Source organism: Sardina pilchardus, chromosome 22 (assembly GCF_963854185.1).
Source record: "Sardina pilchardus chromosome 22, fSarPil1.1, whole genome shotgun sequence".
NCBI classification, from domain to species: Eukaryota; Metazoa; Chordata; class Actinopteri; order Clupeiformes; family Clupeidae; genus Sardina; species Sardina pilchardus.
This window is the reverse complement of record NC_085015.1, coordinates 4,848,488-4,985,987: the sequence shown is the minus strand read 5'-3', so window position 1 is coordinate 4,985,987 and position 137,500 is coordinate 4,848,488. Positions and strand designations below refer to the sequence as shown.

Genomic DNA, 137,500 nt, shown 5'->3' with positions numbered 1-137,500 from the left:
CTATTTTATGAAATAAGGTGTTTTTATGTGATGGTTGACTAAATGGTTGTTAATCAATGTCTCAAGCCATAATTGGTGTCAGGATATTTCTCATCCTGTCCAACAGGTGGTGCTATGTGCTTTGTTTAGTAGGTTACTGCTGGTAAATGTCATTTTTGCAGTGTGATGGAATGTCATTTTTTTTCGTTCGTTTGTCGTTTTCCCTACTTTTTTTCTTTTTCTATTTTGGTTTTTAAAACAGAAAAAAACATGCCACATTTTCCAGTAAACATTCATGGTACCCTGTATGGTACAAGCACTGCATGACTGAAAAAGACAGGCTACATAACGCTCTCTTTAGCCCAACGGGGATTTTTATAAAGGACATAATCGTAAATAATGCGTAAATAATCATGCATCCATAGAAATGTCAAGAATATGGTCTCATCTTTATATTTCGGGTGCTCTGACATGAGTGTCTGCAGATTTTGCACGGACCACAACCTTTTGCAGAGTGGACCTGTTTCTGGCACATACGGTGTTTAGAAATCGAAATCCGTACAGTAAAACAGGTACAGTACGTTATGTATTTGTTGGTCATATAACAATACATAAGTACATAGGTGATTCTCATGAAGCTGTAGTGAACATGTACCTATTTTCCAAAAGTTATATTTTATTAACAGTAACTCTGAGAGCGTTTTCATGCACTTTAGTATCCCGGTTATGATCGGGGTTTTGAAGTATCCCGGTTTTGTATTTGCACATGTAAACATCATACCCCGATTTTGGAACCCCAGATAAGCCCTTATCCCGGTAACGAGTGTCCCGGTTATGCTAGGTGGTGTACTCCCAGAGAAACCGGGATACTGTTCCATGTATACACCTTATGCCGGATTCTCAGGCAAAACACGTCTTACATTAGTAACCGGGATACGGAGTGTTAATAGAACTTTATTGTTGGTAACCGGAATACTGTTATTTGTCATGTAAACAGGGATATTAATAACCGGGTATCTCTGTGTTCATGTAAACACCATATCCTAGATATGATCAAATCGGGATAAGCCTCATAACCGGGATACTAAAGTGCATGTAAGATGTGTCTCTGAGATGTTCTACACAGACAAAGAACATTAAAGGGCCAGATGTTTTTTAGTATATATTTATTGCTGGTCACAAGAATTTAATCGTGCACTGTTGCACTGTTGGACTTATTTGCACTGCCAACTTGACACACACCTCATACTGGATCACAGTACCAATCGTCCGTACATTCATGCACATCTTTATCTATAGTATTTTACTGCTCCTTTAGTCATGTTGACTTGTTGATTTGCTTTGTATTTTCCTGTTTACATTGTAATGTATGTTGTGTGTGGTGTCTTAAGCTGCTGGGACCCCCTTGGAGATCAATAAAGTATCTATCTATCTATCTATCTATCTACTCGCTCGAATTGATAATAAGCTCATTTTCATTCATTGTTGATATGGAGGCTCAGGCAGCTCCGGGACCTGATGAACATGCCGCTCAAAAGCACAAACAAGTTGCAGCCATGAGGACAGGGAAAGTGGAGGTAGCCAAGAGAAGTGATTGGTATAAAATGAAAGTTGGTGATATCTGGGTCACACAAAGCTACAACAACACATTCATTATGTTCTCTTAATGACCGACAGTGTAGTTTAGGCCAGTGGCTCCCAACGTGGGGTCCGGGGACCCCAATAGGGGCCACCAGAGACTGCAGGGGGTCCGCACAGCACAGTGTTGCCTGGCCTGAGGTTGTCAGTGTTGCCTGGGCTGAGCCACACACTTTAACAGTCGCTCATTCAAGATAAGTTTGAATATTTTTGCATAGACATATCCATCTCAACAATAACCTCTGTCCAACTACTCCCAGGGGCAAACTGCCTCCTCAAACTCCTTGTAGCGAGAACTAAAAAAGCTGTTTTTCATGTTCAAAAAATGGATCAAAAAAATTGCCTAGGTAAGAAAAAAGTGTAGCATGTTGTCAGCCTCATGCCTTTTACAAAACACTACACAATTAAAAAAAACTTCCAGGAGGGGGGTTTGGCAGTTGGGATTGCACAGACACCCCAGTCAAGGCCAAGCTGCCGGAGTCTGGCATGTCTGTAGGTGGTATTCGATTGGTGGTATTTGAGAGTGAGCATCATTGATTTCTGAATTCTGATTGGCTACTGGCATGTCTAGGACTGGTTGCAAGAACATATGTGTCATTGATTTCAGAATTCTGATTGGCCGCTGGCATGCCTGTAGGTGATATAGGACTGGTTGCAAGAACGTATGTGTCATCCATTTCAGAATTCTGATTGGCTGCTGGCATGTCTGTGGGCTGCATCGGATTGGATACAACAGAGTAGATGAAACTGATCTCCTCAGGTTCAGTGTTATTGGCTGACTGGGAAGAAGCAGGTTGCTGTTCTGGGCTTGGATTGGCTGTGGTGTACATACTGATGACAAGTGCACTGTCTTGGTGATTCCTCTGATTGCTTGGAGCTGGATGAGATTGGAGAATATCTGCATTGCTGTCTGTGTCTTGTATCTCTGCATAGATGCCATTGATCTGGGTAGAAAGAGACCAGATATGGCTATTGTGGAGTGAAAATAGTCAAAAAGGACACACACACACACACACACACACACACACACACACACACACTCACTCACTCACTCACTCACTCACTCACTCACTCACTCACTCTTAGGTGCACACACACACACACACACACACACACACACACACACACACACACACACACACACACACACACTCACTCACTCACTCACTCACTCACTCACTCACTCACTCTTAGGTGCACACACACACACACACACACACACACACAGAGAGAGAGAGAGAGACAAACTGATACTATAGCTAGCAGGATGCTCCATACCTCTTCCGTATTTCTTGGGTTCATTTGTGATGTTTGAGGCACTGAGAATGAAAAAAAGAATATTTCATGTGGAAGTCCCAGACACAATGAAGATGTAAATAAATACAAAATTAGTGTCCTGAAGGCGACTTTAGAAGTCCATTTAAGTGTGTGTGTGTGTGTGTGTGTGTGTGTGTGTGTGTGTGTGTGTGTGTGTGTGTGTGTGTGTGTGTGTGTGTGTGTGTGTGCATGCGTGCGCTAAATAGTACTTGATTTTCTGACTTTGCTAATTATCACTGTTGTGTAGACTATGGTATACTACAAGACATTGTGAAGATATATGGTGTGTGTATACTGTACTTTCTCTCTTCTTGTTCCTGGCCCTCATCAGTATGGTGGTCAACACAAGTAGCAACACAAGGCCGCCCACAACAGCAGTCGTTAGTCCTCCATAGAGAGGCATATTCTTGCCTGTAAGGGAATTTAGATTACAGACTGTCACAGTTTCATTTTACATTTATTTAAAGTGACTTACGTCAATTACACAGTTAGGAACAAAATTATTCATACCTTTGGCATTGAAATAATGTTGATTTTCTCATGACCAATATGATTGGAGACTGTAGCTTATTAGCAGTAATCTGGGTTTTGAGGCATAAACAATTCTTTGTCATCGCTCTGGTCTTGTGCTCACGTTTTTATGGATTGAGGTCCTGACTCTGACTTTGTCTGGATTGTGTTATGGATTGAATTCTCGACACTTTTATAACAAGTGGTATATCCAGGTTTGTCATAACAATGGAAACAATCATCTATTCTGTAGAAATAGCTGTGCTTAACTCCGGGTAAAAGATAGGGTTTTGAGTGCGTAAACAAGGAAACAACGTATAAAATAAAAAACTACTTCTGTGCAAACAGAACCAGCCTTTTGTAGCTAATTTAGCTAATTTATACCATATCTTGAGAAAAACATGCCATGAGGATGCAAAACATTTTTGAAAATGGAATGAAAAAATATTGTTTTCAAAACCTTTTGTTCTTGTGTGGACGGAGCCTTGGACTTGCAAACATCCAAAACATACAAACTTCTGAGCAGATGCTGAAGTGCATCCCGACATGGGGGCAGGTCTCGCAGTTCATTTTTAACTGTGTGCTTGAACAGCTGGAATTTGAGCCCATCTAAATATATATAGTCTTTATTGTCCTATAAAGGATATTCGTCTTCACACGTCAATATATTCCATAAAAAAGACACTCTATACTCTATCTATACTTGCAGTCACACAGTCCAGCCTTGTTGTACCAGCTCATTACCCAGCGCTCAAGAACATCCATGCTTTTCTGACCAGTCTCGGTACTAGGGCAGAAACTTGGTCCTCTCAATACAGCAGTGAGCTCTGTGAACTTAGTGTACTTCATCCTGGCTTTGAATTGAGCATTGAGAGGCCAAAGAAGACGCTCATGCAATCACAGCCACCTAAAGAATGGAACACCAAGCTTCTCGTGCGCTTTGGTGTCACAACATACAGACAGGAACTCCGTAATGAACCCTAGTATGATAACAAATACATCGGAGTTGACTGTTGTAACCTCAAGCATCTCTACATGGTCATAACTTTGGCGAAAATGTTGAGATCCCACTTTATGACCGTATAGAGATACTTGCCAACCACATTGTTTGCCATGTGATGGACATGCCAAAGGAGGGGATCAAGTCAGTTACGATTTCGACATTACCCCTTCGCATGGCTTCTCATACCACTGCTATGCAGATGACACACAGCTCTATCTGTCCTTTCCACCTAATGACACTTTGGTCTCGACACGGATCTCGGATTGCCTCTCAGACATATCTACATGGATGAAGGCACACCACCTCCAGCTAAACCTCTCAAAAACTGAACTGCTGGTCCTCCCAGCTAAACCTACCATACATCGTGACATAAACATCAAAATTGACCAGGACTGCAAGAAATGTAGGAGTCGTTCTCGACAACCAACTAACCTTCTCCAATCCACAGCTTCTCCGGGCACTGTACAACATACGGAAAATCAGGACTTACAGTACTTGAATCAAGAAGCTACCCAACTCCTGTTAAAGGCAGAAGTCATCTCACAACTTAACTACTGCAATGCCCTCCTGACAGGTCTCCCAGCCTGCACAGTGAAACCTCTTCACACTGCTCACATCGGTCAAAAGATATTGGAAAATCATCTATGCATTTGGGTATACTGTCCTGTGCTATAGCTAATCAGGGAAATTATAATACAGATTTTCTCCTTAGTTGGGACAGGAGGAGAACTGTTGCCATATGACACATGCCATGTTCGCTGTGTGTATTAAACTTAGGCTGTTATTGTGCGCGGAGGTTATTGAAATACACTGCTCACAGTTTATAGGCCGGAAAAGGCAAAGTCTTTATTAGTACATTAGCATTTGTGTTATTCATTAAGCGCAACACATGAATCACGAGATCACCGCTAACAAGAACCTTTGGCTGAAGTTGTTTATGTGTACTCTAAAAGGGGCTATTTGGCTCATGAACAGAGTTCATTGTGGACACCAGCTGCCACTTACTTGTACTGCAGACCATCTTACAACTGTATACATTTCTGTCTGCTTGATAGTGCTAAAAGCAACTTAACAGGAGCGAATAGAAGTTGGAGCTAAACGTATCATTTATATTGGATTCATACACATATGAAGCTTATGTCCAGACAGACCCACAATGCCCACCCCCAATATTCCATATCCCAACTTTCCCACTACTAAAACATAATTTAACTGTCTGCTCTAAATAAGTGAAGTCATAACAGAACCATTTGAAGGACAATATTTTTAGTCTTTTGTATTTTTGTCATGCAACGTGTTGTGTAAAAAAAAATTGGGATTCTCTCAAAATGTTTTCCCACTATCACATGGCGGACTGTCTTGCATCAGCGACCACGTGTCCCGCATCTCAGCTGGGTTCATCTGGTGCACCAGCATGATTTCGCGATAAACACAGGGGCGCTTCAGGTCATTGCTGATGCCGAATGTCAGAAAACCTCTGTGGTGCGTAAGCTCCACACCCATTTGCTCCAAACACAAGCCCAGAAATACGTCATCGAGTGGGAACAGCTTCACCTTCTGGGCCGCCACATTCAGTCCCAACACAGTCTGCCGCGACATCAGATATCCACCTCCACTTGGAAAGGGTGGATAGAGCTTCCCCTCTGGGTATATCTCGACAGGGACAAAATACTTTGAGTTTCTGTCTCGTAAAGGCAGCTCGGGGTTGTGGATGTATCCAGCAAACAGGTGATTCTCAGGCTTGTGGGCTGTCAGGAAATCAACCAGATTCTCTGTGTTCACAAACACGTCGTCATCACCCTTGAAGGCAAACTGTGCACTGCTGCACTTACGCGAGAACCAGCTGAGGAATCCCACCTCCTTCCGAGGCAGATTGAAGAAGACGTCAGCAAAGTCCCACTGCAAGATGTCCCCATAGCAACGGCTTTCCCACTGCAGCTGTTGCTGGAGGTCGTGACCCTGCACCTGGTCATGGGAGCGGCCCATGAGGAAGACCAGCTTAACTCTTTGACCTTTGATTCTACCAGCGTGACCCCAGGTGTCCCGCAATGCAGCGCGGCGGTCTACATTAACAGCTGTGGACTTCACGACCAACAACAGAAAGAGATCATCCTCGCAAGGTGAAGGGGTCAGCAGGATTGGGAACGCTCGGCAATGCCTGTAGCGTAAGAAATCCTGGTATGACTGGGGCAGGTGTGATGGGATGACCTCTGTGCTGTCACTGGCAGAGCATGTCAAGTTCTGTTGGACAGCGCCCTCTAATGGAGAGGCAGTGCCACAATCAGACATGTTGGACAAAAAGGGGCGAGTATGTATCTGGTGGAGAGGGGACAACTTAGGGGACAATTTGGAGTCCAGTGAGACGTTCAGGTGGTGGTACATCTTGAACATCACACAGCAGAGGATGAAGGCCACAGCACTGACCAGACTAAACCAGTATTTCCGAACTCTTGTCGTCATCATCTTCATGCTGAGGGGCAAAGCAGATGGGGAAGCAAGTCAAATGAGGGGCTATGACAACAAAACATCAGTGTTTACTCATTATTTACATGTATTATGACCACTTGCTGTAGTAGTGCGTTCACTTCAGCGAGACGAATGAAATAGGCTACAGATGGTACGGGTTGAGAATGCTCCTTTCTTTGCCGCACATTGGGAATCCCGAAGGCTCGGGACTTTGTAATTAAAACTGCAAGCGCAGGGGGGCAACATAGACCGCCCTAATAACATCAATGGAGAGGGAGAGAAATGCTTATTAGGCCTACCTTCTTTCAATGAAACAGCAGTATCTGCTCAACTTATCACGGATATGCTTCATAGGTTAAGTCACAAAAACGAACGCAATGTTTAGGACAATTATCTTAACGGGGATGCCTTTGCTAGCCAAAAAGTAGGCTAGTTATTTTGTACATTTCCATTAAGTCAACTTTCTAAAGCATGCAGTTTAAGAAGGCTTGTGCGTGTTACATCTACATAAAAAAGGTATCCGCCGTTCATTCCGACATACCAGCACTCCGACATTGACGTCCAATTGTCGTAGTGGAGGCATGTCTCCTTATGGGAAAAAGTCCCACCACTCCGACATTTTTTTTTTTCATGTTCGCAGTGGCGGTATTTAACTTTTTTTTCAAACAACGTGCCATTCCGACATGAGGTAATTAATAGGCTATTAATGTTACAGTTATTATTTTGCTGTCACTTCGTCTGTGTTATGGCCTAGAAGGTTGTATTTGGTATCTGTGGATAGCTCTAGCTCTCCTCTTTTATCTGACATGCAAGCCATATATTTTTGACCACGGTTTCACGACTAAATCAAACGAAAGTAGCGGTAGCCGAAGCTATATGACATTCTTATTTGTTTGTCACTTCGTCTGTTTTTATAACACATAAGGATCGATGTGTTTGGTATCAATGGAAAGCTCTTTCATTTGATATGCGTGTCATGTCTGTGCGATGCCTGGTCCCGGAGTAATCCAAGCGAGAGCAGTGGCTGCGTGGGTGAACGCAGAACAATATAGACTGTAAATATGATATACTCTGATTTAAATTCATGATTTTATTTTATTTTCATACTTGATCGTACAGGCACGTGTTTAGTCTCGTTGGAAAGCCCCGGTTCTGCCCTTTCATGCAATATAGGTCTCATCTCGCTGTGACTAATAATCACGGAGCAATGTAACAGAGGAGAATGGGTGTGTTTTTTGACGCACTTTGCGTCCGTCGGGCTCATAGGGTTCGTTAAATTGATTTGAAAAAAAAATAGGATTTGTAAACTGTCGGAATGGGGGTACTAAAATGTGTCGGATTGGCAGCATGTCTAAATAGCAGCATGTCGAAATAGAGGCATGCCTAAATGGAAGCATGTCGTAGTGGTGGCATGTCTGAGTGGCAGCATGTAACCCATAAAAAAGTGCATGTTACATTTAACCCCACGCTCAGCTGCGCTGTGAAATCGGCTACAGCATTGCCAGGACATTCTAAAACTCTTAACATGAAAAGCTTAACGTGAAAATTAAGATAACGTCCATAATGATTGGAATTTGGATTCGATATTTTGAGAGTTTTATGTGCTTATGAGAAGTAATATAAGAGAGAAATTTGGTGATCATTGGTCGTTGTTTTCCAAACTTATTCCACGTTAAGCCTTTTTGTATGAAAAGAAGAGGAATGCCGGTGCAACTCAAATGTCTTTTTTTGTAGCCTAGGCCTATTTAAAAGGTGCAAAACATTGACTAACGTTTCGACATTACAAACATCTTCATCAGAGTAGTAGCCTAAGTTGCATAAGTTGTTCATCATAGTTGTATAGGCTACTTCTGTCCTGGCCTGGTTGCACCACATTGTCGCACAACAGAAGCGCGGAGAACTTTAACGTCCATGGAGTTTGGGTCCGAGTTTTTGATAGTTTGATGCGCTTATCAGAAGTAATATGAGAGGGAAATTTGGTGATCAATGATCGTTGTTTAGTTGCATTAAACCACGCTAAGCTTTTTCCTTTCAATGGGGCAGAAATCCTTCATGACATGGCCTATAACGTCCATAATAATTTGAGTTTGGGTTCGATGTATTTAGCCTATAGTTTAAAGTGATTATGATGAGCAATGAGAGAGAATTTGGTGGACATCGTTGTTTAGATACCTTACACCAAAGCCTTTTTCTCGCCATAGGCCATAGGCGCCAATGAAGAAGACAACGTAAATGTGAGATATCTTCTATAATCGTTGGATTACGGTTTAGTTTTTTTGACAGGTTTAAGTGTCCATGACAATATATGGTCATGAGAAATTTGGTGATGATTGACCGTTGTTTTCCGCCCTTAAGCCACGTTAAGCGTTTTAGAATGTACCGCATAGGGCATGACTTGATGTTTCATAGCGCTCAATCTAGCTCACGTTCAGAATGATAAATTCGAAATGTTGCGTGGGAATGAGCATATGCTGTTGTATGGTCGTGTCTTAAACGAGGGCCTTTTTACCCGTGTTGCCTTTTTGCGTGTGGCTTAAACCTAGATGAAGATGTTGAAGTTGGTGCGTTATAAAACATTTGGGAATCGCTGCCTTAGGCTTTCACTATATCCTTTCACCCTAGCAGTGGCATAGACTTTGTGTTGAAACATTTACTTTTGTACCACTTCATCCCAGTTATTTTTGTACCAACTTTCAGTCTCCATTGGATTCGGACAAAGACGCTTAAAGACGGTATAGGCCTATAGACGGCCGATGTCGGCGCAGCACTTAAAGCAATAGTTCGGAATTTTGGACATAGGACCTCATTTCCAACTCAGTCTGGGTGATATAGGACGGTGAAGACCATTTTCAGTGAATTTCTGCCCTTCCTATGAGTTGCAGCGTTCATCTCGTGCTAATCTGGTGCCAAGATAATGCAAGTCAACGGTAACATCCAGCCTGCCACTGAAAACACTCCACAGAACACCCGAAACAAATACATTTTAACGTCAGACTATCGATGCACATGCCTAGTGTTGATAGAACCATGTTAGAAATAAAACGAACCTTGCATCGCATTGCAATAGCCTACTTTGTTCCCTGTATGGCAGTGGCGGATTGATATTGAGAAACTAGTCCCTCAAAATGTAATAAATCATTGAGTTGCAAGGTTAGTTTTATTTCTAAAAGTATTCTATCAACACGGACATGTATATCGATAGTCCGACGATTTAATTGACTTGTCTCGGGTGTGCGGTGGAGTGAGTAAGACTGTTGTTGATGTCACACTGATGTTACCGTAGAAATGTGTTAGCTCAAAACCAGCGTTAGCAAAGGGGGACGCTGCAACTGAAGGAAGGGGCTAAACGCGATAAAAACGGTCTCCACCGACCTATATCACCTCGGTAAAGTTGGAAATGAGGTCCTATGTCCAAAATTCCGAACTATTCCTTTAAAGGGATAGTTCGGATTTTAAGACACGAAGTTGTATGGGTTCCCTGTCAGCAACGTAGTGCATCAGCACTGACTTACCCCCGACAGCGTCCTATGAGCCGAGATCCAGCCGGTTTTAGATCGTTTTTGATGCTGAAGAAAGTAGTCCGGCAAGTTTCTGGGGTCACGAAAGTAAAGTGTTTTTCTTCTCAAAACCATATGCGTTCAACAGAGTGATATATTTGCACCACAAAAACGTTGTCCAGGAAAAATTCAAACCTCGTTATCACTTACTTATTTTTCGCGATTCCTATCACTGCGCGCTACTGACAGCTGGACAACGTTTTTGTGGTGCAAATATATCACTCTGTTGAACGCATATGGTTTTGAGAAGAAAAACACTTTACTTTCGTGACCCCAGAAACTTGCTGAAGAAAATAGTCCGGCATCAAAAACGATCAAAAACCGGCTGGATCTCGGCTCACAGGACGCTGTCGGGGGTAAGTCAGTGCTGATGCACTACGTTGCTGACAGGGAACCCATACAACTTCGTGTCTTAAAATCCGAACTATCCCTTTAAGGCCTACCTATATCACTATCCATTGTAACAGCTTCATGAAGAGCAATTGTCTCATGCAATCATTCCCCCTCCCCCACACTCGTCTAACCAGTTCTTCACCGATGCGCATTGAGGACGACTCCCTCCGTGTCACTGAGCCTGACACTAATTATGTAAATGTGAAAATGTGTGTGAATGCTGATGTGTGTGAATGCTGAAAAATATAGGCTAGCTCTTTTCAGCAGATATCACAAACATAAAAAAAGATTTGCAAAACTAGAACATCTTTAATTTTTTTAATATATACATTTTAAGAGCAAAATTGTCCTCTCTCTGGTGGGTTGAGAAATGGATAACAAAGAGGGTATCGAACCCGGGTCGCTGGCATGTAGTGCAGCGCCCGAATCACTTGCGCCACAGTTGAGATCTTGTACACTTGGAACGCCTGTGCCTAGGACTACTTAGTAGACTATGCTTTTGTTTGCAGAGTAATCCTCATGAAAATGTAGGCGAGGCCTATATGCCTACTTTCGCGGGGGGCAGAGACATTTTTCAAAGTTAATACCTAGGCCCTCTACGAAATAGTAGCCTACAAAGCTTAAATCTTTTAATCTCCGTGGCTATTCGAAATTGCGCTGTGAGCAGCGGAGGACAGTGAAACTAAATATGCGTAGTTTATCTGGTTTATCCTTACCAGTGCATGACTTTGAATATGCCTATATTACAGTAACAGTTGGCAACAAATATAAGGGATTCAGCCAGTTGAGTTTATTTGATATTCGCGGCATGCACTTGAAACTCCGATCAAAAGTTCTGACATGTTAAACTGACGTCAGTCATTAATTCACCACATAAAATGCTGTCGTATAGTTTGACGCACAGTAGCCTACGGTAGTCTATGCCTATCTCTGAAACAACATGAACATGCATACCGAAATCTATAGCCTATACATTGCTAGACATTTATTTTGTGGAGCTAGGCCTAGGCTACTAGTCGATGGTTAGGCTACAATGAATCACCCTCACGGCCCTATCGCATATCTGACCATCCATTTTTACAATGTTACAAAATGCGCAATCTTCTCCGTGCATGTAGCCTACGGTTAAAAGTAAAGTGACAAGCGTATGTATTAAAGAGATTTCTGTTAAATACATTTTATTTTCAGTTGTCAAAAGTGGTGGGGACAAAATCTGTGATAAAAAGTGCTGGGTAGGCTACATGTACCCAGCGTCGCCAGTTAAAATGAACGCATGCCTGCGTTTTAAAATAGCCTATAAACATTATTAAGTATTCCTGGCATATAAATGTAGCCTAATGTCCATCTTGGCCATCTCTTTCGTCTTCGCCTTGACAACAATAGCCTATTCACGGAAATGCGGTCTTGTAACCGTAATGAAATAATGAATTAATCTAAGGTTGCCTAACGAGTCTTTCAGGTTGAATTAAAGGCTATTTCCTTCTGATAGGCCTATAGGTGATTTTCTTAAACCATTTTCAATCATTTCAACAATGGTTTATTGAAACGTCGTTTGATTAATTTCACCCGTCATCACCTTCATTTTAATGATTAGATGAGACGGATATGCGGTCTTCGTCATTAAATGTAGTTGAAATGCGGGTTGAAACTTTCTGCCACCTGGTGGTTGTTTGGGTACATTGCCTTAGCCTCGAAAAAAATTGTCTCGACAGCCTACGGGATCTCTTCGGGAGTTTGTTTTCTTTAAACCAATACCAGGATTATACCCAGAATTTTGAGGGAGGTGACAGGTCCTAATGTCATTCAGCTCCTGCAATACTTTGTGAAGGATGTCCAGAACGGCTGTGTTAGGTGTGCTTAGGTGCGCAGTGTGGCGCCGGTGGCTGTGGGGTGGTGTATTATGGGTATCGAGCACCTTGGAGGAATAGGCGATATATATGGTCACTACGGTGAATGAAGGGGGGTCATGATGTACAGTAGCTTTACTCTGTGTCAAAGTTGCTGTACCATCATCATCATCTTGGCAAACTATTGCACCTTGAGCATGCATATGCCGAAAATAGCCACTGTAGTAATGTTTGGGCACTGAAATCTTGAAAGAACACCCAGTGCAACCTTTTTTTAGTTTTGTCCAAAATAATTCATTTTTGCAAATTGCAAAATCCCCCTACACCTGCTGTTTAGGCCTACATAGCCTAGTAGCCCATGCCTACGCATTCTAAGGTTTCAGTGAAATATTGGCACACCACTAATAATATAGACAAAACAATGACTACTGCCAAGTACAAACAAATGCTGGGAATAAATTTTTTTGTTTTATAAGATAATGTCCAACCAGCTCCTCTATAACACTAGCTCTTCTCAACATTGCTTTATTGTGTTCTATATTCTACACCAGGGGTCTCCAACCTTTTTGGGGATGAGGGCTACCGGAAGAACTCGAAATCATATGGAGTGCTACCCATTTGAAGCGAACAGCCCCTCACAACCTTTTATGTGAGGGTAACCCTCCTAAATAGTGGGTGATTTACAATGTAAAATTATCAATATTATGTGCTGTAGGCCCATACGCCTATATATATTTTAAACAACTGTATTTTCATCTGATTCTTCAATATTCTAATATCAATATGCAACACTACCAACATCTTGTTCAGTTTGTTAATTTCAAAGTTTGCATGGGGAACCTAATATTAATTTTTTTAACAAGAACAACAAAAATGTTTTGTGCAACTAATAATTTAGGTTAGCTAAATTTTTAAGGCATTACTCACCATTAAGAATTTTGAGGCTGTTTAAGTTCTGATTTCAGTGGACAACTGTTTTTTTTTTTTTTTTTTTACATTTCAATACCAATCACCAACACCACCTTCCCTAACTTATGAAGACGCCTTTTATAGTGATTGCACGTCTCCATGATCTGACAACATGTTGCGCCCAGTAGGTAAATTCTTGGATCATGCCACACGATTTCCAGCGCTACACGGAGGAGAATAGGCCCGTGTGCTACAGTAAAGCAAACGTTTTTCAGTCCTTGAACAATCATGCACGAACCGTATGGGACAAACACGGAATGGGCACAGAACTTTCGTTCCGACATGCTTCCATTTGCTACACCAGACGAGCGAGCTTGTTTTTTCTGCATGTGTGCGAGCAGCATGTATATGCGCTCCACTTCCGTTGTCGATTGAATGGGAAAGGTATTCTGAGCCAAAGGCTAAAAGTTAACCAGCTAGGCCTACAACTTAAGGTATCACCACCAATATCAAGTTAAAGGGATAGTTCGGGTTTTAAGACACGAAGTTATATGGGTTCCCGGTCAGCAACGTTGTGCATCAGCACTGACTTACCCCGCAACAGCGTCCTGTGAGCCGAGATCCAGCCGGTTTTTGATAGTTTTTGATGCTGAAGAAAGTAGTCCGGCAAGTTGCTGGGGTCACGAAAGTAAAGTGTTTTTCTTCTCAAAACCATATGCGTTCACAAGAGTGATATATTTGCACCACAAAAACGTTGTCCAGCTATCAGTAGCGCGTAGTGATAGGAATCGAGAAAAATAGTGCCAAGTGATAACGAGGTTTGAATTTTTCCTGGACAACGTTTTCGTGGTGCAAATATATCACTCTTTCGAACGCATATGGTTTTGAGAAGAAAAACACTTTACTTTCGTGACCCCAGCAACTTGCCGGACTACCTTCTTCAGCATCAAAAACGATCTAAAACCGGCTGGATCTCGGCTCACAGGACGCTGTCGGGGGGTAAGTCAGTGCTGATGCACAACGTTGCTGACAGGGAACCCATATAACTTCGTGTCTTAAAACCCGAACTATCCCTTTAATGTTAATGTAGTTAAGGCTACAGATTGTTGTCTACATACATTCTTAAAATGGTTCTTGTCTTTAAATGATTAAACACGTCACAACGGGGGATGTTTTTAGAGCATGATCTGCAGACGACTTGTGGGCTATTTTTAGAAGGTGCGCTGCGGGCACCTCATATGCGTCTCGCGGGCTACCGCGGGCACCACGTTGGAGACCCCTGCCTCAGAGGGTCCAGCTAGGACTGACTGTAGGTTTTTAGCTATGTACGAGTTTGAGGGAGGCACAGCCAACTCTAAACCACTGAGAGAGTCCGATGATCAAATAGTCAACAAACACAGAATCAGGATGAGCAGAGAGATTAAATGACAGGGTGGACACATTGATAGATGTGGATGGATTGGATGCTAGAATTTCTTGAAAGAAGCCGCCTCTCCTCCACTTTTGGTTTACAAGTGACGGGGGCAGACTGACTTGGGATCTGGGTTCTTGAACTGACTACATACAGTACATGGGGGAAAAATACAGTTAGAATGGGAGTACACTTCCTCATTAAAATAACTGCAAATAGTGTGCCCATTAATGTAAGAAACAGAACGGGTGATATAAGTGGAAACTGTTTGTGGACACAAAATCGCTGTGACTGTCTGAGCTGCAAATGTTGCAGCTAAAGCCTACTGACAGATTTTGACAAGATTTGGGAAAGATTCTTGAAAGATTGTAGCCTTTTGAGTAAAGCTTGAATGAGGGGCATTAGTTACACGACTACAATCTTTCAAGAATCTTTCTCAGGTAGGCGGGATCATTGGCCTGACCTCTGAAATGCCTAAGAGCTTTGTGTCAACAGTCCAAGTGTGAATTATAGAATGACTTTGATAGAACAGGGTATCTCCGTAATGTTGGTTAAAATCTGCCATCCTGGCAATACTGTGGTACACTTTGTGGTACAAGACAAATGCAACAACAAAGCCTTTTTTTACGAAGACTGACTTTTTTACCATCGACAAGCTGACGGTCGATTGTGGGAGATGGCAGCAGCAAGAAAGCGAGATTTATGTCTTTACCTTGGAGGATATTTTGTCTGAGTTGCAGAGAGATGGAGACAGTAGAAGGAGCAATTTCCGTTGGTCTTATTACACGTTCTAACTCGAGAGGAGACACGTTTTAACTCAAGGGGAGGTGGTAAATTATTGTAATTCCCCAAATGGTAGAATATCCCTTTCAATGAAAACGGCAATGGATATCAGCATGGTTTTCCATTATAGTTGTAATTGCTACATACTTAGTTACACACAAGTTTTTGTCAAGTTTAGTAAAGTGTTGCATAGCCTTGGACATGCCCTAAATGTCTTTAAACCTAAAATATAGCCCATAATGTTTAATAATATCAGAAATGTGAAATCACTAACCTGAGAAAAGGAACCAAGATGACCCCGATGGCACAGGAATTAGCAAAGACAGTTCTGAACTAAGAAACTGTAACTCTGAGTCTAGTTACTATAATCTAATCTACAGTATAGATGCACGTTATCTTAATTCTTTGAAATCTTTTCTGAGATTATAAATTCATCAGCTGCTCAAGTTTGTGGCTTCTCTCTCTTAACCTCTGAGTCCTAATATTGCTTCTGTCTCTGTGAGTATTACATTAAATGCACAGGGGGAGGGGTGTGTGTGTGTGTGTGTGTGTGTGTGTGTGTGTGTGCAGTGTGTGTGTGTGTGTGTGTGTGTGTGTGTGTGAGCTTGTCTGTCTATGAAACCTTCCCCTCTATACTTAATTTTCAACACTCAAAACACATGCAATAACTGATAAAAAATAAATAAAAAAACATTTTAGGCTACTGCTATGGTTGGACATGTAGCCATGCAATCTGCTTGATAGCTGTGTGTGTGTATTCAAGCTTTTCGATACGTTTGAATATTTTGCATAGACATATCCATCTCAACAATAACCCTCTTTCCAACTACTCCCAGGGGCAAACTGCCTCCTCAAACTCCTTGTAGCGAGAACTAAAAAAACTGTTTTGCATGTTTGTCCATGTACTGTATGCCTATGATGACACGGTGGGTGAGAGTGAGTGAGTGAGTGAGAGAGAGAGAGAGAGAGAGAGAGAGAGAGAGAGAGATTAATTAATTACAGAGTACTGTCAATCCACAGAAGAATTCTCCTGCTTGTGAGTGTGTTATATTTGACTTCCCGTATACAGATTCCAGACCTACAGTGGGTACGGGTTGAGAATGCACCTTCTCCCGCGGGACTCCCGAAGAGATCCCGCAGGCCGTCAAGCCGATTTTTTTTCGAGGCTAAGGCAATGTACCCAAACAACCACCAGGTGGCAGAACGTTTCATCCCGCATTTCAAAATGATGAAGACCGCATATCCGTCAATAGTCGACTCCTTAATCTCATTTAATCATTACAATGAAGGTGATGACTGGCGAAATTATTCAAACGACGTTTCAATGAACCATTGTTGAAATGAATGAAAATGGTTATAGAAAATCGCCTACAGCCTAACGCCGACACAGCTGATTCTTTGATTGATTCTAAGCTGTTTTGATGTAGGGGATGGGTAAACTGGCGCGCTACAAACATGCTACCAATCAAATGTAATATTAGTAGGACTAGCCTACTTAGACACTTTAGTCATAGGCAACGTTGCCATGTTAATTTGGGCTATAAGTGCTTGCTTGTGGTGGCGCTCCTGTCCGCTGCTTCTCCCGAATTGTGTGGCAAATTTGTCAGCAGTCAAATCATATTTATTTCTCTTTGTCGCCATGGTATTGGGGGAAACGCGCAGCTGTAGCTGATTGTGAAAGCCGATTGGAAATACGTAAGTTTAGAGCGAACGTTTCAACTATGTTTGCCATGGTAGACAAAAACACTCAAATAAAACAATAGCCTAAATTAAAAAATAACTGCATGCGTAATGGACACGGCTCTATATCCTAAATAATTTTCGAGGTTCGCCATTTGGTAATATGACCTATCCTTACTGACAATAATTTAGATTGAGCACAAATAAAGTTGCACGAAGGCAAAATACAGTCCTAAAAGCCTATTCTATATAGCCTGGCCAATATTGTAGATGTGCAAAAGCAGCATTTGCGTGCGTGCTTGCCGGTGAGGTGTAGCCTACAAAAATGAGCATAACATCTGATTATTAAAGTATGGCTATAGGATATAGGCTAGAGAAGAGTTGGTTTAAAATTCAAGTGTAGTAAAAAAGTTTGTGCACATCCCCGGTCAAGGTGCAGAACAAGAGTAGGCTAAATCATAAAAAAATGGAAAAAGGTTCGCACACTTGAAATCCTTCTTTTTTGATTTGATTTTATTTTCTTTATCACAAAGGAATGACGTTTCGACCGTGTGGTCTTCTTCAGATTAAAATTCAAGTACGTGCGCTATTGAACCCCTCGAGACCGACTGCAGTCTGCTGACATAGCCAGACGACTCTTCCGACCCATTCATTCGTTTTGGCCGATATAACCCATTCATTCGCAGTGTTGGGAGTAACGAGTTACAAAAGTAATGTAATTACTGTAATGTATTGCTTTTTGCTGTAACGCAGTAATGTAAGGCATTCCAAAATCGAAATGGGTAATGTGTAACTCGTTACAAAGGTCAGTAACGCAAGTTACATTGCAATTAAGTGGTGTTTTGTTTTTATACAATCGCCACGCGAGATCAGTAGAGGAGAAACAATCCACGCAAATAAAGGCCTAGAATGTTTTTTTTCTTATTTGTAAAAGATGGCTGAAGCTGAAGCAGGCTCGACGTCGGACAGTACATGTTCAAGATGGACATACTTTCATTACTTTCAGTTTGTTAGAGATAAAGATATGAGGATGGGACATATTAAGTGCACTACGTGCGAAACCAAAAGATCTACCGCAATAGCACAAGTAATTTCACGAAACGTTTAGAGCGATACCAGGCTAACATTAGCCTACGTGAGTAAAAAGAAAGCAAACGAGAGGAGACTATACAAAGCAGCTATAAATTATCCCGTTCCGCGATGCCACTTGAACCTCAAGAAGTAAGGAGACTTGTGGAAGAGTAGCCTATGGTTGAAGATATGCATCCGCTGTCAGCAGTGGAGTCACCAGCTTTTAGCAAGACCCCCGTCCAGACTAGCAAGGTAAGGTGTTGTTGCCTCAACAGGTTGTCACTGCTGTACAGTAAATAACAACATCATGTCAATCTGTGATCCAAACAAAAACGTCTGTTAAACCCAATAAACATAGCAATAAATAGTAGCTGCCACAAGTCTCTTTACTTCCTGAGGTTCAAGTGGAATAGAAATGCAAAAAAAGTGTATCTTGTCAGGTCTTTGGCTTTAGGTTATAATATAGTGGGCACTGATTTTAATGAAGGCTAGGTATAAAGTTACCGTATCTCTAGTGCAATTTATCAGACTAACCCTTTGTCGGTTTCAAAAAATTCTGCCTATGATTAAACTGGATTAAGCATAATAAGCTACATAAAATATATATATATATATATATAAAGTTTATATTAAAGTTTATATGAAAGTAACTCAAAAGTAATGCAGTAGTAGTGTAATGCATTACAATTCAGAGACAGTAATATTGTAGTGTAACACATTACTTTGAAATGACAGTAACATGTAATACATAATATATTACGTTTTTGAAGTAACTTGCCCAACACTGTTCATTCGTTTTGTGCGTATATAGATTCCTGCATGCTGCATTACCGTGACCCTTAGCCTACCTTGTGGATGATTTTTTCTCATTGGAATACAGCAGGACAGAATGCCTTTTATCTAACAAACGCAAAAGCTGAGATTGTTGGAAGGACTAGGCTACTCAACAAACTTGTTTTTCATTTCTGGGAGATCTCGTTATCGTTTTGGATTGTCGGATTTTTATACTTATTGTTTGGACTTATGGACAATGAACTTTGAGGGGTGGTTGTTAGTGCTTTACAAAGCTTTGTGTTAATAAGTGTCGGTCCTCCTATCCTTCAGCTCACTGTGCGATGCAGTTGCGCATAGTGGCCACGAAGTCATTAACTGTTTACGACACAATACATGATATTTGTGTTTTTCGTTTCTTAGATTTAATGCATGTTTGACATGTAAACAGGCCTTCAGTCCGTTAACTTAAGGCCTTCTTTTGCATGGGGTTGCTCGCATCCGCCCGTAACCTAGGCTATTATGTGCGTAGTGGCTGCATACTCTTGATTATAATAAGAGGCAAATTGTTACAGGACAACTTAAACTGACTTCCCCAATGCTTCCCCGCAGCACATTACATTTTAATATAGGCTAATATAGGATGAACAAAGTCTATGGACTTGCTATATTAAATCCAGTAGCCTAATAATTCTATGTGCCACGTCCGATTTCGCAAGTGATGTAGTAGGCTACGTTTAAACATCGACAAACGTCTGTGAGACTACCCATTTCATGAAGAGCAATTGTCTTGTGCGATCATTCCCCCTCCCCCACACTTGTCTAACCAGTTCACGAGACATTATAGCCTACCTATATGCGGCATTGAGGACGATTGCCTCCCTCCCCCTCTCTCTCGACAGACACTTCCTGACACTAGGGCTCGGGATCATGACATCAAAACTTTGCGGGCACAGCCACATTGGCAGCTTCACTCCTTAGTTTACTATGGATTACTATGGATTTACTCCCGCCTTTTAGTGTGTTCCTGTTACTTAGTTTTTGCCTTCTTGGTCGTATGTTGCTGTGTAGTGGGGTGTAACAGTGCAAGAGGAAAAGAATAAATCGCTACTATATTTCTGCTTGTCTTGTGCATCTGAATGAATGGATATTACGTTCAGTGCGCTACCAAATGGCGGCGATATTCCTAGAATGCAAGGCGTGTGCCCGAGCCCTATTGTAAATGTAAAAATGTGTGTGTGTGTGTGTGTGTGTGTGTGTGCGTGCGCGCGCTGAACCACGAATTCACATATTAACTTTTCTTTTCAGCAGACATCGCAATCATAAAAAAATCGCAAAACTTTTTAATAAAATAATGCCTCTTGTCTTAATGGGTTCCGGAGGTTCGTAGAGTAAGTTTTGAACCCCGGTCGCTGACGTGTGATTAAGATGCCTCAACCAGTTACGCCACAGTTCGAGTGTCAATATCTTCGCACTTAGCCAAGAAATATAAATGATTCAGTCAGTCGAGTTCATTTATTCGCGGCATGCACGAAACGCCGATCAAAAGTTCTGACATGTTAAACTGACGTTAGTCATTAATTCACCACATGATAAAATGCTGTTATATTGACGCACAGTAGCCCACGGTATTCTATGTCTATCTCTGAATCAACATGAACATGCATAACGAGACCATATATTCTAAGTTGCTAGAAACTTCTTTTGCGGAGCTAGGCCTACTAGTCGATGGTTACAATGAATCACCCTCACTGCCCTATCGCATATCTGACCATCTATTGTTACAATGTTACAAAATGCGCGATCTTCTCCATGCATGTAGCCTACGGTTATAAGTAAAGTGACATGATAGGCATGTAGGCCTATTAAAGACATTTCTGTTAAATACATTTTATTTTCAGTTGTCAAAAGTGGTGGGGACAAAATCTGTGATAAAGTGCTGGGTAAGCTACCCAGCGTCGCCGGTTAAAATGAACATGCCTCCGTTTTAAAATAGCCTATAGGCCTACACATTTCTAAGTATTCCTAGCATAAATGTAGCCTAAATGTCCATCTTGTCCATCTCTTTCGTCTTCGCCTTGACAATAATAGCCTATTCACGGAAATGCGGTCTTGTAATCGTAATGAATTAATGAATTAATCTAAGGTTGCCTATCGAGTCTTTCAGGTTGAATTGAAGGCTTCTAAAACCATTTTCATTAATTTCAACAATGGTTTATTGAAACGTCGTTTGATTATAATTTCGCCAGTCATCACCTTCATTTTAATGATTAAATGAGACGGATATGCGGAGCATTTCTCTCCCTCTCCATTGACCAAAACGTTGCTCTGGCATCTCTGCTGGACTGACTGAGTTATAGGCTACGTCGAGTGAGAGAGCCAGCTGTGAGGTAGGCTGTAAAACATTCGAAAACTCTGAAACTGCAATCTGACATGCCGAGCGTGATGTCTCTTTTCTCCGCTCGTCACCAGCGCGGTGTCTTCGGGTTTTTCCGTGTTTTCCGGTATGAGCCGAACCTTCATTTTATTAGGGCGGTCTTATGTTGCCCCCTTGCGGTTGCAAAGTCCCGATGCTTCGGGATTCCCGATGTGCGGGAAAGAAAGGAGCATTCTCAACCCGTACCATCTGTAGTGTTCTTGTTTTTCTGGATGAGTGTGTTAGCCTGGAGACCAGACTCTCTTCGCAGAGAGTGGCCTAGATCCATTCGCAAACGTTTATTTCCTGGTTGGTGAACATTTGTCTAGCCCAAGTTTGAAATCATTGGCGTTCAATCACTAAAACGTTTGGTAATGACATACTGTACAGTATGTTAACCATGTGGAAAACAATGACAAACAATAGGCTTGAAATGAAATGTGATCGCTCTCGGGACCTCCCTCTGTTCGCTGATGGGGACAGTCACGAAATACAGGCAGTTGTCCCAAATCTCGAATCCTGTCCTAATTATCCCAAAAAGTATAGCCTACTATAGCAGTCTCAAGTAGCCTATAGTTATTGTCTGAAAACTATTCATTCAAGGTTGGCTGCTCATTGCCTGTATCTTTAGAAGAAAATGTGTGTAGCATAGGCCTAGAAACCACTAGCCTGACTCTCGCCAGACCCTTGTAGTTCCGCCATGATCCACCAGAGGCGTTTCGCTGAGCTCCACACAAGGGTCTGGACGCGAGGACAATCCAAACCCCTTCCAGTGATCAAAAAATGAGCAACCAATCAGGAGCGCCGAAGCGAGTGTTTGATTCAAATAACAATGGCGGCACGCAGCGAGGAGTCTTGTGCTGACATTGATTCTGCTATTTCAACCGTTTTGTCGAATTTATCGAGTATTCATTCTTTAAAAGATTAACAGAGAATAGTTTTGAAGACATTTATTGGTGGCAAGGATGTTTTTACTCTTCTTCCGACCGGGTTTGGCAAGAGCTTGAAGAAGCCTAGCACGTTATTCAAGATAACAGGCAAGTGGTTTATCAAATCACATGCGAGGATGTTTTACAAGGATCCGCCTTCATAAATATATCTCCTATCGAGAAGTCCCAGATCCTTGTGTGAAGCAGACAGCGAACTACAGGATCTAGCGAAAGTCAGGTTAAGAAACCACATCCACGTGAGCTGAATGACTTCAGGCCAGTCGCTCTCACATCACACCTGATGAAGACCTTGGAGAGACTGGTTCTGGGGATACTTAGGCCACAGGTTCGTGTTAAGGGTAGATGTGGTCGTAACGTTGTGAGGTAGACGTATTTAGCCAACCTGGTCTCATTTTCAAAACGTTCCCCTGGGAACGTTTATGCAGACCAAGCAAAACGTACCTCCAGGCAGTGACGGACTGGGATAAAAAAATGGCCCTGGCATTTGCATCCACGAGCGGCCCAACTCGCAGATACAACGCACAGAAACAGCAGTGGGCTATTTGTGATAGCCCCAATGATGGTGCAGGTTCAGATAAACTCCCATATTTTAAACAACTGCATAAGAAAATTGTCATATCAATGCACAAATAAACCATGATGAATAGATTGTTAGAGCCAGCCGCTCCATAATAAAAACATTTGTCTTACCGTCATGAAGACAACAAATGAGCTAGCTGAGGTTGCAGCAGTAACATTAGCTTGAAAGAAACAGTCCAATTTCGCTCATTTCCCCCCTCAGACACCAGTGCTTTCTTAATTTTCTCTCTCTTTTTCTCTGCTCCCCCCTTCTGTCGCTTAGTGCCTCTATTCATTTTTCTTACCAATTTAAAACATATAATCTCTACCACCAATCTATTGAATGACTTGACCACCACTAGTCCAACTTTCAACACACGAACGCGCAGACGCGATTTGCTCTTTCTTCCCAGAAGGCATTGCTTTATTTTCATTTTCTAAAACAATAAAATACAAAATACCAGTAGATTTGTTTTATTTCAAACCATGTTTTTTTACAAAATCGTAACAAGACATTTCCCTACAAAATTAGAATAGGCTGATGTAAAACTTGAAATACACCGTGACTGTAAGTATATAGGTATATGTCGCATTTAAGTACCAATCTTGGCTGGTTAATTACAATATGTATGATTTTAAGAGCATCGAAACCTGTTAGTAAAAAGCGAGGGCCTGCAAGCGGAAATCACTCAATTATCTAACGATTGCGAATGGGCTTCGTCAGAGCCATTGTGGGCCGCAACACAATGGCGTGCTTGGCCGGCCCATAAAGTTGCGCTGCCCTTCTGGCATCTGCCCAAATGCCAGACCGTCCAGTCCGTCCCTGCCTACAGGTACATTTCAAAACGTACCTCAATCCAAAATGTACCTCCGGGAACGAATCCAAAGTGTACCTCCAAGTACAAATCCAAAGTGTACCTCCGGGTACGAAACCAAAGTGTACCTCCAGGTACGAATCCAAAGTGTACCTCCGGGTACGTTTCTGATGCGCAAACTGGCCCAGTGGGGGTGCTAAAGAGTGACGTTTACACATTGTTTACTACAGTTAGGTCTGGTCAAATATCGTCGCTCACATGAGCTCAGAAGTATTGTTTGGTTATCAAACTAAAGTTTTGAATTAATAGTGCCATTGTCTCGCTATGTGTTACAAAATAGAAGAGCACAAACCCGGAATTAGCGTCTGTGAGTTAGCTGTATTGGCTTGTTGACCTATTTTTTTTTTCGGCAGTAACCCGGAGATTTCAGCTCAATTGTCAACACACTCGACTTCCGCTCCGAGGCACAGCTATTCGCAGGTTCGAATCCGGCCGTGTGCAGGGCTGAGCTTCGCAATTCAACATGGACACCAGGTTCAGTCGGATTCGAACCCATGAATATCTGGGCCTCGGAGCGGAAGGCGAGCGTGTTAACTATTGAGCTGAAATCTCCTATTACTTACTCAAGAAAAAAATCAAACCATATATGACAGCTAACTCGACGGTAGTTCAAAGTTTGTGCTTCTTCTGTCCAATCTTGTTTACATTTAGTAGAAAGAGATTTCAGCTCAATAGTTAACACGATCGACTTCTGCTCTGAGACCCAATTGTTCACAGGTTCAAATCCGACTGCGTGCAGAACGTAGGATTCATGTTGAATTGCGCGGCTCACCTCTGCACACGGCCGGATTCGAACCTGCAAATAGCTGTGCCTCGGAGCGGAAGTCGAGTGTGTTGACAATTGAGCTGACAATTGACTTGTGTGTTATTGCTATGGCTAGTCAGAGACAGAGCTGTGGCGTAGGGACTCTATAGCGCCACCTAGTAGGTTGTCTGTTGTGAATGACACATACATTCATGAAAATGAACCAAATTTGGTGGGCTTGTGTGTTATTGCTATCGGTAGTCAGAGACAGAGCTCTGGCCTAGGGTGTGGCTTAGGAACTCTATAGCGCCACCTAGCGCATTGTCTGTTGTGGTTGACACAAACATTCACGAAAATTAACCAAATTTGGTGGGCTCGTGTGTTATTGCTTTTGCTAGTCAGAGACAGAGCTCTGGCCTAGGGTGTGGCTTAAGGACTCTATAGCGCCACCTAGCACATTGTCTATTGTGGTTGACACAAACATTCACGAAAATTAACTAAAGATGGTGGGCTTGTGTGTTATTGCTGCCGCTAGTCAAAGACAGAGCTCTGGCCGAGGGTGTGGCTTAAGGACTCTATAGCGCTATCTAGCGCATTGTCTGTTGTGGTTGACACGTACATTCACGAAAATGAACCAAATTTGGTGGGCATGTGTTTTGCTATAGCTATTCAGAGACAGAGCTCTGGCCTCGGGTGTGGCTGAGGGACCCTATAGCGCCACCTAGTGTGTTACCTGTTGTGGTTGACATATACATTCACGGAAATGAATCAAATTTGGTGAGCTTGTGTTTTATTACAGCCGCAAGTCAGAAAAAGAGCTCTGGCCTAGGGTGTGGCTTAGGGACTCTATAGCGCCACCTAGCGCATTGTCTGTCATGGTTGATACATTCACGAAAATGAACCACATTTGGTGGGCATGTGTGTTATTGCTACTGCTAGTCAGGGATAGAGCTCTGGCCTAGGGTGTGGCTTAGGGACTCTATAGCGCCACCTAGCACATTGTCTATTATGGTTGACACATTCACGAAAATGAACCACATTTGTTGGGCATGTGTGCTATTGCTACTGCTTTTCAGGGATAGAGCTCTGGCCTAGGGTGAGGCTTAGGGACTCTATAGCGCCACCTAGCACATTGTCTATTATTGTTGACACATACATTCACGACAATTAGGTACGCTTGTGTGTTTTTGCTGTCACTAGTCAGAGACAGAGCTCTGGCCTTGGGTGTGGTTTTGAGACTCTATAGCGCCACCTAGCTTGTTGTCTGTTGTGGTCGTCACATACATTGATGAAAATTAACCAAATTTGGTGGGCATGTGTGTTGCTCATGCACATGCCCACCAACAAGTACGTGTTGCTTTGTTAGATTCCGCAAATGTCACGGATCCGCACCGCAGGCAGGCATGGACTGGCCATAGGGCATACCAGGCAATGCCCGGTGGGCCGACGCATATATTTGGGCCGAGGCTGTCATAATTTAATAATAATAATAAAAATATTAGGCTCATTTACATAGCATACGGCCGCAACGGTAGCGAATCGCGGCCCATTGGTTGACTGCCTTAATGGACATTGGGCTGGTCAAGCCCCTCCCTGTCTCCCTCCCGGCCTCATCTTCCTCTTGACTGGAGTTCAACCGGAGTTTGAGACCGTCCGTATAGAAAATGTACAAAGACAAACCACAAAAGTGCAAGGGGGGCGCAGAGAAGTTGCGAGATAAAAGGCAAAAGCCTACAAGTGGATGCAGCAAAAATGTGCTTAAATTACAGAAATGTTTGCCACCACAAGTTCAAACAGGGCCGTCGACATAGCAGCAGTACAGAAGCATCACCGAGTGCACAGGCTGTCAGAAAGGCACATGCGAGTGTGCAACAGAGTAGTCACACAGAGGAAGGAGTAGCTATTCAAATTGATTTGGAGGAGGAGGTGTGAGACGTGACCCAGCAGGGACAGATTGAGGAGGAGGTCAGAATAGCTACTGTGAGCCCGGTAAGAAGTAGCCGAAATGTTGGCTTAACTGTTTGGGCGCACAACGGACAATTAAGGCGAGACACTACAGTTGAATAGGGTAAAATTTTTAAATAATAGGTATCACCATGAAACTTCCTCAGTTGATTACTTATACAAGTATGAGAAAAAAATGTATTACAAGTTTTTGAAATGTGTATGTTTAATTATGCAAATGAGGCATTATCTCATTAAATATGCATGATTTTGCATATATTTCCGGTAGATAGATCTGAGCATATGATAAAGCCAGGTGCAAAATTATTCTTTCATGTTGTTTACAAACAAGATTACAATAAAATTACAGAAGGATTTCAGGATATCTGCTTTCATTGCCTAGGAAATCCAAATATACTGTCCATAGCCTTAAAAAAACGATTTTTGCCATGCTTTTTTGATTAACATGTCACATAAATCAGGCCAGGAATGATGTATTAACAAATCCCTCTGTAAATGTCTTCAGAATACTGTTAAGTGTATAACTGGAAAGTTTGGTGTAGATAGGTGCTACAGAGGCTGAGAAGTATCTACCGGAAAATGACTCAAAACCGCAAATAACTAGTTTTGAGAAAACAGCCTTGAAACACAGCCAATGAGATTCGTTCTCAGCTTAGACTCGTCTTTGAACTTTCGCGATTGGTTGCCAATACAAAGGAAATGTCCATATTTGGATTGCATGGCGTTATTCAGGAGGAGCAGGGCTTTCCAACGGTGTGAGACACGATATGATTTGGATCACGTTCGCGGGAGTACATGACATTTTAGAATGGGAACTTTTGAGAAAATGTGAAGAAATACATAGGCGCGAGCACACAAAAGTTCGTGAAATAAACACCTAAATGTGCAAATCGGACTTTGTTGTTGTAGTAGGGTGGTAGAATACATGCTAAGGTAGCAAACTAGCACAAAATCTCGAAATTGACCGGAGGTCACAAAAACAATGTTTTCAACTGCCGTGTCTCGCCTTAAAAGCTTGAAATCTGCGACTGCTGCTTCCCCTTGCTTCTTTTAGATGTATTAACCTGCCTACTATGTAGGATTCAGCACCCAGTTAAGCAAAACAAAGTTTTATAGTGTGAGCGCGTCTTTTTGTGTGGTTTGTGTGTACCCCTCTCACATGCATTTGAATTGCGATACCCATCAAATTAATGAGTTGTCGGCTTAAGAACGCCATCAACCTTCTGAAATCTTAAAACAGTCACGATTGGTCGAAATTGTTGTCAATCTTGACGCAGTACAACAAGCAAACTATCAAATTTCTTTGCACAGACAAGCAGACACCCATACACACAGACATGCAGTCAGACGCTTGGAATGAAACAGGAATAGTGATAGCCCATGGAATTAACAATGAAAATGTGTTGGGATGTGTAGCCTATACATCTTCACTAAATAGTATCAAGGTGAATTGTTGGCTAAACCTGTGCAACTGCTCAACATAAGAATCTATAGCAGGTTTTATTTAGTGAAGCATTTAATAGCATAGGATATTAGTTTTGTGCACAACCTCATCCTTGCTGGTGTAGAGGTCATTCTAGTGGGTGCGTGGTTGTGTGTGTGTGTGTGTGTGTGTGTGTGTGTGTGTGTGTGTGTGAGAGAGAGAGAGAGAGAGAGAGAGAGAGTATAATAATAATTAATATTTTTTTTAGCAAGGGTAGGCTAGCCTACTCGCTTCCATGCAGGCTACTGCGGTTTACTTGAATATTTTACAAACAAAACAGTGTGCACATATGTTTTATCGTGTAAATTATCATGGTGGGCCACTATGGCCAAAAATGCCCGGGCCGTTTTTTGGTCCCAGTCCAGCCCTGACCGCAGGTGCTCGGGCCCGCCATCGCCGCTTACGGCTATATTTCCATTTGAGTTCTATTGTGAAACATAACTAGGCCTATATTAGAATCCTTTGTGTAAGAATAATGGCAGGCCTCACAAATGGTACGTGGTGAATTTACATAGAGTAGGTGGCCATGTAAATGATCATTCTTACACTGTGAATATACAGAGGTGCCCATTCCTCAAATTGATGTTAATCTAATTTAATGTTATTAAATTAGCATATTGTAGCGGCGAGGCTGTTGGATTGTTCTGTGTCCCCCTCTGCTTCCCCGGTCTGTGTGTGTGTGTGTGTGTGTGTGTGTGTGTGTGTGTGTGTGTGTGTGTGTGTGTGTGTGTTTGTTTGTCAGGGGCACAGATGGGGGGGGGGGGGGGGGATGGAGTTGTTTTCCAACTCCAGAACTCAAAAGGGCCTGTCCCAAGGAGAAAAAGTATTAGCCTAAAGGCTGGCTTACATTGCACGATTTTGGTCTGTTTTAACAGTCGGCGACTAAATTTCCAAAATCGGGCGGAAATCTTGGGAGTTGTACTGAAATCGCAGCGCGCTCCCGTCATCTAAATCGTTTAGTGTAAGGTGCCAATCTTAGCGGTTTTAAGTCCGTCGGAGGCAGTCTTTTTCTAGTTTTGCCGTTACGACAATATCAAACATGTTTGATATTATCGGAAGTCTTTTCAGTCGTGGCTCATGCAAATAGTGACGTGAACATTAAAAACCAATAGTAACCTTGCGCGAACATGAAACAGGAAGGGGCAAAATAGGCGACAGCTGTAGCCTTTATGATTATTTGTTATTTCATTTCTTATAATTTATTAGTCGGTTGTTCTAGGTGACAGAACAGCTCTATATCTGTTAGTGATGTCACACATCAAACAATGCTGCAGAAACGCGAAAAAATTACTTTGATATGAGTATATCATGTGATTTCCTGTGAATGATGACGTGTAGCCTATTGCACGATGGAAATAATTTGAAGGAATCTAGCAGCAGTCTTGTAAATAGTGACCCACAGTCTTTGCAAAATCCTAATCTGAGACTGGCCTGTGACTAGAATGTGACTAAAACCTCAATGAATTGTCTTTAGATGTGAGAGGGTCTGAGACTGTAGTTTTTCAAAAATCTTTTCCAAATCTTTGCAAAGTCTGGCAATGTAAGGTAGGCTTAACTTGAAACTTACAATAAACACACGTTGGGAAACTCAACAGTCCAACCAGTAAACTATGATAAGACAGCCAACTACGCTACTTTGTTTACAATATTTTGAGGCTTCAAGCAGACAGCTGAATTAAAGAGGTGGAGTTGTAATATGAATAGTAGGCTACAATCTGCATAAAGTGTGCTGTTTATTCCTTATACTGGACTGTTTGAACCTTCTGATACTACAAATGACTTTACTCTACTTAACTGACCCTAGACAGATGGGTTGGGCCCTTGAGTCGTGGACCTGTCTGAGGTTTCTTCCTATATGTATCTCCAATTCTAGGGAGTTTTTCCTTGCCCCTGTTGCTCATGGGCTCTCTTTGAAGGTTTAACACTCTGTAAAGCGCCATGAGACATGTGTAATGTTTTGGCGCTCTATAAATAAAATTGAATTGAATTGAATGATTATCAGAAATGTCAGTATATAGAATATATAAATAAAAAATTAAAGGTAGGGTATGGAATTAGCTTTGTTGGCCATTTTTGCAAAATCACTTGAAATCCTATTCCTAACCCACTTACAGCCACTGAGTTGGAAGCACTGAAATGGAAATTAAACACGTCAATCATCTGCGGAAGGGGCAGGGCTCGAAAAACTCCAGCCAATAGTATTTGTCACCCCATACCATCATTTCACAGCTTGTTCGTCAATCTAACTGTCTTAAGGCCCGATCAGATTACAGGCGGCATGCGCTATGAAACCCATTCATTTCAATGGGTTGAGAGCGCAAAAGCGGCTCTGCCGCTAAGCGCAGCAAAGCGCAGCGCCGGCGGCATTTTGCCGCTTTGCCGCTGTTGCGCGTACCGCGGTCAAAGTTGAAATAATTGAACTTTGACCACGGCGCGCTGTAAGTGAATGGTCTTTTGCGCGGAGCCCAGCAGTAACCATAGAAATAGGAGCGGTAACAGCAACAAAAATCGTACAACGTTATCTCAACCAAGAGCAACCTAGCGGTGAGCGCAGCGCATGCCGTCTACAATGTGATCGGGCCTTTACTCCTCTTCCTTCTCCCCAACCACAAAGCTAAGAACCCCTAACATTAGGCTACACCAAAAATTAATCAGACCAACGAAAACGGAAATCTAGGCTAACACTTGGCTAACACTAGCAGCTAGGCTATCGGCTATGACAGAAATTATCATATCTTGGAATTATCTAACGAACATACTTTACATCCAAGCCTGTCAGTCAACTACACAACATTACAATTAAAATAAGAGGCCAAAAATACAGGAAAACAATTTAGTTATTTAACTGGAGTATGTCCGGGTATGACACTGGCCACTGCTACTGCTAGCAGGCTACTCGGGAGACGGAAGGGACATGTTTTTACTTTGATTGAATTAAGCTTTTGAACGTATTTTTCACGGTCAACGACCGGCAAAGTGGTAATATATTGAGTGGTCCTATTGATTCGTTGTGTTTTCTGTTATCATTTACCCCTACGATTTCGGTACGAATTACGTTTATTGACCCTAATTTGCATTGGAGTTAATGAGAGATGTTGCTTGTTTTCCCCCCCAGAAGGGGCTGGAACGTTTCTCGCGAGTCAAGTTCCCGGATGTGCCGGTCTAACGTATATGTTCAAAATCTGCCGGACGTTTTGCGAATTCCGTACTCAACCTTTAAGAATATATATATGTGTGTGTATATTCTTCTATTGCATGTGTTTCAAGCTTCTTGTTGTTAAAAAATCATTATATGAAAGGACAGCGATAAAAAAGGTGACATTTTGCCATTAAAGGTGATGCAATGAAAAATGTGGGTGCACCTAAATTTCGCACTGGTGCACCTAAAATTAATCTAGATGAATTCCAAGATTACATTGAGATTAATCTAGAAATCTATGCCCACCACTATAATATGTAGTTTATAATTGAAGTGAAATGTTTCCCATCAGCGGTGTACATTTTCGAAGTGATTTTGATGTGTTGGAAACGGAGTCAATGAAAGGCGTAAATGTCAGACTAGTGGTGGTGACCATAGAATGTTTTGCAGGATAGCGTAACAGACCACGGTCACCAGTGTTTTCCGCTTTCCGGCTCCCATTGACTTCCAGTGAACATGTATAAACAATATGTCAGTTGTGTGGTCAAACTAACACCGCAGACTTGTGCCAGCAACCGTTTCACTTTCATAAATTACATTTTGGTACAACATAGCAAGAATAAACAGAACAGACATCTCGGTGGAAGAAAATTGCAGCTGCCGGCATTCCCCATTGACCAGTCGTCACAACAGGTCACCTCGGTGGCTGTTGTCCCTTACATGTCAGAGTAATTACATTCAAAAACGTACCTTCATTATACATCACAATTTATAAAGGAAAACACAATATATCACATAGATGACACAAGTAAGAAAAAAAAACAAGCTTTCTGATAATTGCCTGTTAAAGGTATGGAATTAGCTTTTTTGGTCATTTTTGCAAAATCACTTGAAATCCTATTCCTAACCCACTTACAGCCACTGAGTTGGAAGCACTGAAATGGAAATTAAACAAGTCAATCATCTGCGGAACAGGCAGGGCTCGAAAAACTCCAGCCAATAGAATTCTAAACCCCATACCATCATTTCACAGCTCATTTGTCAATCTAACGGTCTTCCTCTTCCTCCTCCTCCTCCTCCCCCTCCCCCTCCCCCTCCCCCCCGCACGCGCGACCCGTTCGTGCACACAGCACGAAAGCTGTTGACCGCGAGTCAGTGCTAAAACGAAACTATCTAGGCCTGCTACACGTCCCATAATGTTCCCCTCAAGTTGTGTCACTTCATTTCTATACATACCAAGGCAGCGGATACCTACGGAAACTCAATCACCCACGCAATAAATAAGCTATGTAGCAAAAATTACATTTTACCGTGACTCGAAGAGTGTTGTAAACATGAAATTGAAACTTAACTGCTTGGAGCTACAGTGGAATAGGCGAACCAGCGGGCCAGCACTAAACTCGGATATTTCAGAAACGCCCTGGTAAGAACCAAACCAGATTCTGTTCAAATATACACACCTATGGCTACTGAAAGATGTAAGGTAGCCCATGTCAAATGTTATTTTGGTGTATTAAAATGCATCGTTGTTTTAGAATTTCCGAATGAAAGGGCTGGTATAGACTGTGCTTTTACCATAATAGGCTATAAAATCATCTACCTTGTCTGATTTGTGGAACTATTACCTACAACCCTTTGGAGGTGAATAAAGAATGTAATTGGGGAAGTTGATGTGGGCGATTGTATGGAGACTAGAGCTCATAGTGCTGTAGACGCCAGGCTGGCATTTCATTTAGCCTGGCTCGCTCTCGCGCATATTTTCGTTGGTGCATGGAGGGCGGGACTTGAGGTTGTATGTATTCAAAATCTGCCGGCCGTTTTGCGAATCCCGTACCCAACCTTTAAATTAAATATTGTGCTGTATGGCCACCAGTTGGCGCCATTTCACTGCTTTTACATCCAAAAAAGCCTGCAGTGCCATGCCACCGACTGGTGGCTTGAAATATGTAATATAGCCCGTCATATTTATTAGAAAAGAAGCAACCAACGAATAATCTTGTACTCCCTTGTCAATTATTCATGTAATCCATCTGATATATTGTGTTTTTCTTTTTCAACTTTGATCCTATATAAATTGTGGTGTTTCATTAAGGTAAGTTTTGGAATGAAATTACTCTGACAGTCGACATTAAACGACCATACATTTGAGCAATGGGCACAGTCTAAGGGGCTGACACTTTGAATCCAATTTCTCCTCACTGCTTAAACCAAATTATGTCATTGCTGCTGTACATATGTTGTACCAAAATGCCCATACAGAAAAATAACACATCCACATACAGTCATGGTTGAAATTGTTGGCACCCATGCTAAAGTTGACTAAAAAGAGGGATTATAAAATCATCTTTTGGAAATTGATTTTCATGGCTTAAATAATAAAATGAGGAAAAGTCCAACCTTTAAGGATACCAATTTTCTTTGTGAATGAATAATGTATCATAAATAAATAAATGTTCTTCCCAAAATACTGGGGGCAAAAATATTGGCACCCCTACAGTAGGCTATATAACCATATGGGAATTTAACACATAGGGTTAACATAAGGGCAGGCCGTTTTTTATTTTTAAAGGCCATTTATTTCATGGATTCAGGATACTATGCATCCTGATAAAGTTCCTTTGACCTTTGGATCTAAAATAGCCGCACATCATCACACACCCTTCACCATACCTAGAGATAAGCATGGTGTTTTGTTCGGTTTTGTTCAGTTAGACTGTTAGCTGGTTTGATTTGCATTGAGCTCAATGAGCAGCTCAGAGGCTTAGAACTTCAGAGGTCACAACGACTTGCGATAGGCCTGCTTTATTCTGTGAGCAGAAAACTGTTGGTTTACAATGATAACCGGTTTAACTATACCTTAACTATGAATACTGTGAATAAGCCGTTTGCCAAAATGAATGCAAATTGTCTAACCTGGTGAAATTATCCAGGGGGTTTTCCATGACGTCTTCTGGCCCCAGTCTTGTGCTTGCGCTGCAATGTTTGCAAACAAGGGATCTTAGCGGGCAGCTGTTTTCCTATGACACGTCATAGGCTATAGGCTACAGCAAAGCCATCGATATCTCAAAGTTGCGACATCCGTTGACTTCAATGTTAGAGCCAGATTAGAGCGGTCACTTGGTTAGTGGTTAGTGTCAGTAGTTCCTTTGGTCCCTGGTTTACTACGGAATTGACAGCAGCGATCGCATTAATATTTACGGTAAATACTCAATGAAAATTACTATAAACGGCATTTCCACATACATATATTACTCACTGAAAATGCATTATTATGCACACGACCATAAGTCATGTAGAAAAGTCTTATTATAACACCTGAGATATTCATTCATTCTCCAATAGACCTCTGAAGTTCGCCTACAAAAAGGATCCAAAGCTGCCATCTTTGCCCTTAAAAGTAGCCTGACGACGTCATACTCAATTCTTATCAGAATATGAGTCTGAAACTGCTCCATTCAGCTGCGATTATGGGGCGTGATTCAACCGATACAGTGCGGGGGGGATAGCTCTGCACTCATTGGATAGACCAAACCAAACAGAACAAGTTATTGGCTGTCAATATCTGCGAAATCTAAGACAGAAATATGTAGCAGGGTAGGCTATGGAAGACATCCTCCTTCGTTTTTAAAAATAATTCCTTCAAACTGTATGCAATGAACAGCTGGGGAAGTGTGTCGTTAACCCAACGAGCAAACAGACATTTTTAAACAAACAGGAACAACATCACCCAAACATGCTGTTTTAACTGGGTGAAAGTGAAACTTAAGTTTTCCCACACATCCTCGTTTGTCTAAGTGTTCAGAAATAGTTGTGCGAATCCGTGATAAAACCTCCGTTTCAATAGCTAAGATAAACGAAAGGCCAAACTGCATGAACAAATTATGCATTCATAGCCATAGCGTTTCTGTTGCAATCAAAATCAACCTAAGCGAAGCGAACATGGTCTCACACCCAACTCGTTGAACGAGGACGCATGCAGCCGTGAACGTCACTGCTGTTCATATGTCAATCATCACGTAAAGCCCGCCCTGTGAAATGTGATTGGTCCGAGCCGAAGTGTATCTCGAATAGTAGCAGCTGAACGGAGCAGTGCCAGACCGAAGTTCCCTGCAGAAAAAGAATGGAGGCGGGGCTAAACTTCGGTCTGGCATCCAGGCTACCTTAAAAGGAGATCCGGGAGTTAATTGGAGCTAACTGCCTATGGCAAGTTGCATTGTAAGTTAGCTCTGGTGTAGCAAAGATCAAAGTGTGCCGTCTTCACCTACCAAAGATCACAGTATCCATTAGACGGCAGTGGACAAAACTGTAGCGAAAAATGTGCGCATTTCCAATGTCATCATCCCCGGGAGAGTTTAACAGGTACAATAATTGAAAATCCCCATGTTATTTTCCCATAGAAAAAATCTCAAGATACCGGATCTCCTTATTTGGGCAAAGATGGTGGCTTTTTTGTAGGCGAACTTCAGAGGTCTATTGAAAGGAAATACCAGAGCCCATTTATGGAGAGCCGGTCCACTCGCCATTAGCTCCATTAGCTCCATTGTACCTGCATTATACCTGCAGTTCCTGTTGCAGTTCCACTAGGGGCGATCACGAGCAAGTGATCAAACAATGGGGGTCTATGGGGCTAGACAGCTAAATTGGTCTGTTTCACCTGATTGTCATTAAAACATCGAAGATTGGATTTTAGTTTCTGCAAGCTCAATATGGGTTATAGGTCGAAAGTTGAATAAACAATTACTTATGGCCCTTTGGTTTCTCACAGGCTTGGTCGTTGTTGCCCATAACACACTAGCACCCTGCTAATGAATGACGTCATTGACACGTTTGAAAGGCTTTTTAGAGCAATTAAGGGACTTAAAAAATCCGATTCCGATTTCTACACAAAAAATTATATTGACTTGCTTGTGATCGCCCATAGTGGAACTGTAACAGGAACTGCAGGTACAATGCAGGTACAATGGAGTTAATAGCCATAAATGGGCTCGTTCTTCCAGTCTCACTTTCCACCTGTGTTCTAAACACTAGGAAGCTTGTTGCACGTCAGGTAAGGAAAATGGGTGTAGGCTAGAATGCACTTTGAGCCTGTTTGAGCGTAGCCTGGATGCCAGACCGAAGTTTAGCCCTGCCTACATTCTTTTTCTGCAGGGAACTTCTGTCTGGCACTGCTCCGTTCAGCTGCTACTATTCGAGATACAGAGCTGTTCAGACCAATCACATTGTCAGGGCGGGCTTTACGTGATGATTGACAGATGAACAGCAGTGACGTTCACGGCTGCATGTGTCCTCGTTCGACCGTGTTGGCTTAGGTTGATTTTGATTGCAACAGAAACGCTATGGCTATGAATGCATCATTTGTTCATGCAGTTTGGCCTTTTGTTTATCTTAGCTATTGAAATGGAGGTTTTATCAAGAATTCACACAACTATTTCTGAACACTTAGACCAAAGTGGATATGTGGGAAAACTTCAGTTTCACTTTCACCAAGTTAAAACAGCATGTTTGGGTGATGTTGTTCCCGTTTGTTTAAAAAGGTCTGTTTGCTCGTTGGGTTAATGACACACTTCCCCAGCTGTTCATCGCATACAGTTTGAAGGAATTATTTTTAAAAACGAGGGAGGGTGTTTTCCATATAGCCTACCCTGCTACATATTTCGTTGTCTTAGATTTTGCATATACTGACAGCCAATAACTTGTTCTGTTTGGTTTGGGCTATCCAATGAGTACAGAGCTATCCCCCCCGCCCTGCATCAGTTGAATCATGCCCCATAATCGCAGCTGAATGGAGCAGTTTCAGACTCATATTCTGACAAGAATTGAGTATGACGTCGTCAGGCTAGTTTGAGAGTTCATGCAGATAAGAAAAACAAATCCGTATCCTGCTATAACCGCACACGCACATCAACCCTGTCAGTGAAACAGAGAGAGAAAAGAGAGAGAGAGAGGTCACAAGCTAAGAGATAACACATGATGGCCAAAGATCAGACATCAATCCCAGTCTTAATTTAAATGTGTTTTCTTTTATTATTATTATTTATTTATTACATTTTATTTTAATTTCTTCTGTTATTACTATTACTATTATAACATTGTTCTGTTTATCTTATTAGGGCCCGAGCACCGAGGTGCGGCCACTGATGTGGCTGCACCGTAGGTGTAAGGCCCTATTGTTTTTGCTCAGATTATTCTTATTATTAGGGCCCGAGCACCGAGGTGCGGCAACTGAAGTGGCTGCACCGTAGGTGTTTTTGCTCAGATTATTATTATTATAGTTTTTTCCTCCTTACCTGTTTGGCCTTTTTTCACCAACTTGGCATGCCTTAACCCTCTAACCGCCCGGGTTTTTTTGGATTTTTGCATAAAAAATTCAAAAGGCCATGGCTTGTTAGTGGTCAGAGATAAAGTCCTACTGTAAATGTGAAAATCATTGAGAATGAACTAAAGTTTATAAAGGGAGTAAATTTACTCATCTAATTTGCATATCATGACGTCACAGATTGGCAATAGCGTCAAATTATGCTAATTTCAGTAAATACTGATTGTTGAACACATTTGAGCAGGTTTTTTTTTTTTTTTTTAAGTATATTTTTTGGCCTTTTTGCCTTTATTAGTACAGGACAGTGAAGAGGTAGACAGGAAGCAAGTGGGAGAGAGAGATGGGGCGGGATCGGGATATGACCGCAGGCCGGATTCGAACCTGGGTCCCCGTGGGCACTCGGACCCGTAAATGGTACGGACGCTTTAGCCTGCTGTGCCACAGCGCCCCCCACATTTGAACAGTTTTACTTTGATTTTTGTAATTTCTCCGACATAACAAACAAACAGGACCACAGCCACATGTAAACCAACAATAGTAAACTATTAGTATTACCACAATCCCTATGTTACTATATAATAAAGTAGCCTGGTCAAATCAGTTCCTATCGCGGATGACTTTGTAGTTCTTCAGAGCCCTAATTTTACTAGACCTGCTGTCTGTACCATGTCAATTACAGACACTATCATCATGATTATCACTGGCACCAAGCACACCATGATTATTTGAACCCTTTGGTCAACATTGCTGCAGGTAAACATTGACGTACACACGCAAAGACCCACCTCCATTCACAGACGCATCTTGACTGTCACTGCCAATGAACGACCGATCATAATCTCCAAAAGGCAGATATTCTCCTTCAGAATCAGAGTAGGTGAATGGCAGACACAAGACTTCATAACACACGACTTTGTTTTTTAACATTTGCCGTTTTTCTTTTTTTTGGTCAATGTTTTTTTATTGTGATTTACACAAATAAAATAATACACAAATACAGTTAACACTTGAGAAAAAAAAAACTCCACAAACAAACAAACAAAAAATAAAATAAAATAAAAAATCATACAGTACACAGAGAAAGTCCACATAGTAGTAGTCATCTTGTACAATCGCTATTCAGAGCCAAGGTGCATTGTAAGTTGTTCCACATGTGAGATAAAAGGTTGCCATACAACATCAAACTTCCCCATTGATCCATTCAGTGTGTATCTGATTTTTTCTACCTTAAGAAAAAACATGACATCACAGACCCATCTGCCAAAAGAAGGGGGCTTGTCATTCTTCCAATTTAAAAGAACGAGTCGCCGAGCTAAAAGGGAGGAGTAGGCTATACAGTTTAGTTGTGACTTTTGTAACGGGAAGTCCTCTGAAGGAATGCCAAAAAGTCCAATGAAAGGACAGGGGTCAACAGTTAAACCTGAAATTGCAGAGTATACTTCAAATATTGAGGACCAAAAAGCTGTTAAACTAGAACATGACCAAAATGTATGGTACAGAGTGGCAGGTGCCTGCTTACATCTGTTACAAATAGGGTCAACCCCTGGAAATATTTTAGATAGTTTAACCTTGGACATATGAAGCCTATGTACAATCTTAAACTGAATAAGACTATGCCTTGCACAAATGGAGGAAGAATGGATTCTTTGAATGATGTCAGACCATTGACTTTCAGTTATGTTGGCATCCATATCCTTTTCCCAGTTTTCTTTTATTATAGACAATGAGGAACCTTCCATTTCAAATATCGCTGCATATAACCTTGACACTGTTCCCTTCGCCTCAGGAGGGGTTTCAAGGATGGAATCAAGTGAAGATTTTGGTGGGAGTGAGGGAAATTGAGTGATTTGATTCTGTATAAAATGTCTGACTTGTAGGTATCTGAAAAAGTTACTAGTTGGTAAAGAAAAATCCTGTCTAACCTGATCAAATGACATGAAAACACCATCCTTATATAGCATCTTGATATTTAAGACTCCATTTTTTACCCACCTTGTAAAAGTATTATCTAAAGAGGCCGGGAATAAATGGTTGGCTGTAATAGGAGAATAAACTGACATAGAAACTAGCCCATAACGTTTTCGGAACTGAGACCAGATTTTTAAGGAGTGAAGAACTACTGGGTTCTGACAAGACCGGGGTGAAGGTAGGGGAAGAGATGAACACACAAGAGCTGAAAGTGAGGTTGGACTGCAAGAACTAGACTCAATTTGTAACCAGCCAGGCAGATCCCGGGTTGATATATCCCACCGCCAGCACAATAAGCTTTTGATATTAGCAGCCCAGTAATACATTTGAAAATTTGGTAGAGCCATCCCGCCCTGTATTTTAGGTCTTTGTAAAAACAGTTTCCTGATCCTAGGTGTTTTGTTATTCCAAATAAAAGATGAAATAAGACTATCAAGCTTTGTAAAGAAAGTTTTTGTAAGGAAATATGGGATGCACTGAAACAAAAACAAGAACTTGGGAAGGATATTCATTTTAATTATACTGATTCGCCCAGCCAAAGACAAGGGCATGGTGGACCAGCGGGTCAGATCCTGTTTGGTGCGCTCTATGAGTGGGGTAAAATTGGCCTTCAGAAGCTGAGAGTGGGACTTTGTTACACACACACCAAGATAATTAAATCTATTATTAGTCACTTTGAAAGGTAATGAATGAAGTGAGGTCTGAGTGGCAACTGTAGTAATTGGTAAGAGCTCACTTTTTCCAAGGTTGAGTTTGTACCCTGAAAAACTGCCAAAATCTTTAAGGATATTGATAATATGTGGAATAGATACAAGTGGGTCAGATATATAAAGAAGGACATCGTCAGCATACAGTGAAATTTTGTGTTCCTGATTTGCTCTGAAGATCCCTTTGATATCTGTACACTGCCTGATGGAGGTTGCAAGAGGCTCCATTACCAGAGCAAAAAGTAGAGGAGAGAGCGGACAACCCTGTCTAGTCCCACGCTGAAGAAGAAAGTATGGGGAATAGGTGTCATTAGTTCTGACAGAAGCCAGAGGGGAAGAGTACAACAGTCTGACCCAAGAAATAAAAGTTTCTCCAAACCCAAACCGCTTAAGAACATAAAACAAATAATTCCACTCGACGCGGTCAAAAGCTTTCTCGGCGTCCAAAGCGAGAAGTGCTTCTTGGTGCTGAGAGGTGGAGGATGTGTAAAGGATATTGAATACACGCCTGACATTAAAAAATAAATGTCTGTTTTTTATAAATCCACTCTGGTCTGGTGACACAATGGTGGGCAAAACTGATTCAAGACGGAGAGCCAGCACTTTAGCCAGTATCTTCACATCGACATTGAGAAGGCTTATTGGGCGGTAAGAGGAACAATCGCGGGGGTTCTTGCCTTTCTTAAGAAGAAGGGATATAGATGCCTGGCGTAGAGTTGGTGGAAGACATTGAGAATCTAGACTATCATCAAACACAGCTTTGAGTAAGGGGGCTAACTTTGCTGAGCACTTCTTATAAAATTCTGTGGGAAAGCCATCAGGGCCTGGACATTTCCCACTCTGCATACATGCAATGGCTTTGGTTATCTCTTCTAAAGAAACAGGGCTATCCAAAGATTCCCTTAACTTTTCATCCACAGTAGGGATAGCCAGGTCTCTGAAAAAAGTATCCATTAGACTCAGATCAGTGGGAGGTTCAGATGTATACAAATTAGAGTAAAAATGACAAAACTGTTGATTGATATCTGCTGGTTCCGATAATAATCCTGAATCAGAATCAATTTGATCGATGATATGACTAATGGAAGTATGTCGCAGACTATAAGCAAGGCCTCTGCTTGGTTTCTCTCCATATTCATAGGACATATGTCTAGATTTTAACATAGCACGTTCTGCCTGTCCAGTTGAAAGCATGTCAAATTCAGCCTGGTGCAACATTCTTTGTTTATAAAGCTCTGGGGTTGGGGCCGAAGCATACGCCTTGTCCACCTCAGAGATGAGTTCAGAAAGTTCTGTCTGTCTGGCTATACGTGCTTTGTGGATACTGCCATTGAAGGAGATAATCATCCCCCTCAGGTAGGCCTTAAGGGCCTCCCAGAGCAATGAAGGGGAGGTCTCATCATTTGAGTCAGTTTCTAAGAATATGTCTATGTAAATATTAACAAAGGCAATAAATGACTCGTCAGACAAAAGGAGTGGATTGAGTCTCCATCTGAATCTGTTAGGTCTATGGGTGGGGAGAGTCAAAACTAATGTAACAGGGGCATGATCAGATATCACTATACTATTATAATCACAGGCATTTACCAAGGGCAGTAGGGTTTTATGTATGAAGAAATAATCTATGCGTGAATAGGTGTGGTGCACAGGTGAAAAAAAAGAAAATTCCTTCTTTGTAGGATAAAGGTATCTCCATGGGTCAGACATTGCGCAACATTGTAAAAAGTCCTCAATGCATTCTGCCGTTTTTGATTTAGTGACTATGCGAGTGGAAGATCTATCCAATAAGGGATTAATTACACAGTTACAATCACCAGCTATTATAAGTTGATGAGTGTCTAAGTATGGTATACTTGACAGGAAGTTACTCATAAATTTAGAATCATCCCAATTTGGGACATAAACACAAGCTAATGTCACAGGCAGACTATGTAGTTTACCAACCACAATAACAAAACGGCCATTAGGGTCTGATTTGGTTTCAGACAATACAAATGGTACTGATTTATTAATCAGAATCCCAGCACCCCTGGCCTTACCCTGAAATGTGGAATGATATACCTGTCCCACCCAGCCTCTCTTCAGGCCAATATAGCCAGACCCACATAAATGAGTCTCAGTGAGGAAAGCTATGTCAGTTTTCAAGAGTTTAAGGTGAGCAAGGACTCTGGTGCGTTTAATAGGATGGTTAAGTCCTTTCACGTTCCAATTGGTAAACTTTATTGGCAGCCCACTCCCCCTACAGGGTGTATTTGAATTAGCCATATTTGGAAATGTGGATATTGAAGTACGGCAATCTATTTTGTAACAGATGACATCTATGACTCAGGGAACAGTAATAATCAAAGTAAAGTGCAACCACAAGTGGACAAAGTGAAAAGAAAAATAACATACAAAAAACGAAAAAGACACTTACCCCCCACCCCCCAGCACTTTCCCAAACAAAGTGCATAAGCCCCAACAGAAACATGCTCAAAATCACTTGCTTGGGTCTCTAACTTAACCTAAACAGACCCAAAGCTCAGCAAGCAACCAAATACAAATATATAGCAGTGCCAAATACCATGCACACAGCATAAACAAATGGGTAAAAAAACCTCAGGTAGCCTAGTGTAATAACAGCTAAGCTGTGCAATACAGTTACCCCCAAGTCCAATGTTTAAACAACAAAAGTGCAGCCTTGCATTTTTATCTTCCTTTTACGCTCAAAATAAATAAAACATTTTAGAAAAAAAAGTTCACCCGAACAACTCAGAGTCGAGTCAATTCACTATTATGTGTTACGTCCATACCTGATCATGATGATGGGAGGATGTTATCCTTTATGTAGGATACTGCCAGTTCGGGATTAGTGAAAGATTTCTCCTCACCTTTGAACGTGACACGAAATATGGCTGGAAAACGAAGACCAAACTTGACATCCTTGATACCTTTAAGGAGCTGCCTCGCCTCGGCAAAAGCAGCTCGCTTCTTGGCTACTTCTGGTGCAAAATCGGGAAATATGTGCACACGCTTCTCATTGTAGAACAGCTGCTTCTTTTGACTTGAAACGCGGAGGATGCGATCCTTCACGTCTCCGTGGTGTACTCGAATTATGAACGGCCTTGGCCTCTCACCGTCTCGAGGTTTTGGTGCCAGCGAACGATGGCCACGGTCAAGGCGTGGTGTGTCTTCCAGGTCCAATATCTCCTTCAATGCAGCCGCACAGAATTGTCGCGGGTTGTTCCCCTCTTTCCCCTCCTCTATTCCAATTAGGCGTATATTCTGACGGCGACTACGGCTTTCCAAGTCCAAACCCTTCTCTGTCAAGCCACACACTTCTGACTGCAATTTTTTCACTGTAGTTTCGAGGGTCATGACAGTTGAGCTCCACTCTGTTCAATTGCCGACATAATTTTCTCGACAGATTCCGAAGATATTAGTGATGCCGCATCATCTTCGGTGGGAGGGCTAGCACCCTTCTTGCTAGTCGAGCTAGCTGACTTGTGCGTGCGATTAGCCATTATTTTAAAACTAAACAAAATGTCCTGTCGAAGCGCTATATCCTCGTGCAAGTGACTCGACTAACGTTATAAGAGCGTAGGAAGATGAATTTCTATATTTATTTGTATAGGGCACGCCAAAAAAAGGATTAAATTAAAAGATGCATGCAGAGCTCAGGACCTCGCAGCCTTACATGTCGAACGTCAGCCGGAAGCCCATTTGCCGTTTTTCTGCTTCAATTTGTGCATAGTGGTCGCGCATTTCACTTCCGCGTTATAAACAGGAAATGCGTCTTTTTTTTGTTTCTCGCGAGTAATACAGGCACTTCCTGAAAACTTTTTTACTCGAATTTGGGCTTGAATCGAAGCTCTGGATGTCTGCCAACTAGTGGTGGAAAGTACAAAGGCGATTTGTCACCCTACTCGGATCTACCGTCTGTTTTAATCAGTGATGTTGCTTGTCGCCGTACGGCGCCTTGGGCGGTTAGAGGGTTAAAACTCTTGTAATTTGGCGGTCATTTGTAGAATTGCACTCGAAACGCCGCCTAGCGCATTGTCTGTTGTGGTTGACACATACATACACAAAAATGTACCAAATCTGGTGGACATGTGTGTTATGTTAATCTGAACAACTTTCACATTTAAACTACATAGTGAATTTTACGAAGATTTGAGTTATGATTATGATTATGATTTTTGCATATCATGTATTTTGAAACACTTCTCCTAGACGGTTTATTGAAATCATGTCATATAAGCACTAATATGATCTTGAGGGGTTGCCCGAGAGGAATTCTGACCAGATTTTTTAATTTTTGAAGTATATTGAAATGGCGAAGGTTTGAATTATGGCGTTTTATTAAGAAACAGGAAGTTGGTGTTATAGGCAGAAAAAAGGTTATGAATTGGATGTAATTTGGCAGCTACATGTGGAATTGCTTCTGCTAGTCAGAGACAGAGCTCTGGCCTAAGGTGTGGCTTTTGGACTCTATAGCGCCACCTAGCAGCGCGTTATCTGTTATCTGTGACACAAACATTCACGAAAATGAACCAAATTTGGTGGACTTGTGTGTTATTGCTATGGCTAGTCAGAGACAGAGCTTTGGCCTAGGGTGTGGCGTATGGACTCTTTAGCGCCACCTAGCGCGTTGTCTGTTGTGGTTGACACATACATTCACGAAAATGAACCAAATTTGGTGGGCTTGTGTGTTATTGCTACTGCTTGTCAGGGATAGAGCTCTGGCCTAGGGTGAGGCTTAGGGACTCTATAGCGCCACCTAGCACATTGTCTATTATTGTTGACACATACATACACGACAATTAGGTACGCTTGTGTGTTATTAACCAAATTTGATGGGCTTGTGTGTTATTCCTATTGCTAGTCAGAGACAAACTCTGGCCAAAGGTGTAGCACCACGTAGAGCATTGTTTGCTGTGGTTGACACAAACATTTACAAAAATAACCAAATTTGGTGGGCTTGTATGTTATTGCTGCCGCTAGATAAAGACAGAGCTCTGGCCTCGGGTGTGGCTTAGGCACTCTATAGCGCCACCTAGCGCATTGTCTGTTGTGGTTGACACATTCACGAAAATGAACCACATTTTTAGGGCATGTGTGCTATTGCTACTGCTTGTCAGGGATAGAGCTCTGGCCTAGGGTGAGGCTTAGGGACTCTATAGCGCCACCTAGCACATTGTCTATTATTGTTGACACATACATACACGACAATTAGGTACGCTTGTGTGTTATTGCTGCCACTAGTCATAGACAGAGCTCTGGCCTTGGGTGTGGCTTTGGGACTCTATAGCGCCACCTAGCTTGTTGTCTGTTGTGGTCGACACATACATTGATGAAAATTAACTAAATTTGGTGGGCATGTGTGTTGCTCATGCACATGCCCACCAATAAGTAGGTGTTGCTTTGTCAGATTCCGCAAATGTCACGGGTCCGCATCGCAGGTTGCGGCTATATTTTGTTATTGCTATTGCTAGTCAGAGACAGAGCTCTGTCCTAGGGTGTGGCTTAGGGACTCTATAACGCCACCTAGCGTGTTGTCTATTGTGGTTGACACATACATTCACGAAAATTAACCAAATGTGGTGGGCATGTGCTTTGCTATAGCTATTCAGAGACAGAGCTCTGGCCGAGGGTGTGGCTTAGGGACACTATCGCGCCACCTAGTGTGTTACCTGTTGTGGTTGACATATACATTCGTGAAAATGAATCAAATTTGGTAAGCTTGTGTGTTATTACTGCCGCAAGTCAGAAACAGAGCTCTGGCCTAGTGTGTGGCTTAGGGGCTCTATAGCGCCACCTAGCACATTGTCTGTTGTGGTTGATACATTCACGAAAATGAACCACATTTGGTGGGCATGTGTGTTATTGCTACTGCTAGTCAGGGATAGAGCTTTGGCCTAGGTCGTGGCTTAGGGACTCTATAGCACCACCTAGCACATTGTCTATTATGGTTGACACATTCACGAAAATGAACCACATTTGGTTGGCATGTGTGTTATTGCTACAGCTAGTCAGGGATAGAGCTTTGGCCTAGGGTGTGGCTTAGAGACTCTATAGCGCCACCTAGCACATTGTCTATTATTGTTGACACATACATTCACGGAAATTAACCAAATTTGGTGGACATGTGTGTTGTATTATTCTGAACAAGTTTTACATTTAAACAATATAGTGAATCTTAAAAGAATTTGAGTTATGATTATGATTATGATTTTTGCACATCACGTATTTTGAAACACTTCTCCTAGACGGTTTATCAAAATCATGTCATGTAAGCACTAAAATAATCTTGAGGGGTTGCCCGAGAGGAATTGCGACCAGATTTTTGAATTTTTGAAGTATATTGAAATGGCGAAGGTTTGAATTATGGCGTTTTATTAACCCTATGAGCCCGACGGACGCAAAGTGCATCAAAAAACGCACACATTTTCTTTGTTACATTGCTCCGCTATTATTAGTCACAGCGAGATGAAACTTATATTGCAGGAAAGAGCAGAACCGGGGCTTTCCAACGATAGACACTTGTCTGTGCGATCAAGTGTGAAAATGAAATAAAATGATGAAGTTAAATCAAAGTATATCATATTTACAGTCTATATTGCTCTGCGTTCACCGGCGCATCCAGAACTCTCGCTTGAATTACTCGCGGACCACGCATCGCACAGACATGACACACATATCAAATGAAAGAGGAGAAGCAGAGCTTTCCATTGATACTATTGATAAAATCAGACGAAGTTACAAACAAATAATAATGTCATATAGCTTTGGCTACCTTTACTCTCCTTTGATTTCCTCGTGAAACCGCGATCAAAAAGATATGGCACGCATGTCAGATGAAAGAGGAGAGCTAGAGCTATCCACAGATACCAAATACAACCTTCTAGGCCATAAAACAGACGAAGTGACAGCAAAATAATAACTTCATTTAGCTCCACTTACCTCGTGTTTTTGTGTGGAATAGCCTATGCTCATAATCCAATGTTATCATGTGTTTCTCTATGGCAAGTCACGTTCATAACACGGTTTTGAGATCCTAGCAAACTCCTGTATTGTATCCAATTCAAGACTCATATTGCATCCAAATTTGTTTGACAAATAAACACTTTTTGCCTTTACTTTGTTCATTGCAATGCAGTAAAACAAATATTATAGAGAATCATCATCTGTGCACGTCATGTGTGCTACCGCAAACAAGTCATGTCAGATCAGCTAGTGTCACAAATATGGAGCGCAAAAAGTGCCAAAAAGTCATTTTTTCATCACTAAATAAAAATTGCCATTTATTTCTGGAAGGCACACACCACATATTTCTGTAAATTGCTCAGCCCCAAAGTATACCTCCACCATGGTTCTTATATTGCCGTGTTCAGGACAGTCAGGCCTACTAGTGGGGTACGAATTGTAATTCCGTAGGATTTTTTTGCTAAAATTGATTTTTTCATTTTATTTGCTTTATTTGGGGTCCTACTGTTGAAAAATGACGGGGTGCAAATTTTCTGACCCCGTTTTGCCCTTCCTCTGGGGGGCGCTTTCTCACCTTGGCCAGGATACTGACTGCAATCATACATCTACTAATAATGATCACATTTTCACAATCTTGGTGTCAATTTAGGGGTTATTGAGGATGCTGAGTCCATTTATGACAGTTTCATTGTGATCAGACATGGGGCTTAAATAACCCCATGTCAACACTATACCCTTAACATTAAGAGTTTGGCATGATTTATGTCAGTTATTAGCTGTTAGCTAATTAGCTGGTTTCATTCTCATTGAGCTCAATGCAATTCAAACCAGCTAATTAGCTAACAGCTGATAACTGACATAAAGCATACCAAACTCTTAGTATGTTAAGTGTATAGTGTTGACATGGGGTTATTTGAATTCCAAAGGCCAAGGGGACTTTATCAGGGTGCATAGTGTCCTGGATCCATGAAATAACTGGCCTTTAAAAATAAAAATAAAAATCCTCTATGGGAATTTAACATGGGCGTTCCAATACTTATGACCCCCTGTATTTAAGGAAAACATTGATTTATTTACAATACATTATTCATTCACAAAGAAAATGAATGTCCTTAAAGGTTGCATAGTTACTCATTATTTCATTTAAAGCATTAAGATACATTTCCAAAAGATGATTTTATATTTAACTTTAAGCATGCGTTCTAATACTTTTGGACAGAGGTGTAAGTATAAAGTTCTAGCCTATACTTGGTAGTCACATACAGTGTACACCCATTCGTAAACTAACAAAAAGGTTACCTCTTTTGCACCTTAAAATACTTAGTATACTACTATACTATAATGAACTAAAAATGTGCTTCACTATTAGAAACTGAAAAGTAGACCTACAGTATTTAGTCCAAAGAAGTAAATACTGTAGTACATTTACAAGTATACCACAAGCACATTTATACTAATAAACTTACTACATAGTCAACTTGGGGATCATACTTTAACTGCACTTAGTTTACCTAATTAAAATAACTTTATAGTATACCTTTTTTTTTTGTAATGGACCTGCAAGTCCTTTAAACTATACTGTGTTTGAGCTATTGCATGGACAAAATCATAGCTGATTTACCAAGATAAAGATGGCATTTTAGATACATATTGCTTCATCAATATACTTACCCTCATACGGTACTAACTAACACTAAAACTTAATCAAAATGTCTGATCCACACAGGAAACTGCCACTTCTCTCTATAGCATCACTTCCTGTTTCTCAGGACGGTCACTACTGTATATTTCCTGATGCCGTTTGACCTAATGCAGTGGTTCTCAAACTTTTTCTTTCATTCCCCACTTTGATCAAGGGGGCTTTCTCGAGCCCCACCTGTCCATCATCGCTCTGTAGAAAGTATAGGTCAAGCTCAAAATTGTCATATTTATAACGTCACTTGCTAAATATACATCAGTAGGCCTAACAAATAACAGTTAGGCTACTAAAGATAAATATCAGTTCAAAAATAGAGAAAATAAAAATCTAAATCATTGACCAATAACGTCAGTTTTTTGTAATTGACAAGGTGTCAATCCTTGCTTCAAAAAAAGCTGATTTCCAATAATACAGCAAAAGGGCCAACTATATGCTACCATTGTTATAAATGAAGTTCAACACTCTCACAACCTTCAAAATTGTATTCAGGTCAAGCCTTGACGCGAGCGCTTCCCTGAATGAAACAGTCCGTCTGTTGCGCATCGGGCACTACCCTCTTTATCACGACGATAGCATTTCTTTTACCTGCTGCTATCGTCTGTGCGCCAACCGAGCAAAGTCACTCACAGTTTTCCCATTTGATGTCCTGTTCTCCCAGGTAGACTAATTGTTGAGATCAATGTTGAATAGTTCATCTGCAGTGGCCCTACTTTTGGCATAGGCTACTCGCAGAATAGAATATCTTCGCCCGCTGTCAAGTTAACAAAGCGGACATAAGCAATAACTAAACCACTTTTGCAACTGTCGGTGGCCTTGTCCACTTGCCAGGCAAAACATGAGTGTTTGCGTTTGTCAAGCAGTTGTTCTTCGAGATCGCAGAACAGCAATTGTGTCGTCGGGCTGATAGCCAAGATATCCTTCAATTTTACTGCGCTCGTCTCGAACATAAACGGGTTTTTTTTGTTTCCGCTGCAATTAAAATTCCGACATCAATCATTTCGGACTATGGTTCCAGGACAGACTAACATTTTCATCTGATCAATGATAGGCCTACAAGAGTCTAGATTACCTTGTTTGTGTTTGTTTTGTGAGAAGGAGGTGCATTCTCGTAATTATCAATAAAGGAAGGCACAGGCTACAGATTAAAAAGAAATCTCCGGTTTTTCACGTCAGCTCGCGCCCCACATGGCATGTCTCTGCGCCCCACAGTTTGAGAAACGCTGACCTAATGTCCAATAATATTACAAATGTGCCATGACTCACCTGAGAGCAGGAGCCAGATGGAGGAGATGAGCACCTTCATGCTGATTAAGATTTAAAAAAAAAAAAAAAAAAAAAAAAAAAAAAATGGACAGTTCTGTAAAACCTTAAACAGACAAACTGTAGCTCTGATCCATGTTACTATCGCCTAACTAGATCTATCCCCTAACATGGTTGGACACAATGCTTTTTGACCCATTTGTTTATAATAACAGATCATAAGATAATAACATTCTAGAGTTCATCAAGCCGCTCACTTGTGTGGCATTGTGTCTGTCTTCTGATCTACACTAAGTGTGCACAACATTGCTTCCGTCTTTGTGAGTGTCACTTACTCTTACACTTACTGGGGGAGGTGTGTGTGTGTGTGTGTGTGTGTGTGTGTGTGTGTGTGTGTGTGTGTGTGTGTGTGTGTACGTGTTGTGAGGATGTGGTGTGTATGGTGAGAATATGTTGTGAGGATGTGAGACTCAACAGACTTGTGTGTGTGTGAGAGAGAGAGGGTCCAGTGGTCTGAGAATGACTTCCTGTTGCTTGTAGTCCGCCTGTCATTCTCTGAAATGGAACACAATAGCAACATGTGATGACGTGAGGGTTTTTATTTGCAGGTTTAGACCAATGGCAATCTGTCTGTCATCAGAAGATGCGTAGGGAAGACAAGGACAGAGGCAGAAGGAGAACATGAAAAAAAAAAAGCAAGGACCTTGTACATACTGGTAAAATGACAAATTTAATCTAATCAATTTAATCAAATTTATTCAAGGCTACAACTGAACAGCACTATGCCAGCCTTTTTAAAGGTGGTAAACATCTCCAAGGACAAGGTAAGAATGTCAGCAGATCATCATTGTTGATGGACATGACAGGTGTGTAGCTGACTACGCAGGTGACTCTCTCAACGCTATTATTAGGTAATCAATAGTGATCGCAATTAACTGTGCAGAACTGTTTTGTTGCTGACTATGAGACCACGGTGAAGTTTTCCAATGAGTTCAAATAAGATACGATTAATGTCTAAACTTTATGCCTCTGACCCTCCGTTTCCGATCACCAAAACAGAGCACTATGGGCCAGATGTACTAAGACAGCGCTAATAGCGAGTTTTTGTATGCGCAGAGTGCGAACGCTGTGCTTTGCTATATTGCGTGGAATTTACTAAGATATCACTTCATTACGTTAACTGCGTTCAGTGCCGCCCGTTCCCGCCCCCTGTATCATGCCAATTGCGCGTGCAGAGCTGAACAACGAGCGCAGTTGAATATTGCAACATTAAAAAGAATCAAAGTTTAGCGATCATACATGATATAAAGAGATGTCAACGAGCAGCGACAGACAGAGTAGGCCTAGTAGTTCTACAAATCCACTTTAAAAAATACTTGAACTATTTACTGCACGTAGACTTGGGATATGATTTAATGCCTGGTCTAACAGATTGGGAAGTGTAGGCTATGTTGTGAAAGAGAAAATACGATTTTAGAGAGGCAAACAAAAGTTAAGGTTGCTTTTGACATAGTACAATGAAGAAAACGGATGCTCTGAATATTGATTCAGCTGCTAAAAGTTTTTCTAATAGACGCATTTAACCGCAATCTGGATTACACCTGCTTTCAGAAGGCGGACGTTTTTCAACGCAAAATAGACGTGCGCTGTTTTCATACATCTGGCGGAATACTTAATCAATCTGCGCGTTTCCTACATTGCGGCCTGTCTGTACATATCCTCCCCAAGTTTATAGGCGCACGTTATGCCTGAAATGGGCGCACAACGTTAGTACATCTGGCCCTATGCGTCTTTGATTTCAGAATTTTGATTGGCTGCTTGTACGTCTGTAGGCTGCATCTGATTGGATGCAAGAACATATATGTCATTGATTTCAGAATTCTGACTGGCTGCTTGTACTTCTGTAGGCTGCATCGGATTGGATGCAAGAACATATACAGTATGTCATTGATTTCAGAATTCTGACTGGCTGTTGGCATGTTTGAAGACAGCATCGGGTTGGTTACAACCATGGAGGTATTATAAGAACTGGAGAAAGTGAACAAGTCCCGCCCCCATTCATTTCAATGGGAATGCTAGGCTAGTGAAAATTGCCAAAATGTAAAGATTTTTTCAGGCTTCAACATGGCGTTTCAAGGGGCTTGTTTCCGGTGCCGTTTTACTTAGCCAATGAAGTGACAGGTTACTGATTGACGTATGGTACAGAAGGAGAGCTCGTGCCCACACTAAGCTCGTGCATGAGCTGAGAGTGCAACAGCCACCAATCAGCATGAGGAGAATGGCACCGGACATGATGTATTTCAAGAAAATGGCGACGAGGAAGTGCCTTGCTAATCGGCAAAGCTAATCAGTCAAATCCTGACACCCTGGTCTCTCCGTAGCCTATGATCTCATTTTATTACAGAAGTTGATTACAACAAGAAAAAGCAGGATATGTCACATCTAATGCAAAAATAATAAACATGCGGTAATTGAAAATATTTTTTTTCCCAACATTTGTCAGGTATGAGTTGAGTGGACTGTAGCTGCAGTAGTTGATGTTGTCTGGTCTGTTGAATGCAGCTGCAGAAGTTGATGTTGTCTGGTCTGTTGAATGCAGCTGCAGAAGTTGATGTTGTCTGGTCTGGGTTGAATGCAGCTGCAGTAGTTGAATGAGAAGTGAATGAGAGCGAGAGAGATGTAGATGCAGGGGGTGCTAACAGCTGGATGGATCTGGTTGTGTTGTGTCTCCTGGACACATCATTCTTCAACCTCAGCATTACACAGATGTTTCCTGTGACAGAACACACACACACACACACACACACACACACACACACACACACTTAGATGGACTTCTGCCTTTTCATTCAGGACATCAGTTTTTGCCCATTTTACTTACATCTTCATTGTTTCTGGCACTTCCACGTGTTGAATTGGGCACTAATGAAAACAAGCAAAATATAACAGTATTACACAGGCACTATTACATACTGTACTAAAAACATGAATTGCAACACTATTACACTATATGGGCTCTATTATCAGGATCAACTGGGCATTGTCGCAAGTCACTCGTGCTAGTTTCTTTGGGGGCGGACCTAGCGCAAAAGGCTATAATGACTGCGTGAAAAGTGAACATTGCGCTCGGCGCAAAGTGAAAAGGGGTTGTCTTAATTGATTTAACTAGTCGTGGGTGTCTTTTGGGCGTAGCATGCAATAAACCAATTAGATTTCACACTCTCATTCCCTTTAAAAGCCTGGCGCATTGTTCAATGGTCTGTTGGTATTATCATGGCGGAGTTACCTGGGCGTCTACTCCAGAAGAGACCGACTTGCTCGTGCGTGAGGCATGGGCGGCGCGTAATGGAGGCTTGGGAAGGCTAAGCCTTCTCAACTTTTATGCTGGGAAATTGTGAAAATAATGTACATGATGTGTGAATATTATTTTCTAACACGGATAGTTCCGGTCCTTGATGATGATTGGCTGAATCGCGTTCGATGCTGTTATAAAATCCAACACAAACATACACCATGACCGCATTTCATTAATGCACTACCACAACTTGCACAAAAGTTAAAGTGGCTGCGTGTCGATGTTGCATGGCAACCATTCATATGGAGGAAATATTTATTGGCGGCAGAATGATTATCTATGAATACATCGACGTATAGTTACCGTTTTAGAAAAGCAATAAGCCACTCTACTGTTGTCCGTAGTTTAGGCTACACTGATTTTAGAACAGCTAAGGGAGGGTTTAGGCACTTGCCTACGGTCTCTCGGGGCTTATGACTTAAATAGATTATTTCAGAATGAACGCAGCAGCCGCAGCAATAGTCATAAGATAGTTCTCACTATTGATCATTATCATTATTACATTTCCCTTGTGTGTGTGTGTATTCACACCAAATTGGCATGCCATACCGTACCCACCCAATATGCACAGCATCCCATTAGCTGCCTGCCATCAGGCTATTTACAATCTTCTATTTTAAGAAAGTGTCAGTCAACACGTTATCAAAATTAACTTAATGCGCTATAGAGCTATATCCACGCGCACACATTTCGTCTGAACAGGAGAGATTACGCACGCAGGCGCGCAACTAGGCTACTTTTACTCCGCTATCAGCACACAATGTGAAGCTAATTCACTAACTCAATAGCCTACTCATCATGGATATCGCAAGTTCTTTTAAACAAACAAAACAGAAAGGATGGAGGATGGAGGCAGCTAGAGGAGTTATTCCAGATGAGCAATAACAAGGTAGACAGTTGTCAGAACGCTACAGCTGTTTAATGCCAGACGTTAAAGGTATGCTAGAACAAAACTAACTGAGGGTAACTTAGCCATAGGGCTGTGTAATGTTGTCTAAATGAGCAGGTCACTGTTAGACGTTATTGTTGTATTATTGCATGTGGATGTTGTTATGCTATGCATGCTACTTTTTGCTGACCAATACACGAACCTAAAACCGAGAAACGGACACATATTATTTAATTATATTCGGGCTGCGCGCTCCTGCTGATGAAAGAAGTAGGGTGTGTGTGCGCACGGTGCACTCTTCCATATTCGCTCTTCCATATCCCCAAGCCTCATGTGCTCATAAAATAGCCTTTCAGCTATGCGCCAGTGATTTCCGACGAGGTTTTTCCTGGTCAGTGGCGCACTTACTTTCTGCATCCATATATTAGCGACTGGCGAGCTTTGCGCCGGACCACACCTCTTCTCTTCACTGACACGCCCGTTAGGGCGCAATATCATCTCCTATTTAGAGAACGTACATTTGCGCTGGAAAAATGAAAGATGCGCTCTCAGAGAATAGTAATTATAGGTTACGCAAGGCGCGAAAGCTCATTGCCCGGTCGGCAAAATAGGGCCCTATGACTGTGCTGATGCACTGACATGTAGCTGAGGGTCACATTGAAAGTGAAGGTGATAAAGTGCAATGCTAGTCTGACGTTGACATACTCAAAATTCTAGTCAAAATGTGAGTCTGATACTGCTCCATCAGGACGTAATTATGGGGTGTGTTTAAACGGATACAGGGTGGGAGGGGAGGCATCTGCACTCATTGGATAGACCTAACCAATCAGAGCATCACAATAGCTTCAGCTTACAGCTTCTTGTCTTTTTTGAAAGTTATTGCTCTGTCAGTATCTTGTACAACATCCAATAGCAAAATCTAAGACAATGAAATATGTAGCAGGGTACTGTAGGCTATTTGGAAAACATTTCCCCTCCGTTTTTAAAAATAATTCCATTCACGCCGATACTACAAATATGCTTTGAACAGCTGGGGAAGGGTGTTGCAAACCCAATGAGCAAACAGGCCAACAAGAGATTTCAAACAAACGAGAAAAACATGTCACACACACTGTTTTCCCTTGATGAAAGTGAAACCGGAGTTTGCCCACATATCGACTTTGGCTTAAGTTTTCAGAAATAATCCTGTGATAATCAGTGATAAAACCTCATTTTCATGTAAATGAAAGGCAATACTGCATTTACATAGTATGCATTTAAAGCCACAGTGTTTCTGTTGCAAACAAAATCAACCTAAGCGTATTCAGATGACGTGATAAACAAGGCACTGTTGCTCATCTGTCCATCATCGTATAAAGCCCACCCAGACCATTTGATTGGTCCAAACAGCTCTGGTTTGAGCATAGTTGCACCACAACGGAGCAATGCCACACAAAACTTCCCGATCTCAAATATTGTGGGCGGGGCTAAGTTCGGCTGGCACCCAAGCTAATGCGATGCAACTCTCAGACCGTAACAATGCAGTCAATTCAAAGTTCCATTTTGTTGATAAGTGAAGTTAGGTATTCATGTACATCCAATGAAAAGAAATGTCCCAAGCCTATTACTGCTTTAATGATGTGAGGTGTGTGTGTGTGTGTGTGTGTGTGTGAGAGTGTGTGTCTGTCTGTCTGTCTGTCTGTCTGTGTGTGTGTGTGAGTGTGTGTGTTATAATGTCCTACCTTCTTTTCCTTTCCCTCTGTTTCTCATGAGCATGGAAGCTGAATGCAGCAGAGCAAAGCACAGAGCAGCTGCTACCAGTCTCACAAAGACAAATGTAAGATGGCCTGTAGAGGAAACACTACTATGATACACATTGTGGCTACTTACTGTTAAAACATGCAACTAGGTGAAATGGCTATGCAACACAAGACGAGACGACACACTAGAAATTAATGTCTGTGTGTGTTTGTGTGAGATAGTATTGTCTTACCTTCTGAATGTGTACAAATCCCATCTGCTCCTGCGCCTCTGGACAAGAGAGTGTCACCTGTGTGGGTAATAGCAATAGCAAACATTTGTGTGAGAATGTATTTGTGTTTTTTGAGCATTAGACACCAACAATTATGAGACCAGGGGCCGGTTTCACTAAGATAGACTGTGACTATAACTTAGACTAAGGGTATAGTCAGACTTAGCATAGACGTCTGAATAATAGTGTTGTACAAAGCAGTTGAGACACCGACTATCCTAAGTAGGACTAGATGCAAAGAATTGTGGGTAATCTGGGTATTTTAAGACTCTTTTCAAAACAAAAAACATGGCCGACCGAGTGGACACTAACCACGTAGCTTTTGCTCACTCAGAAAAACTGTGCATTTTGGAGGAGTTTAACACGTATAAAGACTTTTTTGTGTCATGCATAGCGGCTAGTGTGGTTATCGTTGCTGGCTAACGTAACAGATAAATATTTTGCTCCCGTCTTGTCCTACCCATGTTCTATCCCACTTTACCTATCGAGGCAGCGTAACGTTAGCTGGCTAGGAAGCTACGTTACTTCCACCAGCCTACCAGTCCGCATGCTCTTTTAATGTGTGCATACTGTAACACGTTTGAGGTCGTTTACATTTTATTCGTAGGCAGGAACATACATTATTGCCTTAATCTAGCCAGGTTAGTTAAGCAGACGCTGTTGACTCATAGGACTCGAAGCCCTACATTAGCTAGCCATGCTTTTTTTTTTTTTTTAATCAATTTATTGAAACAATGTGAAAATACAAAGATGTATCATCACAGCTACCTTCCGGTAGAGATTAACCAAAGCTTTTAGCTAGCCATGCTAGCCTGCTTTCAAATGGATAAGATGACGTAGGCCTAATTTAGCACCTTTTCTGTTGTTATCATGGTGATATAGCCCTTTAGACCCACGTTAGCCTGGGGGTGAGGTGTCTATATTTTTAAGTCTAAAATTAGATAGTCTTAACTTTTGTGAAACTGGCTTACTTGCATTAGACTGATCTATAAAGAAACATAAGACCTATCTAAGCCATAGACCAGTCTAAACTACCTTAGTGAAACCGGCCCCAGAGGTGCATTCAAGGTCTATGATAAGAGATGAGTGTTCAAGGTAAGCATGTTTTCCCTGAATTGTTACATTTCAATGATAAACATTTCAAGTTCAGTGTCCATGTATGTTTACGGAGAACTGTGTGTGTGTGTGTGTGTGTGTGTGTGTGTGTGTGTGTGTGTGTGTGTGTGTGTGTGTGTGTATTGTGGTGAAATGCTCCTCCACCTACCTGTAGGGCTGCTGTGTGCTGATGTACTTCCTGTGGTCAGTGGAGGTTTGGAGGTGGGAGGGGCTAAATGAGGAAGAGGGAGGAGAAAAAGGAGGAAGGAATGGGGTTGGGCTACTATGTATATATGCTTGTAGAACCAAGTACTGTTCTATTTCCCAGATGACAGATGATGTTTCACAAATGAAATAAAACCATTAATGTAATAAACTCCCAATGTTTTTCTGAACATTCTGCCCTGAATTTGCACATTTCAACATGGGGGGTGGTATGCAAATTGAGAGAAATGGGTGGGGCCTGGAAATGACCATAGGCCAGACTTGAACCTGGGTCTCTGTGGGTACTTGGACCCATGATACTGTATAAGCACTGTGGCCCATAGTGTATACTGTACTATACTATGTGCCACAGTGCTTATACTGTGTATATATATATATATATATATATATAGTATCTTTGTGGACTTGTGAACAGGGATATCTGCTCAAGGTGTCTTTTGTTGTTGTTGTTTTTTTATGCACAACAGTGTCAAAGCATAGCCTGCTTCAAAATAAAAGTCACAATGTCACTGACTGTTAATTGGGCTACCCATCTTGCAGACGCAATAAAAAATGGACCCCGAAACATTTTCCTGTTCCTACATATGTATGTTCTGTTTATGTACGCTAATGTACTAGAAATGAACACTGCGAGACACTTATCTCCTCTATGATGTCATGCCATTGATTCATGCTTAATTGAATCCACATACCCTTGCACTAAATGAAACTATTTTCCACTACCCTAAAACCGTGAGACTGAAAGCTAAATTATAACATAAATATGAATATGATGCATTCAAATGAATGTATTAATATGTTTAGCTAATTATGTAGATCATAAAATACTAAAAATAATTAACAACATATATAGTTTAATAGTTCTTATAAGTTTATATGAATTCCAAAATATGAAATAGGAATCAAATCAAATTCTATGCTTGCCACTGATGTGAATGATCATACAATGTTCAATATTACTGGTGGCATCAAGGTGGTGGAGGGCCCCAACATCATTTTTTTTTTATTTTTTTTTTAAACACGAGATTCTTCACTTGGTATTGGCATTGAAACAATCATTTCAGGAGCTGAGACCAAGCCTACACCCTTGATTGGGTTCTACTATGCTCCTTAAAAAGCTGCCAGTAATATTATTGCAACATGAGATTTATGCTGCTGAGAAAGTGACTCACCCTGCTCCACCTCCAGCCTGAATTCTGTATACTGTACATGTTGTCATCCTCATTGTCAATATGCATTGAAGCAGCTGCACTGTATGTCCCAGCATCCTCTATGTTCAGGTTGTGTATGGATGCAGTAATGACTCTGCTCTCTGAGTGATGATACAGGGAGTATCTTCCTTTGGTGTAAGTGATCCCATGGCTTTTTGTTAATTCAATGACAAGTTCTCTTGTTTTCATTTTCATCAGGTACACTGAAGTAGGGTCATATTCTTTGGGATATACACACTTGAATCCAACACTTTCCCCCACAGAACCCTTCAGTATGTTAACACAGCATACCCAGCTCACATCTGACACATGGAGAAAAGAAAGGTGAGTGTGTGTGTGTGTGTGTGTGTGTGTGTGTGTGTGTGTGTATTAAATATATCAATATATTTGTTGAGGGCAGATGTGGGCAGGGTCGGACTGGGAACAAAATTGGGCCCTGGCATTTTTCTCCTGGACCGGCCCACCACTGGATCGACGACCCCCCAATCCCCAATCGCCCCCCCCGCCGCGCGCGTGCGCGCGAGCACCAAATAAGGATGTAGGAGGTGGGCGTGGGGGGGAAGTTTGTGAACCGCTGCTATAGTGTATACTGTAGTGTATAGTTCAGGTATTATAGTGTTGGCCACTGTGCACTGGGCATGCCCCCCCGGGAGAAAATTTTAAAAAATAACCCCTTAAATGACGACATCTGATGACTTTTATGAGAATTATTGATAAATTGAGATAGGATATATGTTTCAAACATTATAGCATATTACAATATAGTCTATAAGGCCTAAAGAAAACTCATTTATAATGGAGCAAAGTAGCTAGGCCTACTCTAAACCAGATATGGCTGAAATATATAGGCTATCATGATCATTTTGCCAACAATGATGTAGAACCATGGATTTTCTCAGTTCATGACATGTTTTGTTTGAACTTAAACCAACATAAAGTTCTAATTTTGACTACATTATTTAGTATAGGCCTACTTGATGATAATATATAGCCTGCCCCCTTACAGTCCTCTAGTCTTGTACAATAGCCTACAGTATAGTGAACCATATAGGCCTATTGATATTGATGCTGATTAAAGAGGTTGCTTGAAGGTTGTTGATATTTATTTAAGTTCCATAGAAAATCAAATTGCACCACTCCCTCTCCTTCCAAAGTAACATGTCCTACACCTCTCCTACAATAAATCGTGGGCCTGTTATACTGTAGGCTACTATGCCAGGATTGTGTAGGCTAGGCATCATAGTTTTACAATTGCGCACACACTGATGGAGAGCTATAGGATTAAAATGCAGACTGTGCCTTTAAATAGGCTACTTTTCCACTAAAAACTTTATCTCAATATTATGTACAAGACTGATGTTTGCCAAGCATGCCAAAGTGTTAATCTCTTAGTAGCCTACTATCATCATACGTTTTCGCATAGTAGCCTACTACTACTATCCCGAAATATGTTTTGAAAGACATGGGGCGCACCGCACGGAGGTGAACGGCTGGACAAACGCGAAATGACAAGGTGCTAAACAATTTAGTATACCTGTAGACAGGCTTTGTGGTTAAAATGATGAGAACCAGTAGGCCTAGGCTAGTCTGGCACAGTTTCAAGCACAGTAGCCTACACTATAGTTTACACGCACAGAAAATAAGTCAATATCAGCATCACGAGATTGCAGTCATTATCGGAAAATCCTGACAAGTCAAACTGGACGCGAACGCGAGCAAAGCCAACAAAAAAACAACAACTTCCTAAATGAAGTATTTTTAAATAAATAATTTGACCTTTACCGTTTCATGGCTTCTGCTAAGAAACAAATAGCCTAGTGCATCACACACATCGAACACTTGCAGAACGCAGATCAACCCGTCTGCTTTCACTTTCAATGAAATCCATAGATAATGGACAAAGTTTGCAATGAGTGATAGCCTATGAATGAAAGAAGCACCAACCCCGCCGTAATTGTCAGCGGACTACATAGCAATGATGTTAGGCTACAGCAATTTATACATGACGGGCCGCAAATAAATAACTTAAACATTTTGCCATAAAAAAAAAAAAAAGAATCTCGGAGTCCACCGGCCCACATGTGCACCGGCCCACCGGGCATTTGCCCGACTGCACAGATTGCCAGTCCGAGCCTGGATGTGGGAGTGAGTTCTCGGTCTAGTTGTTCACACTTAGGAGGACTCAGAGGAATAGGGTACAACCGGGACAATTGAAATGTGGGGCAAATGAACATTCCTGCTTTCTCTGAGTGCAATGACGATAGACAGACATCATTTGGACAAAACATAGAACATATTAAACTCTGTTGCTCAGCAAAATACCTTCATGTTACGTCCTGTTGTCACAGAGTTACAGGCGATGAATGATGTTTGATTGTCAAAAATATGGCGGTTTATTTTTTTTTATTATAGAATAGTGTTTTTAATCTAAAGGTTCGACTTCGTGCTTATCCAAAATCATTAAGTGCCCTCCTTAATCCCAGATGTTTACAGTACATTGCATGTTTGTTTGTAATGGATGCAACAAATCCTATAACGCTAAATGTCTATGGCGGGACGATTGAAACACCTGTTTAATTTGTCCCGACTAGGCAGTAAGTCCCATCTATCAGTGAGTCAAGGCACACGTATCTGTGTTTATGCTATATTGTATGCAGGTGAGACATGAAAAGGCAGTTTTAGAAAGATGCAAATATATTTGGGGCTATCAGGTAGGGGGTCGAGTTTTGCCGTGTTAACTTATGTAGGCTGACGGCTGCCTGTGGGTCACGAAGGGCATTTATTTGGATGCGCAGTGGCTTTATCCACGTAAAAACAGAGTGAGACTAGAAAAGCACTCAGAAAGTGCAGACCTCCGCCTTTATTGTTCTTCCTAGGTTGTCATACATTTGAACCTAAACTATTCAGATCGCCACCACGTGGCAATACTATGCCATTACACCGCTAAGCGAAGTGATGGAGTGTGGTTATATGGTTTTACATAAGGTCTGAGTGAAGCAACGTCCGCCAAAAACCTCAGCGTTCAGTTTGATGAGTTTAAATGTATTCATTATTGGTATTTTGTCACAAACTGTAGTCTTCTTTTGTTTTGAAGATGTTGCTGCCAAAATGCTACAGCAAAAATTAAGTGGACAGCAGCACGCTGCTTGCCTTGCTGCATTAGCGAGTATAAGTTAGCAGCAGGTTTGATCTTCACTGGATATATGTTTTCGAAAAGACATTATCTCATTCTGATTGCTCACATTTTCTTATTACAGTGCATGAAAATGCACTGTACTGTTCTTCCTATTCTTCTTATTATTATTACAGTGCATGAAAATGCACTGTACTGTTCTTCCTATTCTTCTTATTACAGTGCATGAAAATGCACTGTACTGTTCTTCCTAGGCTTCTTATTCTTCTTCTTCTAACGCTCGCAATTCAGCTTCAACCGTTTAACGTAGAAACTTCATTCAAACTTTGTTGCGTAGGTCTTGCTTATGCCATATGTGCTTTGTATTTTTCAACTTTGTAACTTTTATACTTTTTAAACTATTAGTTAAAAACTATCACCATTTCCCCCATAGACTTAACATTGCTCATTATGACATCACGGCAGCAATTAGAATGTTACCCCAGCTGGTCAGCCACCTGGGCACCAACTGTCAGTTTCTCTCAGGCTCCTCTCTGAAGACTACATATTCTGTTCCCCTGTATCCTCTGCGCACAACAGTATCAAAATAAGTCCTCCTAATTCCATCCAACTTTATATCCATTCATCTTCTTCAAACCATTCACTCATCCACCCATTCTAAACAGTCTGCCTATCAACAACATCAATTAGACGCTCTACATTGAACTTTTAAACAATCTACTCTGTCTCAGGCTGGCTCTCTTAAGACTAGCCAGTTAAATTGATTACACCTGTATCTGTATCCACTACTCTCAGTAGAGAGCTGTGTCTCTCCATTCTACAAGAATATAAGGCACATTCCATCCAACATTCTATCCATTCATCTTCTTCAGACCATTCACTCATCCACCCATTAAACTGTCTATCAACATCTATTAAACAATCTGTCTATCAACATCCATTAAACTCTCTGTCTATCAACATTAATTAGACTATCTACATTCAACTTTTAAATTATTTACTCTGTCTCAGGCTTTAAGAGTATTCTGGCTCTCTTAAGACTAGCCAGTTAAATTGATTACACCTGTGTCAACTACTCTCAGAGAGCTGTATCAGTGTCTCTCTTAACAAGAATATAAGGCACATTCCATCCAACCTTCTATCCATTCATCTTCTTCAGACCATTCACTCATCCACCCATTAAACTGTCAATCAATATCTATTAAACAATCTGCCTATCAACATCCATTAAACATTCTATCTATCAACATTAATTAGACTATCTACATACAACTTTTAAAGTATTTACTGTGGGTCCCTCTCAAGCAGCGTTTATATGTCCTCCCTCGCTCCTTGATCCTCGATCCTCAATGATCTACATAAAGAAAGATAGAAGAAGGGCTAGACTATCCCATTGTTGCCGCTCCATCATTCTTTATGTAGATCAGTGAGGAGCGAGAGAGGACGCGTAAACGCTATGAGAGGCACCTTCTGTCTCAGGCTTTAAGCATACAATCTCATTAAGACTACACATCCTGTTTCACTACTTCCTCTGTCCACAACTGTTTCAAAATAAAGGTCCTCACTGCAATAATACACTATTAAATCATTTAACCATTGAAACTACTCAACTATTGAACTGTTCAACCATTCCAACTGTCAGTTATCATCCACTATGCCTCCAGTCAACTACATGAAACCTCCATGTACCTAGCAACCAACATAGCAACCATTAAAATTAAGTGTTTATGACCGTTTCCATAGCAACCAACATGATTATACTGCAGTAACTTCTTGTTTCCTGATAGTGGCCACCATGGATACCCAAGCAACAAATGTTTCAAAATAAAAGTCCTCACTAGCAAGTTAGCTAGTTAGCATGGTTAGCATAGTTAGCATTGTTAGCATAGTTAGCATTTTTAGCATAACTGCAAAAAAATCATCAACTAAGTTAGCTAATCAACCTGGTTAGCATTGTTAGCAAATTTAGCATTGTTAGCATAGTTAGCATTTTTAGCATTACTGCCAGAAATCATCGGTTAAGTTAGCTAATCAACATTTTAACATGAATAGAAATCATTAGTTAAGTTAGAACTGGAACGTTTCATCTTTAAACTGTCTACCTTCACACTATCAACTCTCTGTAAACTATGCAACCACTATATTTACCCTAGCTACATCTTAGTAACCATATCTACATTATCTATCTATTTTTGCATTTTCATGCACTGGTAATTCCTTGGAATTGCATTTCTAGTTATTATTACAGTGCATGAAAATGCACTGTACTGTTCTTCCTATTCTTCTTATTATTACAGTGCATGAAAATGCACTGTACTGTTCTTCCTATTCTTCTTATTATTATTATTACAGTGCATGAAAATGCACTGTACTGTTCTTCCTAGGCTTCAACTTCTTATTATTCTTCTTCTAACGCACGCAATTCAGCTTCAACCGCTTAACGTAGAAACTCCATTCAAACTATGTCGCGTAGGTCTTACTTACGCGATGTGTGCTTTGTATTTTTCAACTTTGTAACTTTTATACTTTTTAAACTATTAGTTAAAAACTATTACAATTTCCCCCATAGACTTAACATTGCTCATTATGACATCACGGCAGCAATTAGAATGTTACCCCAGGTGGCCGGCCACCTGGGCACCAACTGTCAGTTTCTCTCAGGCTCCTCTCTGAAGGCTACATATTCTGTTCCCCTGTATCCTCTGCGCACAGCAGTATCAAAATAAGTCCTCCTAATTCCATCCAACTTTATATCCATTTATCTTCTTCAAACCATTCACTCATCCACCCATTCTAAACAGTCTGCCTATCAACAACGTCAATTAGATGCTCTACATTGAACTTTTAAACAATCTACTCTGTCTCAGGCTGGCTCTCTTAAGACTAGCCAGTTAAATTGATTACACCTGTATCTGTATCCACTACTCTCAGTAGAGAGCTGTGTCTCTCCATTCTACAAGAATATAAGGCACATTCCATCCAACATTCTATCCATTCATCTTCTTCAGACCATTCACTCATCCACCCATTAAACTGTCTATCAACATATATTAAACAATCTGTCTATCAACATCCATTAAACTCTCTGTCTATCAACATTAATTAGACTACCTACATTCAACTTTTAAATTATTTACTCTGTCTCAGGCTTTAATAGTAGGCTACTCTGGCTCTCTTAAGACTAGCCAGTTAAATTGATTACACCTGTGTCAACTACTCTCAGAGAGCTGTATCAGTGTCTCTCTTAACAAGAATATAAGGCACATTCCATCCAACCTTCTATCCATTCATCTTCTTCAGACCATTCACTCATCCACCCATTAAACTGTCAATCAATATCTATTAAACAATCTGCCTATCAACATCCATTAAACATTCTATCTATCAACATTAATTAGACTATCTACATACAACTTTTAAAGTATTTACTGTGGGTCCCTCTCAAGCAGCGTTTATATGTCCTCCCTCGCTCCTCGATCCTCAATGATCTACATAAAGAAAGATAGAAGAAGGGCTAGACTATCCCATTGTTGCCGCTCCATCATTCTTTATGTAGATCAGTGAGGAGCAAGAGAGGACGCGTAAACGCTATGGGAGGCACCTTCTGTCTCAGGCTTTAAGCATACAATCTCATTAAGACTACAGATCCTGTTTCACTACTTCCTCTGTCCACAACTGTTTCAAAATAAAGGTCCTCACTGCAATAATACACTATTAAATCATTTAACCATTGAAACTACTCAACTATTGAACTGTTCAACCATTCCAACTGTCAGTTATCATCCACTATGCCTCCAGTCAACTACATGAAACCTCCATGTACCTAGCAACCAACATAGCAACCATTAAAATTAAGTGTTTATGACCGTTTCCATAGCAACCAACATGATTATACTGCAGTAACTTATTGTTTATTGATAGTGGCCACCATGGATACCCTATCAACAAATGTTTCAAAATAAAAGTCCTCACTAGCAAGTTAGCTAGTTAGCATGGTTAGCATAGTTAGCATTGTTAGCATAGTTAGCATTTTTAGCATTACTGCAAAAAAGCATCAACTAAGTTAGCTAATCAGCCTGGTTAGCATTATTAGCAAATTTAGCATTGTTAGCATAGTTAGCATTTTTAGCATTACTGCTAGAAATCATCGGTTAAGTTAGCTAATCAACCTGGTTAGCATTGTTAGTAAAATTAGCATTGCTAGCATAGTTAGCATTTTTAACGTAACTGCTAGAAATCATTACCTAAGTTAGCTAATCAACATTTTAACATGGATAGAAATCATTATTTAAGTTAGAGCTGGAATGTTTCATCTTTAAACTGTCTACCTTCACACTATCAACTCTCTGTAAAAGTATGCAACCACCATGTTTACCCTAGCTACACCTTAGTAACCATATCTACATTATCTATCTATTTTTGCATTTTCATGCACTGGTAATTCCTTGGAATTGCATTTCTAGTTAAACTTCTTCTTCTAACGCTCGCAATTCAGCTTCAACCGTTTAACGTAGAAACTTCATTCAAACTTTGTTGCGTAGGTCTTGCTTATGCCATATGTGCTTTGTATTTTTCAACTTTGTAACTTTTATACTTTTTAAACTATTAGTTAAAAACTATTACAATTTCCCCCATAGACTTAACATTGCTCATTATGACATCACGGCAGCAATTAGAATCTTACGCCAGGTGGCTGGCCACCTGGGCACCAACTGTCAGTTTCTCTCAGGCTTTAAGCATACAATCTCTCTGAAGACTACACATATCCTGTTAAACTGTTTCCTCTGTCCACAACTGTTTCAAAATAAAAGTCCTCACTGCAATAATACACTATTAAATCATTTAACCATTGAAACTACTCAACTATTGAACTGTTAAACCATTCAAACTGTCAGTTATCATCCACTATGCCTCCAGTCAACTACATGAAACCTCCATGTACATAGCAACCAACATAGCAACCATTCAAATTAAGTGTTTATGACCGTTTCCATAGCAACCAACATGATTATACTGCAGTAACTTCTTGTTTCCTGATAGTGGCCACCATGGATACCCTAGCAACAAATGTTTCAAAATAAAAGTCCTCACTAGCAAGTTAGCTAGTTAGCATGGTTAGCATAGTTAGCATTGTTAGCATAGTTAGCATTTTTAGCATAACTGCAAAAAATCATCAACTAAGTTAGCTAATCAACCTGGTTAGCATTGTTAGCAAATTTAGCATTGTTAGCATAGTTAGCATTTTTAGCATTACTGTTAGAAATCATCGGTTAAGTTAGCTAATCAACCTGGTTAGCATTGTTAGTAAAGTTAGCATTGCTAGCATAATTAGCATTTTTAGCATAACTGCTAGAAATCATTAACTAAGTTAGCTAATCAACATTTTAACATGAATGTTTCATCTTTAAACTTTCTCCCTTCACACTATCAACTCTCTGTAAACTATGCAACCACCATGTTTACCCTAGCTACACCTTAGTAACCATATCTACATTATCTATCTATTTTTGCATTTTCATGCACTGGTAATTCCTTGGAATTGCATTTCTAGTTATTATTAAACTTCTTCTTCTAACGCTCGCAATTCAGCTTCAACCGTTTAACGTAGAAACTTCATTCAAACTTTGTTGCGTAGGTCTTGCTTATGCCATATGTGCTTTATATTTTTCAACTTTGTAACTTTTATACTTTTTAAACTATTAGTTAAAAACTATCACCATTTCCCCCATAGACTTAACATTGCTCATTATGACATCACGGCAGCAATTAGAATGTTACCCCAGCTGGTCAGCCACCTGGGCACCAACTGTCAGTTTCTCTCAGGCTCCTCTCTGAAGACTACATATTCTGTTCCCCTGTATCCTCTGCGCACAACAGTATCAAAATAAGTCCTCCTAATTCCATCCAACTTTATATCCATTCATCTTCTTCAAACCATTCACTCATCCACCCATTCTAAACAGTCTGCCTATCAACAACATCAATTAGACGCTCTACATTGAACTTTTAAACAATCTACTCTGTCTCAGGCTGGCTCTCTTAAGACTAGCCAGTTAAATTGATTACACCTGTATCTGTATCCACTACTCTCAGTAGAGAGCTGTGTCTCTCCATTCTACAAGAATATAAGGCACATTCCATCCAACATTCTATCCATTCATCTTCTTCAGACCATTCACTCATCCACCCATTAAACTGTCTATCAACATCTATTAAACAATCTGTCTATCAACATCCATTAAACTCTCTGTCTATCAACATTAATTAGACTATCTACATTCAACTTTTAAATTATTTACTCTGTCTCAGGCTTTAAGAGTACTCTGGCACTCTTAAGACTAGCCAGTTAAATTGATTACACCTGTGTCAACTACTCTCAGAGAGCTGTATCAGTGTCTCTCTTAACAAGAATATAAGGCACATTCCATCCAACCTTCTATCCACTCATCTTCTTCAGACCATTCACTCATCCACCCATTAAACTGTCAATCAATATCTATTAAACAATCTGCCTATCAACATCCATTAAACATTCTGTCTATCAACATTAATTAGACTATCTACATACAACTTTTAAAGTATTTACTGTGGGTCCCTCTCAAGCAGCGTTTATATGTCCTCCCTCGCTCCTCGATCCTCAATGATCTACATAAAGAAAGATAGAAGAAGGGCTAGACTATCCCATTGTTGCCGCTCCATCATTCTTTATGTAGATCAGTGAGGAGCGAGAGAGGACGCGTAAACGCTATGAGAGGCACCTTCTGTCTCAGGCTTTAAGCATACAATCTCATTAAGACTACAGATCCTGTTTCACTACTTCCTCTGTCTACAACTGTTTCAAAATAAAGGTCCTCACTGCAATTATACACTATTAAATCATTTAACCATTGAAACTACTCAACTATTGAAATGTTCAACCATTCCAACTGTCAGTTATCATCAACTATGCCTCCAGTCAACTACATGAAACCTCCATGTACCTAGCAACCAACATAGCAACCATTAAAATTAAGTGTTTATAACCGTTTCCATAGCAACCAACATGATTATACTGCAGTAACTTCTTGTTTCCTGATAGTGGCCACCATGGATACCCTAGCAACAAATGTTTCAAAATAAAAGTCCTCACTAGCAAGTTAGCTAGTTAGCATAGTTAACATTGTTAACATAGTTAGCATTTTTAACATAACTGCAAAAAATCATCAACTAAGTTAGCTAATCAACCTGGTTAGCATTGTCAGCAAATTTAGCATTGTTAGCATAGTTAGCATTTTTAACATTACTGCTAGAAATCATCGATAAGTTAGCTAATCAACCTGGTTAGCATTGTTAGTAAAGTTAGCATTGCTAGCATAATTAGCATTTTTAGCTTAACTGCTAGAAATCATTAGCTAAGTTAGCTAATCAACATTTTAACATGAATAGAAATCATTAGTTAAGTTAGAACTGGAACGTTTCATCTTTAAAACGTCTACCTTCACACTATCAACTCTCTGTAAACTATGCAACCACCATGTTTACCCTAGCTACACCTTAGTAACCATATCTACATTATTTATCTATTTTTGCATTTTCATGCACTGGTAATTCCTTGGAATTGCATTTCTAGTTCTTCTTCTAACGCACGCAAATCAGCTAGAACCGTTTAACGTAGAAACTTCATTCAAACTGCGTTACGTAGGTCTTACTTAGGACATGTGTGCTATGACTTTTCAACTTTGTAACTTTTATACTTTTTAAACTATTAGTTAAAAACTATTACAATTTCCCCCATAGACTTAACATTGCTCATTATGACATCACGGCAGCAATTAGAATCTTACTCCAGCTGGTCAGCCACCTGGGCACCAACTGTCAGTTTCTCTCAGGCAATCTCTCTGAAGACTACATATTCTGTTCCCCTGTATCCTCTGTGCACAACAGTATCAAAATAAGTCCTCCTAATTCCATCCAACTTTATATCCATTCATCTTCTTCAAACCATTCACTCATCCACCCATTCTAAACAGTCTGCCTATCAACATCAATTAGACGTTCTACATTCAACTTTTAAACAATCTACTCTGTCTCAGGGTGGCTCTCTTAAGACTAGCCAGTTAAATTGATTACACCTGTATCTGTATCCACTACTCTCAGTAGAGAACTGTGTCTCTCCATTCTACAAGAATATAAGGCACATTCCATCCAACATTCTATCCATTCATCTTCTTCAGACCATTCACTCATCCACCCATTAAACTGTCTATCAACATCTATTAAACAATCTGTCTATCAACATCCATTAAACTCTCTGTCTATCAACATTAATTAGACTATCTACATTCAACTTTTAAATTATTTACTCTGTCTCAGGCTTTAAGAGTACACTCTGGCTCTCTTAAGACTAGCCAGTTAAATTGATTACACCTGTATCAACTACTCTCAGAGAGCTGTATCAGTGTCTCTCTTAACAAGAATATAAGGCACATTCCATCCAACCTTCTATCCATTCATCTTCTTCAGACCATTCACTCATCCACCCATTAAACTGTCAATTAATATCTATTAAACAATCTGCCTATCAACATCCATTAAACATTCTGTCTATCAACATTAATTTGACTATCTACATACAACTTTTAAAGTATTTACTGTGGGTCCCTCTCAAGCAGCGTTTATATGTCCTCCCTCGCTCCTCGATCCTCAATGATCTACATAAAGAAAGATAGAAGAAGGGCTAGACTATCCCATTGTTGCCGCTCCATCATTCTTTATGTAGATCAGTGAGGAGCGAGAGAGGACGCGTAAACGCTATATGAGAGGCACCTTCTGTCTCAGGCTTTAAGCATACAATCTCATTAAGACTACAGATCCTGTTTCACTACTTCCTCTGTCCACAACTGTTTCAAAATAAAGGTCCTCACTGCAATAATACACTATTAAATCATTTAACTACTGAAACTACTCAACTATTGAACTGTTCAACCATTCCAACTGTCAGTTATCATCCACTATGCCTCCAGTCAACTACATGAAACCTCCATGTACCTAGCAACCAACATAGCAACCATTAAAATTAAGTGTTTATGACCGTTTCCATAGCAACCAACATGATTATACTGCAGTAACTTCTTGTTTCCTGATAGTGGCCACCATGGATACCCTAGCAACAAATGTTTCAAAATAAAAGTCCTCACTAGCAATTTAGCTAGTTAGCATGGTTAGCATAGTTAGCATTGTTAACATAGTTAGCATTTTTAGCATAACTGCAAAAAATCATCAACTAAGTTAGCTAATCAACCTGGTTAGCATTATTAGCAAATTTAGCATTGCTAGCATTTTTAGCATTACTGCTAGAAATCATCGGTTAAGTTAGCTAATCAACCTGGTTAGCATTGTTAGTAAAGTTAGCATTGCTAGCATAATAAGCATTTTTAGAGTAACTGCTAGAAATCATTAGCTAAGTTAGCTTATCAACATTTTAACATGAATAGAAATCATTAGTTAAGTTAGAACTGGAACGTTTCATCTTTAAACTGTCTACCTTCACACTATCAACTCTCTGTAAACTATGCAACCACCATGTTTACCCTAGCTACACCTTAGTAACCATATCTACATTATCTGTCTATTTTTGCATTTTCATGCACTGGTAATTCCTTGGAATTGCATTTCTAGTTATTACAGTGCATGAAAATGCACTGTACTGTTATTCCAAGTCTTCTTCCGCAACTTCTTCTTATTATTCTTCTTCTAACGCACGCAATTCAGCTTGAACCGTTTAACGTAGAAACTTCATTCAAACTTTGTTGCGTAGGTCTTGCTTATGCCATGTGTGCTTTGTATTTTTCAACTTTGTAACTTTTATACTTTTTAAACTATTAGTTAAAAACTATTACAATTTCCCCCATAGACTTAACATTGCTCATTATGACATCACGGCAGCAATTAGAATGTTACGCCAGGTGGCCAGTCCAGGTGCAGCAGCTCTCTCTCTCTCTCAGGCTACATACACTGGCTCTCTTAAGACTAGCCAGTTAAATTGATTACACCTGTATCTGTATCCACTACTCTCAGTAGAGAGCTGTGTCTCTCCAGTCTACAAGAATATAAGGCACATTCCATCCAACTTTCTATCCATTCATCTTCTTCAGACCATTCACTCATCCACCCATTAAACTGTCTATCAACATCTATTAAACAATCTGCCTATCAACATCCATTAAACTCTCTGTCTATCAACAGTAATTAGACTATCTACATTCAACTTTTAAATGATTTACTCTGTCTCAGGCTTTAAGCACACTCTCTCTTAAGACTAGCCAGTTAAATTGATTACACCTGTATCAACTACTCTCAGAGAGCTGTATCAGTGTCTCTCTTAACAAGAATATAAGGCACATTCCATCCAACCTTCTATCCATTCATCTTCTTCAGACCATTCACTCATCCACCCATTAAACTGTCAATCAATATCTATTAAACAATCTGCCTATCAACATCCATTAAACATTCTGTCTATCAACATTAATTAGACTATCTACATACAACTTTCAAAGTATTTACTGTGGGTGCCTCTCAAGCAGCGTTTATATGTCCTCCCTCGCTCCTCGATCCTCAATGATCTACATAAAGAAAGATAGAAGAAGGGCTAGACTATCCCATTGTTGCCGCTCCATCATTCTTTATGTAGATCAGTGAGGATCGAGGAGCGAGAGAGGACGCGTAAACGCTATATGAGAGGCACCTTCTGTCTCAGGCTTTAAGCATACAATCTCATTTAGACTACAGATTCTGTTTCACTACTTCCTCTGTCCACAACTGTTTCAAAATAAAGGTCCTCACTGCAATAATACACTATTAAATCATTTAACCATTGTAACTACTCAACTATTTAACTGTTCAACCATTCCAACTGTCAGTTATCAACTATGCCTCCAGTCAACTACACGAAACCTCCATGTACCTAGCAATCAACATACCAACCATTAAAATTAAGCGTTTATGACCGTTTCCATAGCAACCAACATGATTATGCTGCAGTAACTTCTTGCTTCCTGATAGTGGCCACCATGGATACCCTAGCAACAAATGTTTCAAAATAAAAGTCCTCACTAGCAAGTTAGCTAGTTAGCATGGTTAGCATAGTTAACATTGTTAGCATAGTTAGCATTTTTAGCATAACTGCAAAAAACATCTAACTAAGTTAGCTAATCAACCTGGTTAGCATTGTTAGCAATTTTAGCATAGTTAGCATTTTTAGCATTATTGCTAGAAATCATCAGTTAAGTTAGCTAATCAACCTGGTTAGCATTGTTAGTTTAAGTTAGCATTGTTACCATAGTTAGCATTGCTAGCATAGTTAGCATTTTTAGCATAACTGCTAGAAATCATTAGCTAAGTTAGCTAATCAACCTGGTTAACACTGTGAGCATAGTTAGCATAGTTAACATTTTTACCATTACTGCATGAAATCAGTAGCTAAGTTAACCAATCAACCTGGTTATCATTGTTACCATAGTTAACATTTTAACATGAATAGAAATCAGCAAATCAAAATGTTTCAGCTTTAAACTGTCTACCTTCACACTATCAACTCTCTGTAAACTATGCAACCACCATATTTACCCTAGCTACACCTTAGTAACCATATCTACATTATCTATCTATTTTTGCATTTCATGCACTGGTAATTCCTTGGAATTGCATTTCTAGTTAAACTTCTTCTTCTAACGCTCGCAATTCAGCTTCAACCGTTTAACGTAGAAACTTCATTCAAACTTTGTTGCGTAGGTCTTGCTTATGCCATATGTGCTTTGTATTTTTCAACTTTGTAACTTTTATACTTTTTAAACTATTAGTTAAAAACTATCACCATTTCCCCCATAGACTTAACATTGCTCATTATGACATCACGGCAGCAATTAGAATGTTACCCCAGCTGGTCAGCCACCTGGGCACCAACTGTCAGTTTCTCTCAGGCTCCTCTCTGAAGACTACATATTCTGTTCCCCTGTATCCTCTGCGCACAACAGTATCAAAATAAGTCCTCCTAATTCCATCCAACTTTATATCCATTCATCTTCTTCAAACCATTCACTCATCCACCCATTCTAAACAGTCTGCCTATCAACAACATCAATTAGACGCTCTACATTGAACTTTTAAACAATCTACTCTGTCTCAGGCTGGCTCTCTTAAGACTAGCCAGTTAAATTGATTACACCTGTATCTGTATCCACTACTCTCAGTAGAGAGCTGTGTCTCTCCATTCTACAAGAATATAAGGCACATTCCATCCAACATTCTATCCATTCATCTTCTTCAGACCATTCACTCATCCACCCATTAAACTGTCTATCAACATCTATTAAACAATCTGTCTATCAACATCCATTAAACTCTCTGTCTATCAACATTTATTAGACTATCTACATTCAACTTTTAAATTATGTACTGTCTCAGGCTTTAAGAGTACACGCTGGCTCTCTTAAGACTAGCCAGTTAAATTGATTACACCTGTGTCAACTACTCTCAGAGAGCTGTATCAGTGTCTCTCTTAACAAGAATATAAGGCACATTCCATCCAACCTTCTATCCATTCATCTTCTTCAGACCATTCACTCATCCACCCATTAAACTGTCAATCAATATCTATTAAACAATCTGCCTATCAACATCCATTAAACATTCTGTCTATCAACATTAATTAGACTATATACAACTTTTAAAGTATTTACTGTGGGTCCCTCTCAAGCAGTGTTTATATGTCCTCCCTCGCTCCTCGATCCTCAATGATCTACATAAAGAAAGATAGAAGAAGGGCTAGACTATCCCATTGTTGCCGCTCCATCATTCTTTATGTAGATCAGTGAGGAGCGAGAGAGGACGCGTAAACGCTATATATGAGAGGCACCTTCTGTCTCAGGCTTTAAGCATACAATCTCATTAAGACTACAGATCCTGTTTCACTACTTCCTCTGTCCACAACTGTTTCAAAATAAAGGTCCTCACTGCAATAATACACTATTAAATCATTTAACCACTGAAACTACTCAACTATTGAACTGTTCAACCATTCCAACTGTCAGTTATCATCCACTATGCCTCCAGTCAACTACATGAAACCTCCATGTACCTAGCAACCAACATAGCAACCATTAAAATTAAGTGTTTATGACCGTTTCCATAGCAACCAACATGATTATACTGCAGTAACTTCTTGTTTCCTGATAGTGGCCACCATGGATACCCTAGCAACAAATGTTTCAAAATAAAAGTCCTCACTAGCAAGTTAGCTAGTTAGCATGGTTAGCATAGTTAGCATTGTTAGCATTTTTAGCATAACTGCAAAAAATCATAAACTAAGTAAGCTAATCAACCTGGTTAGCATTGTTAGCAAATTTAGCATTGTTAGCATAGTTAGCATTTTTAGCATTACTGCTAGGAATCATCGGTTAAGTTAGCTAATCAACCTGGTTAGCATTTTTAGTAAAGTTAGCATTGCTAGCATAATAAGCATTTTTAGCGTAACTGCTAGAAATCATTAGCTAAGTTAGCTAATCAACATTTTAACATGAATAGAAATCATTAGTTAAGTTAGAACTGGAACGTTTCATCTTTAAACTGTCTACCTTCACACTATCAACTCTCTGTAAACTATGCAACCACCATGTCTACCCTAGCTACACCTTAGTAACCATATCTACATTATCTATCTATTTTTGCATTTTCATGCACTGGTAATTCCTTGGAATTGCATTTCTAGTTCTTCTTCTAACGCACGCAAATCAGCTAGAACCGTTTAACGTAGAAACTTCATTCAAACTGCGTTACGTAGGTCTTACTTAGGACATGTGTGCTATGACTTTTCAACTTTGTAACTTTTATACTTTTTAAACTATTAGTTAAAAACTATTACAATTTCCCCCATAGACTTAACATTGCTCATTATGACATCACGGCAGCAATTAGAATCTTACTCCAGCTGGTCAGCCACCTGGGCACCAACTGTCAGTTTCTCTCAGGCTTTAAGCACACAATCTCTCTGAAGACTACATATTCTGTTCCCCTGTATCCTCTGTGCACAACAGTATCAAAATAAGTCCTCCTAATTCCATCCAACTTTATATCCATTCATCTTCTTCAAACCATTCACTCATCCACCCATTCTAAACAGTCTGCCTATCAACATCAATTAGACGTTCTACATTCAACTTTTAAACAATCTACTCTGTCTCAGGCTGGCTCTCTTAAGACTAGCCAGTTAAATTGATTACACCTGTATCTGTATCCACTACTCTCAGTAGAGAGCTGTGTCTCTCCATTCTACAAGAATATAAGGCACATTCCATCCAACATTCTATCCATTCATCTTCTTCAGACCATTCACTCATCCACCCATTAAACTGTCTATCAACATCTATTAAACAATCCGTCTATCAACATCCATTAAACTTTCTGTCTATCAACATTAATTAGACTATCTACATTCAACTTTTTAATTATTTACTCTGTCTCTGGCTCTCTTAAGACTAGCCAGTTAAATTGAGTAGTGTCAACTACTCTCAGAGAGCTGTATCAGTGTCTCTCTTAACAAGAATATAAGGCACATTCCATCCAACCTTCTATCCATTCATCTTCTTCAGACCATTCACTCATCCACCATTAAACTGTCAATCAATATCTATTAAACAATCTGCCTATCAATATCCATTAAACATTCTGTCTATCAACATTAATTACACTATCTACATACAACTTTTAAAGTATTTACTGTGGGTCCCTCTCAAGCAGCGTTTATATGTCCTCCCTCGCTCCTCGATCCTCAATGATCTACATAAAGAAAGATAGAAGAAGGGCTAGACTATCCCATTGTTGCCGCTCCATCATTCTTTATGTAGATCAGTGAGGAGCGAGAGAGGACGCGTAAACGCTATATGAGAGGCACCTTCTGTCTCAGGCTTTAAGCATACAATCTCATTAAGACTACAGATCCTGTTAACTGTTTCCTCTGTCCACAACTGTTTCAAAATAAAAGTCCTCACTGCAATAATACACTATTAAATCATTTGACCATTGAAACTACTCAACTATTTAACTGTTCAACCATTCCAACTGTCAGTTATCATCAACTATGCCTCCAGTCAACTACATGAAACCTCCATGTACCTAGCAACCAACATAGCAACCATTAAAATTAAGCATTTATGACCGTTTCCATAGCAACCAACATGATTATACTGCAGTAACTTCTTGTTTCCTGATAGTGGCCACCATGGATACCCTAGCAACAAATGTTTCAAAATAAAAGTCCTCACTAGCAAGTTATCTAGTTAGCATGGTTAGCTTTGTTAGCATAGCTAGCATTTTTAGCATAACTGCAAAAAATCATCAACTAAGTTAGCTAATCAACCTGGTTAGCATTGTTAGCAAATCTAGCATTGTTAGCATAGTTAGCATTTTTAGCATTACTGCTAGAAATCATCGGTTAAGTTAGCTAATCAACCTGGTTAGCATTGTTAATAAAGTTAGCATTGCTAACATTATTAGCATTTTTAGCGTAACTGCTAGAAATCATTAGTTAAGTTAGCTAATCAACATTTTAACATGAATAGAAATCATTAGTTAAGTTAGAACTGGAATGTTTCATCTTTTAACTGTCTACCTTCACACTATCAACTCTCTGTAAACTATGCAACCACCATGTTTACCCTAGCTACACCTTAGTAACCATATCTACATTATCTATCTATTTTTGCATTTTCATGCACTGGTAATTCCTTGGAATTGCGTTTCTAGTTCTTCTTCTAACGCACGCAAATCAGCTAGAACCGTTTAACGTAGAAACTTCATTCAAACTGCGTTACATAGGTCTTACTTATGACATGTGTGCTATGACTTTTCAACTTTGTAACTTTTATACTTTTTAAACTATTAGTTAAAAACTATTACAATTTCCCCCATAGACTTAACATTGCTCATTATGACATCACGGCAGCAATTAGAATCTTACGCCAGGTGGCCGGCCACCTGGGCACCAACTGTCAGTTTCTCTGGCTAAAAGCATACAGTCTCTCAGAAGACTACATATCCTGTTCACTGTTTCCTCTGTCCACAACTGTTTCAAAATAAAAGTTCTCAGTGCAATAATACACCATTAAATCATTTAACCATTGAAACTACTCAACTATTGAACTGTTCAACCATTCCAACTGTCAGTATCATCCACTATGCCTCCAGTCAACTACATGAAACCTCCATCAACTGTATCAACATAAGTCTTCCTAATTCCATCCAACTTTCTATCCATTCATCTTCTTCAAACCATTCACTCATCCACCCATTCTAAACAGTCTGCCTATCAACATCAATTAGACGATCTACATTCAACTTTTAAACAATCTCCTCTGTCTCAGGCTCAGGTATCTCTACACTCTGGCTCTCTTAAGACTAGCCAGTTAAATTGATTACACCTGTATCTGTATCCACTACTCTCAGTAGAGAGCTGTGTCTCTCCATTCTACAAGAATATAAGGCACATTCCATCCAACTTTCTATCCATTCATCTTCTTCAAACCATTCACTCATCCACCCATTCTAAACAGTCTGCCTATCAACATCAATTAGACGATCTACATTCAACTTTTAAACAATCTCCTCTGTCTCAGGTATCTCTACACTCTGGCTCTCTTAAGACTAGCCAGTTAAATTGATTACACCTGTATCTGTATCCACTACTCTCAGTAGAGAGCTGTGTCTCTCCATTCTACAAGAATATAAGGCACATTCCATCCAACTTTCTATCCATTCATCTTCTTCAAACCATTCACTCATCCACCCATTCTAAACAGTCTGCCTATCAACATCAATTAGACGATCTACATTCAACTTTTAAACAATCTCCTCTGTCTCAGGTATCTCTACACTCTGGCTCTCTTAAGACTAGCCAGTTAAATTGATTACACCTGTATCTGTATCCACTACTCTCAGTAGAGAGCTGTGTCTCCATTCGACAAGAATATAAGGCACATTCCATCCAACTTTCTATCCATTCATCTTCTTCAGACCATTGACTCATCCACCCATTAAACTGTCTATCAACATCCATTAAACTCTCTATCTATCAACATTAATTAGACTATCTACATTCAACTTTTAAATTATTTACTCTGTCTCAGGCTTTAAGGATACACTCTGGCTCTCCTAAGACTAGCCAGTTAAATTGATTACACCTGTATCAACTGTCAGTTTCTCTGGCTTTAAGCATACAATCTCTCTGAAGACTACATATCCTGTTAACTGTTTCCTCTGTCCACAACTGTTTCAAAATAAAAGTCCTCACTGCAATAATACACTATTAAATCATTTAACCATTGAAACTACTCAACTATTTAACTGTTCAACCATTCCAACTGTCAGTTATCATCAACTATGCCTCCAGTCAACTACATGAAACCTCCATGTACCTAGCAACCAACATAGCAACCATTAAAATTAAGTGTTTATGACCGTTTCCATAGCAACCAACATGATTATACTGCAGTAACTTCTTGGTTCCTGATAGTGGCCACCATGGATACCCTAGCAACAAATGTTTCAAAATAAAAGTCCTCACTAGCAAGTTAGCTAGTTAGCATGGTTAGCGTACGCTAGTTAGCATGGTTAGCATAGTTAGCATTTTTAGCATAACTGCAAAAAAATCATCAACTAAGTTAGCTAATCAACCTGGTTAACATTGTTAGCAAATTTAGCATTGTTAGCATAGTTAGCATTTCTAGCATTACTGTTAGAAATCAGCGGTTAAGTTAGCTAATCAACCTGGTTAGCATTGTTAGTAAAGTAGCATTGCTAGCATAATTAGCATTTTAGCATAACTGCTAGAATTCATTAGCTGAGTTAGCTAATCAACATTTTAACATGAATAGAAATCATTAGTTAAGTTAGAACTGGAATGTTTCATCTTTAAACTGTCTACCTTCACACTATCAACTCTCTGTAAACTATGCAACCACCATGTTTACGCTAGCTACACCTTAGTAACCATATCTACATTATCTATCTATTTTTGCATTTTCATGCACTGGTAATTCCTTGGAATTGCATTTCTAGTTATTAAACTTCTTCTTCTAACGCTCGCAATTCAGCTTCAACCGTTTAACGTAGAAACTTCATTCAAACTTTGTTGCGTAGGTCTTGCTTATGCCATATGTGCTTTATATTTTTCAACTTTGTAACTTTTATACTTTTTAAACTATTAGTTAAAAACTATCACCATTTCCCCCATAGACTTAACATTGCTCATTATGACATCACGGCAGCAATTAGAATGTTACCCCAGCTGGTCAGCCACCTGGGCACCAACTGTCAGTTTCTCTCAGGCTCCTCTCTGAAGACTACATATTCTGTTCCCCTGTATCCTCTGCGCACAACAGTATCAAAATAAGTCCTCCTAATTCCATCCAACTTTATATCCATTCATCTTCTTCAAACCATTCACTCATCCACCCATTCTAAACAGTCTGCCTATCAACAACATCAATTAGACGCTCTACATTGAACTTTTAAACAATCTACTCTGTCTCAGGCTGGCTCTCTTAAGACTAGCCAGTTAAATTGATTACACCTGTATCTGTATCCACTACTCTCAGTAGAGAGCTGTGTCTCTCCATTCTACAAGAATATAAGGCACATTCCATCCAACATTCTATCCATTCATCTTCTTCAGACCATTCACTCATCCACCCATTAAACTGTCTATCAACATCTATTAAACAATCTGTCTATCAACATCCATTAAACTTTAAATTAAACATTAATTAGACTATCTACATTCAACTTTTAAATTATTTACTCTGTCTCAGGCTTTAAGAGTACTCTGGCACTCTTAAGACTAGCCAGTTAAATTGATTACACCTGTGTCAACTACTCTCAGAGAGCTGTATCAGTGTCTCTCTTAACAAGAATATAAGGCACATTCCATCCAACCTTCTATCCACTCATCTTCTTCAGACCATTCACTCATCCACCCATTAAACTGTCAATCAATATCTATTAAACAATCTGCCTATCAACATCCATTAAACATTCTGTCTATCAACATTAATTAGACTATCTACATACAACTTTTAAAGTATTTACTGTGGGTCCCTCTCAAGCAGCGTTTATATGTCCTCCCTCGCTCCTCGATCCTCAATGATCTACATAAAGAAAGATAGAAGAAGGGCTAGACTATCCCATTGTTGCCGCTCCATCATTCTTTATGTAGATCAGTGAGGAGCGAGAGAGGACGCGTAAACGCTATGAGAGGCACCTTCTGTCTCAGGCTTTAAGCATACAATCTCATTAAGACTACAGATCCTGTTTCACTACTTCCTCTGTCTACAACTGTTTCAAAATAAAGGTCCTCACTGCAATTATACACTATTAAATCATTTAACCATTGAAACTACTCAACTATTGAAATGTTCAACCATTCCAACTGTCAGTTATCATCAACTATGCCTCCAGTCAACTACATGAAACCTCCATGTACCTAGCAACCAACATAGCAACCATTAAAATTAAGTGTTTATAACCGTTTCCATAGCAACCAACATGATTATACTGCAGTAACTTCTTGTTTCCTGATAGTGGCCACCCTGGATACCCTAGCAACAAATGTTTCAAAATAAAAGTCCTCACTAGCAAGTTAGCTAGTTAGCATAGTTAACATTGTTAACATAGTTAGCATTTTTAGCATAACTGCAAAAAATCATCAACTAAGTTAGCTAATCAACCTGGTTAGCATTGTCAGCAAATTTAGCATTGTTAGCATAGTTAGCATTTTTAACATTACTGCTAGAAATCATCGATAAGTTAGCTAATCAACCTGGTTAGCATTGTTAGTAAAGTTAGCATTGCTAGCATAATTAGCATTTTTAGCTTAACTGTTAGAAATCATTAGCTAAGTTAGCTAATCAACATTTTAACATGAATAGAAATCATTAGTTAAGTTAGAACTGGAATGTTTCATCTTTAAACTGTCTACCTTCACAATATCAACTCTCTGTAAACTATGCAACCACCATGTTTACCCTAGCTACACCTTAGTAACCATATCTACATTATCTATCTTTTTTAGCATTTTCATGCACTGGTAATTCCTTGGAATTGCATTTCTAGTTCTGATTGCTGTAGTAGTTGGCAATGGTAGACAGTTACTTACTACAAGTGAAGTATTGCTGATATCTGCCATTATGGTGAGACAGTACTCATTTAAATCTTTAAAATATGCACCAAAAATCAACAAAAATATGCTGATTGCTGTAGTAGTTGCCAATGGTAAGCAGAGACAACATAGGCTACATATTGCTTTTATTAAAAGAATATGAACGGGGGTACTTGTACAAAGAATAGGTGAAGTGATACAGATAGTGATTGATAGCATGCAATAAATCACCATAGTGTAAGATGATAGCCTACTGTCGGATAATTAAACAGCTACGGGATTGCAGCAGAGGTGTATGATGAATCACAGTGTTAACAAATAATTTGAATGCGGTATATGGAGGTAAACTGAACACAAATAAATGTCAAACAAACACACACAGGTAACAATTGCCTAGCTACCGTGACGGTGTGTATGCGCCCCGTCACATTATTTATTTATATATTATAACATATATGCATATTACATGTACAAAAGCACAGCTGATCTTTTAAGATAGCCTAACAACAATGTTATAATTGCAATATACTGTATAAATCCAGTCATGGAACGGCGTGCCGTTCACGACTCACCCCCCACCCCCACACCTCCCCCACTCCCCCCTCCCATAATTTTAGGCATCATATCACGAAGTTCCATAGTCATGTCACATATCGGTTGAAAGCTTAGACTCTCACGAATCAAGATATGTATAGTTCGTTATGAAAAAAAAAAAAAAAAACTTACTGTACTGTACTGTACTGTACCCTCCCTCCCACCAAACCCATCTCGAATCAGTGACTCCTTACCTTACAGTCCTTGTACGACCCCATAGCGATCTGCCAACCATAGAATGCTGGGCCTTCACATGTCCGTAAGAACCCATAGTAATGGAATATCCACGTTGTTTTATCCATAATACGTTTGGTAGATGTATAATACAGTTCATACAATAGCAACAAACTAGAAATAAATAATCTGCGACTAGAAACTTATCTGTATAGCCGCGTAGCATTCCATAGCAAAGTGCTATCGCTAAGCTAAAAACATCTGATGATTCGTCTGCCTCTTCCGCATTCATAGAGCCCTCCCATGTCTCTCTGCGACCTTTGGTTGTCGAGATATCCGTAACCGGAGGGGATTGGGCAAGAAAGCTGTCAATCAGGGACCTCCGCTTTGAATGACGATAACGCGGGACTGCAGCAAGTCTCGGAGATGGGACCGACGGTTCCGGGATGCTAAGAGTTAGACGGATCGATTGATATGTGACACTACCGGATATACCATAGAGCTAGCCCTTCCAAATCCATTCAAACAAGGAAATAGTCATTTCGGCCAAAAGAATTCAGAGATTTGATGGTGCATACAAACAATAAAACCCTTACTACACAAGAACCCCTTTGAGTAGAAACATAATCTTGGTGTCAAATGAAAGCTAACATTCTGGAGATTCTAGTTTTATCCACTTTTGCATGACACTGACTGTCATAGAATCAAAGAAAAAGGATAACTTTACATATTAATTTGCTACTCTGGCAGATTTCTAAAAATGACACACACACACTCGCATAGGTATTTCAACACAAATAAATTTGTGAAAACTCCATATTTTAGCCCATAGTAATCTACTTTGAGTTACAGGCTCACAAGACCTGGTGTTAGGTGTTAGTTGTGTTTCAAGGCTGACATGGTGATCTAGAGGGCCCAAATGTGGGCAGTTCCAGAGATGTATGTTACCGGCTGAAAGAGAAAACAATATTCAAGCCTCTGTAACCCTTTGCCAGTACATCAGACAGTCAAACAGACTGTTTCATATAATACCTCTGAGTGTCAGGTTTCAGTAGAGGTCAGGTTTGTCATGGTGGGCCAAAGTATGTGGGAGCAGTGCCCTCCTGAGTAGATGATGTGCAATGCGGGCAAAAACACCCCAAAATTAGGTGTTCCAGAACAAGATAAACACCAAATACATGTACTAACTGAATCTGAAACTTGATCAATTGTACAAACCACACAGGAAACTGCTTCTATTCTCTCACTTCCTGTTTCTAATGAAAGTCATCCCTTCTTCTGGTGTAACTAAGATACAATCTAATGTCCAATAACATTCCAGATGTGCCATGACTCACCTGAGAGCAGGAGCCAGATGGAGGAGATGAACACCTTCATGCTGACCGAGACCACAAAGCAGCAGAAACGCCTCATCTACAGCTGGAACACTTCTGTACGTTCTGTGTTCTGCAAAAGTTCTGTAAAACCTTAAACTGCCAAACTGTGTCTCTGATCCCTGTTGTAGCCTAACCTAACATGCGGCTTCTCTCTCCTAACGTTTTAAAACATTTGCTTCCTTCTCTGATCTTCAGCGTAAACATATGGGGGGAGGAGTATGTGTGTGTGTGTGTGTGTGTGTGTGCATGTGTGTGCATGTCTGTATGGTGTGCATGTGGTGAGGATATATCTGAATGTGTGGGTTTTGCATTAGAGTTTTTTTCAAGTGGTCTCAAAATAGTGGCCTGAGTGGCCTGGTGATGACTTCCTGTTTTCTGTCATTTTCTTCTATCAGTCTCTGTGCACTTGCCCTGTACACTTAGCCATCAGCACTCACAACACCAACACTTGCCCTGTACACTTAGCCATCAGCACTCACAACACCAGCACAGTCTCAGTGCACTTGCCCTGTACACTTAGCCATCAGCACTCACAACACCAGCACAGTCTCAGTGCACTTGCCCTGTACACTTAGCCATCAGCACTCACAACACCAACACAGTCTCAGTGCACTTGCCCTGTACACTTAGCCATCAGCACTCACAACACCAACACAGTCTCAGTGCACTTGCCCTGTGCACTTAGCCATCAGCACTCAGAACACCAACACTTGCCCTGTACACTTAGCCATCAACACTCACAACACCAGCACAGGCCCTGTACACTTAGCCATCAACACTCACAACACCAGCACAGGCCCACAGTGGACAGCTGGTCTGCAGCAACACAGGCCCACAGTGGACAGCTGGTCTGCACCAACACAGGCCCACAGTGGACAGCTGGTCTGCTGATCTGCATGCTGGGTGCTGACCACACTGTGGTGGCTCTCTGGCTTGTGCCCCCACTGCACTATATGGACCCCCCCCACTGCACTATATGGACCCCACTGCACTATATGAACCCCCCCCACTGCACTATATGAACCCCCCCCACTGCACTATATGGACCCCACTGCACTATATGGACCCCCCCCACTGCACTATATGGACCCCACTGCACTATATGAACCCCCCCCACTGCACTATATGGACCCCCCCCCGCACTATATGGACCCCCCCCCACTGCACTATATGGACCCCACTGCACTATATGGACCCCCCCCCCCCCCCCACTGCACTATATGGACCCCACTGCACTATATGAACTCCCCCCCCACTGCACTATATGGACCCCACTGCACTATATGAACCCCCCCCCACTGCACTATATGGACCCCCCCCGCACTATATGGACCCCCCCCCACTGCACTATATGGACCCCACTGCACTATATGGACCCCCCCCCCCCCCCCCACTGCACTATATGGACCCCACTGCACTATATGGACCCCCCCCCCCCACTGCACTATATGGACCCCACTGCACTATATGGACCCCCCCCCCCCACTGCACTATATGGACCCTGTAAAATAAATGTATACAATTTGGAACGAACCATGCTGCCAAGAGTCTTTGAAAACAAAAAAAGACATTTAATTTGTGAACCAAACCTTGTGTGAATAAAATGTGAGAGAAACCCAAGCACAAGGAAGGATCAGGGAGTTTTGGCCAATGATATAACTTTGAAGTATTTGAAATTTGTATGTTTAAAATGTAATCATCATTAAGCCTGTGTAAGGTATGTGGTGACTGCAGGTACACAGGATGTTCATATAACCACACGAGGGTAGGCTGTCTGCAAAGCTCACTGAAGACAAACCACAAAAGAACACAAGGTGCTCAGAGATATCTGAGTGGAACAATACCCAGAAAAACAAACGTAGGGGTCATAGACAGGGAAAAATCCAGAACGATCTAATAAAGGTCACTACCAAACTTTTCTCAATTGATTCTATAGTACTTTTCCGCGTAGAATCCATTTCTGCTTGGGACATTTTTATATCACGCATAGTTAATGAGATAATTTGCATATTTTGATACATTAGGGCAATTCCATATCAGTTGGAACAGGTCCGACACCATGGTCCTCAGTTTTTCCTGATTTTTGGTCCAAATGCTCCTCCATGTCTCATTAGAAGAAAACCAAAATTTTAGCTGGGTATCTTGTTTAGTTTCTGAGATATGGCTCTTCAAATGTGGTTAGACGTGTCCTAAAAAAAAGGCTGAAAATTCCTGAATTTAATGAGCACCACTTTTTTTTAAACCCCTCTCCTCTCTTAAGGCTACCATATTATTTTCTAAAAATTTGAACACTGGGGCAGTACCCTGTGTTGTTGTCCAAAATCACAAAGGAATTACAGTCCTTCCCACCATTGGAGACTTATTCATCGAAACAAACCCATATTTTTTTTTGAAAGCAATGAAAAAAAAGCCTGTTTTTGTTCTCTTATGGTCATGAATGCCTAGCACTCACATTTTTAAAACTCTGCATATATATAGTCCATGAGTAAGAGAACATGTTGACAAAAAAATTGAGATGTTTTTTTTTTCTTATTTCGATGCCATGAGCCTTCAAAGTTGGCCAAAATGGCGTTTTTCCTAAAAATGCCACTTTTATTGCCTTTTTCCAAGGACAAGATGAAATGCAAATCCAACATTTCTTTTTTCTGCAATAGTGTGGCACTTTGTAGATCATGTGAATGTAGTAGATCCGACCTGTCCATTCTAATATCCCCACAGCACATGTCTGAAGCTAGAAAAAATGAAAAAATGTCTTGGCTGAAGGAGGTGTTGGTTTGGTTTGTATGAACCTCTTAGAAGGACAATATGGGATGTAAATCCATTTTATCTTTTTGAGGGATCAGAATGCCATCCTGTAAACAGGATACAAATGTTATATCCCATTTTTACTCTTTAGTGATCCCTTAAAATATGTCCAAAAGTTGTCATAAATGGGGAAAAAAAGGCGACTAAATTGAGGGGCTTAAATGGCCAAGTGGATCAAGTCACAAGGCTAAAAATGAAATATAAGACAGAAGAGATACTGAGGGAGAACACTGTTAAATGTATAATCCCTGCTATGATGGCCTTTGAACCCACTGTGTCCCTAACTGAGGTTCATTCTCATTAAACAAATTTCTTCTGCATGAAGCATATTGTCTCCTGGTTGCTGTTGGAGTTACCGTTGGATGCAGCATGCATTGTGATTTGTTCTAATGGTATCCCTGGACAGTTAACCTGAAATCCACTTAGATAAACATAACCCTAGGACCAGTGAAAATCCTACACTTTTTGGTCATCCATATCCATCCAAGTTAAATTAATAATATTTTTTTTATGTCACACAAAGTGGGTACCGATCAACTCCAAATGGTCTGAAACATACTCCTACACAATATCTCAAACCATGATTTTGGCCTCAACACTTACAGTTTTTTGTTTTTTTTCCCATTCATTTCAATGGGAAATAGTTTTTTGCGAATAACTATTGAACGGAAGGTCGTAGACTCAATCTGATTTGCTCCATCAGACATAATTCGCCCATGAGGATCAAGCAAGAAGTGAATGTTTATTTCGATTACCTTCCGTTCTCTAGATATAGCCTTTTTAAAGTTTATTTCCTGTTTTAAACCAACTTCCGGTTATCACAGGATATTAGGGACACAGTGGGTTCAAAGGCCATCGTAACAGGGTTAAACATTTCACAGTGTTCTCCCTCAGTTTCTCATCTGTCTTATATTACATTTTTAACCTTGTGTGACTTGATCCACTTGGCCATTTAAGCCCAATTTAGTTGCCTTTTTCATTTTTGACAACTTTTGGACATATTTTAAGGGATCACTAAACAGTAGAAATGGGATACAACATTTTTATCCTATTTACAAGATGGCATTCTGATCCCTCAAACAGAAAAAATGGGTTTACACCCCATATTGTCCTTCTAAGAGGTTCATACAAATCAAACCAACACCTCCTTCAGCCAAGACTATTTTTCATTTTTTCTAACTTCAGACATGTGCTGTGGGGATATTAGAATGGACAGGTCGGATCTACCACATTCACATGGTCTACGAAGTGCCACACTATTGCAGAAAAAAAGAAATGTTGGATTTGCATTTCATCTTGTCCTTGGAAAAAGGCAATAAAAGTGGCATTTTTAGGAAAAAACGCCATTTTGGCCAACTTTGAAGGCTCATAGCCTCGAAATAAGAAAAAAAAACATCTCAATATTTTATCAACATGTTCTCTTACTCATGGACTATAAATATGTAGAGTTTTAAAAATGTGAGTGCTAGGCATTCATGACCATAAGAGAACAAAAACAGTTTTTTTTTTCATTGCTTTCAAAAAAAATATGGGTTTGTTTCGATGGATAAGTCTCCAATGGTGGGAAGGACTGTAATTCCTTTGTGATTTTGGACAACAACACAGGGTACTGCCCCAGTGTTCAAATTTTTAGAAAATAATATGGAAGCCTTAAGAGAGGAGAGGGGTTTAAAAAAAAGTGGTGCTCATTAAATACAGGAATTTTCAGCCTTTTTTTAGGACACGTCTAACCACATTTGAAGAGCCATATCTCAGAAACTAAACAAGATACCCAGCTAAAATGTTGGTTTTCTTCCAATGAGACATGGAGGAACATTTGGACCAAAAATCAGGAAAAACTGAGGACCATGGTGTCGGACCTGTTCCAACTGATATGGAATTGCCCTAATGTATTCAAATATGCAAATTATCTCATTAACTATGCGTGATATAAAAATGTCCCAAGCAGAAATGGATTCTACGCGGAAAAGTACTATAGAATCAATTGAGAAAAGTTTGGTAGTGACCTTTATTAGATCGTTCTGGATTTTTCCCTGTCTATCATGGCAAGGTAAATCATCTGACTGTCAAAAAAAATGGTTTACACCAGAATTGGGTGAAGTGTTGGAGTCTTAGGGAAAGGAATATAAAAAGAGAGAACAAAGATAAGTTCGGGGCTTTTTTGAGATGTAGCGACAGACTTGGAAGCGGGCTGCGGGGACCTGGTGGGGGGTGGTCACGCAGGGTCGCTTCTTAGTTACCATGGGAAGAAGACAGAAATACTTTTGTTTTTCACTTTATTTGAACCATTTTTCCTGTTGAATATTTGTGTTTTTTTGGTTGCTTTTGAACCTGCATGGTGATTGGGTTGTTACAGATGGTACGGGTTGAGAATGCTCCTTTCATTCCTGCACATCGGGACTCCCGAAGCATCGGGAAAACTGCAACCGCAAGGGGGCAACATAGACCGCCCGAGTTTTCGAATGTTTACAGCCTACCTCACAGCTCTCTCACTCGACGTAGCCTATAACTCAGTCAGTCCAGCAGAGATGCCAGAGCAACGTTTTGGTCAACGGAGAGGGAGAGAAATGCTCCGCATATCCGTCTCATTTAATCATTAAAATGAAAGTGATTGGCGAAATTAATCAAACGACGTTTCAATAAACCATTGTTGAAATGAATGAAAATGAAATGAATTTTAGAAACCTATAGGCCTATCAGAAGGACTATTTCCTTCAATTCAACCTGAAATAGGCTACTCGAAAGGCAACCTTAGATTAATTCATGAATTCATTACGGTTACAAGACCGCATTTCCGTGAATAGGCTATTATTGTCAACGTCAAGGCGAAGACGAAAGAGATGGACAAGATGGACATTTTGGCAACATTTACATGCTAGGAATACTTAGAAATGTGTAAGCTATTTTAAAACGGAGGCTTGTTCATTTTAACCGGCGACGTTTCAAGTACATTTCCCGAATAAAGCCTATTGAATTTAGCTGTGGCGCAAGTGGTTGATGCATAGGTATCGTATGCCAGCGACCGGGGTTCGAAACCTAGTCGAAGAACCTCTCCGGAACCCATCAAAAGAATATGCATCGATTTATTAAAAGAAACGAAAGACTTCCTGTTTTGAGATTCTTTTTATGTTTGCGATGTCTGCTGAAAAGAAAAGTTAATATGTTAATTCGTGGTTCAGCGCGCACTCACACACATTTTTACATTGACATAGTGTCGGGCTCAAGTGTCGTGTCGTCCTCAGTGCCGCATAATAGGCTATAATGTAGTGACCTGGTTAGACGAGTGTGGGGGAGGGGGAATGATCGCACAAGACAATAATGCTCTTCATGAAATGGATCTCACAGGCGGCTGTCTGTTTTTAAATGTAGCCTACTACACCACTTGCGAAATCGGACGTGGCACATAGCCTAATTATTAGGCTACTGGATAGCAAATCCATAGACTTTGTTCATCCTATATCCTTAAAATGAAAGTGATGACTGGCGAAATTAATCAAACGACGTTTCAATAAACCATTGTTGAAATGAATGAAAATGGTTTTAGAAACCTATAGGCCTATCAGAAGGAAATAGCCTTCAATTCAACCTGAAATAGGCTACTCGAAAGGCAACCTTAGATTAATTCATGAATTCATTAGGCTACGGTTACAAGACCGCATTTCCGTGAATAGGCTATTATTGTCAACGTCAAGGCGAAGACGAAAGAGATGGACAAGATGGACATTTTGGCAACATTTACATGCTAGGAATAGCCTACTTAGAAATGTGTAGGCCTAAGCTATTTTAAAACGGAGGCTTGTTCATTTTAACCGGCGACGTTCAAGTAGGCTACGGCGACGTTCAAGTACATATGCCGAATAAAGCCTTTCGAAATTCTCATCCAGTTGTGGCGCATGTGGTTGAAGCGTAGGTATCGTACGCCAGCGACCGGGGTTCGAAACCCAGTCAAAGAACCCCTCCGGAACCCGTCAAAACAAAATGAATCGATTTATTAAAAGAAATGAAAGATTTCCTGTTTTGAGATTCTTTTTATGTTTGCGATGTCTGCTGAAAAGAAAAGTTAATATGTTAATTCGTGGTTCAGCGCGCACTCACACACATTTTTACATTGACATAGTGTCGGGCTCAAGTGTCGTCCTCAGTGCCGCATAGGCTATAGGCTATAATGTAGTGAACTGGTTAGACGAGTGTGGGGGAGGGGGAATGATCGCACAAGACAATAATGCTCTTCATGAAATGGATCTCACAGGCGGCTGTCTGTTTTTAAATGTAGCCTACTACACCACTTGCGAAATCGGACGTGGCACATAGCCTAATTATTAGGCTACTGGATAGCAAATCCATAGACTTTGTTCATCCTATATCCTTGGCGGAGATAATAATTAGGCATATCAAATTAAAAGCACACTACGACAGGTATACTTGTGTGATCACGCAACACAAGAGAGCATTTAGCGATGGGACAGTTGTGAATGAGTGCTTAACACCCTGGAGTCTAAATACCCCCGGGGGATTTGAAAAACTGTTCCAAACACACATCTCAATCTCTGCTTTTATCATATTATAGAGACACCTTTAGAAGCCTTTAATCAACTCGTTTTCAAATATATAGCCTATGTTTTAAGAGAATATGGCAATGATAATGGCACTTTCTAAAAACAATAAATTCGTAGGATTTGTCCTCTCACCTGCAGCAGGCCCATTCAAAAGCCCATCCACCTAATTTGCATTTGAAAGAGCCAATCACTAAAGTGACACATTTAGTCTAGCCTACTTTATTAGTTTTTTTTGACCCCTCTAATAAATTGCCTATAGTCCTACTACGATAATGGAGGAAGGGCTGCCTAACTGTTCCCCCTAAGAGTTTTTTCATAAGATAAAATGTTTACTCTATTTAAGTTTAGGATTTGGTAGACAAGACAACCTCGGAAAAGTTCTTCAGATAAACAATGTTTTATTGAATTAAAGGAAAGAAAATGTATCGCCAGGGTTTCGGGGCTTGCGAAGGCATTCGTTGATCTTATCGATGCAGTCCTTGCGGCCACTTCTCCCCATCGTAGGAAACTTTCTGCTTAGTGTTGACAAAGGTCTTGACGTTGTGTGGCAGTGCTTGCTTGCCCTTCGATCCATCCCAGTTGGTGGTTTTGCACCAGGCTCTAGTGCTCCTTTGTGGTGATGGCTCTGAAGAGCAGGCATCCGTATCTACCAGTGATGCGCGGGCTGATCCAAATCGAGCGGGCGACCGCGGTCACCCGCGGTTATGGGTCAAGAAAAAATATTTTTAAATATAGCCGCAAGCGGCGATGGCGGGCCCGAGCACCTGCGGTGCGGAGACCTGTGACATTTCGGAATCAAACAAGGCAACATGAGGCGTGTTGATGGGCATGTGCATGAGCAACACACATGGCCACCAAATTTGGTCAATTTTTCTGAATGTATGTGTCAACCACAACAGACAACGCGCTAGGTGGCGCTATAGAGTCCCTAAGCCACACCCTAGGCCAGAGCTGGTTTTCACTAGCTGCAGTAATAACACACAAGCTCATGAAATTTGATTCATTTTTGTGAATGTAAATGTCAACCCAAAACGGGTAACACGCTAAGTGGCGCTATAGAGTCCCTAAGCCACACCCTCAGCCAGAGCTCTGTCTCTGAATAGCGATGGCAATAACACATGTGCCCACCAAATTTGGTCCATTTTCGTGAATGTATGTTTCAACCACAACAGACAACGCACTAGGTGGCGCTATAGAGTCCCTAAGCCACACCCTAGGCCAAAGCTCTGTCTCTGACTAGCGATAGCAATAACACATAAGTCCACCAAATTTGGTTCATTTTCGTGAATGTTTGTGTCAACCACAACAGATAACGTGCTACTAGGTGGCGCTATAGAGTCCCTAAGCCACACCTTAGGCCAGAGCTCTGTCTCTGACTAGTGATAGCAATAACACACAAGTCCACCAAATTCGGTTCATTTTCGTGAATGTTTGTGTCAACCACAACAGATAATGTGCTACTAGGTGGCGCTATAGAGTCCCGAAGCCACACCTTAGGCCAGAGCTCTGTCCCTGACTAGCAGAATCAATTCCACATGTAGCTGCCAAATTACATCCAATTTATAACCTTTTTTCTGCTTATAACACCAACTTCCTGTTTCGTAATAAGACGCCATAATTCAAACCTTCGCCATTTCGATATGCTTCGAAAATTCAAAAATCTGTTCGCAATTCCTCTAGGGCAACCCCTCAAGATCCTTTTACTGCTCATATGACATGATTTCGATAAACCGTCTAGGAGAAGTGTTTCAAAATACATGATGTGCAAAAATCATAATCATAATCATAACTCAAATTTGTTTAAGATTCACTATGTAGTGTAAATGTAAAAGTTGTTCAGATTTATACAACACATCTGCCTACCAAATTTGGTTCATTTTCGTGCATGCACGTGTCAACCACAACAGACAGCGCGGTAGGTGGCGCTATAGACCCCCTGAGCCACGCCCTAGGCCAGGGCTCTGTCTCTGAGTATCAAATGCAATTCTACATATGCCTGCCAATTTACAAGAGTTTTGGAGTATGCCAAGTTGGTGAAACGGCCAAACGGGCTAAGAGGAAGAGAGAATAATAATAATAATAATAATAAATATAGCCGCAAGCGGCGATGGCGGGCCCGAGCACCTGCGGTGCGGAGACCTGTGACATTTCGGAATCAAACAAGGCAACATGAGGCGTGTTGATGGGCATGTGCATGAGCAACACACATGGCCACCAAATTTGGTCAATTTTTCTGAATGTATGTGTCAACCACAACAGACAACGCGCTAGGTGGCGCTATAGAGTCCCTAAGCCACACCCTAGGCCAGAGCTGGTTTTCACTAGCTGCAGTAATAACACACAAGCTCATGAAATTTGATTCATTTTTGTGAATGTAAATGTCAACCCAAAACGGGTAACACGCTAAGTGGCGCTATAGAGTCCCTAAGCCACACCCTCAGCCAGAGCTCTGTCTCTGAATAGCGATGGCAATAACACATGTGCCCACCAAATTTGGTCCATTTTCGTGAATGTATGTTTCAACCACAACAGACAACGCACTAGGTGGCGCTATAGAGTCCCTAAGCCACACCCTAGGCCAAAGCTCTGTCTCTGACTAGCGATAGCAATAACACATAAGTCCACCAAATTTGGTTCATTTTCGTGAATGTTTGTGTCAACCACAACAGATAACGTGCTACTAGGTGGCGCTATAGAGTCCCTAAGCCACACCTTAGGCCAGAGCTCTGTCTCTGACTAGTGATAGCAATAACACACAAGTCCACCAAATTCGGTTCATTTTCGTGAATGTTTGTGTCAACCACAACAGATAATGTGCTACTAGGTGGCGCTATAGAGTCCCGAAGCCACACCTTAGGCCAGAGCTCTGTCCCTGACTAGCAGAATCAATTCCACATGTAGCTGCCAAATTACATCCAATTTATAACCTTTTTTCTGCTTATAACACCAACTTCCTGTTTCGTAATAAGACGCCATAATTCAAACCTTCGCCATTTCGATATGCTTCGAAAATTCAAAAATCTGTTCGCAATTCCTCTAGGGCAACCCCTCAAGATCCTTTTACTGCTCATATGACATGATTTCGATAAACCGTCTAGGAGAAGTGTTTCAAAATACATGATGTGCAAAAATCATAATCATAATCATAACTCAAATTTGTTTAAGATTCACTATGTAGTGTAAATGTAAAAGTTGTTCAGATTTATACAACACATCTGCCTACCAAATTTGGTTCATTTTCGTGCATGCACGTGTCAACCACAACAGACAGCGCGGTAGGTGGCGCTATAGACCCCCTGAGCCACGCCCTAGGCCAGGGCTCTGTCTCTGAGTATCAAATGCAATTCTACATATGCCTGCCAATTTACAAGAGTTTTGGAGTATGCCAAGTTGGTGAAACGGCCAAACGGGCTAAGAGGAAGAGAGAATAATAATAATAATAATAATAATAATCTGAGCAAAAACAATAGGGCCTTGCACCTATGGTGCAGCCACTTTCAGTGGCCGCACCTCGGTGCTCGGGCCCTAATAATCTGAGCAAAAACAATAGGGCCTTGCACCTATGGTGCAGCCACTTTCAGTGGCCGCACCTCGGTGCTCGGGCCCTAATGATATGCGGGTCATGTTTGGTCGGGTCGGTAAAAAAAATAAATTGTCATTTATATCGTACATAATTGTCTTTAGAAGAAAAAGACACAAGTTGCAGCATTCCCACTGAAACGCGATTCTATCCCCCACATTTTGTCACGAACATGTAGAAATGCACTTGTTGTTTCTGCGTAGACAGACCCTCGGCTACACTTGACATGCAGTTGTGTTCTGTTCTCAGAGCATATGCTTTCTCTGTCTATGATCTGCAGCTTTTATCTCGAACTGCTGGCCTCTACAGAAAGTGGCAGAATCGTCTACTGAGCAGCGAAGTTGCCGATGCAATGCGTGTTTCTCAAGTCTGATAATTTCCAGCAAGATCGAATGGTATTATGGAAAGAAAAATAAACTAAAAGTTTCCCAAATCAGGAAATATTTCTTAATTTAATGTCATCAAGGCATATAGCCTACAATTGGTATGAGCATGCAATATGTGCGTCCTTGCGCAACTTATAGGCCTAGTGGCTCGTTGGAAAGCCCCACGTCTGCTCTTCCCCACGTCGTGCAATAAAGGTTTCATCTCGCTGCAATTTATAATCGCGGAGCAATGGACTTTTGGTCCATTGATGAAGACGTTAATAAAGAGTTTCTTAATAATATTCTATGCCTGCATTTCATGCTTGGGAGAGCTTCAAGGCATTCATGTGAGGAACGGCTGAAACAGAATTTGTATAGGAAAATCCTAGGCTAATTATGTTCAATGTTGAGTCAAACAGCCACATTTTTGGATGAATGCTGACACGGAACAAAAAAAAGGTAGACTAAATGCATGTTTCCCAAATTCTGAGCAATTATAGGCTATATATAATTAGGCAATATAGGCTATATTATTGTTTTACATGCATATGAGATACCAATTTTGCATAGCTCAATGACGCTACGACTAAGTTAGACTAGGCTACTTTTTACAATAAGCGGGTCGGGAAGCGGGTCGGGTCCTGTAGCCTATTTCAATATTTTTTTTTTTGCGGTCCGAGTTGCGGTCGGGTTAGTTGTAAACGGCGGGGCGGGGCGGGGCGTTCAGACACGTACCCGCGCATCACTGGTATCTACCAACGTTGCCGCGACTCTGTTGGTGAATTCGAGCATGTTGTTCTAATCTGGGCCAACAGCAAGCAAAGTCACGTCATCGTGCTGAGAAGGAACTTGAATGCTGTTGTCGAATGTGGCAGAGAATACAGAAGAAGACTTTAACTATTAGGCTACTTATATATTCTTATGACGAAACGCGAAGAAAAAATACGAGGACTGACCATCTCGCCTCTCCGCGTTTCCCCCAATAGGCCTACCATGGCGACAAAGAAATAAATATGATTTGACATTTTAATGTTTGTAGCGCGCCAGTTTACCCAGTGTGTGTGCATTGAGTAGTTCCTTAAAATACGGAACAAAGAGCGTCCCGTAGGCTATCTGTTCAATACAGAAGAAGACTTTAACTATTACTTATATATTTCTTATAACGAAACGCGAAGAAAAAATACGAGGACTGACCATCTCGCCTCTCCGCGTTTCCCCCAATATCATGGCGACAAAGAGAAATACATATGATTTGACATTTTAATGTTTGTAGCGCGCCAGTTTACCCAGTGTGTGTGCATTGAGTAGTTCCTTAAAATACGGAACAAAGAGCGTCCCGTAGGCTATCTGTTTAATACAGAAGAAGACTTTAACTATTACTTATATATTTCTTATAACGAAACGCGAAGAAAAAATACGAGGACTGACCATCTCGCCTCTCCGCGTTTCCCCCAATATCATGGCGACAAAGAGAAATAAATATGATTTGACATTTTAATGTTTGTAGCGCGCCAGTTTACCCAGTGTGTGTGAATTGAGCAGTTCCTTAAAATACGGAACAAAGAGCGTCCCGTAGGCTATCTGTTTAATACAGAAGAAGACTTTAACTATTACTTATATATTTCTTATAACGAAACGCGAAGAACAAATACGAGGACTGACCATCTCGCCTCTCCGCGTTTCCCCCAATATCATGGCGACAAAGAGAAATAAATATGATTTGACATTTTAATGTTTGTAGCGCGCCAGTTTACCCAGTGTGTGTGCATTGAGTAGTTCCTTAAAATAGCCTACGGAACAAAGAGCGTCCCGTAGGCTATCTGTTTAATACGGAAGAAGACTTTAACTATTACTTATATATTTCTTATAACGCTGGCTGTAGGCGATTTCTATAACCATTTTCATTCATTTCAACAATGGTTCATTGAAGTGTCGTTTGAATAATTTCGCCAGTCATCACCTTCATTTTAATGATTCAGTGAGATTAAGGAGTCGACTATTGACGGATATGCGGTCTTCATCATTAAATGCAGTTGAAACTTTCTGCCACCTGGTGGTTGTTTGGGTACATTGCCTTAGCCTCGTAAAAAATCGGCTTGACGCACTGCGGGATCTCTTCGGGAGTCCCGCGGGAGAAGGTGCATTCTCAACCCGTACCCACTGTAACCTTAAGTCTGTAGGTTTTTCTTTGTTCTTTTATTTTGTATTCCAGTCCTATTGTTATACCTTATTACCTTTTACTTTTATTGGATTTTTACTTTACTATTACATTTATTGGAACCAAAAACAAAATTAAAAACAGCTTCCAGTGGGGAAGAGAAAGACATTCTTTTGGTCTGAGTCTCCATCTTCAGGGTCTTCCCCCTCCCGGTGTGCATGAAGTAACCCTACTCTTTCTGTGGACATCACTGGCTGACCCTTGGGGGATCAGTTGTCGGGCCGGACGCCTTTGTCTAAGAGAGCCTGCGTGTCTAGGAGGATAGAGGGGTAAGTTAAAAGGTTTTCTCTATTCTCCTTCCCTGTTGGCCTGAGGGGGGAGCTCTGGTCATACGGCAAAAGGTTGTGATGTGTGGGTGACGTTGGTCTGTACAGTAGAGTTCACGGTGAGTGTGAGAGTGTTTGTGTGTGTTTAGAGTAGGGACAGGTTTCATTGTGTGGGTTAGGGAGAGTTAGGCCTTGACATTCCTAGCATCCTTGGGCCAAAGGTGTAAGCTAGATGAATAGACGTTTCAACCCCCACAGCACTATATGGACCCCACTGCACTATATGCACCTCACTGCACTATATGGACCCCACTGCACTATATGGACCTCACTGCACTATATGCACCTCACTGCACTATATGCACCTCACTGCACTATATGGACCCCACTGCACTATATGGACCCCACTGCACTATATGGACCCCACTGCACCCCCACTGCACTATATGGACCCCACTGCACCCCCACTGCACTATATGGACCCCTACTGTGGGTTCTATGGTTTATGGCCTGTGCAAACTACACGATTTCAGCCCGATATTGCCACGATTGTGTCGTGGCCGACAAATTTCCATTGTCGGGTCCGAATATTCATAGTCGGGAACGACGTTCGAAGGAGGAAGCGTCTTGTAATCTGACATGTTCAACGACCCGCGATTTATTGTCTGCGACATTTGTGTTGTTGCCTGGAGTTGAAAGGATGGCCTGTACGATAAGCTCTCAGCTGTCCACACGTACACCGGCCACCACAATCGAATCTTATAGCTGAACTATAATACCAGGCACCTACTGTCAGGTTAGGTTACGCTCCGACCTCTGTGATGTCAATGACCTAAGACTTCTATGTATACAGATAAACCCCGGACTGTCTAGAGGAAGGTGTTCAGGTCTTCCAGGAGAATTACCAGGCGTTTTAGTATATCAGAAGGCAGTGGAACATCAAGGCCCTGACAGTTAACTCACGCGTAAAAAATTCGGTCTCAGTAAACAGCTGAAACTCAGGTCATTTATAAGAGGTGCTTAGTTTCAAGGCTTAAACTAAGACTTAGAAAGTATAGAAAAGAATCACAGAAGAGAGACGTTATCTTTACCATCCGGTTTGGGAAGTGGTAGCCTCGTCCCTAAACGGAATACAAGCTGAAAGAATCGGACGTTGGATTAAAATAGTTTTATAATTCAGCATTTTTAAATAGCAAAAATGCGGCACAATACAGCTTGTTGGTTACAATATGTAGGAAAAAGATAATTCCATTTTGTGGTGAGAAGGGAAAAACAAAAGAAATTAATCCAATAGTAGTAGTATTTCCATTTTGTGTTGAAAAAGGAAAAACGTAAGAAATTAATCCAATAGTCGTCGTAATTCCATTTTGTGTTGAAAAAGGAAAAACGTAAAAAATTAATCCAATAGTCGTCGTAATTCCATTTTGTGTTGTAAAAGGAAAAACGAAAAAAAATAATCCAATAGTGTCGAAAAAAGCAAAGAGTCCAAATGGATTCTCGTTCAGTGATCTCCCTTGTCCGGGTGTAAGGCCACGAGCAGCAGGTGGATGATGCGGAGTTCCGATGTTCACTGGAGCACTAAGTCCAGCATACTTGGTTTCGCGACGACGTACGGAGTTCACATAATAACTATCAGGAGATACAGAGTAACACAACACGTAAGACGAGGAAAGAAGAAGAAACAGCCCCGGACTTTAGTTGACCTGCTACTTATAGTCCTGATTTTTCCGTGACCCCATGGTCCTCCCCTACACATTCCTGGGGCGGTACCCTCTTCACAGAACTTTATGGAGAAGAAACTTACTTCAGAACATTCTAGACAGTCAAAGGCACACATCTCCGGGTTACAAAGCAAAGTTTTACATACATTCAGTGTTGACGAGAACATTCTAGTTGAGACAGAGATGCATTCAATATCGGCATTTACAGGTTTTAACATACAAACAGTTTACATTTGATAACAGGCATTACACATTAAGATGTAGCATGCATATTACATTCTATTGAGAGTACTTGGTTACATTCAACAGCCTACTTAAACATGTTGGTTGGTTACGTTCAAACATCGTAGGCATTTGCGTTCGCAGGGAGTATATTTGTTACATTCAGGATTATAAGTATTTCATTGCATTTGGTTACATTGTCGTGGTTTATTAATAAGGTAGGCTAAGAAGAGGCATGTCTTTATTGAAGGCACGTAAGTCGTTTTATTGTATTTTCATACATTATTCCCCAAATTTAACCCCATATCTAACGTAATACTTCTTGTATGTTGTATTAGTCAGCACTTTCATATAGCATAACATTTTCACGTTGTTCAGTCATTCTGTCGTTTATTGCATAAGAATTTCATAGCGTCATTCATTCAAGCTTTACAACTTTCAGTCTCACACGTTCCTCATCACCAAGCATTCATTTCAGTCTTTCGGAGCTATTTGTTCAAATAGGCCTAATCACACACACTCTTCAACAGTTACGCACATTCCTCCTCTTTCATTCAAACTGGCGCACTTGATTCAATAGTGGTTAGCGGGACAACAGTGTACTATATGGTTTCTGTTACGTTACTTTCTTTATCTACCTAAGCATAGTTTTCAAGGCAGGTGTCTCTCCTTGAGAGGACATCTCACATCTGGCTGATTTGCGCTGACGCAAAAGCAGCGAAGTGGGCGCGAATTCACGCATGCGTTCGGTGCTCCATGGGTGGGGCCTAGGAGACACGACACATTCTAAGACGTTACGACCAAAAGTCTAGCATGTTAGATTTTTTGGGGAATCTCCTACGACTCCTGTGTTGACACTGATACTGTGACGACACACGACGAGAAGGCTACGATAAATGATCTTGTAATGTGGCCACTCTTGCGACCACGACACTGCATGATTTTGTGGTTCTCTGATCGCCTAGTCTGACATGGTCAATCGTAACAGATAATCGTGAAAGACAAAAAAGTCATGTAGTCCGTACAGGCCATTAGTCTTGCATAGGGCTAGTCCAATCTGATGCTGCTCATAGCAGGGCTTCCTTCTCCTCTAGTTTGCAATAACTCTTCTCAGGAGTCACAGGGGTGTGATTGTGGAATATTTTACAACGACTTTGTATGAAGCTCCACCAATAGTAATCAAGGCCAGTGTCCATTTTGTAAATTAGTATCTGATGTATTAAACACAGTGCTTGAAGTGGGCCGGAACGCAGCGGAACGCAGTTCCGGAACTTCTGTATTTTCGTCTTTTGGGTTCCGCCACTTTTTTCAGTTTACTGAAACTGATCCGACGCAGGGACAGTCACAGTGGCCCGAGAATAGACAATATCACAAGACCGATGAAAGACTACATTACCCACGAGCCACAACAGTGCCCTATCACATTGTTTCTCAATCTACCGGGCCGCGAGAAGATCACCATGGGGCCGCCGGCAGACCCTCTCTGCCCTCTTCGAGAGACGCACCATGCGGCCGTGGCCGCAACCATTCTTCTCGGTCATATTGCTGCGTGAGAAAATCTCACAGAAATAACAGGCATATCATATGAAACTGCAAAACCTGACCTTTCCAATGGCACTAGCCGCTAGTTTCTATGACGAACGGTTCGCGAGATAAATGGCATTGAAAATTACGAGGGGAGACTTTCGTCGGTCAGTGTGGACGCTTTTATCGTTATGGTTATGGTTATAGTTATTGTTCTTGGTGTGAATGCTGCTTTAAGCTGCCGGGAAGGTTGTAAGTAAGTAAGTAAACTTTATTTATGTAGCACATTTCATGTCACAGGCACAGATCCAATGTGCTCCAAAAGCAAGAATAAAACAACAAAAATGATCAAACAAAAAAGACAAATAAACATAAAAAAGATAAATAAATGATAAAAAGTAGTAGTAGTAGTAATCATAATAATAATAATAATAAATAAACAATGAAATTACTTAAATAGCCTTACAAGCCCAATTAAAAGCTTTTGAGAATAAATATGTTTTTAGTTAGCCTGGGTGTTCCCATCCTGCCCTGCTTATTGATTTCATTCACGCTGCTAAGGCAGTCTGGAAACTACCGCCCAAATTTTTGCCTGACATAGGGGACCAATCACAGAACAGGGGAGAAAGCAAGACCATGATGAGCTATGCACAGACACATTTGGTAGACATCCGTGGCCCCCAATGAACGGATCTGGGCATTTTTTCAAATACAAGAAAATGAACGTCTGGTTGCCAGACCATGTTTGAGAAATGGTAGGCGCTAGCCAGGATAGTTTTTAGTCTGATTTTAAAAGAATGGGTAATCAAGTTGATGTGGTTAGGCCTGAGTTGAGTGTAGCTCAGAGTGTAGGACAGTGACAGTGGTTTAGTCAAAATAAAAATTATTCTTTATTGCAATGAGGGAGAATGTCAGTGACCCCTGGCCATAAACTCCAAAGAGCTACAGCTTGAGTAGGCGTTTTATACAGAAGTTGTTTACGAGAAAACAAGAAAAAGAGAAGTAGCACAGAATGTTCGATACAGTTCTTCACACCTATTCTGTATCTTGTGCATCAGCAAAAGTTTTTGAAGTCTCAGGGTTTCAATCACCTCTAGTTGAAACATCACTTCTAGTATACTGTATGTCACATCTAATGTAAAAGAATGATAAATGTGACCCTGCAAAGCAAAACCAGTCGCTTTGCACTCAATGTTTTATTGAGAAAATCCATGATAAACAAATGTTCGGGCTAAACTGTCGAATTTCACGTTTTAGCTTAATTTGATAGTATACAGTCTACACTTTCATATCATGAACAAATTTTACAGAAAAACATTAGCTCTGCACTCATTGGATAGACCAAACCAAACAGAACAAGTTATTGGCTGTCAGTATCTGCGAAATCTAAGACAGAAATATGTAGCAGGATAGGCTATGGAAAACATCCTCCTTCGTTTTTAAAAATAATTCCTTCAAACTGTATGCAATGAACAGCTGGGGAAGTGTGTCGTTAACCCAACGAATAAACAGACATTTTTAAACAAACGGGAACAACATCACCCAAACATGCTGTTTTAACTTGGTGAAAGTGAAACTGAAGTTTTCCTACATATCCTCGTTGGTCTAAGTGTTCAGAAATAGTTGTGCGAATCCGTGATAAAACCTCCGTTTCAATAGCTAAGATAAACGAAAGGCCAAACTGCATGAACAAATTATGCATTCATAGCCATAGCGTTTCTGTTGCAATTAAAATCAACCTAAGCCAACATGGTCTCTCACACCCAACTCGTCAAACGAGGACGCATGCAGCCGTGAACTTCGCAGCTGTTCATCTGTCAATCATTACGTAAAGCCCGCCCTGACAATGTGATTGGTCCGAACAGCTCTGTATCTCGAATAGTAGCAGCTGAACGGAGCAGTGCCAGACCGAAGTTCCCTGCAGAAAAAGAATGGAGGCGGGGCTAAACTTCGGTCTGGCATCCAGGCTATCGTGATGGGAGAACAATATCAACTTTAAATGCGGTTATCTATAGCGATAGTTTTTCAAATTCCCTCGATATACATATCATTGGAAAGCTTAGTTTATGGTCGTTCATGTGAGTACAATAGCTGTCCACTGTAAGCCTGTGTTGGTGCAGTTCAGCTGTCCACTGTGGGCCTGTGTTGGTGTAGATTAGCTGTCCAGCTGTAAACAGAGGCTGACAGTAGGACATCAGAAAACAGGAAGTTATCATCAGGCCGCTCTTTTGGGTGCTATTTTGAGACAACTTAAAAAAACCATCTTCAGACAAATCCTTACCACGTATGCACACCATACAGAAAGACATGCAGACTCACACGCACACACTCTCTCACACACCCTCCCCCATATGTTAAAAAGTGAAAATAACAGAAGCAAGCAAATATTTAAAGATTTAGACGTTAGGAGAGAGAGGTCGCACTCTTGAGCAGCTGCTGGAATCTGGGCTTTTATTTTATTATCCTTGTCATGATCAACATAAGAGACGTGCAGCCATGTAAATAAATGATCTATAGGTTAGGTTATACAAGGATCAGAGATACAGTCTGGCAGAGATCCAGTTTGGCAGTTTAAGGTTCTACAGAACTTCAGAACACAGAACGTACAGAAGTGTTCCAGCTGTAGCTCAGGCGTTTCTGCTGCTTTGTGATGTCGGTCAGCATGAAGGTGTTCATCTCCTCCATCTGGCTCCTGCTCTCAGGTGAGTCATGGCACATTTAGAATATTATTGGACATTATCTCCCTCAACAATGGAATTCTCTTCTCTGATTGGCTGATGGGGTGGCCATTAACTTCGTATAACCTGCTACCTGTGAAGTAGTTCCCGTATCACACTTGAATATTAATTCGCCAAACTCGTTGCAAAGTTTAAATGAACTGTCACGTTGCATCCAAGCTGAAATACAGACGTGCAGAACCATAGTAACATTGTAGCATATGACGAAGGTGGATTGTAGCTAGTTGGATGCCATGTAGGCTATAAAAGTAGCGATCTTTCAAAGTTAAAGTTAATCAGAATCCTGGGATATGCCCGCTTGACAACGGGAGAGATAGAACTAACGACTGGCTTTTGGCCGTAGCAACCAGCCATTTAGAACTAACGACTGGCTTTTGGCCATAGCAACCATCCATTTAGAACTAGTAACGGCAGTTTTGTCCTGCAAGTAGAAAGTTAATATGTGGCGGAAAGTAGTCCCACAGTCAAGACAGTTTTAGCGATGTTTACGGACGCAACGGTGGAATAAAACTATGTTCTTAATATACAGGTTATGAATACAAACGGGAGATAAGCGGGATAACGGCCTTCGAGGTCGACCGGTTCGATGGAAATAATGGCACGGCGGAGGTAACTCCGTCTCCGTGCTTCGCACGTCGCCGGAGTTCTAGACCTCCACCTAGCCATTATTTCCATCGAACCGGTCACCTCGTCGGCCGTTATCCCTTACTTATAGGTCCTATTGTTCAGTTACACCACAAGAAGGGATGACTTTCTTTAGAAACAGGAAGTGACAGAACAGAGAGGAGCGGCAGTTTCTTGTGTGGTTTGGACATTTTGGTGAAGTTTCAGTGTCAGTTAGTAAATGTATTTGATATCTTCATACAGTATACTGCAATTTCTAACATAGTGCCAGCTTAGCCCCGCTGACAACATTTGAGGTCGGAAAGTTTGGTCTAGCATTGCTCCGTTGTGGCACAACTATGCTTGAGCAAGAGCTGTTTGGACCAATATAATTGTTAGGGTGGGCTTTATATGATGATGGACAGATGAGCAACAGTGCCTTGTCTATCACGTCATCTGAGCACACTTAGGTTGATTTCCTTTGCAACAGAAACACACTGGCTACAAATGAAAATGATTTCCATGCACTTTGGCCTTTCATTCACAAGAAAACTGAGGTTTTATCAGTGGTTATCACACGATTATTTCGGAAAACTTAGGCTAAAGTGGATATGTGGGAAAACTCTGGTTTAACTTTCAACAAGGGAAAACAGTGTGTTTGCGTGACATGTTATTTGTTTGTTTGAGATCTCTGATTGGCCTGATTGCTTGTTGGGTTTGCAACTCAGTTCATAGCATATTTGTAGCATCGGTGTGCACAGATTATTTTTAAAAATGAAGGACGGGAAATGTCCAAATAGCCTACCCTGCTACATATTTGGTTGTCTTAGATTTTGCTATCGGGTGTTGTTGTACAAGATATTGACAGCGCAATAACTTTCAAAAAAGATCAGAGATTATGAGCTTTTATAGGCTATTTCAGTCCCCCCCATATGTTGGTTAAAATACGCCCCATAATTATGTCCCAATGGAGCCGTATCAGACTCATATTCTGACTAGAATTTTGGCATATGGCAGAAGTATGATCCTCCATATTGAGCTAAAGTACAATGCAAGCTTTCAAATTTGCCTCTCACTCATTATAGCTAGTTTCAGTCACGTGATGCAGGCTCTGAAACGCGAAAACGCGTTGTGGATTAGCTAGACATGTAGGCTAGTGCTTTATGTCCCTCTCTGTGATTATAGTTTTACAAAATGCCAGAACGACATGGAAACCTTCATGGACTTACCCGTCCTATACGGATAACAAATCCTTAGCTTACAAGAAGTCAGATCAATGGCAGAGGTAATTTTACACCGATGAGAACACATTTATGAATGAAGAAATTGATTTTAGCTAATAAAACACTTAAAATACTACACAATGTCCCTTTAATGTTTGAAGGTAAGTTAGCCTACCTGTTATCTCGTTGCATAACGTAACGTTACTGAATGGACTAGGCAGCCGGGGCAGGATAACTTCAGGCATAGTTTACATTTCTTTGCCCAACTGAATTGTTAAACATGTCATTTTCTGGAGTAAAGATGAAGGTTTCCACTTGTCTAACGATATCCATATTATCTGTCTCCTAGTATGTTATCAAATGCGATCATTTGAATGTTGGTTGTTAGAAGTGCCGTAGTGAAATGGTAACGTTCTAACTGGCAGAATTTAACGGCGATCATCTATTTTAAAACCATTTAAATAAAGCCTTAAAATATTGGAATGAATTTTTGTGTTTTTTAGATTGTTTTCAAAAATGCTTTATTTTCCTCCACATAAATAGTGTTATTTTTTGTCTCCTTCATGTATATATGTTTATTTATCGTTATCTATGAAATATAACTAATGCCCATCGCTTGAAATATTTATGAGTTTGAAGACTTCATAGGCTAAAACTCCTTCAGCTCACTGTACAGGCCACTGTTGCTCTTACCTGGTGGCTGCGTTGACATATTCCTTCTAATAAAACTAAACAGACAATACGGCATCTACGTCGTATATGTCTATGATTAATATATTGATATATTTATAAACAGACACACGCACACACACAAACACACACACACACACACACACACTCACCTCTCTTTTCTCCATGTGTCAGATGTGAGCTTGGTATGCTGTGTGGAGACAGTGAAGGGATCTGTGGGGGAAAGTGTGGAAATCAACTGTGAATATCCTAAAGAATACGACCCCTGGGCAGTGTACCTGAAGAAAATTGGCGGAAAACTTGACATTGAATTAACAAAAAAACCTCAGAAAACATATACCAAAGGAAGATACTCTCTGTATCATGATGCAGGGAACAGAATCATTGTTGTAACCATACACAACCTGAACACAGAGGATGCTGGGACATACAGCTGTGCATGTGTTACATCGTTTGAGGAAGATGGCGATTATTGGTACAAAGAATTCAGGCTGGAGGTGGAGCAGGGTGAGTCACTTGCTCAGGAGCATAAATCTCATGTTGCAATATTATTATATTTAATTCGTGTTTTTTTTAAGAAGTGTAGTAGAACCCAGTGATGTATATTTCTAAATGATAACATTCAACACCAATCAATGAATCAAGTTCCAAAATCTGTAGTACCTCAAACATCCTATACTATGGGTCCAAGTACCCACGGGCCTGCGGTTTTTCCCCGGTCCCATCCCATCTCTCTCTCACACCTACCTCCTACCTGCTCTTCACTGTCTGCTCCTAATAACCCCCTCCCCCCCCACCCCCCAACAAAAAAAACCCCCAGCAGACTGCAAGAGTAACAGAGCGCAAGACGGCCTCCATAATAAGATGTGCAACTTCAACTTCACAATATAAATACCATATTTAGAGTCTTCTATACAAAGATTTGGCTTTAGGTTCTAAAATTGACGTCCCTGTTCAGAAAAACATTCTGAGTTTATTACATTATTTAGCTTTGTTACATTTGTGAAACAGCAAAGATTTGGACCCAGGTCATATGGGAAACAGTTCATTTCTTGGTTCTAGAGAAGTATAGGGATTTTTTGAGGAGCATTAATCTGTTGTTGCAGTATGATTTCTAGAGAGTTAGCCCCGCCCCATACTCCTCCCTCCTCTGTTTCTCCTCCCATTTCCCCGTCTAGTTCCTCCCACCTCCAAACCTCTACTGATCACAGGAAGTACATCAGCACACAGCAGCCCTACAGGTAGGTGGAAGAGGAGTTCACCACTTCAAACACACACACACACACACACACACACACACACACACACACACACACACACACACACACACACACATTAGTGCAGTCACCTATCCCGGTTTTACAGCTTTAGCCTGTCCTGGGAAATGTATCCATTCTCTGGATGTCCTGGTTTTTGAAAGAATACCTACATTAATACGTATGATCAATTTACTACCGTTATTTTCTCTCCACTTGAAATAGCCTGCTTTTTTCGCACAGCGGTCGGTGTCTCTTGTGTGTAGAACGTGCTATTATTGGCTCTGGGACGTGACAGCCTATCTAGCTCGTCTGTCTAGGCAGCTACAGGCGACAGAAGCAGTGAAGATTGAATAGTCTACTTAACGTGAAATAGCCTACTTAACATCATTTGTTAGGAGTGGCAAAGGCGGAGGACGAAAATGTGTGTCCAAAAGACAGACCAGTGAAAAAAATGAAACCTTCAACATAATAATTTATTCCAATATCTGATTGAGACATAGGCCTACTAAGTAAACATGGCTATTAGCTTATCTGCCCCACTGTACTGTAGGTTTTGCTAAGGTTTGGTAAATGCCAATCTTAATGTCATCCCCCTACTTATTTCTTTAGCAAAGGGCGGGCAAAAGCAAACACAATCAGTATCTAAACAATCAGGTCAGATAAAATAAATTACTAAGTAAGATAAGTTTCCTCTTATGAGAATACTTGATGTTTAAAATGTTAAGGGTTATGCACAATTTTACGGCAAAAAGGCCTATTTTTTCTTGTGGGTGTAACATTTAATGAGCATATTCACTTGTGAGCTAAGCTGTTGGTCAGACATAGGTGGCAACCCATAACACACACACACACACACACACACACACACACACACACTCACCTCTCTTTTCTCCATGTGTCAGATGTGAGCTTGGTATGCTGTGTGGAGACAGTGAAGGGATCTGTGGGGGAAAGTGTGGAAATCAACTGTGAATATCCTAAAGAATACGACCCCTGGGCAGTGTACCTGAAGAAAATTGGCGGAAAACTTGACATTGAATTAACAAAAAAACCTCAGAAAACATATACCAAAGGAAGATACTCTCTGTATCATGATGCAGGGAACAGAATCATTGTTGTAACCATACACAACCTGAACACAGAGGATGCTGGGACATACAGCTGTGCATGTGTTACATCGTTTGAGGAAGATGGCAATTATTGGTACAAAGAATTCAGGCTGGAGGTGGAGCAGGGTGGGTCACTTTCTCAGGAGCATTAATCTCATGTGGCAATAATATTACTGGCGGCTTTTTAAAGAAGCGTAGTAGAACTCAGTAATGTATCACAAATCATTAGGCAATTCACTTGACTTCCTATTCCTCTTTTAGCCCCACCCACCTCCAAACCTCTACTGACCACGACGTCAGCATACAGCAGCCCTACAGGTACAGTAGGTGGAGGAAGATTTCACTGCTTCACACACATACACATCACATCACATCACGTCAACACAAATCTATACTTGACTCTCTACATGTGTTGCCTACAGTGTTTAGCTCCAGCTGTTGCAGTTATTTACAGTCTTCTTGACATATCACAATCGAAAATAAGATTTATTGTGTGATTGTCATTAGGCTAGGTGAACCCTGCCTGAACTTCCGGGGAATTTGAATTTCACCCGGCAGCTCAGGCTGGAAACCAGCAGATCTACATGTATCTCCTCTGTTTACTGCCAGAACCTTTGGCTCCAATCAGAAACTAGCTCATCCAAAAGATGCACCGGATCATTGGTCTGGGGCTGGTTTCCCGAAGCCTTCTTAACGCTATGTAGTTCGTAACCTCTATCTTAAGCTCTATAGTACCTCACGCATTTCCCGAAAGCTTCTTTGCTACGAATGTCTTTTGTACGTCGTTCGTTGGTAAGAGTGGTCTGGAGCACTCTTAGATCTTTCTTAGCTGCACCTTAGCAATGTTTCGACTCGTGACGCTAGTCGCCGCCACTGTACCCTACAGCAATCACCATTACGCATGCAACTCATATGATACAAAATCACTATTTTGGTTCGCCAATGATTTTATATAAGTAGGCTAATTTACAAAATAGTTTCTGGAAATGTTTTCACACAAATATGAAACGTGCAAGCATTTGAAAATAATTAAAAGCGTTATCCTCTTATTGTTTGCTTCCCCCCACCGTCCTACAATGTTTAGGCCTAATGTGGGGGTTTGCTTTCATGTTTAATGTTAACCAAAGGCACACAATACTGAATGAGGATGTTAGTCAATCAGCTATGATTAAAAAAAAAAGTCTACATAGCCTACTATTATTTCAACTAAAAGCACAAACCTCCCCCAAGCAAACACATGTAGCCTACGCCGCCTGCATCCAGACGGTGATACAAATCACTCACAAAATTAAATAGTTTCTTCCTTGGGTCATTTCAGATCTTCCCTGGAAATTTAATCGAAATCCATCCTTAACTTTTAGAGTTAGCCTATCTTGCAAACAAACAGACAAACAAACAAACAAACAAACTAGAAAAGCACTCAGAGAGCGCAGACCTCTGCTTTCTCTCAAACCTGAAGTGTTCGAATCTTTTTATCCATGCGGGAAACAAACTTACACACCAACAAACAAACCCCGATGAAAACATAACCACCTTGACGGACGTAGATCTTTTAATTTCTAGCCTACTTTTTGTCATTGTGTGCTAATACTGTAAGTTCATCCACGTTGAAGTTGCGTGAATGTTATGAGGGCGATAGGCTATTATAAGCAATGTTTTTTTTGGTGCAAAGAACGCTTTCATAAGACTGTCATGTTTCTGCGTGAAATAAAAAAATCGATTTCTGAGCAATCGATGTCACCTAATTCAGCACGTTCATGGTGGACAGTGCCTTGTACGTCGGAAGTAAGGAGCTTTTCGTAAGAAGAGATAGTTCGGCAACCACGACTATAAAGGTAAACAACTTTGGTAAGTTATACCTTTGGAGTCTTCATAACTCGCTAAGAGTGAACGTTATCGGGAAACCGGCCCCTGATTGGTTGAAGGACTATCCAAGCGCACAAAGTCATTTGAATGATGCTCATTGATCACGCCTCTTGTGCAGTAGAAACAAAGCGCAGCCTCCCCAGACTAATGTTCAATCTTAAAAGATTGAGCTAGTATGGTGAAAACCAGACTAGATAGTCAAACCATTTCTAATAAAATGCATAATTTGTATAAGGTTTATAATACATTTAAGATAAACATTATGTTGGATAAAACCTCTTGTTAGGTAGCTTACCTGCAAACTGAGGTGTATTCAAATTCACAAATAAAGACCGCCTGTGGTTCCTGTCACTGCGCTCCTAAGCTTACATAGGTGGGTGTGCTGAGGGTGTGGGGCGGTCCGTAGAGAGTTACATCAATTGTGTGTGTGATTTTTGAATGCGTGGTGCCAGTGTTGCTATCTGTAGCTACCGAGTGTTTGAATTAGGCTCTTTTTCTGAGATTTGATGGCTATTCAAAAGTGTATTAAGAGACTGGTTCACACGCACACACACACACACACACACACTGTCTTACACCTAAAGCATTCATCTTGCTGACCCATATAGGCAACACACTCTCATCCAGAAATATTAGCACATCAGAGTTGGAATCAACATCTGCACGTGGGAATTTAAATACAACAGTCTCACAAGCAGGTAGGAAAATTACAGTACACATGGATTGAGGGTACACAATCACCTCTCTCTCTCTCTCTCTCTCTCTCTCTCCCTCTCTCTCTCTGTCTGCCTCTATCTCTTTGTCTCTCTCACACACAAACTCATATACTGCTAGAAAGTATATCTGTCACAAACAAGGCAAATTAATTACATTGCATGCAAATGCAATGTACTGTTATCACTGTTCTTCTTCTTATTATATCTTCCGACCAAAATCAACGATCAAAGGCTCTAAAACCACTGAACCGTTTGACGTCATTCAAATACTCCTACACAGGTCTTGTAACGGAGATTTGTTCTATGTATTTTTCAAATGTGTGAACTTTATACTTTTTGAGATATTTACGATAAAAAAAATTAAAATTCCCATAGAGTTTACATTGAGACCCTTTGGCGGCAAAGATTAATTGTTACGTCAGTGCGCAGCTGTCAGTAATCAAGGATCTCTGATCCAAAGCCATGCCACCGCCGCTGCGCTGAACCAGGCTAAACGTGAATGTTACATTACGTCTACTCATTAAGCTGTAACAGCTGCAGCTGCTGTAAACCAGGACGTTATCGTCTTGTCTCCTGTTAGGCTAGCCTACTCCTTACTTGATTTGTTTATATCGTTACAGTAGCCTAACCGGTTTGCTCTCGGTAACGTTATCAACAGCTAAAGACAACCTAACGTCAACGTAAACACTGTACTAACGACAACCAAACTTCCTCCAGCCTACATAAAATATCCTACTGTAAGCTAACGTTACATTTGCTAGATATCCTACCTGTTGCTGCATCATCGTTGATTGGCGTTGTTTGAGATTGTATTCCGTATTCCAATGGTGTCTAAAGGCCAGTTCAAACACAAGATCCGCGACGAGACGAGCTGCAACATTCTAAAAACCAGCGACGTTCTAAAACTCTGCAACTAAGATTTGACATGTTGAATGTTTAGCGACGGCTTGCAACTGCTTGCAACTTTTGATTCACACCGCCGCAACTGCTCTCCGCAACCGTCTCAGACCGTCGCGAATCTTTGGTTTGAACTGGCCTTTAGTCTATAGCCTATGTCCTACTTTTAACCTGCATTAGTGTAGATATGGCTATATGCTATCCTACAAGTCGTTTCACTGTAGGCTACTAAAGTGTCAGCTCTTGCAACTCGTTTGAAGTTGGCAACTTCATTTCAGTCTTTTAAATTCTAATAGGCCTAAATGAAGTTATTTTCCATAATAGCCTATATCCACAATTTTGATGCATTTTCATAAATCACTTTTTAAATGTGACTTTCCAAGTAATTTCAGTGGAATTGTAATTGGGTTATTGTTATTTATCTATTTTTCTGTGTAGCCTAGTTGTCTTTTTAACTATAGGCCTAATACAATGTTTTACACAGTCAGCAACCTTTTTGCATTTACATGCAATGGTAATTCCTTCCATGGAATTACATTTTCTAGTTTCTAGTGTGTTGTCTTGTGCTGCTCAGCCATTCCACCTAGTGGCATGTTTTTATAATAAGTACCCACAACAGTAAGTAGCCACACAATGTGTATCATAGTTGTTCTCCTCTACAGGCCATCTTACATTTGTCTTTGTGAAACTGGTAGCAGCTGTGCTGTTATATGCTCTGCTGCATTCAGCCTTCATGTTCATGAGAAGCAGAGGGAAAGGGAAAGGAAAAGAAGGTACTGTAAGGCATTGTTACAAACACACACACACACACACACACACACACACACACACATACATTGAACTTCAGACATTCTGACCAATCAAAGCATTTATTTTTCTTGGATATATGAATACCTAATTTCACAGAATGGAGCATTGAATTAACTGCATTATTTTGGTCTGAGAGTTGCGTTGCTCTTTATCACCTCCACTTTCAATGTGATTCCTACATGTCAGAGCATCAATACATTTATAATGTAATAGTGTTACACTTCATGTTTTTCTACATTATCATTTGCTTGTCTTCATTAGTGTCAAATTCAACACAAGGATGTCCCAGAAACAATGAAGAAGATGTAAGTAAAATGGGCAAAAACAAATGTCCTGATTGGGAATGCAGAAGTACATATTGTGTGTGTGTGTGTGTGTGTGTGTGTGTGTGTGTGTGTGTGTGTGTGTGTGTGTGTGTGTGTGTGTGTGTGTGTGCTCTGTCACAGGAAACATCTGTGTAATGATGAGGTTAAAGAATGATGTGTACAGAAGACACAACACAACCAAATCCATCCGACTGTCAGCTCCCCCTACACTCAACCCACACCAGACAACATCAACTACTGCAGCTACACTCAACCCACACCAGACAACATCAACTACTGCAGCTACACTCAACCCACACCAGACAACATCAACTACTGCAGCTACACTCAACCCACACCAGACAACATCAACTACTGCAGCTACACTCAACCCACACCAGACAACATCAACTACTGCAGCTACACTCAACCCACACCAGACAACATCAACTACTGCAGCTACACTCAACCCACACCAGACAACATCAACTACTGCAGCTACACTCAACCCACACCAGACAACATCAACTACTGCAGCTACACTCAACCCACACCAGACAACATCAACTACTGCAGCTACACTCAACCCACACCAGACAACATCAACTACTGCAGCTACACTCAACCCACACCAGACAACATCAACTACTGCAGCTACACTCAACCCACACCAGACAACATCAACTACTGCAGCTACACTCAACCCACACCAGACAACATCAACTACTGCAGCTTCACTCAACCCACACCAGACAACATCAACTACTGCAGCTTCACTCAACCCACACCAGACAACATCAACTACTGCAGCTTCACTCAACCCACACCAGACAACATCAACTACTGCAGCTACTGCATCCAACCATTCAACCCAGGTCTGACTGCTGGGAGGGAAAAAAACGTTATACTTATTTTTATACTTTTTTTTATCATTAGATGTGACATATTAGAAGTGATGTTTCAACTAGAAGTGATGATTAAAAACTCTTAGCCTTTTATAAAACTGTTGTTGATGCACGAGATACAGGATAGGTGTGAATAACTGTCTGTAACATACTTCTCTTCTTCTTGTTCTAAACAACTTCTGTATAAAACTCCTACTTACAGTAAGTTGAAGGTCTTTACAGTATGTGTATATGTTCAGGAGTCAGGAGACATTCTCCCTCTTTGCAAAGATACATAAAGAATCATTTTATTTTGACTAAACCTCTGTCACTGTCCTCATTGTACCACAAATGTATCTAACAACATCATCAACTACTGCAGCTACACTCAACTCAGGCCTGACAACATCGACTTGATTATTTTAAAATCAGACTAAAAACACATATTCTCATAAGCTTTTCATTAGGCTTTTTGTGGCTATTTAAGTCATGTATTTGTTATTCATTTATTAATCATTATTATTATTATTATTGTTATTATTATTTTTACTAGTTTTATTATTCATTGTTATTGGCCGTTTATTTATTTATGTTTTAGTATTGTTATTATTCATGTTATTATATGTATTTTAATTTCTATCTTTTTATGTTTATCTAATTGATCTTTTTTATTGGTTGATCATATCATGTTTGTTTTATTCCCGTTCTTTTTGAATAAATTGGGTCTGTGCACATGGCATGTGCTACATAAATAAAGTTTACTTACTTACTTACAGTACAACCAATCCAGCAGCTGAAGATCTGGATTTCATACCAGCAACCAGTACAGCATCCAGCTACCAGTCCAGTCAGCCGTCTTGGACCCGACTTCTTGTAACAATTCTAATTTAGCCTATGGCATGTTCTCTCTATGTACACCTGTATTCGTTTTATTTGTAATACAATCAACTCATCAGATCAGTACATTTGATCAAACACATCTTCAGTCCGGTTATTCATCCTCCACCAGTCTGGACACCACCACAAGTCTAGCCTCCTGAGACCCTGGATGTAAATTTGAATGCATTTTTCATTTCACTCAATTATTTTGGCTTAGTAGGGCATCATAAACATACAAAAAAAATTTCACCTCTGTACATCAAGTAGTTTTTGAGAAAAACGATGTCCTCGTATGAGGACATTGGGTCTCTATTACCATAAAATACAATGAGATTGCCAATCTAGAAAGAATGTGAATATTCATGTGTGTACTCCAAGTGCCTAAGATTCAACTATTAAGAAAACAGTTTGTTTTTATTGAACAGAAATGTCCTGTTATTAATTTGGTTAAGTTTAGTGTTTATTTGTAAATGTTAGTTGTACGTATGGGTCACACCCATGTGGAGAGAAGTCTATCCACAATCAATTGAAGCGAAACAGTTCTGCTCTATTTGTTTCTTATTTGTTTATTTATTTATTTTTGTAATTCCTTCAATGGATTTATTTATTCAGGCTACTCTATTATGTCTATGTCCACACTTTGACTTCCATTATTGCTTTACAGTAGTTTGATATGGCCAATGAACGACAATTTCCAATGTAATATGTAGCCTAAAAATGAAATTATGCGTACATTTCAGTCCCGATGTCCTCGTATGAGGACATGAAAGTTAAACACGTCCTGGTCTGTTTGCAATGATCGAAATGGGGGAAACTTGATGCCATATCATACTACAACTATTCACAAACATATACAAAAAAAAAAAAATGTCATAACGTTCACTGGCATGTTACCATGACGATAGTTCTCATGCATATGCCGGTAAAGCGTGGAGGTGGATTTCGACGCCATATTGCTTTTTCCCAAAACATTGTATTGTGTGTCTGATAACACTAGAGGGTAAAATGAAGTGTCCACATATAAGGACAACAGGTTTTTATTCAGAAAAAGTAAGCACAAGGTAAAGCAGAGCCTAAATGTAATGTCCTCATATGAGGACGCAGGGTCTCAGGAGGCTAGGTCAAGGTCAAGGTCAAGGTTAACTTTATTATCCCACCAGGGGGAAATTCATTTGGTCATTGCATGAAGTAGGACAGAGCCTGGTCGAGCTGTACCTTGCTCCATGACAACGGGATACGGGGGTCCATCCGAGGGTAATGCAGTGGGGCCAGAAGTCAGAAAGTTAATTATGACCGTCGCTTGCATAGCTACAGTAGCGTAGCAGTCACAGGAGTCAAAGCACTCAAAGTTTTTTTTTCTCCTGTCATCTACTTCGTGAATTTATGGTCAACGATTCCCGGGACATCGTAACACCGGGGCACATGAAACTAGCCTGTTAGAAAGCAAAGGAGGAGCCATCGGCCTCAATGACCAATCTTATGGGTGGAGTGCTAGCCCTTCTTAACATCCAGGATTAATATGACGGTTTATAAAGTAGTAACTAGGCAATCTTTGATATGACCATTGGTCAAAATCGTTACAAACCCATTTTGTAAAACTATCCTAACATATTTCAACTAGAACTAGTAGGAGAAAGTTATTTCTCCTATTATGTTTGCAGATGACACCACTTCAATTATGACTAATGCAGACTTCAATACTCTTATAAAGGACACCAACAGTGGACTAGCTTCCTATGCTACTTGGTTTAAATTAAATACATTATCTCTGAATGTTAAACAATCTAATTTTATGATATTCAGAGGTAAAAAGGGATACCCAAAAAATTCCTTTAAAATTATGATTGAATCATCTGAGATGCCTCAAGTATCATCCATGAGATAGTCACTCTTGATGAATGCTTGAGTTGGAGAGAACATGTAGATTGGGTTTGTAAAAAAGTGAATAAATCAATTGGTATAATAAGGAAGATTAGTCATCTAGTCTCCCTAAACTCACTTCTTATTCTTTACTATAGTTTAATTTATCCATATTTTTCTTATTGTAATTTAGTCTGGGCGAGTAAGGATGAATAAGGTGAACAGTGAGAGCTGATTGGCTCAGAACTGATTCTATAGCTCTGTAATCAGGGAGAGTTTTGGCTACGGCTGGGATTGCACAGACTCCTCAGGTAGGGCCAGGCTGCTGGAAGCTGCCATTGTCTGTAGGTGGCATCGGATTGGTTGCAAGCGCGTATGTGTCATCGATTTCAGAATTCTGATTGGCTGCTGGCATGTCTGTAGGTGGTATCGGATTGGTTGCAAGAGCGTATGTGTCATCGATTTCAGAATTTTGATTGGACGCTGGCATGTCTGTCGGCTGCACCGGATTGGTTGCGACAGAGTAGATCAAACTGATGTCCTCCGGTTCAGTGTTAGTTTCAGAAATCTGATTGGCTGTGGTGTATATGCTGACGACAGGGGAACTGTCCTGATGAGTGCTTGCAGTCGGAGGAGATCGGAGTTTATCTGCACTGCTGCCTGTGTCCTCTATCTCTGCATAGATGCCGGTGATCTGGACACAAAGAGACCAGATACATCTTGTTATGCATCAGAAGAACAGCGGAGATAAGATAGTCTTGAGGACACACACACAGACACACATGATGTAGGCACACACGCATGCATATGCACACACACACACACACACACACACACACACACAGACAAACCGATAGTATAATCAACAGAAAGCTCCACACCTCTTCAGCATTACTTGGGTTCCTTTGTGATGATCGTGGTGCTGATAGGGCCAAGAACAAATGTGTTATGTTTGCAATACAGGTTTGAACAATCATTAAAATAAAGTTACATTTAGTCATCTTCAGACATTCCTCAGAAATCTCTGAAATAGAGTAACATTAAGCTGTCATTAAACACTTCCTCCTCAAGGCATGTCTTCTGTTTTGTCTACAGCAAATGAAATTGAATGCATATTTGCATTATACATGTGTGTTACAAGTGATATGCATGTCATATGTACCATACTGGTTTAACATTGTGTATTTTTTTAATTGTTTGGCATTCCAAATACTGTATGAGTGTGTTTGTGTGTGTGTGTGTGTGTGTGTGTGTGTGTGTGTGTGTGTGTGTGTGTGTGTGTGTGCTAGTCTTACTGTCCGTCCTTGTCATCCTGGTCCTCATCAGTATGATGGTCAACACCAGTAGGGTGACCAGCACAGCAGCTGCTAGTCCTCCGTAGAGAGGTGCATTCTGCCCTGTAAGGACATCCCATTACAGACTATCACACAGTAATCACTAAGCAACACAACCGTAATCACTAAGCAACACAACAGTAATCACTAAGCAACATAACAGTAATCGCTAAGCAACACAACTCAGTGCTGTGATATACTCTACACCAGTACAGTTGAATTCTTACAGCAATCAGGAGAGGGCTAGCTTAGTCATAAGATGCTAAACTTGCCATGGTATTAATGTTGATAGGACGTCATATCAAATGTCTTAAACGTGTGTGTGTGTGTGTGTGTGTGTGTGTGAGAGAGAGAGAGAGAGAAATTTATCATTTTCCTACCTGCTAAATTCCCATGTGCAGATTGTAATTCCAACTCTGATATCCTTGTGTTTCTAGATGAGAGTGTGTTGCCTATATGGGTCGAAGTATGCGTGTGAATGTGTTAGTGTACTGTATTTATTATTAACACTTCAGTTATTTACACTTAAGAAAGCATGACAAGGAAAATCCAAATGCTCATGAAAGGTCAATGTTTGATCAAACAATGTTTGAAAGAGTAGGACACATATTTGAGTACTTCCTGTTTCCCAGTGTGGTTTGACACGTGATGCTGTGGCTATGGCTTCCCCTTTAACATTCTCCATAAGACCACACTAACAACACACACATGAATGATCTTGCTCTGTCTGTCTGTTGCAGATATACTTTCCAGCACTATGTGTCTCTGTGTGTGTGTGTGTGTGTGTGTGTGTGTGTGTGTGTGTGTGTGTGTGTGTGTGTGTGTGTGTGTGTGTGTGAGAGAGAGAGAGAGAGAGAGAAAGAGAGAGGTGATGTACTGTCAGTTCCTGTATAATTTTCCTACCTGTTACATTGTTACATTCAGTGTTGGGGAGGTTACTTTATAAATGTAATGTGTTACAGTTACAAGTTACTCTGTTTAAAATGTAATAGTAGTGTAACTATTTGAACTACTTTTTCTGAGTAACGTAACTAATTACTTTTGATTACTTTTTGATTACTTTTCCTAATTTTTTAATGATATATAGTCCCCAAATCCATGCGAAGATTTCGGCCTTCGTCTACTCTACAGGCTGCCGAGCAGTTCTGTACTCAAGCGCACAAGGCAGCAAGGGCATTCAATACATAAATTAGCATCACATTTTTTGTGAGGATAATATAATGATAATCATAAAACGTTTCCAGGCAGGCAAGTAGGCCTACACTGTACACTGTGTACGCTGATGGCGCTGTAGACGTGATAGAGCCTATCAGAAGGTCCCATATCAAACTATGGCTGTGGAGGGAAACAGTTCTTTTTATATACTGTACAATCTTTGCAAAGTTTTGCTGACAATATTGAGATGTAATTCAAATTGTAATTTTGAAAAATGTCAAAAGTACCTGTAATTGAATTACACATTTTTCTACAGTAACTGTAATATATTACTGTTACATTTATTTTGTAATTAAATTATGTAACTCAATTACATGTAATGCGTTACTCCCCAACACTGGTTACATTTAACAATTTTGTGTAATCATTGATTCACAATCATGTTCACAATTCGCCTTAATCACACAAGCTGCCATTTGGGGAACCCTGTCATACAGTACAGCCACCTACAGTACATGCATAGAACACAACAGTCATCTCGTTTGTGAACTTTCACTTTCACTTTCACTTTCACACTTCCTGTTTCCAAGAGGGCACTGGTGAGCGAGCTCAGAATGAGCAGAAGCCTATTTGTTTGTCATGGAAACCCATGCTGTAGTTGTACAAAAGATCCTTCATTACTGACTAGATAGAGCAACTTAATGTATCTCTATGGAAGCAAAATTCGAACATTTCCTGTCTGCTTAAAGAGGCGTGTTGCAAAGACGTCATAGTGGGATATCGATCGGCAAGCATTTCAGTTCAAATGTAACTCACTCAATGTCACTTTCTAGGTCTGCTTAAAGGGGGATTTCGCCCCCCTCCCCTTTAAGAAAACAGAAGCTTGAAGGTTGTTGATATTTAAGTTCCAAAGAAAATCGAATTGCACCACTCCCTCTCCTTCCAAAGTAAAATGCAGACTGTGCCTTTAAATAGGCGACTTTTCCACTAAAAACTTCAGCTCAATATTATGTGCAAGACTGATGTTTATCAAGCATGCCAAAGTGTTAATATCTTAGTAGCCTACTATCATCATACGTTTTCGCATAGTACTATCCCGAAATATGTTTTGAATGACATGGGGCGCACGGAGGTGAATGGCTGGACAAAGGCTATTGTTTAGACTATGGTTTAATAATGCGTTTGGTCACGCACACTTTGCTCTTTTTGCGGAGCAAAAAAAAAAAAAAAAGAGATTCAAAAATGGCAAATCGGAATCACGCTGGGGGGGAGGAGGGGGAGGAAAGAAAACACTGCAACTCTATGGTGATCCCCAAAAACCCTGATCAAATAGGTACAAAAAAAGTGTACAAGTGTCCACTGGAAATTCTGCAGGAATACAGAAAGTGAGGGTGCCCCGCAGACTGCACTTAATTCCCCAGTCTTATCTCCATCATCATTGTTTTCATCATAGGCACAGAGTTCTGTTCTCTCTCCGGAAACAAAAAAAAAAAACAGAAAGAGAACAACAACAACAACAACAAAAAGTCCTCTTCAGTTGCCGTGTCGGCTATAGCGTGTTGAGGTGGATTATTACGTCCTGCTTCAGAAGCTAAGCAAGGTCGGTAAGTGTGAGAGACCATCCACGGAAACGTGGCTCTACCAAAACATCAATCAGTGACCGTATTATGTTTTCCTTTGTCTTTCATTGTTTCGAAGCTTCACACATTACTCGGCACATTTTCCTTTTTTTTTTTGTGATCAAATGTTTATTGGGTTTTTCTGTCTTTTTTTAAAAGAAAAAAGCATACATCCCAATACAGACAGATAGCAAGACAATATGTCAAACATAATAATTCATACATGGGTATACACACACACACACACACACACACACACACACACACACACACACACACACACACACACACACACACACACACACACACACACACACACACCTCCCACCCTATAACCTCCCTGTTTGCGACTGGTCTTTCCTCCCCTCACCCTCTCCCTCTCCCTCATTGATGCAGATGTAGGAAAATACAACAATAAGTGTAATATGAGTATCAAGTTATGCTGGACACTTGACCCTAGAATTTGAAACAAAAAGGTACAAACCTAAATAAATTAATTAGAATAACAAAAATAGAAAAAAGAATAAATAACTAAAAAATAAAAAAAATCCTAAATGTGCCGAGCAGCACTCGAGGCTTCATTTGCCCATCACTAATGATAAGTAAGTAGGCTATGCGAGTTAACTCCTCCACCTACCTGTAGGACTGCTGTGTTCTGATATTCTTCCTGTGGTCAGTGGAGGTTTGGAGGTGGGAGGAGCTAAATGAGGAAGAGGGAGGAGAAACAGAGGAGTGAGTAGTGGGGGCGGGGCAAACTCTCTAGAAATCATACTGCAACAATATTAAGGGTCTTGAATGATCCCTGCAATATTAATACTAGATATACATGCTTGTAGAGCCAAATAATGTAATCATTTCCAGATAATGTAATCACTTGTATTATTTTTTTTAAATTTTGTGAACATGTGAACAGGGAAACCTGTTTCAGTCTATGGCCATTTTGTTTGTGCCAGGCTGTATGTCCATTTCGGCTGTGAAGTTGCACATGTTGGGGGTCTATGCTGCTTGACTCATTATTGTAGCCTGGCCCTGATGGACGTTTGTGGTACTGTATGTTTTGGAACTGCTGAGTTGGCTGCCACCGCTACCACCATGCATGTGCATCACACACTGTGTGTAGGGCACCAACATTTAGCCAATAAATATAAGTTCCTTTTCTTCAAACTGCTTTTCATTCCTCCAAATCTTGACAGTGTCAAAATGCTGCAACAACATATAACATGCAATGATGATAATTTCAACGTTATGTTCTTTCTGTGGATGAATGAGGATCGTGGCCCAAGGAGCGAGGGAGGACGTATAAACGCTGAATGAGAGGCACCCAGAGAGAGAGAGAGAAAGAAAGAGAGAGAGAGGCAGGTTCCAGCTGCCTTGTCATTGTTGATAATTTATATCTTCTTTTAGGTATAATATTAGAAGGCAACAAGGACAAGACTAGAGGAGATTTTGGAGTTATCCAGTTCCCACTACTGGCCATTTGTAAAGTGCAATCATGGTGGTATCTACCATAGAGGACACCGAGGTTATGTCCTCGGTATTTCTTTCTTTAAGTTCCGTTTCATTTATGAAGTAAAACTAGTAAAACATATGAGTCATTGCCTCAACTCACCATCAGGTGTCACATAGCCTAGTTGCAGTCACATGGCCATATCTACCATTAGAGGACACCGGAACTTCTTTCTTTTTAGTTTCATTTCATTTATTAAGTAAAAAATGCTGATGAGACTATCCTTGCCTCAACGCACGTCAGGTCACACGTAGTTACAGATAGGCCTAGGCTACCTCTGACATGTCAAAACGAATGAGAAAGCTAATGTTTAAATACAATAAAGATGCAGTAGGGCCACCAATGAGATTCTTACCAGTATAGGCCTACTGGAAATGCTGAAATTCAGGATGGATATTTAAAGTGTAACTGCATCCTAAAATATGTTTTTTTTGAGCTGTTGATTGATTGAAATTACTCATAAGTGGTGACCTACACTATTGCCAGGGTTAATATTGACAAAAATCGTGTTTCCTGAGAAAAGCAACATTTCGTATGATTTTGTATTGGAGATATAGCTCTCCGCGCCCTCTACAGGTTGAAACATGCCATGGCGTTTTTGTCCAAAATGCTATTGGAATGCTGACGTAGTCCTTTTCTCCCGAGACTACATCACCGGGTCATTACAAATTAGGAATGAAACGCCCCAACACCTGCCTACCTGTGATAAGCCATGTCTGCAGCACTCATTCCCAGATTGACACGAAATCACCATGGTTGATTGGCTGCAGCAGTGCTGCACTATCTTCTAAATTTCAGAACGTCCTGCCCATTTTGAAAGCCTTTTTCAGAAATGTGAAGTGGGTGGAGTTATGGGGTGAAGTTACACTTTAATGTTGTAATGGACATTGTATGGCCCAAACATTGTCAAACGATATCAGTTATGGTATGGCCATGTGATGGCGATCTGACTAGTTTAGGCTCAAATATATGACAACCTAGGAAGAACAATACAGGCGGATTCTACGCTCTCTGAGTGCTTTTCTAGTTGGTTATTTAGACTGTTGTGTTTTTTAAAAAAACACAACACAGGAGATAGGAGGGAGAAATCAGACAGTTAGAAAGTGTTAAGAAAATAGATGTGACAGTGTCAGAAGGTATAGGTATAGGCAGCCTATGACCCAGGAATTTATAAATGCAATATGCTTAATGCAACATATCTAGCGACGCCCTAACCCTGGCTACGGCCTTGACTGTGAGAGGCCACTTTACCAAGCTGCACTCACTGTGATTTGGAAAATGGACTGTAATATAAAGAGTCGCCTTGGCCTTGGTGTAATGGAGTTGGTGAGTCTTAAAGTCTTCAATCATTTGTTTCTCTAAAAGTAAGGATTTGCATGAAGCTGCACAAGTTTTGCATAGTAAGGCACCCAAATGGCCAGCAGCACTGGTTGGCTGCATTGTTTGGTACTGAATGTTACCGCTTGCTGATGACACATTGCTGGTGGTTACGACATCTGGAAATGTACATTACTTGGTTATATATGCTCCTTAAAAAGCCGCCAGTAATATTATTGCAACATGAGATTTATGCTGTTGAGAAAGTGACTCACCCTGCGCCACCTCCAGCTTGAATTCTGTATACATGTCATCTTCCTCATTGCCATATGAAGCAGATACACATCTGTATGTGCCAGCATCCTCTGTGTTCAGGTTGTGTATGGATGCAATAATGATTCTGCTCTCTGAGTCATGATACAGAGAGTATCTTCCTTTGGTATATGTTTTCCCATGGCTTTTTAATATTTCAATGATCATTTTTCCATCAATTTTCTTCAGGTACACTGACAGGGGGTCATATTCTTGAGGATATTCACAACTGATTTCCACACTTTCTCCCACAGACCCCTTCACTGTCCCCACACAGCATACCGAGCTCACATCTGACACATGGAGAAAAGGAAGGTGAGAGAGTGTGTGTGTGTGTGTGTGTGTGTGTGTGTGTGTTTGTGCATTTATAAACATATTATTTATTATCTATTTATATATTATAATATATGACATGTACAAAATTAGTAATTATTCATTTATATATTATAATATATGACATGTACAAAAACTCAGCTGATCTACCATAGCTGGCAATGTTATAATTGCAGTATACTATAAAGACATCAAATGTACTAACTGACACTGAAACTTGACCAAAATGCCCAAACCACACAGGAAATGCCACTGCTCTCTTCTCTCTCACTTCCTGTTTCTAAGGAAAGTGTTACGGTGTGGGCTCGTTCACACCATGACATAATAAGAGACAAGAAACAGTGGTAAAGAATATTACATTTATTGAGAAGTATAATCAAACTAAGTAAGGTTTTACCAATAAGGCACTTAGGGCACCCAGGCCTAGTGCCGCTCGGCACTGACTTCACTGGACCCATGGGGGTCATGGATTTGACCTAGGTGGGCGTCACAAAAGTAATTTACTCTTCTGGTGTAACTGAGCATTATGACCTAATGTCCAGTAACATTCCAGATGTGCCATGACTCACCTGAGAGCAGGAGCCAGATGGAGGAGATGAACACCTTCATGCTGATGAGATCACAAAGCAGCAGAAACGCCTCATCTACAGCTGGAACACTTTTGTACGTTCTGTGTTCTGCAAAAGTTCTGTAAATCCTTAAACTGCCAAACTGTATCTCTGATCCCTGTTGCTAAAGCCTGACCTATAGATCCTTTACTATAACTGAGCGTCTCTTATGCTGATCATGATAAAGATAATGTGATAAAAGCCCAGATTCCAGCAGCTGCTCGAGAGTGCGACCTCTCTCTCCTTACGTCTAAGTCTTTAAATATTTGCTTTCTTTTTTTAGTTTCACTTAGACATACGGGGTGAGGGGTGTATGTGTGTGTGTGTGTGTGTGTGTGTGTGTGTGTGTTTGCGCATGCGTGTATGCGTATGTCTGTATGTAGGGTGTGCATGTATGGTGAGGATGTATCTGAAGATGAGGGTTTTTTTTCATGTGGTCTCAAAATAACACCCAGAGGAGCGGCCTGATGATGACTTCCTGTTTTCTGTAGTCCTTGTAGTTCCCCTGAACACTTAGTACTCAACACTCACAACACCAACACAGGCCCACAGTGGACAGCTGATCTGCAGCAACACAGGCCCACAGTGGACAGCTGATCTGCAGCAACACAGGCCCACAGTGGACAGCTGATCTGCAGCAACACAGGCCCACAGTGGACAGCTGATCTGCAGCAACACAGGCCCACAGTGGACAGCTGATCTGCAGCAACACAGGCCCACAGTGGACAGCTGATCTGCAGCAACACAGGCCCACAGTGGACAGCTGATCTGCAGCAACACAGGCCCACAGTGGACAGCTGATCTGCAGCAACACAGGCCCACAGTGGACAGCTGATCTGCAGCAACACAGGCCCACAGTGGACAGCTGATCTGCAGCAACACAGGCCCACAGTGGACAGCTGATCTGCAGCAACACAGGCCCACAGTAGACAGCTGATCTGCAGCAACACAGGCCCACAGTGGACAGCTGATCTGCAGCAACACAGGCCCACAGTGGACAGCTGATCTGCAGCAACACAGGCCCACAGTGGACAGCTGATCTGCAGCAACACAGGCCCACAGTGGACAGCTGATCTGCAGCAACACAGGCCCACAGTGGACAGCTGATCTGCAGCAACACAGGCCCACAGTGGACAGCTGATCTGCAGCAACACAGGCCCACAGTGGACAGCTGATCAACACCAACACAGGCCCACAGTGGACAGCTGATCAACACCAACACAGGCCCACAGTGGACAGCTGATCTGCAGCAACACAGGCCCACAGTGGACAGCTGATCTGCAGCAACACAGGCCCACAGTGGACAGCTGATCTGCAGCAACACAGGCCCACAGTGGACAGCTGATCTGCAGCAACACAGGCCCACAGTGGACAGCTGATCTGCAGCAACACAGGCCCACAGTGGACAGCTGATCTGCAGCAACACAGGCCCACAGTGGACAGCTGATCTGCAGCAACACAGGCCCACAGTGGACAGCTGATCTGCAGCAACACAGGCCCACAGTGGACAGCTGATCAACACCAGCACAGGCCCACAGTTACTCTACAGTGCGTGACGCTGCTCATAGCAGGGCTTCCTCCTCCTCATCTTCCTCTTCGCAATAGAGCTTCACAGGAGTCACAGGTGTGTGATATTGGAATATTTTACAACGACTTTAAAAGAAGCTCCACTAATAGTAATCAAGGACAGAGTATCAATTTTATAAATTACTATCGATGTTTTAAGTATATTTTGGGCCCTTTGGCTTAAGGAAATGACTGGGTCAGATTTGAGCCCCTAGGGGACTTGGACCCTAAAGTGAGGACTTGGACCCCATGGGTACTTGGACCTGAACATGGGACGTGGACCTGAATGTGGGATAGACACTGCTGCCAGTTGCAGTACAGGATCAGTCTTGTTCAGCAGTGGTCTTACTGTATCCACTGATGTTTGTGTGTTTACTTGCATACTCTATCTGTAAATGTGATTATTTGTTATTAGCTAAGTATGAATGTCAAATCTCACGTAACTGCAAATATGTTTTGTACACTATTAGAGAGCTAATATGATTTGAGGAGGGGACTACAGGTTAAATTCATACACAGATAATAGAACACTGACATGGCAAAGAAAATGTTGTTTTACTCTCACTAATATACACACAACACAAGCAGTACAACTGTTTAACAGAGACAAATACCAAGTATATCCAATAAATTAAATACAGTGCAATATTTACATGACATAGCTGCCATATAGGGAGAGAGAGTATGTGTTTCAGTTCTCTCTTTGAGGTCAGACATACTGTATATATGCTATGGTGTTTTCTATAAAAAGCTAAGATATATGGATATGACAGCCCAGTAGGGGATGGATAACCAGACTGGAGACGTGTGTGATCAAAGGTACTGATATGATCAGTGGATTGTAGTAGAACTAAAATGAATACAGGTGTACATAGAGAGAACATTCCATTGGCTAAGTTAGGATTGCTACAGGAAGTCGGGTCCGAGACAACCTGCTGATTGGTTGTTGGTATGAACACCACGTTTTCAGCTGCCGGATGGGTTTGGGTATTTATATAGCACATGTAATGTGACAGGCACAGACCCGATGTGCTCAAAAAAAAAAAAAAAAAAAAAAAAAGAGAATAATACAACAAACATGACATGACCAAACATTAAAGATAAATTAGATAAACATAAAAAAGCTAAATGCATGATAAAAAGTAATAATGATGATTACAATAAATAATAATAAATAAACAATTAAATAAATAGCCTTTAAAGCCTAATAAAAGCTTGTGAGAATAAATCTGTTTTTAGTCTGATTTTAAAAGAATGTGCAATCAAGTTGATGTGGTTAGGCCTGAGTTGATTGTCTCTCCCGATGTTGTTAGATTTGTGACTCAATCACAGCAGGACAGAGACAGTGGTTTAGTCAAAATAAAACGATTCTTTATGTATCTTTGCAAAGAGAGAGAATGCCAGAGACCCCTGGACGCTTACACATTCTCTAAAAGCTTCAGCTTAAGTAGGCATTTTATATAGGGGTTGTTTACAACAAGAAAAGAGAAGTAGCACAGAATGTAGACAGTTCTTCACACCTATTCTGTATCTCATGCATCAGCAAACATTTTTTGATGGCTCAGAGTTTTAAATCCTCACTTCTTGTTGAAACATCACTTCTATGTCACATCTAATGTAAAAATAACAAATATGAGTAAAAACATATTTTTTTCTGCAGTTGTGTGAATGAGAGAGGGAAATGGAGCCGGATGGATTCGGTTGTGTTGTGTCTCCTCCTCAGCATTACACTGATGTTTCCTGTGAGCACACACACACATACACACACACACACACACCACACTTACATTAGATGAACTGCCGTCTCACTCAGGACATTTCGTTTTTGTCCATTTTACTTACATCTTTGTTGTTTCTGGCACTTCCACGTGTTGAATCGGACACTAATGAAGACATGCAAAATAATGATATATACAGACATGAAGTGTATCACTATCACACAGGCACTATTGCATACTGTACTACATAAAACATGAAGTGTAACATTATTACACTATATGGTTGTACGTATTGATGCTCTGACATGTAGCTGAGGATCACATTGTAAGTGGAGGTGGCAATGCAACTCTTCGACCAAAATAATGCAGTTCAACATTCCATTTTGTAAAATTAGGTGTTCATGTATATCCAATGAAATAACATGTCCAAACCCTATGAAGAATGTTTCTGCTTTGATTGGTCTGTCCATGTGAGTGTGTGTGTGTGTGTGTGTGTGTGTGTGTGTGTGTGTGTGTGTGTGTGTGTGTACATGTGTGTGTTATAATGCCCTACCTTCTTTTCCTTTCCCTCTGCTTCTCATGAGCATGAAGGCTGAATGCAGCAGAGCAAAGCACAGAGCAGCTGCTACCAGTCTCACAAAGACAAACGTAAGATGACCTGTAGAGGAAACACTACTGTGATACACATTGTGGCTACTTACTGTAACTTACTGTACTGTACTGGAATGGCTATGTAGACAACACACTAGAACTGAACTTGCTTTGTTGGTGACGGATATACAGTACTTTCTAGCAATGTGTGTGTGTGTGAGTGTTTGTGTGTGTGTGTGTGAGAGAGAAAGTGTGTAGAGAGCAAGAGACAGCATTGTCCTACCTTCTTCTGAATGTGTACAAATCCCACCTGCTCCTGTGTCTCTGGACAAGAGAGTGTCACCTGTGTGGGTAATAGCAATAGCAAACATATTTGTGTGAGAATGTGTTTGTGTTTCTTGAGCTTTAGACATTAACAGTGATGAGACCAGAGGTGCATTCAAGGTCTTTGAAAAGAGATGAATGTTCAAGGTGAATGTGTTTTTCCCGAATTGTTAAATTTCAATGATAAACATTTCAATTTCAGTGTCCATGTATGTTTGCGGAAAACTACCTCTGACTGTGTGCAAGTGTTCACAATCAATCAAAGGCACAAATGTGCACAAACCTTTGCAAATGGTTTTGCATGAGCTTTGAGTTTGTCATGGATGTTTGCCTCTATTTGTGAATTTGAATACACCTCAGTTTGCAGGTAAGCTACCTGACAAGAGGTTGTATGCAATATACATTTATCTTAAATGTATTACATAAACCTTATACAAATTATAAGTTTTATTAGAAATTGTACGACTATCACAATCACACGATGAATCTTGTTTTCAATTGTGATATGTGAAGAAGACTGGCGAATAACTGCAACAGCTGGAGTTAAACACTGTGTGTGTGTGTGTGTGTGTGTGTGTGTGTGTGTGTGTGTGTGTGTGTGTGTGTGTGTGTGTGTGTGTGTGTGTGTGTGTATGTGTGTGTATGTGTGTGTGTGTGTGTGAGTGTGTGTAGTGGTGAAATCTTCCTCCACCTACCTGTAGGGCTGCTGTGTGCTGATGTGGTCAGTGGTGGTGTGGGGGTGGGAGGGGCTAAATGAGGAAGAGGGAGGAGTATGGGTGGAGCAAAGACATTAGACTTAATACTGCAAATTGAGTCACTCTTGGCACCTGCACTTGATGGATGGATGACGGATGTTTGCGGTACAGCACTACTGTGGAACTTGCTTCATTGTTACAGCTTGCTTAGGACACATTGCTGGTGGTTAATAGATCTAGAGATGTACATTATGTACGGGATAATGGACGACACGCCGTGCGGTTATTCAAAGTTAATGCACGTTCTAGACGGTGATACGGCCCGACGCGAAGCGGAGGGACGTTCCGTCTAGAAAAGTGCATTAACTTTGAATAACCGCACGGCGTGAAGTCCATTATCCCGCTTATTCCACTGTTGCCATTGCGCTGTGTTCGTTTCCGGTGCTAATTTAAATGTTTTAATCGCTAGAACTGTATTGTTTGTAGAACTACTTTTCCCAGACACATTTCAACTCATTTCTCAAACTGCGGTTACTAGTTCTAAATGGATGGTTGCTATGGCCAAAAGCCAGTCGTTAGTTCTAATTTCCCGTTGTCAAGCTGGCACATCCCAGGATTCTGATGAACGTTAACTTTGAAAGATTGCTATTTTTCTTAGGCTACTGACACCTAACTAGCTAAATGACACCTCTGTCATATGCTAAACGTTACTATGATCTGAACGTCTGTATTTTACAGCTTCTATGTAACGTGACAGTGCATTTAAACTTCACAACGAGTTGGGCGAATTAATATTCAAGTGTGATACGGTCAAAAACAATGGAACTACTTCATAGCCGTGCGTATATCTAAAGTTAATGCACACCCTTATAGAACGCAGGACAATGGGGAACTCAACCGAGCAGTGGAATAATGGGTTTTATTATACGGCTCTCTAGAATGTTGAGGGAGCTCCCATTCACTTTGAATGGGCCTCTCCAACGTTCTACCGGTGAATAATATAAATATCACCGGTGAAAGTATATAATGACCGCTGTCAATGGCAACGGGTTTTGTGCTTCTAATTCACATCTTTCATATCAATCCGCAACAAAGCCGTTCGCTGGTTGCAATGGAATTTCATTGAAAGTTACCAAGTATGTTGTCAGGCAACACCTAACAACTGTCAACTGTGGCGAACTATTTATTTTGTTATTAGTTAGCGGAAGCCACCAAACGGTAGCCAAGTCATTGCTAAAGACACATTGAGTTAAGTTTCATTTCTCGTTTTGGCAAGTAGCCGTATAATAAGCGGGATAATGTATAGAACGCCGGTCATTATCGGAAAATAATTCCCTTCAGGACGAAGCAAAACCCCTCCGCTGCGCGTCGGGGTTCTGTTCATCCTGTCGGGAATTATTTTCCGATAATGACCGGCGTTCTATACATTATCCCTTACCTACAACGCTGCTTAAAAAGCCACCAGTAATGTTATTGCAACATGAAATTTATGCTGCTGAAAAAGTGACTCACCCTGCTCCACCTCCAGCCTGAATTCTGTGTAAAGATACTCCTCTTCATTGTTACCGTCCATTGAAGTAGGCACACATATGTATGTCCCAGCATCCTCTATGTTCAGGTTGTGTATTGTAGCAGTGATTATTCTGCTCTCTGTGTCATGATACAGAGAGTATCTGCCTTTGGTATATGTTTTCCCATGGCTTTTTAATATTTCAATGATAATGTATCCATCAATTTTCTTCAGGTACACTGACTGGAGTTCATATTCTTCAGGATATACACAATTGATTCCCACACTTTCTCCCACAGACCCCTTCACTGTCCCCACACAGCATACCGAGCTCACACCTGACACATGGAGAAAAGAGATAGTGTGTGTGTGTGTGTGTGTGTGTGTGTGTGTGTGTGTGTGTGTGTGTGTGTGTGTGTGTATATGTGTGTGTGCATGCATACTGTTTATAGATATACTTATTTCTTAAATAATACACATGTATAGTACAGAGTATAAGTATAAGTACAGAAACACAGCTGATCTACCAAGGACAATGTTATAAATTGCAGTATACTGTATAAAGACATCAAATACATTTACTAACTGACACTGAAACTTCACCAAAATGCCCAAACCACACAGGAAATGCCACTCCTCTCTGTTCTCTCACTTCCTGTTTCTAAGGAAAGTCATCCCTTCTTGTAGTATAACTGAGCATTATGACCTAATGTCCAATAACATTCCAGATGTGCCATGACTCACCTGAGAGCAGGAGCAGGATGGAGGAGATGAACACCTTCATGCTGACCGACATCACAAAGCAGCAGAAACGCCTCATCTACAGCTGGAACACTTTCATGCTGACCGACATCACAAAGCAGCAGAAACGCTTGAGCTTCAGTACACTTACTGTACACTTCTGTAAGTTCTGTGTTCTGCAAAAGTTCTGTAAAACCTTAAACTGCCAAACTGTATCTCTGATCCCTGTTACTATAGCCTAACCTATAGATCCTTTACCATAACTGAGCGTCTCTTATGTTGATCATGATAAAGATAATAAAATTAAAGCCCAGATTCCAGCAGCTGCTCAAGAGTGCGACCTCTCTCTCCTAACGTCTAAGTCTTTAAATATTTGCTTGCTTCTTTCATTTTCACTTTTTAACATATGGGGGAGGGTGTGTGAGAGAGAGTGTGTGCGTGTGAGTCTGCATGTCTTTCTGTATGGTGTGCATATGTGGTAAGAATTTGTCTGAAGATGTTTTTTTTAAGTTGTCTCAAAATAGCACCCAAACGAGCGGCCTGATGATAACTTCCTGTTTTCTGATGTCCTTCTGTCAGCCTCTGTTTACAGCTGGACAGCTGATCTACACCAACACAGGCCCACAGTGGACAGCTATTGTACTCACATGAACGACCATAAACTAAGCTTTCCAACGATATGCGCGTCTCTTATGTTGATCATGATAAAGATAATAAAATAAAAGCCCAGATTACAGCAGCTGCTCAAGAGTGCGGCTTCTCTCTCTTAAAGTCTAAATTTTTAAATATTTGCTTCCTTCTTTTAGTTTCACTTTAGACTTACGGGGGGAGGAGTGTGCAGCTATCTCTTCGTTATTTCATCACTGGACGTTAGGCCTTACTGCTCAATAACAGAAAGAAGGGATGACTGTCCTCAGAAACAGGAAGTGATGCGCAGTAATAGAGAAGTGGAAGTTTCTTATGTGGTTTGGTCCATGTGGTTTTACTTAATGTGACCTCATGGTGGTGATAGAGATCATTACAGTAATAGATAAAAACTTAGTCAATCCAAACAGTTCTATAAAAACGTATATAATATAATATAAATACCTAATATAAGTAAAGAAATAGAAAGTTAGACAAAGTTAGTCTAACAATTCTATAAAACCTGAAACTGACTAGATGTTGCTCTCATTCCCGATCCTATGCTGCATTATAACATATACATTAGATGCATTAACATTTCCTAAAAACCCTGAGATGTAATTCAGTCTCCTAAACCCCAGAGTCCATCAGCTGATCTGGTTTGTGGCCTCTCTCTTCTAGCATCCGGCTCTTTAAAGTCTTGAGTCCGTTTGTGAGTTTCACTGTGCACTTACTGGGGCAGGGGTGTGTGTGTGTGTGTGTGTGTGTGTGTGTGTGTAAGTACAGTGTAAGTGAATAAGTGAGCCCGGACCAAGGCAGCATTTTAAACACACAGTATAATACACCCTCTAATAGAACGCAGGACAATGGGGAATTCAACCCAGCAGTGGAATAAGACAGAATGATTGATTGATCAGGATTATTTATTTATTACACACGAATGTCAAAACTTTTTCACAGTTAATAAAACCGTATACTTGTGTATCATGAAGAACATATTGATATGAAATGAGCTGAAATGATCGGAATGTCTTCATTGTTCTTTTACTGTTGCATATTCTATTTAGAATAAGTCCTGTTCTGAAGCAAAATACCACTTCTGGACATTGATAGATGTATCGAGTGATTTGACATATGGAGAGAAAGCAACAAACAGACCTGATCTGGCATATTCATGTACTTTTAAAACACATCCTCTACAACAACTATCCGATCAGACTCATGTATTCCATCATTATAAGATGACGAAGAGAAATAGAAATCATTTGATAGTTTTGCTTGAACTGTTTCATTTAGCAAAACGTGTGTTGGTGTGTTGTTGAGGGCTCCAAAAGTGCCTCTGTCTTGGTGTGTGTGTGTGTGTGTGTGTGTGTGTGTGTGTGTGTGTGTGTGTGTGTGTGTGTGTGTGCGTGCGTGCGTGCGTGCGTGCGTGCCTGCGTGCGCGTGCGTGTGCGTGTGAGTGTATGTGTGTGTGTGTGTGTGTGTGTGTGTGTGTGTGTGTGTGCAGGAAAGCACAGGTGTACTAGAGAAAATGTGTGTCTTACGTGGGGTTCTGTGATAAATTATTGTAATACGCTACACTCTCCTGATGCTGTTTGTGCCCAGAGACCAACTAATAGGATTGGATTCTGAGAGTGTGTGTGTGTGTGTGTGTGTGTGTGTGTGTGTGTAAACCAAAGGGTCATGTGGCATTGCTCTTTGTGAACCAGGATTACAAGCCCACCCCTCCTGATCTCAAGAAGCCAATAAAGATATGGACCTTTGTGTGTGTGTGTGTGTGTGTGTGTGTGTGTGTGTGTGTGTGTGCGTGCGTGCGTGCGTGCGTTCGTGCGTGCGTGTGTGTGTCTATATGTGTGTGTGTGTGTGTGTGTGTGTTCAGTACAGCTAAATCTCTAATACCCTTTAGCTCTCACCTTTAATCCCCTACTCCATCTCTCTCTCTCCCTCTCTCTCTCCATCCCCCCCCTCTCTCTCTCTCTCTCAAGAAGATGACAGGAGACAGGACTTTCATTCTTCCTCTCTATCTTCTTCTCATCCCCTACTCCCCCCCCTCTCCTCTTTATCAGTCTTTATCTTCCTCTCCTTTGCTGTTCTCTAAGTACTTCACCTCTTTATGAAGCCACTCACTCAGCTGTGGGTTTAATTCAATAAAGCTGTATTAGCTTGCTAAAAATCACTTTCTATTGGCTACGCATTTCGAATAACACAAGTTAGTTAGTATAAAGGAATCATAAAAAGGATCATTACTCATGAACTCTTGTGTGTGTGTGTTTGTATGTGTGTCTCTCTCTCTCTCTCTCGCTGTACGTGTGTGCTTGTGCATGTGTGCATGCGAGCATATGTGTGTGTGTGTGTGTGTGTGCAGGCTCGGACTGGCAATCTGTGCAGTCGGGCAAATGCCCGGTGGGCCGGTGCACATGTGGGCCGGTGGACTCCGAGATTCTTTTTTTTTTTTTTTTTTTTTTTTTAATGGCAAAATGTTTAAGTTATTTATTTGCGGCCCGTCATGTATAAATTGCTGTAGCCTACATCATTGCTATGTAGTCCGCTGACAATTACAGCGGGGTTGGTGCTTCTTTCATTCATAGGCTATCACTCATTGCAAACTTTGTCCGTTATCTAGTGGATTTCATTGAAAGTGAAAGCAGACGGGTTGATCTGCGTTCTGAAGAATGTTTGATGCAAGTGTTCGATGTGTGTGATGCACTAGGCTATTTGTTTCTTTAGCAGAAGCCATGAAACGGTGAAGGTAAAATTATTTATTTAAAAATACATAATTTAGGAAGTTGTTGTTTTTTTGTTAGCTTTGCTCGCGTTCGCGTCCAGTTTGACTTGTCAGGATTTTCCGATAATGACTGTAATCTCGTGATGCTGATAGCCTATATTGACTTTTATTTTCTGTGCGTGTAAACTATAGCCTAGTGTAGGCTACTGTGCTTGAAACTGTGGCAGACTAGCCTAGGCCTACTGGTTTTCATCATTTTAACCACAAAGCCTGTCTACAGGTATACTAAATTGTTTAGCACCTTGTCATTTCGCGTTTGTCCAGCCGTTCACCTCCGTGCGCCCCATGTCATTCAAAACATATTTCGGGATAGTAGTAGGCTACTATGCGAAAACGAATGATGATAGTAGGCTACTAAGAGATTAACACTTTGGCATGCTTGGCAAACATCAGTCTTGTACATAATATTGAGATAAAGTTTTTAGTGGAAAAGTAGCCTATTTAAAGGCACAGTCTGCATTTTAATCCTATAGCTCTCCATCAGTGTGTGCGCAATTGTAAAACTATGATGCCTAGCCTACACAATCCTGGCATAGTAGCCTACAGTATAACAGGCCTACGATTTATTGTAGGAGAGGTGTAGGACATGTTACTTTGGAAGGAGAGGGAGTGGTGCAATTTGATTTTCTATGGAACTTAAATAAATATCAACAACCTTCAAGCAACCTCTTCAATCAGCATCAATATCAATAGGCCTGCCCTATATGGTTCACTATAGGCTATTGTACAAGACTAGAGGACTGTAAGGGGGCAGGCTATATATTATCATCAAGTAGGCCTATACTAAATAATGTAGTCCAAATTAGAACTTTATGTTGGTTTAAGTTCAAACAAAACATGTCATGAACTGAGAAAATCCATGGTTCTTCATCATTGTTGGTAAAATGATCATGATAGCCTATATATTTCAGCCATATCTGGTTTAGAGTAGGCCTAGCTACTTTGCTCCATTATAAATGAGTTTTTCTTTAGGCCTTATAGACTATATTGTAATATGCTATAATGTTTGAAACATGTAGGCCTATCTAAATT

General features: G+C 40.7%; 2 protein-coding genes across 2 annotated transcripts; both read right to left on the bottom strand.

The window, feature by feature from the left end:
• Positions 1 to 5,383: 5,383 nt before the first annotated feature.
• LOC134070291 (UDP-GlcNAc:betaGal beta-1,3-N-acetylglucosaminyltransferase 7-like) lies at positions 5,384 to 6,793 on the bottom strand. The gene has a single exon (XM_062526598.1). The coding sequence runs from the start codon at positions 6,734 to 6,736 to the stop codon at positions 5,771 to 5,773; it is 966 nt and encodes a 321-aa protein (XP_062382582.1). The 5' UTR covers positions 6,737 to 6,793; the 3' UTR covers positions 5,384 to 5,770.
• Positions 6,794 to 43,253: 36,460 nt separating this feature from the next.
• Positions 43,254 to 133,155, bottom strand: LOC134070525 (uncharacterized). Its single transcript, XM_062526909.1, has 6 exons — positions 133,063 to 133,155; positions 132,321 to 132,656; positions 130,809 to 130,862; positions 130,073 to 130,132; positions 56,348 to 56,452; positions 43,254 to 43,759 (listed from the first exon to the last, which is right to left on the bottom strand). The coding sequence occupies exons 1-6, from the start codon at positions 133,136 to 133,138 to the stop codon at positions 43,254 to 43,256; spliced, it is 1,137 nt and encodes a 378-aa protein (XP_062382893.1). The 5' UTR covers positions 133,139 to 133,155.
• Between the last annotated feature and the right edge of the window lie 4,345 nt (positions 133,156 to 137,500).

What these genes read in the sequence shown, in the direction of transcription:
- LOC134070525 (XM_062526909.1), bottom strand. Translation starts at nt 133,138, where the DNA reads ATGAGGCGTTTCTGCTGCTTTGTGATGTCGGTCAGCATGAAGGTGTTC. An exon ending in CAGGCTGGAGGTGGAGCAGG is followed by an intron (nt 130,863 to 132,320) that starts GTGAGTCACTTT and finishes TTCCTCATTTAG; the next exon opens with CCCCTCCCACCCCCACACCA. An exon ending in AGCACACAGCAGCCCTACAG is followed by an intron (nt 130,133 to 130,808) that starts GTAGGTGGAGGA and finishes TTACCCACACAG; the next exon opens with GTGACACTCTCTTGTCCAGA.
- LOC134070291 (XM_062526598.1), bottom strand. Translation starts at nt 6,736, where the DNA reads ATGTCTGATTGTGGCACTGCCTCTCCATTAGAGGGCGCTGTCCAACAG.